The 144,179-nt window shown below is 47.6% G+C and overlaps 5 protein-coding genes across 6 annotated transcripts in view; 2 read left to right on the forward strand and 3 right to left on the reverse strand.

Annotated features, from left to right (window-relative positions):
- The window catches only part of lmx1a (LIM homeobox transcription factor 1, alpha), a 63,626-nt gene extending 60,763 nt beyond the window's left edge, over nt 1-2,863 (forward strand). The window contains exons 6-8 of the mRNA XM_056276757.1: nt 1,084-1,171; nt 1,409-1,600; nt 2,721-2,863. Coding sequence (XP_056132732.1) covers nt 1,084-1,171; nt 1,409-1,600; nt 2,721-2,863 — 423 coding nt within the window. The remainder of the gene's footprint in view (nt 1-1,083; nt 1,172-1,408; nt 1,601-2,720) is intronic.
- A 7,305-nt stretch (nt 2,864-10,168) lies between these two features.
- selp (selectin P) lies at nt 10,169-63,582 on the reverse strand. Its single transcript, XM_056277186.1, has 18 exons — nt 63,518-63,582; nt 63,313-63,391; nt 51,737-52,126; nt 51,525-51,632; nt 50,512-50,700; nt 48,011-48,196; nt 47,697-47,882; nt 45,993-46,181; nt 45,248-45,436; nt 44,066-44,251; nt 43,781-43,969; nt 42,374-42,559; nt 42,037-42,222; nt 32,386-32,574; nt 16,432-16,620; nt 15,047-15,235; nt 13,107-13,223; nt 10,169-11,396 (listed from the first exon to the last, which is right to left on the reverse strand). The coding sequence occupies exons 2-18, from the start codon at nt 63,389-63,391 to the stop codon at nt 11,338-11,340; spliced, it is 3,006 nt and encodes a 1,001-aa protein (XP_056133161.1). The 5' UTR covers nt 63,518-63,582; the 3' UTR covers nt 10,169-11,337.
- Nucleotides 63,583-65,373: 1,791 nt separating this feature from the next.
- LOC130110801 (L-selectin-like) lies at nt 65,374-79,391 on the reverse strand. Its single transcript, XM_056277981.1, has 5 exons — nt 79,009-79,391; nt 68,891-69,127; nt 66,717-66,806; nt 66,588-66,609; nt 65,374-65,502 (listed from the first exon to the last, which is right to left on the reverse strand). Exons 1-5 carry the CDS (start codon nt 79,346-79,348, stop codon nt 65,463-65,465), a joined length of 729 nt encoding a protein of 242 aa, XP_056133956.1. The 5' UTR covers nt 79,349-79,391; the 3' UTR covers nt 65,374-65,462.
- A 15,530-nt stretch (nt 79,392-94,921) lies between these two features.
- LOC130109608 (E-selectin-like) lies at nt 94,922-100,244 on the reverse strand. Of its 2 annotated transcripts, none has more exons than XM_056276580.1 (13): nt 100,164-100,244; nt 99,754-99,826; nt 99,210-99,614; nt 98,916-99,020; nt 98,633-98,824; nt 98,335-98,526; nt 97,919-98,107; nt 97,625-97,807; nt 96,915-97,124; nt 96,613-96,789; nt 96,366-96,501; nt 96,179-96,252; nt 94,922-95,541 (listed from the first exon to the last, which is right to left on the reverse strand). In XM_056276580.1, the coding sequence occupies exons 1-12, from the start codon at nt 100,164-100,166 to the stop codon at nt 96,192-96,194; spliced, it is 1,926 nt and encodes a 641-aa protein (XP_056132555.1). In that variant the 5' UTR covers nt 100,167-100,244; the 3' UTR covers nt 94,922-95,541; nt 96,179-96,191. The 2 variants fall into 2 exon arrangements, with proteins under 2 accessions (XP_056132555.1, XP_056132554.1); XM_056276579.1 differs by having other exon boundaries at nt 96,613-96,792.
- A 23,318-nt stretch (nt 100,245-123,562) lies between these two features.
- si:dkey-51e6.1 (uncharacterized protein LOC558617 homolog) lies at nt 123,563-126,196 on the forward strand. The gene is made up of 3 exons (XM_056277437.1): nt 123,563-123,878; nt 125,055-125,179; nt 125,877-126,196. Exons 1-3 carry the CDS (start codon nt 123,674-123,676, stop codon nt 125,967-125,969), a joined length of 423 nt encoding a protein of 140 aa, XP_056133412.1. The 5' UTR covers nt 123,563-123,673; the 3' UTR covers nt 125,970-126,196.
- The last annotated feature ends 17,983 nt before the right edge of the window (nt 126,197-144,179 follow it).

Below are 144,179 nucleotides of genomic sequence, written 5' to 3' on the forward strand. Positions count from 1 at the left end.
TGTATTTTTACCATAGCCTGTCATGTCCCCCACCTACTATTACATGTACACATACCAGCACTCCACACACTGCACCACTACCCAAACTCTGCTTCTTATCCTATCCCACCAGCACTACCCCCAACCACACCCACTATCCTATCCCACTAGCATTACCCCCAAACACAGCCACTATCCTATCCCACTAGCATTACCCCCAACCACACCCCCAGCCTATTCCACCAGCATTACCCCCAACCACACCCCCTATCCTATCCCCAACCACACCCCCATCCTATCCCACCAGCATTACCCCCAACCACACCCCTATCCTATCCCACCAGCACTACCCCCAACCACACCCCCATCCTATCCCACTAGCATTACCCCCAACCACACCCACTATCCTATCCCACCAGCACTACCCCCAACCACACCCCCATCCTATCCCACCAGCATTACCCCCAACCACACCCCCTATCCTATCCCACTAGCATTACCCCCAACCATATCCCCTATCCTACCCCACCAGCATTACCCCCACCACACCCCCTATTCTATCCCACCAGCATTACCCCCAACCACACCCCATATCCTATATATATATATAAAAACACTCAATGGTAGGGAAAGTGCTCAACAAATAAGGAGCAAAATAACTGGATTTTTATATATATCAACACAGATACAGGGAAAAAAGGTTTTAATACATTACAGTACAAGTCTGTTTCATGCAACACACACTCATCAACTGCTAATGATTATGGACATTAGCATGGACATTAATGATAATGGACAAATCATTAGCAGCTGATGAGTGCATGTTGCACCAAACAGGCATGTACTGCAATATATTAAAACTTTTTTTCCTGTATCTGTGTTGATATTCCGCTCCTCATTAGTTGAACACTTATAACACCATTGACGGTTTTGGAAAAAAACGCTATATATAGATATACTTACACACACACACACACAGTCGTATTCTATGCATTCTCTTGTGTTACATGTTTTGAAGTAAAATGCACTGCACTGTATTGTTGTGTATCTAATGTGCTATATAAACGATGTTTGATTGATTGATTGATTGATTGATTTACTTAGATGAAGAAACTGGCACGGAGACAGCAGCAGCAGCAGCAGCAGGAGCACCAGCAGCAGCAGCAGCACCAGCAGCCGCCACGTCACACAGGTATCCTGCTGCCGAGGCAGTTTTACTGAAACACTTCACAACAACAGCTGAGAAGGTCTGACTGAATGAAAAATGTGCACAATCAACACTCTCGCGCCACATCTGGTTTCTTGCAGAAAACAACAACAATAGACTAACTCTTACAAAGTAATGAAGCAGTTCGATGCTTAACAGCTAAATGTCCCTCAGGGATTACTCAAAGTATTTGGTACCAATGTCTACACCGGCGCTCCACAGCACCCTCCTGTGGCAGCTTGACCTCTGACCTGGACCCCCTGAGTTCTCGCTACCCCCATCTTCAGCAGCAGCAGCAGCAGCAGCAGTCGCAGATGGAGGTCATCAGCCTGGAGCAGCAGGACTACGATATGGAGCCGTTCCGACAGGGCCTAACCCCTCCTCAGATGCCCGGGGACCACATGCATCCCTATGGTAACAACCTCCACGCCTACGGTAACAACCTCCACCATGATGGACTCAATAACAGCAGTGTAGTGATACTGATATAACAGCGATGCATCTTATTATGATGATGCTCATTTGAATTGATGTGAAAGTATGACCTTTGATCCTTAACACTGGAACAACCAAGATTTCACTCCTACCTAGAACGACCATGGGCAGTCAAAACGACCGCCGGGTTTTAAACTCTATATTCTGTCAAGATAAATACCCAGATATTAATGCCTTATATATGTTAGTATTTCTGTTAAGAAACTAACTGACACCAAAAATTAACGTTTTAACAACTTTAAAACACAAGGCAAATAGTTACAGCAGCTGTCCTGTGGGGGGCAGCAGAGGTCCCATCTCCTCGTCAGTTGAGGCTGTGTGGCAGCCTTCACTGCAAAGCCCTGTGTCGTGGTTCAGGGATAAATGTTACGAGGTGGTCATTCATAGCATTGTACCAGAATATTCACAATGTTATTATATCAGAAATGTTGCATATAAAATACACTTGCACATTTGTAACTAGGCGTTTTATTCAGAACAGATATTTTGTAACGAGGCGTTTTATTCAGAATAAATATGTTGTAACTAGGCATTTTATTCAGAATAAATATTTTGTAACTAGGCGTTTTATTCAGAATAAATATGTTGTAACTAGGCAGATTATTCAGAATAAATATTTCCATGGTGCTGCTGAGTCTGCAGACGTGTCAGGAGGAAACCATGCACAGCTTGATAGTCCTGTGCAACCCACACCACCAGCTTAGAATGGACTGATCATTTGAGTCAGTTTTAAGTCAGTGATTATCATTTCTTTATGTACATATTTATATAGCATCAATACATATATTGGTATGATTCATCAGCTCATTTTGTTTCTTTAAACTAGCTCTTACATACGACATTCCCTTTGGAAAATAGAGTGATTCTGTTCTATTCTAGACTATGCTATAAAATATCTGATTATATTATATTATATACATTTATAGCCCTATACAAATGTAGTGATGAAAATATAAAAAATACAAATGTATTATTATTATTATTATTGTGCATTTTAGCTAATGTGTGACAACTGGAGTTGTATGTTATTCCTCTTTAGGTTTTAAGGGCCTGTTTGGTGACTTGGATGGAGATCCCCTGTGTCATCTGACTGACACCGACTGCCTGACCATGGCTGACTCCTCTCTACTCACCCCCATCGACCACCTCTACTCTATGCAGGACTCCTACTTCACCTCCTGAGAGAGGAAGTCCATCTCTCTCTCTCTCTCTCTCTCTCTCTCTCTCTCTCTCTCTCTCTCTCTCTCTCTCTCTCTCTCTCTCTTCTCTCTCTCTGTGTTTCTCTTCAGTCAGCCAGAGCCTCCACACTCTTGGTGTCGTGGTTCGTCCTTCGTCTTTCCTTCATCTCAGTGAAGCCTTCAGCCACTACTGCAAGTCTTGTTTGAGAGCAGGGTCCACTGCAGAGGGCAGATCCATAAACTGTCACCCCCCCCCACGACCAGCCCCACTACCAGCACCACCAGCACCCCCCCACTCCCACCAGCAGCACTACCACCACCACTACGAGCACCTCCCCCACCCCCACCAGCAGCACCAGCACCACCCTCACCAGCACCACCACCACTGGCCCTACTAGCACCCCCCACCAGCACCACCACCTTGTATGTGTTAATTATTACAACAATAATAGACAGATCTACTTTACTCTTCCTACTGAAAGAGATGGATGTACTCTGTACACTTGCATAGATCCTTGCTGACGCTGCTGCCTCCAGATGTTTTACAGCCCCACCGTACAACCCTACGGAGGAGGAACGCTGATGCTTTGGGATCCCTCTCACTCTGCTCAAGGTTTACCATATGAGACAATATGTAAGTGAGGCATATGTAAATAGCTGTCGGAGTGTGTATTTGTATTTATTGTCATCAGGTGTGTACGTTTCGTTTGTCCTGAATGAATCTACACTGAATAAATAGCAGCTATGAGACAGTGTGTATTCAGACTGAGGCCTGGTACAGTATGCACGCATGGTGTATACGTAGCACAGACCGCAGGGGTTGGTAAGGATGGCGGTTGATTGTTTCAGTGTAGGGATGGGGAATTCATGCTGCGGGTTACGGCTGGGTCAGTCCATCTGCAGTCCTTATCGGAGGCACCACAGTGACGGGTCAGCGAGGCATCTCCTCGTTGCTGTCAGGCGGATCATCAGGCTATGACAGCCGAGCGGGTCAGCGGCAGGTAAGTATCACATCCAAGCCGCCTTGCCATCTTCAACGCTCACCATTGTGCTCCTCCTGGTCAAAGGCTCTTCACTGCATTTTTCTGCCTTTTCCTTTCCTCCAGTGAGGAGGTGGGGTGGGGATGGGGGGGCGACCACCCAGGCGCCGTGCCCAGCTGGAATGCACCGATCCCGGGGAGCAAGGTTGAGGACTTCGAGGGAGGGGGGACTCCAGACAACGGAGAGGCTGAAAGCCGTATGGGGGTGGGGTGGGGAGAATGCCTTGGGTGACGCAGAGATATGAATCCCCACTGTATAGAGTGCCTCCTTGCCCCCGCCGTGAACCCTCTCCTGGACCCGGCTCATATTTCCCGCTATGAAATCAGACCTCACAGAGCAAGAGAGCGCAAGTCAATGGTCAGGAACAATCCAGCTGTCTGTCACCGTGCATGGGTATGCCTCTGCCAGCCCGCTGCTCTGCCAGCCACTGCGCAAGACTGCACCCTTGTGCACTCCAGTGGCGGCTGGCCAGTACAGGACGCTGGGGCGCAGCCCCCTTCAAACGTCAAGAGGTGAAAAATCTACTTAAACATGTTAAATAAAGTTAAAAAAATGTTAAATATAATTTAGTTGTATGATGCAAATGATGATGAAATAAAAGTGTTGTCAGTCTGTCAGCAGCATTAAATATTGGTTCAAATGGTATTTGGTTGATTTCTCTCTGAATACATATATTTCCTGTCTGAATATATATACTTCCTGGGTGTGGGGCGCCGGCCAAACGGTACCTTATGTAAGCCCTCAAACTTGTGGCGAGCACGTGACCTGAGGCTGCTGTCTGAGTGGTTTCATCAGATTTTCCAGGGGGCGCAGTTCTGTGCTGCCCCAGACGCTCCCACTTTTATTGGCAGCGAACTGGTATTGTTTTAATGTTTCTTGACCTAATGTGATTGGACAATTCTCGCGGCTGTCAATCATGTTCACACCCACCACGACGCCTCGTCTCGACTGTCAATCATCCACCGTCTACCAACCCTGATAAAATCTGTAGGCCACATTGTGCTTCTTAATAACTCCGTGACTGTGTGGACATTAAAGCAGCTGTCAGGTGGGCTGCGCCAAAGTAAATTGCCCCCCCCAAAGATTTTTAGCACCAGCCGCCACTGGTGGACTTATGTGCACGATGCGTACATGCATTCAGCGCTTGTGTCTCTGTCCATGTGTGTGTGTGTGCGTACCTGTGTCGTGCATGTGTGCATGTCTGCAACGTAGCGTGGCCATTTTTGTCCCCGGGACGCCCGAGATGTCTGCTTTGTTATATTTTTACGGAAAGAAAAGAACAAAAAAAGAAAAAAGAACAGCTTTGAGGGAACGACGCCAAGACGCTCACCTGCGGGTCTCGTCTCGTTCTGTGCGCAAGTCTGCGCGCAGTTGGCCCACATACACGTTTGCCAGTAGCATCGGGTGGGACGAGGAAAATAATCAAACCGTGATCATACGGTCGCAGCAGGAAGCAATAACCTCATTATTATTCTGACGGTAGCCAAACAGTTTCCTGTCAGCGGTTCAGTTATTTATTGCAGCCCGGGTGCCAGCGGCGGGCCACAAACCCTCTGTCTTTTAACCGCTATAATTGGCTTCACGCTGTTTCAGCGCCGAGACAGATGCACACACTTTGCTTCGGATTCTCCGTTGGCCCGTGGCTGCGCATATTTAGATCCTGGCTCGGACCGTCTTTCTGATCCGCGGGCGCAGAGGTGTAGCAGAGGTCTGGTTGGTGCAGCGAAACAATAGAAGTTGGATGTAGCGTTCAGAACAATGGATGCACAGTAGTATGTAATCATTTGAATGACACGTCATTACCGATACATAGTTTCTGCAGAACCCCCTGATTTGTTTCTGATCCCCCGCCTCCCCCCTTTTCTTCTAATACACTGCATAACTGTAGTCCACTGACTTCCGGTTTCTACAGCAGCGGTCATGACAGTTTCCTGTGTGTTGGCGTGCGCTATTGACAACGGCAAGCTACGACAATGGCAAGTTACGTAACGTGATATGTACGACTTGAAACGTTTCACCCGTCTGCTGGGAGGTGCAGGTGAAAGTGTGTGGACAGTTGTGTGCATGGCGTTGACATTTATCCATGGTAAATCTCGCAGCCATCGCGAAAAATATGCCATTGTCAATAGTACACGCCAACAAACAGGAAACTGGTATGACCGCTGCAGTAGAAACCGGAAGTAAGTGGACTACTGTTGGTAAATAAGGGTTTACCGCTTTAAGAGCAAGATCTGGGGTCGGACTCTGATTGGTTGGTAGGGAGGGGTGAATGAGGAAGTTGTGGTTGTTGTTGTGGCGCAAACGGTATTGGGAGCTCCGCGCAAGTGAAAGGAAATATTATTACTAAGAACTGTGATATTGTAGAGCCGAAGTAACGGAGAAGACCGTAGGTTCACACTTTAGCCGTGTAGGCAACTTTCTTTAATCCACGGTAAATCAGCGAGACAAACAAAACCCACCGCTCGACTGAGCGGAGGTGGCAAGAATAATCAGAATACTGGCTGGACAACCATAACTTAACCCTGCGTTAACCTGCCAGGGCAACCATGACTTAACCCTTAGTTCCTGGGTTGAATTCTGTCCCCAATACGTGTCCACCACATGAGCCCCCCCAGAATTCGCCCTAGTAATCGAAGTCAGGCAGGCGCGGGTGGACGACAGGCCGTCCGCGGCGGCTCCGGATAACAGGGGCCGGAGTGTCTGTGGGAGGCATTGACGCGGGCCTGTGGAGGTCGGCCTGAGGAGCAGAAGAGGCAGCTCGGGCCTCCACGGGGGGAGGAGGCGGAGCCGGGGGACGACCGCGACGAGGAGGATGGGCTAACTCCAACGGCTGCGTCAAGTCCAGGTGTGCGGGTTTAACTCGGTCCACTGAAACATGCTCGGCCGTGCCCCCAAAATCCACCACCAGGTGCTTAGTTCCCCGTTCCAGGACGCGGAAGGGGCCGTCATAAGGGGGTTGCAGAGGGGGGCGGTGTGCGTCGTGACGGATGAACACGTAGTCCGCTGACTGCAGACCTGGGGGCACCTGGGACACCGGAGCGCCGTGTTGGGCGGTAGGCACGGGTGTGAAAGCTCTGACCCCGTCCAGCAAGGAGGCTCGTTGGTCCACAGCTGACCAGGGACGCGTTGCATTGGGCATGAAATCGCCTGGGACTCGCAGCGGCGTGCCGTACACCAGCTCCGCAGAGGAGGCTTGTAGGTCTTCCTTCGGGGCGGTCCGCAGGCCCAGCATGACCCATGGGAGCTTGTCAACCCAGTTGCAGTCCTTGAGAGTAGCCCGAAGCGCAGCCTTCATGGACCGGTGGAAGCGCTCACATAGGCCGTTCGCCTGAGGGTGGTAGGCGGTAGTGCGGTGAAGCTTGACGCCCAGAGCCTCACCCACAGCATTCCATAGCTCTGAGGTAAACTGTGGCCCACGGTCAGATGAAAGGTCGGAAGGCGTACCGAAACGTGAGACCCACGACCCAATAAAAGCCCGGGCCACATCAGCAGACGTCGTGGATGCCAGGGGAACAGCTTCAGGCCAGCGCGTAGTCCTGTCCACCACAGTGAAGAGGTGGGTGAACCCATGGGAGGGGGGTAGGGGACCAACCAGGTCGACGTGGACATGGTCAAATCGTCTCTCCGGCACTGCGAAGCGTTCCAGGGGCGCCTTAATGTGGCGGTGTATCTTAGCCCGCTGACAGGCAACACACGAGTCGGCCCACGCTTTCACGTCTCTCTTAAGTCCCTCCCACACAAACTTAGCAGAGGTCAGGCGCACGGATGGCTTACCGCCTGGATGAGAGAGGCCGTGCACAGCTTCAAATACGGGAACTTGATGATAACCACGGACCAGGTCGACTTTTGAGAAGACGCATTTGCCAGACAGGTTTGCAGAAAAGTCCTGGATATGCGGGACAGGATAGCGGTCAGGCGTGGTGGCGTCATTTAGTCGGCGGTAGTCCCCGCATGGGCGCCAACCTCCATCAGGCTTAGCGACGATGTGGAGTGGGGACGCCCACGGGCTGTCAGAGCGGCGGATGATCCCCATGCGTTCCAGGTGCTCGAACTCAGACTTGGCAATGGCGAGTTTGGCGGGGTCGAGACGCCTGGCTCTGGCGTAGACCGGGGGCCCCTTCGTAGCAATGTGATGCTCCACCCCATGCTTAGCGGTGGGTGCAGAGAAGGTAGGCTGGGTGAGGTCAGGGAACTCAGCGAGGAGGCGGGTGAACTTGTCTGCCTCTGAGAGAGAGTTGGCTAGACCTGCATAGGCCGCTTCCCTCCGCGTACATGCGAAGGAGGAGAAGGTTAAGGCATCGACCAGACGGCTGTTCTGAATGTCCACTAGCAAACCGTAAGCGCACAAAAAAATCAGCTCCGAGGAGGGGAAGCGTTACATTGGCCATGACGAACTCCCACGTGAAACGTTGTCCACCAAAACACAGTTCTACAGACCGCACGCCGTAGGTGTGGATAGGGCTGCCGTCAGCCGTCGCCAACTGGGGGCCCCGCTCCCCGCCCATGATGTCGACGTCAGTAGCAGGGAGCACGCTTCTCTGTGCGCCCGTGTCACAAAGAAATCGCCGACCGGAGATGGTGTCGAGGATGAAGAGTAGCCTGCTCGTATCGCCAACATTCATGGCCACTACTGAGTGTTGGCCCTCTCGTTTCCCGTCGGCCTGTAGTTGCAGGGGGAACGGCACCGTTAAGCTTTCGCACCAAATCGAGCGTGGTACATACAGAGTCCAGAGGGCTTGTAGCGGTCTGATGCTGTGGCGCCACCGTCGGGCCACGCCCGCGATGTCGGCGGGGGGCCAGTGAAGGTAGGAGCCAGCACCCCGGCATGGGAGGAACGTTGTGTAGCGACGAAGAATCGGTCAGCCTCCTTTGCCAGCTCACGGGGATCAGTGATGGTGGAGTTAGCGAGCGCAGTCTGGACGTGGGGCGGCATGTTGCGCAGAAACAGCTCCATAAACAGGAAACATGGCTTTTCTTGACCCAGTAGGTTTAACATCCTGCTCATTAGCTCCGATGGTTTGCCATCTCCCAAGCCCTGAATTGCGAAGAGGCGACGTGCTCTCTCCGTTGCAGACAGTTCAAAAGTTTCAAGGAGGAGATGTTTAAGTGCGGCGTATTTACCATCGGCCGGTGGGTTGGTTATGAAACCGCTTATCCTGGAAGCCGTAGCGCCCCCCAGCGCTGCCACTACGTAGTAGTACCTGGTCTCGTCTGCTGTTATGTCTCTGAGCGCGAACTGTGCCTCAGCCTGCGCGAACCTAGTAGCCGCGGAAGACTCCCAAAACTCCGGCAGTTTAATTGCAACGGCGTTCGTAGCCATAATGTGTGTGGTTTCAGAAAACTTATCCGAAAACCGACGTCGGGGTCACCAGTGTAGAGCCGAAGTAACGGAGAAGACCGTAGGTTCACACTTTAGCCGTGTAGGCAACTTTCTTTAATCCACGGTAAATCAGCGAGACAAACAAAACCCACCGCTCGACTGAGCGGAGGTGGCAAGAATAATCAGAATACTGGCTGGACAACCATAACTTAACCCTGCGTTAACCTGCCAGGGCAACCATGACTTAACCCTTAGTTCCTGGGTTGAATTCTGTCCCCAATACGTGTCCACCACAATATATTGGACCTATGTCAACGTTTTGTGCAGCTGTGAAGAAGGATTAAATGTGTTTCCAAAGAGAGAAGACGGTGTCCTCGCCATTTTCAGATGAAGTGAACTATTGAACTGTGTTGGGTTGTACTCCGGAGTTTAGCTAGCTAGCACCAGGCAGTGACGGACAGCGCCTGCGAACTTCGGCCCTGGATCCGAAATAAATTCGGTTCCCCTGAAGGTAGTCAGAAGACGGAGACAGGAAAAGTAACACTACGGTTATGCACAGAGCCGAATGTACCCGGCCAATTACCCCACTCTCTTCCGAGCCGTCCCGGCCGCTGCTCCACCCCCCTCTGCCGATCCGGGGAGGGCTGCAGACTACCACGTGCCTCCTCCGACACATGTGGAGTCGCCAGCCGCTTCTTTTCACCTGACAGCGAGTAGTTTCGCCAGGGGGACGTAGCGCGTGGGAGGATCACGCTATTCCCCCCAGTTCCCCCTGAACAGGCGTCCCGACCCACCAGAGGAGGCGCTAGTGCAGCGATCAGGACACATACCCACATCCGGCTTCCCACCCGCAGACGCGGCCAATTGTGTCTGTAGGGACGCCCAACCAAGCCGGAGATAACGCGGGGATTTGGACCGGCGATCCCCGTGTTGGTAGGCAACGGAATAGACCGCCACGCCCCCCCTGACGCCCTGCTGCCTCCTGATTTAATAAAGATAGTGTCCAGCTGACCCTCAGGATAACGCCAAATGTGACAAAGGGAACTAAGATTTATGATAGATTACCTCCTTACCCCACAGGAAGCACCTGTGCCAGCAAAGGTGCCCAATGGACAATTTGGTGGCAGCTAGGTGGTGCACCTGGCCGCGTGCTTCTCCTGCCGATCGACCCACAGTTATTAGCGGCCGTACACGGGGGTGAAACGCAGACATGCTGGCTTTGTAAGACAACTCAGGACCACATCCAGCAAGCCCCGGTGACACAATGCCAGCCCCCACCCGGACAGCTGATGTAGCACATGGACCGGTGGGTTAGGATGGGAAAGTCTGAAGAGAACCTTATGGTTTATTCTTTATTGATAGTATGAGAAACACACAAGCACGATGTGATACAAAGACTGCACAACAAAACCGATGACTTGAGAGGTTTGTGTAGCAGCACCATTCATGATTTCAGGGTGCTGGACATATGGATGCTTAACTTCGCCATGCCAGGACTGCAAACATGTTTAGCATGGGTGAGCTTCCCCCTACATGAAACTGCAAACCCGTGAAGCGTTAATGCCGGAAACAAATATGATCCAATTAGAACCCTCCGTTCACTATCATCTGATATAAGAGTCAGAAACCCTGTCGTTCCATTTCATCCACGTGCGCACATGAAATAAAACACCGTTCCCTGCAGCCCACAGAAGGGCAACACAAAGGCAGAACACACATCCAAAAATACAACAACACACATATCCAAACCAACACACAGACTTAAAAATAATAATAAAAAAAATCACTGTCCAGGAGAACGAACGCCAGCCAGGATGACTGTCGCAACTTCCGGTCTGCATGGGCTAGCAGTTAGCTTAGCCTGCCCCGCCTCCGCGTCCTGTCAGACCGCCCTCGGTGTTTCCTCCTCGGACGCAGCTCCAGGCAAGGCCGTGGTCCCTGAGCCCACAGGACGCAGTTAAATCTAACTGAATAAATGTGTATTACATGTAAATGAAAATTCTCCTCAAGAACTAACTGCAGTCAACGTTCATTTGAGCAAAGGAGACTTCCTGTTTCGCGTCCACTCGCCGGAAACACTTTCCTCTCTTCCTTCTGACAAAACCCACACACAGCTTTTAAAACTCAAATGCAGGATTTTCTCTCTCCCAAAAGGACTCTTCCATGTTCATGATACCTGGGGAAGTCAGAGCCGAGGATTAAAACCCGATGAAACGGCAGATCTGGAAACCGGAAGTTGATACAGCATATATATAGATATATGTGTGTGTGTGTGTGTGTACATGTATATATATACTATATACATGTGTGTATATGTATATGTACAGTATATTATCGTATATATGTATAGTATGTATAGTATGTATAGTATCGTATGTGTATAGTATGTATATATGTATATTGTCATATATATGTATGTCATATATAGTATCATATATGTAAAGTGTATATATATATATATATATAGTATGTATGTATGTATAGTATCATATATATAATATGTATTTATGTATAGTATCGTATATATGTATAGTATCGTGTATATATACACTCACCGGCCACTTTATTAGGCACACCTGTCCAACTGCTCGTTAACGCAAATTTCTAATCAGCCAATCACATGGCAGCAACTCAATGCATTTAGGCATGTAGACATGGTCAAGACGATCTGCTGCAGTTCAAACCGAGCATCACAATGGGGAAGAAAGGTGATTTAAGTGACTTTGAACGTGGCATGGTTGTTGGTGCCAGACGGGCTGGTCTGAGTATTTCAGAAACTGCTGATCTAGTGGGATTTTCACGCACAACCATCTCTAGGGTTTACAGAGAATGGTCCGAAAAAGAGAAAATATCCAGTGAGCGGCAGTTCTGTGGGCAAAAATGCCTTGTTGATGGCAGAGGTCAGAGGAGAATGGCCAGACTGGTTCGAGCTGATAGAAAGGCAACAGTAACTCAAATAACCACTCATTACAACCGAGGTATGCAGAGGAGCATCTCTGAACGCACAACACGTCGAACCTTGAGGCAGATGGGCTACAGCAGTAGAAGACCACACCGGGTGCCACTCCTGTCAGCTAAGAACAGGAAACTGAGGCTACAATTCGCACAGGCTCACCAAAATTGGACAATAGAAGATTGGAAAAACGTTGCCTGGTCTGATGAGTCTCGATTTCTGCTGCGACATTCGGATGGTAGGGTCAGAATTTGGCGTCAACAACATGAAAGCATGGATCCATCCTGCCTTGTATCAACGGTTCAGGCTGGTGGTGGTGGTGTAATGGTGTGGGGGATATTTTCTTGGCACACTTTGGGCCCCTTAGTACCAATTGAGCATCGTGTCAACGCCACAGCCTACCTGAGTATTGTTGCTGACCATGTCCATCCCTTTATGACCACAGTGTTCCCATCTTCTGATGGCTACTTCCAGCAGGATAACGTGCCATGTCATAAAGCTCGAATCATCTCAGACTGGTTTCTTGAACATGACAATGAGTTCACTGTATTCAAATGGCCTCCCCAGTCACCAGATCTCAATCCAATAGAGCACCTTTGGGATGTGGTGGACCGGGAGATTCGCATCATGGATGTGCAGCCGACAAATCTGCAGCAACTGCGTGATGCTATCATGTCAATATGGACCAAACTCTCTGAGGAATGTTCCAGTACCTTGTTGAATCTATGCCACGAAGGATTAAGGCAGTTCTGAAGGCAAAAGGGGGTCCAACCCGGTACTAGCAAGGTGTACCTAATAAAGTGGCCAGTGAGTGTATATAGTATGTATATGTGTATAGTATCATATATATATATATAGTATGTATATATGTATAGTATGTATGGTATGTATATATGTATAGTATCGTATATATGTATAGTATCATAGTCTTACCTTTCTTCTGCTTTGTGAGCAGGATGAGCAGTCCTGTCATGCCAAGTACAGCGGCGACAGAGGCCGTCCCTGCACCACCATACACCAGCATGGCAGTGCTCCCTAGAAGACCCTCCTCTGCAACACACCCCCCCCACCCCCCACCACTCCATTACAACACATAGCACACATGGCATGATCATGTCACCTGGCATTTAAGAATGGATTTTTATGGGATTTATTTTTGGGAAAAGCACTATTATGTATGATACATTATATATACGTATATATATATAAATATAAAATCCAGAACAAGCCTGTTTCATGCCATAAGTAACCATCAGCTGTCAATAAAGCCACTCGGGAAAGAAAATGCCATTTACTTCTGCGTCATGCACATCACGTGCACAATGTTCAATGGGGAAGGGAGAGGTGTGAGATTCAAAAATTCAAAATCACGTGATCGCTAATGGTCCAGTGAGGGGGGGGGTTGGTATTTGTCTATTTTCATGATTGTCTATTGCTTTATTGACAGCTGATGGTTGCTTAAGGCATGAAACAGTTTTGTACTGTCTCATACAGAATTTACTGGACTGGCTGGATTATTCTGCTCCTCATTTGTTGAGCACTTTCCCTACCGTTGAGTGTTTCTTTTAACAAAGTTATATATATGTATGTGTGTGTGTGTGTTTAGCAATATGATAATAATAATAATTGTTATTATGAAGGTAGGATAGGACATAATTCCCCCATGTGGAACTTGTACTGTGCAGTGGAAAGTGCACAACACGCAGTGAAGGGAAGAAATGATAGTATTATGATGCAACTCTAATAAAACAACTGTACATTACATATATTGATGCACAGAGAAAGATGTCCTACGGTAAAATGATAAATAACTGTGTGGAATTAAAAACAGACAAGGCAATGAAATCCTTCAGTCTCTATAACAACAACCAGCCCACCATGAGCAATAAAGTAGGACTCGTGTAATAATAATAAAGAAAAGAAGAGGAAATGAAAAGAATAAGCAGCATGATTGATATTATGAGGGAAGTCAGGTGATACACTTCCTGTTGGTACACGTAGGTGATACTGCACATCCGATAGGCAAGGCAGTATAACACAACTAGAGTCCAACACAACCTGCAGCCACTGGAGTGTTATTACAGATTATAATAATAACTAGAAGAACCCCGCTACAATGTAGCGGTTTGGTTATCCACCCGTCTAAATCTCCCTCCTCTTCATCCTGCCAACTAACCGCCTTCCCCCTGCCCCTAACCCCCCCCCACTCCAACTCTCTCCCCCCAAATGCTCAGAATCAACTGAAATGCCGAGAAAAGTGGTTTTTAGCCATTTTTAGAAAATGCATATTTTGCATAATTATGCATAATTATCATAATTATATTTTAATTTTCTGCTATTTTTCTGGTCCTCTCTGGAACAATACCTTCCACATCCAAAAAAAAATTAGGATCATAAGTGCATTTTTGCAAAAATGCATATATTTTGCATAATGCCAAAACATTTGTAAGTCCCAGAACATTTTTTTATATACGTGAAAAAAATCAAAAATGCTCACAATCATCTGAAATGCCGAGAAAAGTGCTTTTTAGCCATTTTTAGAAAAATGCATATTTTGCATATTTATGCATATTTATGCATAATTATAATTTTCTGGGATTTTTTCCCTTACTCTCTGAGACAATACCTACCACCTCCAAAAAGAATTAGGATCATAAGTGCTTTAGTTTTCGGTCCCGCTATCTACACTAACTAACACACACCCACACTAACACCACACACACACACATTCCGAAAATATGAGTAGATAATTATCATTATCTATAATGATATAGATTATGATATGGTTAGAGAGTCACGTGTCTCATTTCGTTATAGATCAGTAACGCTGTAGGTTGGTGAACAGCGCTGCCTTTCCGTTACAGCTGGTTTACCTGTGCAGGTAGGGGTGTCGCTGTCCCAGCGGCCACTGAAGGCGCAACGCACCTCCTCCGTCCCGTTCACAGCGTAACCCGCCTCGCAGCCGAAGGCGCACCGGGAGCCGTAGCTGAAGTTCCGCAGAGGGTGGGAACAGTTCATGGAGAGGGGCCGTGACGGAGCAGAGATGACGTCACAGCGCACCACTGTGGCGCAGAAAGGACACGACTTAACACAAAGAAACAGCCACCATGTAGGGGTTTATGAACTGCACATCGGCTGTTAATCTTTTATAATTGAACAGTATTTACAGGCCAGGATTTACAACCTGCAGCCACTGGAGTGTTATTATAGATTATAGTTATTATTATTATTATCTTCTATATTATAGATTATAATACGGTTAGAGTGTCTAGAGTCTCGTGTCTTATTTCATTATAGATAAGTACGCTGTAGGTTGGTGAACAGCGCTGCCGTTCCATTAAAACGACCGGGATTTCACTCCTGCCTGAAACGGCCAATAAACACCCAGGTGAGATATTAATGCATTACATATGTTTGTATGTCTGTTAGGAAACTAACTGACACCAAAATTAACATTTTAACAGCTATAATACTATTTTTAAACAGTTTAAACTTCAGAGGGACATGGTGGAACTTGAACAGCAAAATTGAAAAAGTGAAAATATTACCTGAAAAACAAGATGGAATACATACATTGCTAATCTAACAAACGTAACAAGGCCTATAAAACGAGAAATGTACTAAAAAAAAGAGAACTAAAAATAAATATTGAAACAGTCCCAAACAACGACCGGACCTTAAAAACTTCTTGAACGACCGTGGGCGGTCATTTTGACCGCCACGGTTTTTAAACTCTATATTCTGTCAAGATAAATACCCAGGTGAGATATTAATGTATTATATATGTTAGCATGTCTGTTATGAAATTAACTGACACCAAAATTAACATTTTAACAACTTTAATATGACGGCTGTCCAGCGCCTGTAAATACTGCAGCGCCTCGGTGGGAGTCATGGTGCGTCTGTAACCAGACGTGTTGGACATAATCACACATCAAGTTTAGACTATTTCTCTGCACTGGAGGACGCTAGTGTGTTTCTAGGACAGAGCAACGAACTTCACGAGGAAATGACGTCAACAACGCACGTCATAAATATTGACATGACGCGCAATTTACGAGCGGTTATTTTGACCACTCATGGTCGTTGTAGGTAGATCTTATAACTTAAAATGCAAATATATGCAATTTTAGGGGAATTCAGGGGGTGGCAGGTCTGTACCCCCCCCACACACACACACACACACACAACGTTATTAAACTTTGAAAATCCAAAACCGTCACAATGACCGTCTTGGTCGATCTTAAAGCTGGTTTACCTGTGCAGGTAGGGGTCTTTTTATTCCAGCGGCCACTGGAGGCGCAACACACCTCCTCCGTCCCGTTCACAGCGTAACCCGCCTCGCAGCTGAAGGCGCACCGGGAGCCGTAGCTGAAGTTCCCCCGAGGGTGGGAGCAGTTCATGGAGAGGGGCCGTGACGGAGCAGAGATGACGTCACAGCGCACCACTGTGGTGCAGAAAGGACACGACTTAACACAAAGAAACAGCCACCATATATGAACTAGACAACATGGGCTGTTGGTGTTTCAGAATCAAAGCAGAGCTCTGTACACTATGTACACTGTGTATATTATGTACACTATGTATACTATGTATATTATGTACACTATGTATATTATGTACACTATGTACACTATGTATATTATGTACACTATGTACATAATGTACACTTTGTCCACTATGTACACCATGTCCACTATGTTCACTATGTACACTATATACACCATCTACAATATGTGTATGATGTCAACGACTCGTTCAAGTGTGTATTTGTCAGTGCACAACCACTTAGCGGTTACAGACATTGTGGCAATCAAACGCATAAGCGTCAGGCTAACCTCACAATGTCAATTTAAAGTTAGTAAAGCTAAAATCTGGACTCTAATATTTAACAGTATTTAACAGTATTTATAGTCCAGAGTTTCGTTTTAACGAAAAATGATCAAAAGTCAAAATTTGACATTTAACGGTCCAGCGTGTACAGTATTTACATACAAATGTTGGCAATATCCCTTACAAAAATTAGTATATTTGAAGTTTATTTTATTAAGTAAACTTCAAGTAAAGTTCAAGTATATGTACTAGTAGTATACGTAAGTATAATTTTGTTTAGTATATTTCTGATAAGTACTTAAAAACTAAACTGAAAGTCCACTCAGTGATGTTTAGTTTAAAATAAGTATACTAATAGTACACTTGAATAAACTACTTTTGTGAGGGATAACTGAGGAGGAATAAGATATAGAAAATGAATAAGGTGGCAGGGTGAATATGTTATGTATAGATATAGATAAATATAGATATAGACTCAAGGATCCAGAGTCTGAGTACACGAGTCTTATGGCTCGCGGGGAAAAGGCGTACACATGCGCCCCCTTGCGGTATGATCGCACTGTTGCTCTACCTCTTCCCAGTCCTGACCGTATTACCAACAGACATCATTAGCCTAACCGTCCCCACAATGAAAGACACGTCAGTCAGTCCCACTCTCCGACCCCTTCCTCGGCCTCGTTCCAGTTATTACCACCCACCCTCTGGAGGCCTTATGGGGCAAACAACACCTCACTACTGACCCACAACAACCACAGGAATAACACCTCTAAAACAACCCAAATCCATCTACCCATCATCCAAACCGCTTTTCCTGCTCTCAGGGTTGCGGGGGTGCTGGAGCCTATCCCAGCAGCCACTGGGCGGCAGGCAGGGAGACACCCTGGACAGGCCGCCAGGCCATCATAGGGCCCACACACACACACGCACGCACGCACGCACGCACGCACGCACGCACGCACGCACACACACACACACACACACACACACACACACACACACACACACACACACACACACACACACACACACACACACACACCTAGGGACAATTTAGTACGGTGAGTCACCTGACCTACATGTTTTTGGACTGTGGGAGGAAAGCGGAGCCCCCGGAGGAAACCCACACAGACATGGGGAGAACATGCAAACTCCACACAGAGGTCTGTGAATGTTCTCATTCAAAGGACAACCCAGGACGACACCCAAGGTTGGACTACCCCGGGGGCTCAGACCCAGGACCTTCCTACTGTGAGGCAACCACGCTAACCACTGCGCCAGTGCCGCCCGCAACCCAAATGCATTGACTTCATGAACATCAAGACATCCAAACGACCAAGACACTAAATGAAGACTACGAAGACACTAAATGAAGACTACCAAGACACAAAGACACCAAAAGAAGACTACCAAGACACAAAGACACTAAATGAAGACTACGAAGACACTAAATGAAGACTACCAAGACACTAAATGATGACTACCAAGACACTAAATGAAGACTACCAAGACACAAAGACACTAAATTAAGACTACCAAGACACAAAGACACTAAATTAAGACTACGAAGACACTAAATGAAGACTACCAAGACACAAAGACACTAAATTAAAACTACCAAGACACAAAGACACTAAATGAAGACTACCAAGACACAAAGTCAAAACACAGAAGCAAACACAAAAATCCCAGGTTGAGGTGCAGCAAGACCAGCAGGCCCCACGCCAGCAGCCTCTCTTCCGTCCTCTTCTTCTTCTTGTATGTAATGGCAGGTGGCAGCTAGCGTTTAAGGTGCATTACCGCCACCTACTAAGCTGGAGTGTGGGCCAGAACACTGAAGGATGAAAGGCCAAAAAAACAACAACAAAAAAAACCAAAATAATAATAATAATAATAGCACTAGATCCTCTTCATTCTGTCAATTTCTTTTAAGAACACAAACAATGGTTTCTATTTCCCCCTTCAATGCTGAATAAATTATGATTACCCCCCACCCCCCACCCCAAACATGCTGCTTCAGCTTTTCTGTGTTCAGTATTTCTGGCAGTGACAAATAACATGCTCAACACTTTCCTCTGATCCACATCCACAAAGTCCTGATGGATGCCTCCCTAATAGGTGCATAGTTCCATGTAATCCTGTGTCCTAACCTCAATCTCTAAATGACTGCTTGTTCCCTAGAATTTTTCCTTACTAATACCCCCCCCCCACACACACACACACTCACACTCACATTTGGTTTTATTTTATACAAGTGACGGCCCTTGTTCCCCTCATCCCATAACTTTTGCCAAGCCATCATGATTTTGCGCCTTATTATTGTTTTAGTTTCAGCCTTGCTGAAGGGCACCGTCATGACTCTATCCTGCTTCAGGGCTTGTTTAGCCAGTGAGTCCACCATGTCATTCCCCTCTGTACCCCTATGAGCTGGAATCCACATAAACCAAACTGCTGTCTCTGCCTGATGTAGTGTGAATAGAGTCTCATAGATGATATCTGGTCTGCAGTGAGATGACCTGGACTGTGATGAGACCACAGCTGACAATGAATCTGAACACACGATGCCCTTTTTCAGAGCCCCAGGAGGAAACCCACACAGACACGGGGAGAACATGCAAACTCCACACAGAGGACGACCCCCAAGGTTGGACTACCCCGGGGCTTGAACCCAGGACCTTCTTGCTGTGAGGCGACCGTGCTAACCACTGCGCCACCGTGTCACCACTCCTCATTTCTTCTTGAATACAGCAATCTAATATCACAGGGGGAAATAACCACGGCGGAGTCACCGGGTATGGTACTGTGGTACAATAACTTCTCCCATGTAATCCCATTTCTTCAGGCATTTTATCTGCTGTCCAAGCAAAATATTCTCCTTTTGCTTTCCCACTTCCCGAACATGGTTTGAGGGCCTTCACAGTAGGAGGGTCTTTGCTATGCCCTTGTAGATTTGCCCAGTAGGTCAACGTGACCCACTTATACCTTAAAATCAGCGTCATCACTCCCATTTCTACTCTAATAGCTATATTAGGAGAAGTCTTAATCCCCCCACAGCATAATCTCAGTGCTGAGTATGTTCATTCAAGCTTTTTTAATTGTGATTTTATTAACGCAACATAAATAGTCAAAGTGCTTCTATTTGCTTCCCATTCTGACCCTGTCAAACATCTCATTACATTGAGAACCATCTTGCATTTTTTTTATGTATGTTATTAATATGATCCCTCCAAGTCAGCTTTGTGTCAAATAAAACCCCCAGAAACCGAAAAGTCTTTACTTGCTCTAAGTGCTCCCCATACATCTTTAGACCTGCTTCCCTTATTTTCCTCCTACCAAACACCACAACCTTTGACTTTTCCACAGAAAACTTAAATCCCCATGAGTGTGACCATTTCTCTACCACCAAAATCGCTTCTCGAATCTTCCCTCTAAGTAGTGTCAAATTCTTCCCCCTCTTCCACAAAGCCCAATCCTCAGCAAACAGCGACTTCCCATCAGGCCCGTAGCCAAAAACATATTTTGGAGGGGGGGGGGGTCGGGCAACACTGCCGAAAACTACCGGTAAATAAAATTCCCACACTGTATACTATAGCCTAATACCCAACCGTACGGTAAATGTCAACGTATTAATGGCCCATAGATAATCATCAATGCATTAATAAATAAAAGTGGGTCTTACCTTATAAAAGCAGGTCCAATCGTCTTTTTTGTCTGCAAAAGATGTCCAGTACCTCTTCCGGTTTCACCACAATGTCTCTGTGCTCCGAGAGCAATGTCAGTCCATTAAGCCGTCTTTCCGTCATTGTACTGCGCATTTTGTCCTTGATCCTTCCCAGACGGGAAAAATTTCTCTCGACATGGGCACTGGTGACAGGAAGCGTGGTCGAAACGCGGAGAAGCTTGAAGATGCTTGGAAACAACTCACTGTTACAGGCATTTAATGCCTCAATGGCATTTTGTGGAACATAAGTTGCATCTTTCCATTTATCCCGTCAGGTGTCAATTTCTGACTTTACAACTTCCAGATGCGGTGACACTTTATCAGGATACAGGTTGGAGAGCGCTTGAGCTGAGCTGTCGTTCAGCATGCTGACCTTAGATGGCAGTAAGGAGCAGAGGTTGGAGATCACATTTCTGTGTTTGCTGAAGCGTTCCTTCATCTGTGATGAATAAAAGTCAAGCATGACTATGAAAAGCTTTTGCCGGTAGTGATTTTCGCAGGCCTTCAATGGATCCTCATTGCAGTCCATGCCTCTTCGTGGTCGAAATTCAACCCCATACTTGGCTGCTTGGGAAGAGGTCTTTTGGAAAATCTGCCTGAACTCCATCTCAGAGTTAGCCCTCATCTCATCGACCTGCTTAATAACAGCATCAGCAGCTGAAACGCAACTCACCAAGTCACAATTTTCCTTCTGAAGGAAGGTGGACAGGTGGTAGGTTTTTGCAAGCATCTTCTCACTCACATTCATGGACAGCATGAATTCTGCATTGTCAATTGAATTAAAGAGCTGAGTGGCTTTGACAGATGTGTCTCCTGTGAAGGTTTCACTGATTTTCTGCAGGCTGGATCGCACAGGGTCTAAAAGCTCGTTGAATGTAAATATTGCGTCGTGGCGTTCGACACATCTCGTTTCACACAACTTCGTCAGTCGCGTTTTCTTGCAGTCGGGTAAAAGACGTTCCGTCTCGTGTCGCAGACTGGCAGACCGCAAAGCCGAATCATGGAAAAAAGTGCAGATTTCTGAGACAATTCCAAAGCAATTTCGCACCATTTGTACAGTGCAGCACTTGTTTAGGACCAAATTCAAACTGTGGCTGGCACAGTGCACATAAACTGCTTGCTTGTGCTTCTCTTTGAATTTAGCTTGGGCACCATTTAAACGGACACTCATGGCAGATGCGCCGTTGTATCCCTGGCCACGTAAAAACTGTAAATCAACGCCTGCATTTGTCAACTGACTTTCGATTGAATTGGCGATTGCCTCCCAGGTTAACTTCTCGATATCAACAAAGGACAAAAACTCCTCTCTGATGCTATATTGGCTGTCATGCTGGTTCACGTATCTGACACAGACAGAAAGCTGCTCCCGCCCTGAAACATCTTTCATTTCATCTGCCAACACAGCGAAACACTGCGCGGAGTTAACTTTCTGCACCAGTTTGTTTGTTATCACATCTCCAATTATGCTGATTATTTCATTTTGTACATCAGGACTGCAGTAGCTAGCGTTTGCTGCACATTTACTCAAGTGTTGTAACAGTACTGTGTCGCCAGATGTAGCCCTAAACCTGAGTAAAGCCCTGAAATTTCCGTCATTGTGAGTTGGCTCATTCAATGTCACTGGTCCTGAATCAATATCACCTCTCAGGGCGAGTTCTTGGCGACCGCAAAAAATCAACGTTGCAATGATGCTTTTGAGTTTTTCTCTGTTTTCTTGGACTCGCTTTTTTCTCTCAGAATCTAGCCTCAGTGAAATTGCATCCATTTTATTGTTGAGAACCATTTGGAAATTGTCCGCTTTCAAACATGCATCCTTGTGATATGCCTTTTGTGCATGGTCTTTGAACGTCTCTAAAGCATGTTTCCAGTCTGAGAAGTGGACATTAATTAGCTTGCCAGCTTTTCTGTGCCCTCCCTTGCCCACATGCTCGACTGCAAACGCAACACAGTGCTTACAAAAACAACCGTCAGACCTTGTTGAGTATACTAGCCAGCTAAACTGGTCAATCCAATGACGTTGGAAACGTAGTTTACCTCCTAGTTTTGTAGGGAATGTTTGTCCGATATTGGCCGTCCAGTCCAGTGAGTATATTTCTCTTCTCTGTTCGTCTGATATTTTCCCACCAATATAATCCAAAAAGTCGTGTGAAAACGTTTCCGAGGTAGAGGACGGCGGGTCTGCTAACTCTGGCTCCGTTTCCGAGGAGGAGGGCAGTGGGTCTGCTAACACTTGCTCCGGAAAGTCGGTAACGTTAGTGACCAGATCATCTGTAACGTTCTTTTTTTTCTTTTTTGAGTCGGGACACGTTGAAACAAAAAAAAAATCACTGATTTTACGAATATTAACTTTACTGCTCTTGCCTGATTTACAGGTAGCTTTCGGCGGCTCCATTGCTTTTGAAAAGCAAACTATAGATCGACCATTTAGCTAGCATAACCAGTGGCAGGTTGCTTAGCTGACTCGTCAGACGCCTGAGCCAATCAAAAGCGTGTGATTTTATTTGTTTTACGAAACAGACCAATAAGATACATCATGTTTGGAAACATTAACTGACAGGTTTAACGCCTGTCAGTCACGATAGATGCAGTGTATGAGTAGGCTTGAGGGGCGGTGACAAATAATCAAAACGATAACTAAATAATTATTGGTGCCATTTCAGACGGGCCGTGGGGTTTCGGGGGGGGGGGTTCAGACACAAAAACCACCTACCTGGCTACGTGCCTGCTTTCCATGTCGTAATTTATATCAGCAAATACATCATTTATCATAATAGAAAAAAAGGATTGGGCCGATAACACTGCCCTGAGGAGCTCCGTTATCCACCCTGTATCTATCCGATAATGCTGTTCCAATTTTAACTTGAATAAATCTATCAAATAAAACATTTTTGATCCAACTAAAAGTTCTTCCAGTTAATCCCATTTTTCCTAACTTGATCAACAATCCCTCTTTCCATATCATATCATAAGCTTTCTCTACATCAAAGAACACTGCCATCACTGATTCATTACGAGCTTGGGCTTTTCCAAGTTCAGTTTCCAGACAAACTACTGGATTCATTGTTGCTCGACCTTTCCTAAATCCACTCTGGTAAGGGGATAATAACCCTCTAGTTTCTATGTTAAACGTCATTCTCTCTATAATCATCCTTTCCATTATTTTCGCTATATGTGAAGTGAGTGCAATTGGTCTGTAGCTTGTTGGACTTGTTGGGTCCTTTCTTGGTTTTATCATGGGTATAATGACAGCCTCTTTCCAACTGGTAGGTAACCTTCCTTCTTCCCAAACTTTATTATATATTGCTAGAAGCTTCATTTCTGTCCGAGTTCCTAAATGTTTTAATATTACATAACATATTTGATCTTTCCCTGGAGATGTCAGGCCAGTTTTTTGCGATAGCTCTCCTCATTTCCTGTATAGCAAAAGGTGCATCCTATGCACAACTTGTGTTCTCCCGATTTTGCAAAACAGCTGAGTATGCTTGTCTAGTTGCTTCCCTCCTTCGTTTCCCCTCCTCTGTTAGATTTTGGTGAACTGTGGATTTTGGTGAATGTCTTAGCTAATATTTCTGCATTATCTTCATTTGACACAGCCGTTTCATCTCCCTCTATTAGTTATGGGTACTGCCACTCTCTTCTGATTGCCCTAATCTGTCTTATCATTCCCCATACATCACCTATAGGTGTTGATCTGCCCATCTTGTTACAGAAATCCCTCCAACTTCGTTTCTTTGCTTCCTTCACAGTTTTCCTTGCTTGCACCAGGGCCCTTTTATATTCAATTAGTTTTTGGAAATTATGGGTACTTTTTAATACTTTAAAAGCTCTGTCCCTTACTTTACTGCAGTCCTCAGTCAACCACGGGACTGCCTTCCTCCCCATCTTCCCTTTGCTTCTGGGAATTTATAGATTTGCTGATTTTAGTACAATTTCCCTAAACTTACCATCAACTTGTTTTATACCCTGACTCAGGTCCATGTCATTATATTCCCTCTCACATAAATATTCGAAGTGATCCCACTTTGCTTTACTAAATATCCACATTGGCTCTCTTTTCTCTCCCCTTATTTCCTGGTCTATCTGTATTTTACTAAATATCGGATAGTGGTCACTACCAACTGTTGAGTCTCCCCAGAATTCTCACTCTCATATCCCTGCCAACTCTCGCGATACCAGTGTCAAGTCTAGTTCTGAGCTGTTACCTGTGTGTACATCTATCCTTGTCCCTCTCCCATCATTAATACACATCAAGTCATTATCCTCCAACAGATGCTCAATTAATTCCCCGTTTGTATCTGCCCCCCCGCCCATCACGTGCTATGTGAATTAAAAACCCCAACCCAAAAAATGTGATTTGTAACCTGTCCTTGGATCTGCTTTAACTTGTTTATATCTGGTTTCCTGCACGGGTTATAATACTTTATGATGGTGAATGGACCTTCATTTGTCCATATTTCTACTACTATATACTGCCCCTCTGTCCCTTTTCTAACAACCCTAAATGGTAAATTTTCCTTAGTAAAGGTCACACACCCTCCACCTGCCCCCTCTTCCCTATCACACCTCAAAGCAGTATAGCAGAAAATTCTAAAATCAAGATTTGGTTTTAACCATGTCTCTTGTACACAAACAACTTCCGCTGTCCTTGGTAATTGATCCATAAAGTTTTTAAATTCCTGTCCGTTTGCCACCAAGCTTCTTGCATTCCACTGTAACGAAAGACTCATACTTGTGTTAACAACCCATGCTGACTCTTGGCTTGCCTGATGAGCACTGAGGTCGTTTCTTACCTCCTCCCATGTCAGTTCACTAATATTCAGGTGGTTTGCTGCAGCTTTTACTATTATTTGTTACAACATATTGGTTGTTTTCCTCTCCCACATTGTCCATACTCCTGATCCTCACCACATCTAGCACACCTTCTTCTTCCTTTACAGGTCATAGCAGTATGTCCAAATCTCTCACAATTAAATCATCTTACAGGTTTTGGCACATACCACCTGACAGAGTAGGCCATGTATCCCAGCATCACTTTCTGTGGGAGGATTTCTTCATCAAACTCCAGCAGTTACGCTTTCGCCATCCGTCCTCACCCCTTCCCTGAACACCTGCAGCCTCCGTGCTTCCTTCAGCCTCCCATCTTTCAAATGTGCTTTTATTTCTCCCATGGTGACTTCAACTGGTATTCCCCATATCACTCCTTTATTCCACCTGTTTCCCTTCTCAGCGCAGCTAGCACTTATCACTTTATACTTTCCTACCTCTTTCATCCTATAAGCCCTTTCTCTCTGCTCTACACTTCTACACACAGTCAACAGATTCCCGTCTCTCAACACTTTAGCCAGTTTAACCTCACCAGCCCGATATTCTAATATCGCAGTTAACTTTACTGGGCTCATAGATTGAACACCATTCCCTTCGCTGAACCTGAGCATCACCTTGATTTCAGTTCCCTCATCCCCCGTTTCACCACGTCTTCCCTCAGCGCTAGTCGTCACTTTCCTAACTTTCCTCTCACCAACTTCGGCAGAGTTATTTCCTCGCTTTTCCCTCGATCTCTCAGATTCCAGGCTAACTTCCATACTGTCCTCACCCTCCCCTCCCTCTGAACCTCCCCACTCCGGCCCACCGATCTTTCGGTGGTGATGTCACAATGCCTCTGATCCTTGGAAGATGGCGCCCGGCGTCGCGTTGCCCTTCGAAACGGCCCAAGTCCGAAAGACCGATTCACGGCATCGCTGTGTCCACCCGCCGTGGCTTTCGCCGCTCCGCCAGGTCTTCCCACGTTCACCAGAGACATCCCTCTTCTGCGATTTCCCCATGTCAACCCTCCGTTTCTTCTCAGATTCGTTGAACGATTCCCTATTTCCACTCACTTGTAAGCTTCTGACCATTGACAACTATGTATAACGTTTGAAAAACCACCGCCGCCGCACCACACTTCCGGACCTCAGCCTCCAGCGCCAAAACGCCGCCTCTCTTCTGATGCTGCCACAGGAGCTCTTAAACGCTTCATTTCCAGGCCAAGTGAACCTCATTAGGCATGCAGCTGTAGCACACATGGGCAGAGCTACAGCACAGGGGACGAAAGGGGATAAACAGACACAGGGAACACGTACACCCCCAACACCCCCAACACTGAAACTGTAGAGGAGCTCAAGCAGGAGTCGTGACAACTTTCTCTTTCGGCTACACAACGTGCACCATTTATTCCTTCACCATAACAACAACGACAAAAACCCGCGCAGCGGAAGTGTATCCCTGTAAACCCGAACCGAGCTCAATAGCTCAATAAGGGGAATTATGTACCCCTATAACCACTACAAAACGATTAATTAAATAGGTTGTTTCACATCACACACCCACAAGTACTGTAACCTATTTTTCTGGACTTAGCCTGTTAGTGATTTTAAGTTCCTGTTATAAGCTGTTGCCACAGTATATGCCTTGAGCTCTTATTTTGAAGGCTGAAGAGAGAGCAGAAGTGCTGTACGCAGTGTTGTTGCTGTGGAATTCTGTTGGGGGAAGAATTCAAATAAAGTGGTCCTCGTGTGAAAGTGGAACCTCCGTATTTGTTATTTTATAGTTTCATACAGTATAGGCGACATCTACAAACCCTCGGTTACATTGGTGGCAACGGTGGGATCCGGAAGTGTGCAGATCCTCAGAAGTCTCTTCGGAGCGCGGAATGACAAAGCGCGAGGGCGCGCTTCCGGGGAGGGTGACGACTGTAAACTACTAATAAGACACGTTAGTCCCTAGCTAACGGGTCTCACCCTTTAGCTGAGCGGTTAGTGATGTCGCCTTGTGGTGCAGTACACGTCGTATCGAATCCCGCACCGGGCAAGAAAATAACCGGTTACAGTACCAACACGCTTAAGCAGCACTAATACAGCACCAGAGTTCACTGTGACAAATAGCCACCATACAATAGGAGGATTTCCGTGCAACGTCATCACAGAGATGCGTGCGCAACTAGGGGGCAGAAAGCAGCTACAGCGCAGAGATTTTAACGAAGATAGAGCCCAGATACCGCAGAGATGACACGCAGTTGTTGTGCAATAAATTGCACAAACCGTCAAAAGGATGGGTGGAACATTTTCATTGTTGAACTGCTTTGGTAGCTCTCAAAAGATTATGCATCTCATAATGTTTTGAGCGCTACCAAAGCAGTTTTGCCCCCTGGCTGCGCATGCACCCAGTAATGTTTGTAAACAGGAAACCCGTCTATTTATTCATTGAAATGAAGTCTACTTAGCACGTGGCAGGAAATGAGCACACAGCTAAATGCACAGACCAAAAACACTCCGTCCACAAGACTCGGAAAAGCACCACCTCTCTACGTCTGAGCATGGGGATTAATCCAGATTCAATGACTGGCACCTAGCAACGTTGTTCAGAGGGCCCAGCACCACACACAAGACAACGCTGCACCTCCATACGAAGCAAACGATATGCAATTAAGTCACACAAATTGGGACTACTGCTGACAAAAGGTTTCAGCTTGGGTCACATGTGGAACAAGATCGTATCATGCACACGAAAAGGCCACCTAAGATGGTGCCACCGGGTTTAAGAAAAGCAGCAACTACACGAGTAGCCAAATCAGTGGGTGCCACTCCCACTAGGCACAACATGGCTACCACCATGAGGCAAAAAACAAAACATCACAAAAACAAACATGACAATGTTGCTGTGTTTACCAACACAAAAACAATAACACAGGTGACCAACACAAAGGTGGAGTGCAACAGCCACAAACCAAAAAGGGTCACAAGTAGACCAACTACATAGTTGCTGCCATACACCAACAGCAACACCCAAAGACCCAACAAAACTCAACTGCCACTACCACAACACAAAAAATGGACACCATGTGGTCTTCAACCATATGCACAAATTACTGTGATGGATGTAGGGAACCAGCAACAAAAACTGACCTGATGAACCGGGAGGCCACACCCACCACACCAAGATGTGGATCACCATTTGCTACAATTAAATACACAACAGCAGTAACGCACAATTGACCACACCAAAAGTGGACTGCAACAACCACAACACAAAATGGTCATGCTATAGTCAACTACTACACACAAATGTTGCCAACTTACACCTAAGCAGCAACCCATAAGTCACCCAAGAAATGTGGGGTGCAGTTACCACAACACAAAGGTCACAAACCACAAGTCACTGCACACCAGAGTATTTCTCCCAGCTGTACATTTTTGTGGCACGGTGGCCCAGTGGTTAGCGCTGTTGCGTCACAGCAAGAAGGTTCAATCTTCGGGGTTGTCCAACCTTGGGGGTCATCCCAGTTCGTCCTCTGTGTGGAGTTTGCATGTTCTCCCTTTGTCTGCGGTGGGTTTTCTCGGGGTGCTCCGGTTTCCCCCACCATCAGAAAGACATGCATGTTAGGGTTAATACGCCTGTCTGTGCCCCTGACCGAGGCATGCAAGACCTAGTCAGGATGCACAAAACCCAAATGCCAAGCTCCTGAAGCAGTTACCCAGTCAAAAGCACAGCTAAACAAACAGCAACAACCACAAAACACCTAACAAAAGAGATGACCACCACACTCAAAACAAAGGCTGCTAGATACATACGAACTGACACACAGTTTACCTCACCCCATGGACGTTCGATTCCGGACAATCCCCCAGCCTCATTGACATCCCTGTCCCCACCCCAAAAATCAAATGCATAATATGCTTCAGAAATCTAAAATCTATCTGCCCATCAGCTCTTTCTGCCTCTCTTGCCAGTAACATGTCTGCCTCCCCTCCTCCCCCGCTGTCTGATAATCCCTCCAATCTTGTCAATTATTATAATGACTCACACTCCTCCCGTCACTCTTCTTGGGAAAAAGTGTAGGGTGAGTTGTATGACAGCTTAGAAAGAAGGAGAAAAGGACTTGTACCAATTGGCTAGACAGAGGGACCGAGCTGCAAAGGACACGCAGCAAGTTAGGGCAATCAAGGATAGAGATGGAAATGTGCTGACAAGCGAGGAGAGTGTGCTAAGAAGGTGGAAGGAATACTTTGAGGGGCTGATGAATGAAGAAAATGAGAGAGAGAAGGTTGGATGATGTAGGGATAGTGAATCAGGAAGTGCGTGGATTAGCAAGGAGGAATTGAGGGCAGCTATGAAGAGGATGAAGAGTGGAAAGGCAGTTGGTCCTGATGACATACCTGTGGAAGTATGGAGATGTTTAGGAGAGATGGCAGTGGGGTTTTTAACTAGATTGTTTAACACAATCTTGGAAAGTGAGAGGATGCCTGGGAGTGGAGGAGAAGCATACTGGTACTGATTTTCAAGAACAAGGGCGATGTGCAGAACTGTAGCAACTACAGAGGTATAAAGTTGATCAGCCACAGCATGAAGATTTGGGAAAGATTAATAGAAGCTAGGTTAAGAGGAGAGGTGATGATCAGCGAGCAGCAGTATGGGTTCATGCCACGAAAGAGCACCACAGATGTGATGTTTGCTTTTAGAATCTTGATTGAGAAGTATAGAGAAGGCCAGAAAGAGTTGCATTATGTCTTTGTAGATTTACAGAAAGCATACGACAGGGTGCCGAGAGAGGAGGTGTGGTATTGTATGAGGAAGTCAGGAGTTGCAGAGAAGTATGTAGGAGTGGTGCAGGATATGTATGAGGGAGGTGTGACAGTGGTGAGGTGTGTGGTTGGAATGACAGATGGGTTCAAGGTGGAGGTGGGATTACATCAAGGATCGGCTCTTAGCCCTTTCTTGTTTGCAATGGTGATGGACAGGTTGACGGACGAGATCAGGCAGGAGTCTCCATGGACGATGATGTTTGTGGATGACATTGTGATCTGTAGCGAGAGTAGGGTGCAGGTTGAGGAGAGCCTGGAGAGGTGGAGGTATGCACTGGAGAGAAGAGGAATGAAAGTCAGTAGGAGCAAGACAGAATACATATGCGTGAATGAGAGGGAGGACAGTGGAATGGTGAGGATGCAAGGAGTGGAGGTGACAAAGGCATTTGAGTTTAAATACTTGGGGTCAACAGTCCAAAGTAAAGGGGAGTGCAGTAGAGAGGCGAAGAAGAGAGTGCAGGCAGGTTGGAGTGGGTGGAGAAGAGTGTCAGGAGTGATTTGTGACAGAAGGGTACCAGCAAGAGTTAAAGGGAAAGTTTACAAGAGGGTTGTGAGACCAGCTATGTTATATGGTTTGGAGACAGTGGCACTGACGAAAAGACAGGAGGTGGAGCTGGAGGTGGCAGAGAAGGACAGGATTAGGAACGATTATATTAGAGGGACAGCTCAGGTTGGACGGTTTGGAGACAAAGCAAGAGAGGCAAGATTGAGATGGCTTGGACATGTGTGGAGGAGAGATGCTGGGTATATTGGGAGAAGGATACTGAATATGGAGCTGCCAGGGAAGAGGAAAAGAGGAAGGCCAAAGAGGAGGTTTATGGATGTGGTGAGGGAGGACATGCAGGTGGCTGGTGTGACAGAGGAAGACGCAGAAGACAGGAAGAAATGGAAACGGATGATCCGCTGTGGCGACCCCTAACGGGAGCAGCCGAAAGTAGTAGTAGTAGACTCTCCTCCTGTCGTGATCAGCTGGCCCCCATTAAAACCAAAATAGTCTCATTCACACACCCAGCTCCCTGGCACACTCCCGAACTCCATCAAATGAAATCCATCTTGAAAGACTGCAAGAAAACTGGTTTCACCGTGCCTCTCCCAGCCTACACAGACTACCTCCAACAGTAAAAAGACACTCTCATCACAACCTGGTCCACCTACTGCTCACACATCATCCACTCCGGCTCCACCAACCCCGAGGCTCTCTTTTCCACAAGAAACAAACTTCTCAAACCCAGTGACAACACCTGCAATTCCTTCATTCTTCCCTCTCTTTTTTCTAAAATAAATTGACACCATCTACAGCAATCTGACCATCTCCCCTGCCCTCTCCACCTCTCCACCTACCCCCTCCCTTTACCACTCAACCCCTGTCCAAGTTCTCAACTCAAACTTTGATCCATGCCTCAAACTTTGATCCATGCCTTGTTGCAGTAGTCCATGCAACAAGGTTCTTCATGGCTCATTGCCCCAAGTCCTAAACAAAGTCCAGTACTCTGCTGCACGCCTGCTCACCCACTCATGACCACATCACCCCTGTCCTCCAGAACCTCCACTGGCTCCTTGTCCCACAGCAGATCCAATTCAAAGACCTTCTCTTCCCTCACACGCCTTCCATAACCAGGCCCCCTCCTACCTCACAGACCTGCTCCACTACCATGCTCCTCTTACCATACTACCTTAGTTCCTCCGACGCCAACCTCCTGTCTCCACCACACAGGACCAAACACCGGACCTGGGGCGACAAAGCCTTCTCCAGAGCTGCCCGCTCCATCTGGAACCCCCCCCCCCAACTCTTCAGAGACTGCACCGATATGTCCACATTCAAATCTTTAATCAAAACTCTCCTTTCCGGAATCGCTTTGAATGTGTGATTAACGTGCGTTTTATGTTTTTGATGTGTTACTTTTATGTTCATTTTAACTTATGTAAAGTGTCTTTTAGTACCCTGAAAGGCACTCTCTAAATAAAATTTATGATAATGATGATTATTATTATAAAGCTGTCCTTCAGCAAGACTGGTGAGTTTAAGGTGTTGTGTGACTCTCACCCTGGCAGGTGGGTAGTTCGTGACTCCAGACACCTGAGGTGTTGCATTGTATTGTGGACGCTCCTTGAAGCCAGAACCCTTTATTGCATCCAAATTCACATTGTGAGCCGTGGCTGAAATGGAAGTAGGGGTGGCTGCAGTTCATCCAGCCTCGGTGTGGGGCGGTGGCCAGTATGGGGCACTGACGTGCTGTGGAGGCATTCAATAAAAAAGAAGAAAAGAAAATGAAAACGAAATCTTTTTTTCAGGCTAAACATATCCTGCCCTCTGCAGCAAAATGACAAGGAGGTTTTATTTTTATTTTGCCTAAACTATAAAAGTAGAAGTCTAGCAAGGGATGTGAGGCAAGTTAAACTGAGAACAAACGCTTAATCGTGTCCTAAACCACAGTAGCAGTCTCTGCCCTGCAGGTGGCAGTATAGGCCAACCATCTTTCTTTGGGCTGATGCAGGACTTGCCCGCTCCACCCTTCCCTGAGGGGTGAACGTTACACTTTAACACATACTGGAGACCAAACGGACCCCTTGTGGGCCTCAAAATAGGAAAAAGTGCCATGAGGGCAATAGGTGAGAGGGCACATCTCAGCTGAGGCAAGGTAAGGCAAATTTATTTGTATAGCACATTTCAGCATCAAGGCAATTCAAAGTGCTTTACATAAAACAAAAAAGGCATTAAGAAAAGCAACGTAAGGCAATAAAAAGACATTTAAAAACAAATAAAAAGAAAGTAAAAGTCACAGTGCAGTGGAAGATGATAATCAAACGCTTCACATTTTATTTCTATTGTTAGAAGTGATAGGGGTTATAGCTGCCTTTCCCCCCCTCTTCTTTTCTTACTTATTTGGACTGGTTTTCATTGAGAAATGATTGGAGGTGTGGTTAAGCAGGGTATGTAAGAGGGCGTCACCGTGATGTGCGGGTGCGTCTCCTGGAGTTTGGTAATGGCGGGAGGTTGCCTAAACGCCTCAGGATGCGCCACTTTTAGAACGCGGTGCAGGTTCACACCATTCCAGCTTTGAAGGACTTTGAAGAAAACCAAGTCTTGTTTATTTTTTTGAGGATCCATTCACCATCAACCTAAACTGAACTAAACTACCAAGACGGTGTCCACCGCTTACGGAAGCTGAGACCCACGCGGCCGAGGCCTTGTCGGAGGGACCTGTTAACTGCTAGCCCGCTACCTCGGTAAACTAACCCACCTCCGCTATTTCTCTCGTCTTGGAAAGCAGTCCTTCTTCTTGTTTTTTCCATCTTTTCTACACACTCCAGGTTAGGACTAGTGTTGCGAGTTTAACCCTGAACCCCTAGACCCGACTAGTCCGTAACACTATATCACATTTTATTGAGGCAAATTTGTAATTTGTGATATTGGGCTATACAAATAAAATTGATTTGATTTAATCCTAGGCAGCGGCGAACAGGAAAGTCTTCAGTCTTCTCTAAAGAACTGAGAGTGGCAACAGACCTGCAGCTTTTTGGCAGTTTGTGAATATGGGTGCATAAAAACTGAAAGCTGCCTCTCCATGTTTAGTTTTGACTTTGGGGACAGAAAGCAGACCTGTCCCCGATGATCTTAGAGCAGTGGTTCCCAACCTTTTTTGAGTACTGTACCCCCAAAGCACATCAAGCCAACCTAAAGTACCCCCTACTATGCAATCAACTGTGGTGATCACCAGGATATATCATTAATGTATATCATTTATCTATAAATATACAGTATTTTATTTAGTCTCTCTCTCTCATTTCATCTCATCTTCAGCTGCTTCTCCGGGGTCGAGTCGCAGTGGCAGCAAGCTAAATGGGGCACTCCAGGCGTCCCTCTCCCCAGCAACGCCTAATCAGATGCTCGAACTATCTCAGCTGGCTCCTTTCGATGTGAAGGAGCTGCGGCTCTAGCTTGGAGTAGAGTTATTTATTTTTATTTAGTCTATATCATTAATTTACTTATACCTTTTTAGAAAAAAAGACTCAATCTCCCCAATTAATGTGACACTTTAATCATATTCAATCATAAGTAATCACATGACTTATAATAGCCACTGTTTATAGACTTTAAAAAAAAAAGTAAGGCTCAAACTCACCAATTAATGTGACACTCAATGGGACACTTGAGTCTGTTTCTAACTCATCAGTTTTGTGAGTCTGGGGGAAATTGTTGCAACAGCTGTGACCAGATTATTCTCCACGTTGAGCCTGTTCCTGTGTTTGGTTCTGATGTGGGTCATGGTGGCGAATGTCACCTCACACAGGTATGTGGAGCCAAGGGGCAACAGTTCATTCACGGCATGTTTCCCCAATTCAGGATACTCCTTCTGCACAACACACCAGAACTGTACCAGTGCTATGCTTGAGTACCACATCTTCAGGCTCCTATCTAAGGACACATCTATGAGGTTTTCCTGCAGTCTGTCGGGAATGCTGCTGTTCATGTCCATCACAAATGGATTACACACCCAGTCCAGTTTGGAAGACTTGTTGACAATTTCAGGGAAGTAAGTGTTGAACTCATTCTTGAGCTTGGATAAATGTGTGTGTACTATTTTCACAATTGTAGCTCTGTCACATTCACCAGTGGCATTGTGTGTGTCCAGCTGCAGGAAACAACTTGTGTCCCCATCTTCACATTTGCTCTGCCAGAGTTTGATCTTCTCCATGAATCCACATACTCTGTCATACAAGCTAAGAACGTGTGTGTCTTTACCTTGAAGAGAGAGATTCAGCTGGTTGAGTTTGCTGAAAACATCGGAGCGGTATCCCAGCCGAGCTACCCAGTCAGTGTCGTCGAACGTAGCCACAAGGGGGTGCGTGTGCTCTGACAGAAATTCCCTCACTTCATTGCGTAGCTCGGAACAACCGCTGTGACGTCTTCCCTCGGGATAACCACTGGACATCGGTGTGAAGCAGTAGCTGTTCATGTTCTGACCCACCCTCTTTACAAAGTGACTGAAACAGTCTATGATTCAAAGGCCTGGACTGTGTGAAGTTGATCACTTTTACGGCATCATTCAAAACATGGTGTAACTCTGGATCATTCTCTTGCTAGCTAATGCTTCTCGGTGAATCTTGCAGTGCATCCATGTAACATTAGGGTTTACCTTTTCGATGTGGGCCATTAAACCATTCACCCTGCCGCTCATCGCCGCAGCGCCGCCCGTGCACACGACAGCAGGCCTTTCAATCCAGCTTGTGTTGAGAGAAACAATGGTCAGCAAGGTTAAAAACGTCATGTCCGGTAGCTCTCTCTTGCGAACCAGAACGTGCTCTTTCATCTCCAAAGTGTCTTTTAACGCACAAACTTATCATCTGCGCTTCCCCCACTGACATCCGCCGATTCATCCAACTGCAAAGCGAACGTACCCCACTCTTTCAGTTTCTCCACAACTTCGCCAGTAATGAGAGACGACATCAATGAATCACACAACGCAGATGGAAACGTGCGGCAGCAGCCATTTAGTTAAAACAGGAAGAACAACAGAGACTGCAACGCAGGCAGACCGGAAGGGAGGCTTGGTAACTATAGTAACCACAACCAATACTGGCGTCACCCCTTTTTTTCCCAAAAGAAAGACCCCCCCCCCTACACACAGTACAATAATAACACCACAGAACACCAGGCAACATCACAGCTCAGGCTATATAACTAGACCTGTAAGGTAAGACAAAACATTATCACCAGTACACACAAACAACTGGCCTAAAGTTCAAAGTCCTCTACATGCCGCGGCAAGCGCCGGCGACACTCCGAGCATCGAGGTGCAGCATCAGGTGCAAGAGCAGGCACACACTCGCCAGGGGAGCTCCCCCCAGGCTCGACCTCGACGGGAGGCACAGTCTCATCCCCCAGCCTCATATCGTTATCACAAGGCAGGCAAGGTGCAGGTGGGGGCTCGGCAATGGCTGGCGATATGTCAGGGCAGTGCGGGGCAGGGTTGTCCAAGTCCTCATCAGACGCGAAATCCTCCGCGGGGGGTTCAGAGGCCATAGAGGGACCTTCCACTTTGTAGCAGTCACCCAGCCTGACCCTGTAGGAGGTGCGACGGAGTTGAGACCCTGTGAACTTCTGGATATTGCACCATGAACCATCCACGCTCGTGACGAGGTACCTGTCACGGGCCTTTGACTTATTCCGGTCACCATACCGGTACACCAGTTCACCAGGTCGAATGGCGGGAGGCACGGTCACACGACCAGAGGGCGGCACCTTTGACTTCATGCTGTACGGATGGTTGGTGACACGCTCCGAATGTTGTTTCAAGATGAGGTCCTGGTCGACGACAGGCAACTGCTTATGGGAGAACTGGTCACGCTGAAGCAGCATTTCACGGGCAGACAATCCATGTGACCTAACACGACTGTTCAGTTTGGCCGTAGCGACAGAGAGTAACAGGGGAGTAACAGCCCTACAGTTAGGCTCGAGACGAAGAATCTCCCCCTGAATCTCTTGAACAGCCTTCTCCGCCACTGGGTTCTTATTGACATTCTTGGCGTTGCCCACCTCAACAACTAGTCTGTGCATAGTGAGGGCCCCATCCCCTGCCAATGCAGCAAAACCAGGGGCAGGGTCAGTCCTGATCACAGCAAAGGGGCCGTCAAGAGGGCACAGACCCACACATAAGCGGGTTAAAGCGTCCCTGAGAGTGTCTCTGCGCTCGTTGTCGATGAGACTCCGTCTGAGGTCAGAGCACTCTGCCTGTATGGCAAGCCAGGCCGACCTGTTGGTGAAGAGCAGAGGTAGGACAGGTCCCATGTTCACCCTGGCCTGGAACGGACCCACAGTGCCATTATATCCTTCAAAGTGGGGATCAAACACTACATCAAATGCTCTATGCAGGGCGCGGAATTCATCTCTGATGTCAGCAGGCATGATGTTATCTGGGTCCAGAGCGACAAGGTCAGAGGGCAAGGCTGACATGGTCGTCGGGGCCGGTTTGGGGGGATCAGCTGGCACGGCGGCGTCACTGAGTGACGGGACATATGTGGCGTGGACACGGCATACGTGGTGGCTTTTCTGGACACACCCTGTAGCAAAGTTGGGGCAGGCCACTGCTGGGTGTCAGACTGGTCACATGAGACATCGACGTGTGGTTCAACAGCCAGCTCACTGTCCACATTGCACAGCTCAGGAGGCGGCTCGAGCTCGATGTACTCCCCTGGCCACACAGTAGATTTATCCGGAGCGCGGAGCACATGCGCGCGCCGTACAGCATGCCTGTCCATCTGTGTTTGGAGGGTGCCGTATATATCCTCGCCCAAGCAGATTTGGTGTTTGGCTGGTCTGACGGAGACGTCGTTCTTTTCCATAAAGGGAATTCCAGCCAGGATGTCAGAGTCGAGATTCTCAACGACGAGGCCTTCAAAATAGAGGTCATGGCCATCTCTCTGGAAGTGTGTCCGTGTCTCTCCCAATACTTTCAAAAGGGATGAGCCATCTACTTGGAATGCGGACTGCGTACTTCCTGTGACGGTGACGCCCAGCCTGGTCGCGCATGAGGCCCTCATCATGTTGCCTGTTGCCCCGCTATTAACAGTGAGACGCACAGGGTAGTGTCCATGGAAGGCATCGAGGTAAGGGGACTGTTTGATAAGTACACGTTTCACACCACTAGATGGCGTTGGCTCCCCACTAACGCACTCCTCTACCGCATCATCAGTCTCGACCTGCTCTCTCAAAACCTGGCGCGACTTTGCCATGTACATTTTATCTTGGGGGGCAGAAAGGAACATTTGCTGAGGAAGTGATTATCAGGCCTGCCGGCACATTTACAAAGGGGACATGACCTCCTTGTCCGGACAGGGATGGATTGCTTTGACTTGGGGAGTTCAGACACAGCCCTGGTGCACTGAAAGCCATAATGTAGACGAATAGCTTGCCATATGCTGTCAACAGCTGTGGAGTTCCTGACTATGCTGTGACGAGAGATTACAGGACAATAATTGGCTATCTGTCCCAACGTTAGCACTAACATGGCTACCTTCTGTTCTTTATTGCGACGTCGGGGCGTGGGAATATCTTCACCGTCATCTGTGAATCCCCGGACAGGGGACGTTTTAAACTTCTTCTCCCACTCCACGCCATCGAGCAGGAAGGGGTCAAACCCGGCGTCGAGCGACAGTATATAAAGCAGGTTCTGGCGCCAGTTCTCAAAAGAGTTCACCATCTCGATCTTGGTTAAACACCACTGCTTCGGTGGTGCTCTGTGTGTCGCCATGCTGCCCACTTACAACTGTGTCTGAGCTAGCCCAGCTGCGTCTGGTGGTAGACGTAACTACCCTGTGATTCCCCTGGAAGGGCTATCGCGATTAATTCGTTAAATATCAGTCCTCGGGACGTAAGTCTGGTAAGCGCTGCCACCACGCCAGTAATGAGAGATGACATCAATGAATCACACAACGCAGATGGAAACGTGCGGCAGCAGCCATTTAGTTAAAACAGGAAGAACAACAGAGACTGCAACGCAGGCAGACCGGAAGGGAGGCTTGGTAACTATAGCAACCACAACCAATCCTGGAGCTTGGTCAGTAATGTCAACTCCCATGTCGTCGATCCGATGGCACACAAGATTATCTGACAACGGCACTTCCCTCAGGACACCAGCTGCTTTCTTATCGATCATTGTTTCTGCGGAATGACAGCTGCAGGCAAGATGAGCTCTTCGGCTGTGGTCAATGGCTTTTTTGATTTAGCCACGAGTAGCGACACAGCATACGATGCCTCCAAAGCCTTGGTCAAGACCGATGTCCCTTTCTTTAGTTTTTCTTGGCTTCTCTTAAATTCAGTCATCTTTTGATGGAAAACCTCGGCGGGTTTACCACACAGGAGAGATGCTTAGTACTGAGGTGGCGATGTAAATGGGTTGGTTTCTTGCTTTATTGGAAAGCCCGTCGCCACAGAGGAAACGCACTGGCAGCGGCGGCTCCGTGGTTGGGGCAGTAAATCCACAGAGCACATACCGTTCACCAAACTGACGATGCTTTACCTTTTCCCTTTTCTTTTTCTGCTGAACGGGTTCTCCCGATTCAGCAGCATCCGCTGTGCTGTTGTTGCTGGATGAACCCGCTCGACTCAGCCGTTTACAAATGAAGCTCTTCAATGTATTTGAGAATTGAATAAGAAAAAAAAATGGGATTTTGCTTTAATCTTTGCCCATGAAACAGAAGAGTCAGTGTTGTACACAGACAGCTGCAGGTCTTCCAAAGAGGGCAGCTACCTGGTAAAATTCTCTGACGATACCCAACTTTCGTCTCTTCTTCAGGGCTGGGGTCCGATCACGCTCGTCCCTACCTGCCTTTGTTGACCGGCGCGATTATAACCTCCTTGACCTTAACGTGTCAAAAACTAAGGAACTTATCATTGATTTTAGGAGGAACAGTGATAATCCCACAGCTAGCATTATACATGGTGAGGATATTCAAATTGTGGACCCTTACAAGTACTTGAGAACCGTGTTCTACTCCCAACTCAAGTTCGATGTGAACACAGGTTCGATTGTCAAGCGCGGACAAGAAAGAATTCACTTCCTGCGGAAGTTTAACTCCTTTAACGTCTGTAACACCATCGTATGTATTTTCGATCCGTCATTTATTGAAAGTCTTTCAACTTGTTCCTTTGTTTGTTGGTTTAGCGGGTTGACTGTGAAGGACAGGAACAGTCTAAACAGTATGGTTAAGGTCTGCTCCGACATCATCGGAGCAGACCTCTGGGAGAAACATGTGGCCCAAAAGGCAAAAATAATTATTAGCCAATCTAACAACGTCCTCCAGTGAATTCCCTGTAATGCCCTCAGGCTGGCGCTATAAAGCGCCCCCTAGGAAAACAAATCGCTATTCTAAGTCCTTCATTCCTTGTGCAGAAGAGAGGTGAAGAAGAGAGTGCAGGCAGGGTGGAGTGGGTGGAGAAGAGTGTCAGGAGTGATTTGTGACAGAAGGGTACCAGCAAGAGTTAAAGGGAAGGTTTACAAGATGGTTTTGAGATCAGCTATGCTATATGGTTTGGAGACACACACACACCCAGTTGAAAATGCTGAGATTTTCAGTGGGAGTGATGAAGAAGGACAAGATTAGGAACGAGTATATTAGAGGGACAGCTCAGGTTTGGAGACAAAGCAAGAGTGACCTGCTGGCCATCACCATTAACAACACCGTGCTGATGCCAACTTGGACTGTGAGGAATCTGGGAGTGATCCTGGACGACCAACTGTCGTTTGCTGAAAACGTTGCATCGGTTGCTCGCTCCTGCAGATTTCTCCTCTATAACATCAGGAGGATTCGCCCATTCCCCACCGATGAGATGGCATAAGTGCTCATCCAGGCTCTGGTCATCTCCCGGCTGGACTACGCCAACTCCCTCCTTGCTGGCGCCCCGGCGTCAGCCATCAGACCTCTGGAGCTTGTTCAGAAAGCTGCAGCTCATCTGGTGTTCAACCACCCTAAGTTCTCCCACACAACTCCCCTTCTCATGTCCCTACACTGGCTCCCAGTAGCTGCTCGCATCCAGTTTAAGCCTCTGGTGCTAGCCTACAGGGCAGTGAAAGGAACAACTCCTTCCTATCTCCAGGCCATGGTCAAGCCCTACACCCCCCGCCCGACCACTTCGCTCTGCTGCCTCGGGACGCCTGGTTGCCCCGTCGCTCAGAGGCCCTTGCTGCCGATCGACCCGGTCACGGCTCTTTTCTGTCCTGGCCCCACAGTGGTGGAATGAACTCCCCACTGATGTCAGGACAGTGGAGTCGCTGCCCATCTTTCAGTGCAGGTTGAAAACTCACCTCTTCAAGAACTATTACCCTGTTACTTGTTCTTAGCACTACTTGTATTCACTCATTTAAAAAAACAAAATCTCTTTCTTGCACTTTTACTTTAGCACTTATATTGCTCTTAGATGCTTGTTTAGAGAGAAGATGCACTTATGACCTCTGATGACTAGTAGTTCTCCTGATTTCCTATGTTAAATGATGCACTTATTGTAAGTTGCTTTGGATAAAATCGTCGGCTAAATGACTGTAATGTAACTGAGATGGTTTGGACATGTGTGGAGGAGAGATACTGGGTATATTGGGAGAAGGATGCTGAATATGGAGCTGCCAGGGAAGAGGAGAAGAGGAAGGCCAAAGAGGAGGTTCATGGATGTGGTGAGGGGGGACATGCAGGTGGCTGGTGTGACAGAGGAAGATGCAGAGGACAGGAAGAGATGGAAACGGATGATCCGCTGTGGCGACCCCTAACGGGAGGAGCCGAAAGTAGTAGAAGCTTTATTGTTTTAAACCACAATAGTTGGTTTATACCTTGTTTTTTTCCCCCACATGGCTTGTGTTCACTGAATGTTGTGGTGGAATGTAACATGTCATGCATCTTATGATGCTTTATTTATTTATCTATCTATCTATTTATTTATCTACCTATCTATTTGTTTGTTTATTCATTCTATTTTTTTAACTTACGTGGTCCTCGTATGAGTCCGCAGGCATGACCAGACAAGGCCGTCAGTGCGCATCTCTTGCCCATATACTGATCTGTCTGTTGTCTCTGACATACTGCTGATTGCCACTTGTCTGTGAGTTTGTGTATGGTCTGGGTATATTGTGGAACCGAATTGCCCTTCTGGGATAAACAAAGTTGCCTGAATGTGAATCAACGGCCAATCCTTTGGTGGACCTACCCTGACAGACAGGAAGGGCGTCGCTCCAGTTACCCGTTGAGGAACACTGGGTGAAGTTGTTGCCAATCAGATCAAAACCCTCATTGCACTGTGTCGTGCAGGTGGAGCCATAGCTGAACCCTCCTACAGGATGCTGACACCGCAGAGACCCATGAGGGGGCGCTTCCAATGTGCTGCACTGCACCGCTGCCAGAGACACAGAGAGACACGTCCATAACTTGTGTGAATTTACAACTTTTTCATTTGTCAAGAAGCTTGATAGAGATGTGTTTTTCCTGTCTGAGCAGCATCGCTTGACACTCTGAGAGAAAGCCACACATCCCCACGTGTGACTTGCCTGTACATTCAGGTCTTGCTGCGCTCCATCGTGCCGAGGCTTGGCAGGAGACTGTGTGGTGTCCGCTCAGCGAGTAGCCCTCCCTACAGGTGAAGCTACACCTGGAGCCAAAGGAGAAGGATCCCAGCGTGCCTCTGCAAGTCACGCTGCCCGCAGTAGGAGAGGAAATGGGGGCGCACCGTTTCACTGTGGTTAGAACAGATGTCGGTCAGATATCACACATTTAGCGAGTGACTGTGCAAGAGTGTCATCACTTGTTTCTGACCAAACCTGTAGGAATGTGGCGTGAGAACGAGGCTATTACTGGCAATAATCCATCCATCCTTATCTAAACCGCTTATCCTGCTCTCAGGGTCGCGGGGATGCTGGAGCCTATCCCAGCAGTCATTGGGTAGCAGGTGGGGAGACACCCTGGATCGGCTGCCAGGCCATCACACACACACCTAGAGACAATTTAGTATGGCTGATCCACCTCCACCTGACCTACATGTCTTTGGACTGTGGGAGGAAACCCACGCAGACACAGGGAGAAGATGCAAACTCCACACAGAGGACGACCCCCAAGGTTGGACTCCCCCAGGGTTCGAGCCCAGGATCTTCTTGCTGTGAGGCGACCCCGCTAATCACTGCGCAACTGTGCTGCCCAATAATCATGTAGTATTTGCAGTCAAGGGAAATGCAGCCGTCTCACCCACATCAATTGCTTTCAGCAACTTGAGACTCAAATGGGTAAGGAACTGACTGAAGCCTGAGTCTAGTCTGCTGCACAGGACCTGAACAGGATGCGACTCCCAAATCGATAAGAATTTGGAAAGGATGTTGTTACCATAGAAACAAGGTTCAAGTATCATGCAACAGGAAGTCAATGGAGAAATAAGAGGGGCCTAACGGTAATCAGACAGGACTACACAGATAGTATTAATTAGATGGTTTATCTCAGGACCAAATACTGTTGATCTGATGTTTTCACGCTGTAAATACATTTTTTGGTTTGGACTTTAATGATGGAATGGTCCATGCTTGAGTGAATACCTTGTGTTTTGCATGGTCGTGTGGCTTTTCATCACAATGAACCTCTTGAACCACATTCACCCCCCCCCCCTTGTTGGGCTCAGCTTTCTCATTTATACACCAGCTCTTACCTGCTAGCGGCCATCTGATCTGTACTCATTTACCTATCCCTGTCATCAAGGGGGTGATTTCATGGTGTTAATCTTCGATTAATTCATATTATTTGGATAGTGGTCAATGTCAAAGCCTGGACTGGACAGCAGCTAACAAGTTGTGAATTGAACCAAAATGAGGTGTCCGTGTGCTGCCTTCTGTGACTGTAATATTCACATCTTGATCTCTCTTAATGCAACTGACAAGTTGGTGGTCTTCTAAAGGCTTTGAGAATCACATTACCTGTACACGTGGAGACATTTGAAGTCCAGTGGCCTGTATGGTCACAGGATATTAGATTCTGTCCAACAAGGTCATAGCCTTCATCACAGCTGAGCTCGCAGGTGGAGTTGTAGCTGTGCAGGGCGACGGGGTGGCTGCAGTTCATAGTCCCTCCACTGACAGCAAGGTACAGAGCTGGACACTGTTCCACTGGGGTGGACAGAAGGAAAGGGCTGCGTGGGTTTAAAGGTCACAGTTAAAGTTGGTCCTATGCTGTTGGACATTGTTTATATTGTGTGCCAATACCTTGGCACAGAGGAGACGGGTGGTCCCAGCTCCCACTGGCTTGGCAAAGCATTCTGGGTGCTCCCACTAAACGGTACCCCAGGTCACAATGAAACCAGCAGGAAGAATTGAAGCGATGAGGCCCATAAAGGTGATCACAGAGTACAGAGCCTTTCTCCGGGTCCAACAGGGTGCCGCATGAGATTGCTGACAATAAAGATTATATTGCAAAAAACACATCATGCTAACCCTTCTTATAACAGCTGACTGCACAACTTCTCAAGATTATAAAAGTATTGGGCGTGCGGTTGGGTAGCGGTCTATTCTGTTGCCTACCAACACGAGGATTGTCGGATCGAATCCCCGTGTTGCCTCCGGCTTGGTCGGGCGTCCCTACAAACATAATTTGCCGTGTCTGCGGGTGGGAAGCCGGATGTGGCTATGTGTCCTGGTCGCTGCACTAGCGCCTCCTCTGGTCGGTCGGGGCGCCGTTCGGGGGGGATTGGGGGGAATAGCGTGATCCTCCCACGTGCTACTCCCCCCTGGTGAAAGTCCTTACTGTCGGGTGAAAAGAAGCGGCTGGCGACTCCACATGTATGGGAGGAGGCATGTGGTAGTCTGCAGCCCTCCCCGGATCAGCAGAGGGGGTGGAGCAGCGACCAGGACGGCTCGGAACAGTGGGCTCATTGGCCGGATACAGTTGGGGAGAAAAAAGGAGAGGGGGGGAGACTACATATTACATATATTAAAGCATAGAGAAAGATGTCCTACGGTAAAATGATAAATAACTGTGTGGAATTAAAAACAGACAAGGCAATGAAATCCTTCAGTCTCTATAACAATAACCAGCCCACCATGAGCAATAAAGCAGGACTCGTGTAATAATAATAAAGAAAAGAGGAAATGAAAAGAATAAGCAGCATGATTGATATTATGAGGGAAGTCAGGTGATACTGTAATATTGCACTTCCTGTTGGTACACGTAGGTGATACTGCACATCCGATAGGCAAGGCAGTATAACACAACAAGAGTCCAACACAACTTGCAGCCACTGGAGTGCTATTACATATTATTATTATTATCTATAATCATATAGATTATGATATGGTTAGAGTGTCTGGAGTCACGTGTCTTATTTCGTTATAGATCAGTAACGCTGTAGGTTGGTGAACAGCGCTGTCGTTCCGTTACAGCTGGTTTACCTGTGCAGGTAGGGGTGTCGCTGTCCCAGCGGCCACTGGAGGCGCAACGCACCTCCTCCGTCCCGTTCACAGCGTAACCCGCCTCGCAGCTGAAGGCGCACCGGGAGCCGTAGCTGAAGTTCCCCAGAGGGTGGGAACAGTTCATGGAGAGGGGCGGTGACGGAGCAGAGATGACGTCACAGCGCATCACTATGGCGCAGAAAGGACACGACTTAACACAAAGAAACAGCCACCATGTAGGGGTTTATGAACTGCACATCGGCTGTTAGCCTTTTATAATTGAACAGTATTTACAGGCCAGGATTTTTTTTTTTTACAAAATATTAAAAGTCAAACTTTAACATCTCACAGCCAGTGTTTACAGTATTTACGGGGGTTGGCAATAATGAGAAAAAGAAAAAATAACAAGAGAGGAAAGTGGCAGATGAATAGTCAAGCGGCTGAGGTAAATATGGTTGTGCATAAATACGTAATTTATGGAGACGTCCAGGGATGTGCAGCCGAAAAGTGAAAAGTGCAGAATAAAGTGAGTTGTGTTGTGCAAGACAGAGGTGTGTGTGTGTGTGTGTGTGTGTGTGTGTGTGTGTGTGTGTGTGTGTGTGTGTATGTGCGTGCGTGCGTGTGTGCATGCGTGTGTGCATGCGTGCTCAAGCATCCAGAGTCTGAGTTCAGGAAGGTGATGGCTTGTGGGGAAAAGCTGTCCTTCAGCAAGACTGGTGAGTTAAAGGTGTTGTGTGACTCTCACCCTGGCAGGTGGGTAGTTCGTGACTCCAGACACCTGAGGTGTTGCATTGTATTGTGGACGCTCCTTGAAGCCAGAACCCTGCATGGCATCCAAATTCACATTGTGAGCCGTGGCTGAAATGGAAGTAGGGGTGGCTGCAGTTCATCCAGCCTTGGTGTGGGGCGGTGGCCAGTATGGGGCACTGACGTGCTGTGGAGGCATTCAATAAAAAAAAAGAGGAAAAGGAAATATTTTTTCAGGCTAAACGTATCCTGCCCTCTGCAGCAAAATGACAAGGAGGTTTTATTTATTTTGCCTAAACTGTAAAAGTAAATAGTCTAGCTAGGGTTGTGATGCAAGTTAAACAGAGAACAAACGCTTAACCATGTTCTAAAACCACAGTAGCAGTCTCTGCCCAGCAGATGGCAGTATAGGCCGAGCATCCTTCTTTGTGATTCTGCAGGACTTGCCCGCTCCACCCTCCCCTGAGGGGTGAACTTCACACTTTAACACATACTGGAGACCAAACTGATCCCTTGTGGGCCTCAAAATGAACTGCCCTCTCACGTATTGCCCCCATGGCAATAGGTGAGAGGGCACATCTCAGCTGAGGGGCATCAGCTCTATAAACCCAGAAAAGGGTGTCTCTAAAGTAAAAAAGCAAGTTCTGATGAAGGGGAACTTGCATTCCCGAGCCGATTTGAGGGAACGGGGGGGGGGGGCATAAGGCAACAAGATCCAGAAAGGGCTGGTGTGGGTGCAGGTCTTTGCTTCAACCAGGCAGTTACACACGTGAGTCTATTAGTCAACCAATAGTCTGTGTTAAGGACCTTGATTTGTAGACTCAGGCGTGTAACTGATTGGTCGGAACAAACCTGCACCCACACCGGACCCTTTCTGGATCATGGTGCCCACCCCTGGTCAAGACTGACTAGGAACTAAGACTGACAGTTTTGTATTCATGAATGGTTTCATAGCGTGTTAGATGCACCTGTTTTATCAAGAAATGGAAATGCAGGGTAGGTAAAGTGTGGTGCGGTCATGAGACGTTAATGAGGTTTTTCTGTTATCGCTCTCTGGGAAGTCACGAGGGTGTAGAGAGAGAGAGTTCGCGGGAAGGGGTGATTTCTGACCTTTTCCCCATATTGAATTAATACAACACAATCAATAACGACGGGCGCGGCCATAACACCGGTACACAAAAGAGCCACGCATATCAATAGCTCTGACAACGACTCCCAGAGGATAAATACTGAGTCTCATCACCAGCCAGTCAGACTAGCTTGGTCTAGTCAGAAAGGCACGAACTGAGGAAGCCTCTTGGATGAGAGGCGAAACGTCTTCACGGATATATACCACGTCCAGTTGCGCTTGATTCAACTCCTTTGGATAACCATGACCTGGATGAATGAGAACATTCACAGACACAACACAATCTGGGTTGTGCTTCTGGCTCTAGCTTGGATTTTGTTGGATCTCTGTCCTTTTTGGTGCTTTGTTGTTCAAAAGGAGGAACGGACTGAGACAGACAGCAGGAGACTAGAGGAACTCAAACTTTGATCAAAATAAGACAATCTAAAGGTGGTTTCTCCGTTTCAGAAGTGTGAAAAAAAAACTGAAAATCAGACTCTGATTTCAAATGAAACCTCAATGTATCTGAGAATTGAATAAGAAAAACTAAATTGGGGTTTTGAGAGTCAGGGGCCAATCCTTTGGTGGACCTACCCTGACAGACAGGAAGGGCGTCGCTCCAGTTACCCGTTGAGGAACACTGGGTGAAGTTGTTGCCAATCAGATCAAAACCCTCATTGCACTGTGTGGTGCAGGTGGAGCCATAGCTGAACTCTCCTACAGGATGCTGACACCGCAGAGACCCATGAGGGGGAGTTTCCAATGTGCTGCACTGCACCGCTGCCAGAGACAGAGAGACACATCCATAACTTTTGTGAATTTACAACTTTTGCATTTGTCAGGAAGCTTGATAGAGATGTGTTTTTCCTGTCTGAGCAGAAAGCCACACATCCCCACGTGTGACTTGCCTGTACATTCAGGTCTTGCTGCGCTCCATCGTGCCGAGGCTTGGCAGGTGAGTGTGTGGTGTCCGCTCAGCGAGTAGCCCTCTCTACAGGTGAAGCTACACCTGGAGCCAAAGGAGAAGGATCCCAGCGTGCCTCTGCAAGTCACGTTGCCCGCAGTAGGAGAGGAAATGGGGGCGCACCGTTTCACTGTGGTTGGAACAGATGTCGGTCAGATATCACACATTTAGCACCCCCCCGGCTGCCAACGCCCCTTTGGGAAATTCATCACTTTGAGCGACTGTGCGAGTCTCATCACTTGTTTCTGACCAAACCTGTAGGAATGTGTGACATCTCAGAATCGGAAACAATTTATTTGTCGTTTCATTTCATGCACTTCCACACATGAAATGAAAAATCATTTCCCCCACCCCACAATAGTGCAACACAAAGACAAATCACATATCCAAAAACTACAAGAACACATATATCCAAACTAACACATACACTCACCGGCCACTTTATTAGGCACACCTGTCCAACTGCTCGTTAACGCAAATTTCTAATCAGCCAATCACATGGCAGCAACTCAATGCATTTAGGCATGTAGACATGGTCAAGACGATCTGCTGCAGTTCAAACCGAGCATCACAATGGGGAAGAAAGGTGATTTAAGTGACTTTGAACGTGGCATGGTTGTTGGTGCCAGACGGGCTGGTCTGAGTATTTCAGAAACTGCTGATCTACTGGGATTTTCACGCACAACCATCTCTAGGGTTTACAGAGAATGGTCCGAAAAAGAGAAAATATCCAGTGAGCGGCAGTTCTGTGGGCGAAAATGCCTTGTTGATGGCAGAGGTCAGAGGAGAATGGCCAGACTGGTTCGAGCTGATAGAAAGGCAACAGTAACTCAAATAACCACTCATTACAACCGAGGTATGCAGAAGAGCATCTCTGAACGCACAACACGTCGAACCTTGAGGCAGATGGGCTACAGCAGCAGAAGACCACACCGGGTGCCACTCCTGTCAGCTAAGAACAGGAAACTGAGGCTACAATTCGCACAGGCTCACCAAAATTGGACAATAGAAGATTGGAAAAACGTTGCCTGGTCTGATGAGTCTCGATTTCTGCTGCGACATTTGGATGGTAGGGTCAGAATTTGGCGTCAACAACATGAAAGCATGGATCCATCCTGCCTTGTATCAACGGTTCAGGCTGGTGGTGGTGGTGTAATAGTGTGGGGGATATTTTCTTGGCACACTTTGGGCCCCTTAGTACCAATTGAGCATCGTGTCAACGCCACACCCTACCTGAGTATTGTTGCTGACCATGTCCATCCCTTTATGACCACAGTGTTCCCATCTTCTGATGGCTACTTCCAGCAGGATAACGCGCCATGTCATAAAGCTCGAATTATCTCAGACTGGTTTCTTGAACATGAAAATGAGTTCACTGTACTCAAATGGCCTCCACAGTCACCAGATCTCAATCCAATAGAGCACCTTCGGGATGTGGTGGACCGGGAGATTCGCATCATGGATGTGCAGCCGACAAATCTGCAGCAACTGCGTGATGCTATCATGTCAATATGGACCAAACTCTCTGAGGAATGTTTCCAGTACCTTGTTGAATCTATGCCACGAAGGATTAAGGCAGTTCTGAAGGCAAAAGGGGATCCAACCCGGTACTAGCAAGGTGTACCTAATAAAGTGGCCAGTGAGTGTATATCTAAACCAAACAAACTAAAAGTCACTGTCCAGGAGAACGAACGCCGGATGACTGTTGGAAACTGGCGGTCTGCATGGGCTAGCAATTAGCTTAGCCTGCCCCGCTTCCGCGTCCTGTCACACTGCCCTCGGTGTTACCTCTTCAGGCACAGCTCCAGGTAGGGCCGTGGTCCTTAGGCCCACAGGACGCAACAGACCAAGCTCTCCCAGCCGATCCAGCGCCAGCTCTCCCAGCCATCAGACGAAGACAAACTTAGACGCAGACGTGGACAAAGACGCTGCATGGACGGTACTGGGTGAGGCCGCCTCAAACGTGAATTTGCGCCGCCATCTTCCAATGATGGAATGGTCCATGCTTGAGTGAATACCTTGTGTTTTGCATGGTCGTGTGGCTTTTCATCACAGTGAACCCCTTAAAGTGCGTTCACCCCCCTCCTTGTTGGGCTCAGCTTTCCCATTTATACACCGGCTCTTACCTGCTAGCGGCCATCTGATCTGTACTTGCTGTTAGTTTAGCCCTGTTTGGTTTTGAAACACACCACTGACACACTCATTTACCCATCCCTGTCATCAAGGGGGTGATTTCATGGTGTTAATCTTCGATTAATTCACATTATTTGGATAGTGGTCAATGTCAAAGCCTGGACTGGACAGCAGCTAACAGGTTGTGAATTGAATTGAACTAAAATGAGGTGTCGGCGTGCTACCTTCTGTGACTGTAATATTCACATCTTGATCTCTCTTAATGCAACTGACAAGTTGGTGGTCTTCTAAAGGCTTTGAGAATCACATTACCTGTACACGTGGAGACATTTGAAGTCCAGTGGCCTGTATGGTCACAGGATATTAGATTCTGTCCAACAAGGTCATAGCCTTCATCACAGCTGAGCTCGCAGGTGGAGTTGTAGCTGTGCAGGGCGACGGGGTGGCTGCAGTTCATAGTCCCTCCACTGACAGCAAGGTCCAGAGCTGGACACTGTTCCACTGGGGTGGACAGAAGGAAAGGGCTGCGTGGGTTTAAAGGTCACAGTTAAAGTTGGTCCTATGCTGTTGGACATTGTTCATATTGTGTGTCAATACCTTGGCACAGAGGAGACGGGTGGTCCCAGCTCCCACTGGCTTGGCAAAGCATTCTGGGTGCTCCCACTAAACGGTACCCCAGGTCACAATGAAACCAGCAGGAAGAATTGAAGCGATGAGGCCCATAAAGGTGATCACAGAGTACAGAGCCTTTCTCCGGGTCCAACAGGGCTCCACATGAGATTGCTGACAATAAAGATTATATTGCAAAAAACACATCATGCTAACCCTTCTTATAACAGCTGACTGCACAACTTCAAGATTATTGGGCGTGCGGGTGGGGTAGCGGTCTATTCTGTTGCCTACCAACACGAGGATTGTCGGATCGAATCCCCGTGTTACCTCCGGCTTGGTCGGGCGTCCCTACAGACATAATTTGCCGTATCTGCGGCTAGGAAGCCGGATGTGGGTATGTGTCCTGGTCGCTGCACTGGCGCCTCCTCTGGTTGGTCGGGGCGCCTGCTCGGGGGGGGGGGAACTGGGGGGAATAGCGTGATCCTCCCACGTGCTACGTCCCCCTGGTGAAACTTCTCAATGTCAGGTGAAAAGAAGCGGCTGGTGACTCCACGTGTATCGGAGGAGGCATGTGGTAGTCTGCAGCCCTCCCCGGATCGGCAGAGGGGGTGGAACAGCGATCGGTACGGCTTGGAAGAGTGGGGTAATTGACCAAGTACAATTGTGGGGGGGGATAAATGGATAAATAGAAGTTTATAAAAGTATTTACTCACCCTCCTCACAGCGCGGACCCTGGAAACCAGGATGACATTGACAGGTGTAGTTTCCAATGGTCTCCACACAGTCTGCATGGACACTGCAGGAAAGCTCAGAACAAGAGGCTGCAGCCATACAGACACAACCTTAAACTTTGCAAGAGGCACACGAGGTAGTAAATGAATAAATAAGGTAGTTACTAGGTAAGGTCTAATACGGAGCACGCTACCTGTGTAGCAGACAGTGCTCTTCCTCTTCTTGCAGTTCTCATCATTCCACTTGGCCGTGTCTTTCTCCCTCTTGATGTAAATCTCCACACAGTCCTGCCCATTCCGGATGTTGTTAGGCTCCCCGGTTGCCCAGTTCTCCGCCTCTGTGCTTAAGCTCCTATTAGTCCCCAACCAGGTCCAGACCCCGTTCACTTTACGGATGCCAATCCAGTAGTATGTTCTCCTGAAGGGGAGCAGCTGGTTGAGGTAGTCTGTCTCCTCCTGGTTCTGGATGGCCAACATGTCGGTGAATTTCAGCTGGCACCACCGGCGGGCCGACTCCCAGTTGCGGGTTTGCGTGGTGCTGTAGTTGTAAGTCCACGCCCGAACTCCTCTGCCATTGCTCAGGTCTGAGGTCAGGTAGAGCAGGGTCAAACGGATGATAAGGATAATGATGGCTTACTCTCATTGTCTATACCCACATGCAGGAAGCAATGAGACACACTGGACAGGTCACCAGTGTTAAAGTGTGTTGTTTCCTTCTACTAATGAGACGTTACAACTCGTTTCAACCCCACTGGGCTATAAACTTTAATAATAACTTCGGCACGTAAGGTTATGCATCATGCTCGGTCCGTTATTACAGGTGCAACAACATAAACGACCCCTGTGTAAACAAGGAACTAAACAATGGTTCCTAACAATAGTTCCTATGTTACATCCTTTCTCTTTTCAGAGTTTCTTCTTTTTTTTAGAACCTTTAATACATTTTTTAATTGTCTATTGCTGTAAACAATAAAGTACAAACAAAACTCTTTGCTACTAACAGTGTACGAATATCAACATTCAAAATGTTTTTCATATTAACAATGACATATATTTATCAGTTACTTATAGCTCCTAATGAAAATGAACATTATCAACAACTGTGTATCAAAGTGCTATGGCTTTTCTTCACAGTTTAACATAACCAATGTTTAAATGAATACCTCAACTTGCAGATAACCAGGTGAACAAGAACACATGTACACAACATTTGTGATTCACTTTTTTTTCCTTTTTTTTCATTCATGCCCCCCCCCCCAAAGTCCATTAGTGCTACAGATCCATTCATCTGTGTGAGGTCACAAAGTTTTTGTATCGCTGCGGCTGCACAACAGAGCGGCCTGATCTGGTGGTAACAGGGTTGGCCCTGTCACCAGTGTCCTTGGTTTTGTTTCCTGCTAAGACACTGCGAGAAGGAACACTCTCTGAATGTCCGGGTTCAACACTCTCTGGCTGACTGGGGCTGCTGATCTCCATGTCCATAGTGTCAGTGAAGATTGCCCCTGGTGCATGCCTGAGGTGTCTGCGATTTCTCCTGATGACACCACCCGTGTGCAGCTGGACCTCATAGGATCTCCTATCGACCGGCCTCAGCACCTTGCCCACTCTCCAGCCAGTGTGGGGTGCGAGAGGCTGAACTCTCACACATTCACCTGGGGCAAGCGTGTCCAAGTCTTTAGCCGACCTGTCGTAGTATGCCCTCTGCCGTTGTTGGTTATTTTGTAAATCCTGTTTCACCTGCACAACTTTCGGCTGTAACAGGCTTGCCTTGGTTGGCAGTAGTGTTTTGGTACGGCGACTGAGCAGCCGCTGTGCTGGTGTGGTATCAGTACCCTGTGATGGTTTGTTGCGGTGGTCCAGAAGGGCGAGATAAGGATCCTGTCCAGCAGCCTTGGCTTTGAGCAAGAGTCTTTTTGCTGTCTTAACGGCTGACTCAGCTTTGCCGTTGCTTTGCGGGTAACCTGGTGATGAGGTTTTATGTTGAAATCCCCACAGTCGACTGAACTTCTGGAATTCTTGTGACAAATACTGTGGGCCATTGTCCGAGATTACAATATCTGGGATACCTTGGCGGGCAAAATGAGCTTTCAGCTTCTGTATCACTGTGGTTGACTTGGTATCTGCCAGGTAATCTATTTCCCACAAATCTGAGAAAAAATCAACAATCATGAGGTAGTCTTTGTTTTCAAACATGAACAGATCCGTGCCCACCTTTGCCCACGGCCTGCTTGGCACATCATGTGACATTAGTGTTTCTTTTTGTTGCTTAATGTCCATTGATCTGCAGATGTCACACTTTGCTATATATGATTTTATTTGGTCATTCATGCCCTGCCAATAGACACACTCCCTAGCCCTCCGTAGGCATCCTTCCACACCCAGATGTGATGCGTGTAGGCGGCAAGTGATGTCTTTCCTCAATGCATCAGGGATGACAGCGCGCTCACTTCTGAACACTATTCCATCTTGGTGGCTTAACTCCTCTTGGAATGAGAAGTAGAGCTTGATTTCCCTTGGTGTTTTTGACTTATCGTCAGGCCATCCTCGCTGCATCATTTTGATGAGAAGCTGCAGTGTTTCATCCTCTTTTGTGGCAGATCGTATATCATGTAGCCTGTCTGCTGCGATAGGTAAGTGTTGTGCCATGTTGACAGTCTCTAGTTCTGCATCCGGTGCACTCTCAGGAAGATAAGCTCTGCTCAGAGTGTCTGCTAGCAGCATGTCTCTACCTGGCACATATACTACATCTAGATCATACTTTTGTATGCGCAGCATCATTCCCTGCAGCCTTTTGGGTGCACTTAGTAGAGGTTTTCTCACTATTGTTTCCAACGGCTTGTGATCACTTTGCACCGTCACTTTTCGGCCGTATGTGTACTGGTGAAATCTTTCCATGCTAAAAACCATTGCTAAGAACTCCTTTTCTATTTGTGCATACCCACGCGCTGTTTGAGTGAGTGCTCTGCTTGCAAATGCTATTGGCTTACCCATCTGCATGAGCACTGCGCCTAAGCCTGTGTCTGAAGCGTCACACTGCACTGTGAGTTCCTCATCTGGGTTGTAATATTTCAGTACTGGGACCTTTGCTATAGTCTCTTTCAATTTGAGGAAAGCCTCCTCGTGCTGTGCTGTCCAGTTCCACTCCCTGTTTTTGTGTGTCAAATCTCTCAACACTATGCACTGGTCTGAGAGGTGGGGACAAAACTTGGCTAGATAATTTACCAAACCTAGCAGCCTTTGCACTCCTTTCGCATCAGTCGGTGTCGGCATCTTCTCAACGGCAAGCACTTTCTCTGGATCCGCCCTGAGTCCATCAGCCGTCAGGCGGTGTCCAATGTATGTGGTCTCCTTTTGTCTCAGCTTGAATTTGTCTTTGTTCAGCTTGATGTTCTTTTTTCTGCATCTTTCAAGAAACAGTCTCAGTTTTCCATCATGGTCACGCTCAGCTTCCTCCTGTGTTTCCCCTTGGCCTGTGATCAGTACATCGTCAGCTATAATGTACAAGCCTGGTACACCATCCAGCGCTTGTGTGAGCTTTCTCTGAAAGATTTCTGGGGCCGGACTTATCCCCATTGGCATCCTCAGCCACCTGTAACGTCCGAATGGAGTGGCAAATGTTGTTAAATAGCTGGACTCCTCCTCCAGCTGCACATGCCAGAATCCACTCTTGACATCACACACTGTGAACACTTTTGCTTTTGACAAGTCCGGTAAAATGTCCTCAATGGTTGGCAGTGGGAAGTGACTGCACTTTAGAGCTTTGTTCAAAGGCTTGGGATCGATACACACTCTTGGTTTCCCACTTGGTTTCTGTACCACCACCATTGCACTGATCCAATCTGTACTGCATTCCACAGGTGTTATGAACCCTCTTTGCTGTAGGTCCTGTAGCTCGTCCTTCAGTGGTTTCATCATGGCGACTGGGACCCGCCTCTTTGGCAGCTGTACTGGTTTCACTGTGCTGTCCACCTCTATTTTGTATTTTCCCTCGAGGCAGCCATCGCCAATGAACACATCAGCATACTCATCTTTAATTTGTCCCATTATCCACTGTCCTGTTGTTGTTTCTGTTGTGACAATACTGTCTATTGTCATGATGTTTTCATATTGCACTTTTATCAATTTCATGGCCTCACTGGCTCTCCTACCCAGCAGAGGCACTGTACCAGCTGCATTCACCACCTGGAACTCTAAGCGATATAGCTTGTTGTTTCTCGGGTTTCTTATTTTCACTACATTTTCCCAGTGGTTTTAATTTGGTTTTATTGTACATTACTAGTACACTCTTCGTGTGTTCTAATTTGGCATCTGGATTCAGCAGGTTAATTGGGATGATATTGCAACTGGCACCACAGTCTATTTGGAATTTGATCATGTCCTTGCCTAGAAGCATGCCAGCATAGAGAAGCTGAGTTTTCTTCATTTTCTCAGTTTCTTTTACATCCTCTACAGTCTCTGTATGCACATCTTTCCCTGTGTCAGTCTCTACTGCATCCATAGTTTTTGTCTCAGTTTCAGTGACACAGGTGATAATATCTTCATATTCATCACTCTCAGATTCAGTTGTTATTTTACTCACATATTTCTTTTTCCTTAGTTCCGTTTTTTTTTATCACTTTAGTTTTTATTGAAGTTTTTAGGTCAATACAAACATGGCATCCGTATTCAGAAGTAAACATTGAATTATCTACATTTACTCGCACACAAGCCCAACAGGGCAACTCAAAACAAACAAACAAAAAAACACACAAAAAAATGAACTACATGAGCTTCCTGTGGGTCTAACTTTCCAGTCTTAAGTGTTGTCATGAATTATGTTGTCGCGTGTTTGCTCCTTAAACCATGTCCATTTCTTCCACTGGTCTTCCATCCGAGGTACTGTAAGTCTCAATCGATGAGTCAGTTTTTCCATTGTATGAATGTCCTCCACTATTTCCATCCATTGTCCTTGTGTGGGGGCGTCCACCTGGCACCATTTTCTTGTGATTGCCTTCTTAGCCGCAATCAGCAGTATCTTAACCAAACATCTATCACTTGGCCCTATATCGTCGTTTTTAAAATTACAGAAATAGAGGGTCATATAGCTCTTAGGGAAGTCATATCCAAGTACCTTTTGTATTACATCATGAACCATCTCCCAAAACATCGCTAGCTTATTACATTTCCAAAATATATGCGAGTGGTCTACATCCTCTGTTCCACATTTCCTCCAGAATGACAGTTTGGTGCTGGAGTATCTATTTTTGATTTTTGGTGTAATAAAAAAACGTATCAGATTTTTCCAGGAGAATTCCCTCCATATCTGCGAACTAGTGGAGGATTGATGAACTTTCCACATATTCTGCCAGTCCTCCTCTGTAATTTCTGTGCCAAATTCTAATTCCCATTTTTCTTTTATATATGTAGTTGAGTGTTTATTAGTTGTGAGAGCTTGATATAGTACAGATATAGTCCAAGATTTTCGCCCTTTATATGCGTTGATTATAATTTGAATCACACTGTTCACCTCCATGGAGGGTCCTCTCCTGATACGTTTGTTGTAATAATCCCTTAATTGTAAATATCTAAAGAAGTCATGATTCTCCAAATCAAACTTGTCTTTCATACCCCGAAAACTCTCCATCTCCCCTTTTTCCTCTAGAGTACACCATGCTGTGATTCCCCAGTTAACCCACAGTTTAAAAACTGTGTCATGCCTCGCTGGAGTAAAGTCTCTATCATATGCTACCCATCTCAATAACTGTATCTCATCTTGTAATTTGTTGATTTTAATCAATTTAAACCATAACTCCAGTGTAAATAATGTGACTGAATCCATGTGGGTTTTTGTTTTCTTGTATACTTCTTTATCCCCTAAAATATTCTGGATAGGGTACCCACCATATTCCCTTTCCATGACTTTCCACTTGGCCATGTAATCTTGCCTACACCAGTCAACAGCATATCTCAGCTGGGCAGCTTTGAAATATTCTTTTAGATTTGGTAAACCCATACCTCCCTTTTCCTTTGAGAGTTGGGGAGTTTCATACCTTACTCTGGGCTTCTTCCCTCCCCAAATAAATCTAGATATTGTCCTATCCCACCTATCAAATTGAGCTTGAGTCACCTCTACAGGCAACGATTGGAATAGATAAAGAAGCCTTGGTAGAATATTCATTCTAACTGTCTCAATTCTTGAGCTGAAGTCAAGTGGCAGAGTGGACCATCTATCAATATCCTTTTGCATCACATCGTTGATCTTGCCGTAATTTGCTTTATGTAATTTAGACAATCCCTTGGTCATGTAAATTCCCAAATATTTGATTTTGTTTAGATTCCAATTAAAGTCAAATTTTCCCTTGAATTCTGTGGTTGGAGTATAATTGAGAACTAGCACCTGTGTTTTTGAGATGTTAATTTTATATCCAGATAAATGACCATATAGTTCTAGTAGCTTCATTAGCTGAGGGAGTGATGTATGTGGTTGCTCAAGATAGGCTATGACATCATCAGCAAATAGCCCCACCTTGTGGACAGTGCAATTCACTGTCACTCCATTAATTCCTTCATTTTGGCGAATGGCCTCCGCTAAAGGCACAATGAATAACGCGAACAGTGTCGGAGACAAACAGCATCCTTGTCTTGTCGACCTCTGCAAACTGAACTTGTTCGTTAAACTCCCGTTTATTTTAATCCGAGCATTAGTTTGTTGATATAATGTTTTAATGCACTGTATTGACTTATTGCTGAACCCTAGTCGTTCCAATACTGCATACAAAAAATTCCAAGACACCCGATCGAATGCTTTTTCTGCATCTAAACTTACTAATAGTGTAGCTTGTTTTCTCTTACTCGCTTGATCAACAATCCTTCTGATATTATCATGCGTTTGTCTTTCTCTCATGAATCCTGTTTGATCTTCATCTATCAAATCACCTATGAATGAGTTTAACCTTTTGGAGATAATTGTCGTATATATTTTATAATCTACATTTAATAATGAAATAGGTCTGTAGTTCCCACAATATTCTTTATCCTCTCCCGGTTTTGGAATGACTGTGATTATTGCCTCTGACCATGATGGTGGTATCTTATTATTGTGAAGTGTCCAATTGAAGGATCTCAGAAGTATCGGTGCCAGCTCTTCCCTAAACACTTTGTACCATTCTGCAGGGTATCCATCGCTGCCCGGGCTTCTATTGTTTTTCAAAGAATTTATTGCATCTATCACCTCTTCCATCTTGATGTCAGCTGTTAATTTGTCATTTTGGAGCCGTCCAATTGAGGGTAAATCTAATGAATTCAAAAAGGTATTCATTTCCGCTTCGGGTGCAGGTGTGGGTTGTGAATATAGCTCTTTATAATATCCCAAAAATATGTCCTCTATGCTTTCTGGTATATTCGTTAACTCATTTGAATGGGGGTCTCTGATCTTATGTATATGGCCAACTGCTTGCTGTTTGCGAATACGTTTTGCCAACAGTTTAGTTGCGCGCGGGCCTGTTTCATAATATCTTTGTTTGAGAAACAAGCTTTTTTTCTCAACTTCATCTAACAGTTCTTTATTAATGTCTGACTTAGCCGATTTGATTTGCTCCAACACCACGGGGTTTCCCGCAGTCTGGTATTCCCTCTCCATTTCTCTTAACCTGTCCGTATTCTTTCTGGATATAATTGATCTTGCCTTTTTGATCAATGCTGAATGCGCTATTAACTTTCCCCTGATGACCGCCTTCATGGCATCCCAAAGTATTTTTGGGTCTACTTCCCCATTGCTGTTTTCTTCTAGATATGTCCGAATATCCGTCTTTAACATAATCTTACTCTGCTCACTATTCAGTAGACCCACATTAAACCTCCAAACCGTATTTCGCTTTCTACAATTCAAATTAATTTCTAAATATACTGGATTGTGATCTGAGATATCCGCCCCTCCAATCCCACACTCCTTTACTCTGTAAATATCGTCTTTGCTCATAAGGAAATAGTCTATCCTTGAATGAACTTTATGTACAGCTGAGTAATGTGTATAGTCTATTTCCTGAGGGTGTAATTGTCTCCACACATCATCCATCCCCATCTCTTCCAGTGATATATTTACAAATCGAGTGACCTGTGTTTTAGTCCTTTTGATACTGGTCGTATCCATTTTGTGATTCAAAACGACATTCAAATCTCCCCCACAAATTAAGACCCCCTCTGACTCGTTTGCTATCTCATCAAACAAAGATTTAAAAAATCTTTTATCACTTTCAGGAGGGGCGTATATATTTACCAATGTCACTGGTTTGTTCTCTAACCTCCCCTTCACTATAATATATCTCCCCTCCTTGTCTCCAATGTCCCTATCATAATCGAATTGAGTTTTGTTTGATATTAAAATTGCAACACCTCTCCTGCGCCCTTCCTTGTAGGAGCTATAATATGAATGTCTGTACCCATATTTCTTAAGTTTCCCATGCTCTGTCTGTGTTAAATGGGTCTCTTGGAGGAATATGATTTGTATATCCTCCTTTTTTAGCTTAATCATAACCTTTTCCCTCTTCTTTAACATATTTAGACCATTAACATTCAGCGACATTATTTTAGTAGTGTGAACCATCTAGACATCTTGATACTCTTTTTCCACATATTCCCACAGAGCTCCAAACAAAAAAACTACAAATATAAAACACATTAATCAACAACAAAAATAACTTCCAACTAAAGGGGCCTAACCACCCCGAGTCCCCGTTGGTAGGTGAAGGGGAAATCCTTTTCAGAAAGGGCCCCACTCTAGACTTGACATTTTGCCCATCACATGGGATAGGCCTACAGCCTTGTCTAGGCATGTCCAACGTTTGGCAACCGTATAGCCTACCTCTCTCAGTGGCATGTGATGAAAAAGCCTTTTGTAATGGAGCTCAACTCAGTCAGAACGATACCAATCCTACTTTCTCAGATAGGCCAGGAGCTTCTCTTTCGCTCGTTGTGCAGCTTCACGTCCTCCTTTCGCGCCTTGGACTCGTTGCCACCCTGCTCGCGTCCCAGTCGCCTCCACCTGCTCTGTGGCCGTGGTTGCCGTGTCATCGTCTGGTATCTCGATGTCGCAGCCTCTCGTCTTCATGTCCATCGCAGCTTCCCTGGCATTGTCGTATGTCTTCGTTCCGTTGTTCCAGTGGATCCTTATTTTGGCGAGGGGTGCCTGGAAACGAATTCCTTTACCCTTGAGCACTTTCTTCATGCCCAAATATGATTTTCTTTTCCGGACCACTTCAGCTGTGTAATAGTGATCAAAGTAAATACGTTTGTCCCCTATCTCTATCTTATTCTTTTTCCATGCTTTCTTGAGAATCATTTCTTTTATATCAAACTGTTGAAAGTTCACCACTATTGACCTGGGGGGAGCTGTCGGAGGGGGTTTCTGAGCGAGGGCTCTGTGAGCTCTTTGTATCTGGAGATTGGTCCCTTCTTCTAAGTCAAGTTGAGTATTCAAGAGTTGTTCCACGTACTGGGTAATGGAGCCTCCCTCCGTTTCCTCTGGCACACCAAAGATTCGAATATTGTTCCTCCTTGACCTCCCTTCCAGGTCCATTATTTTTTCTTGCATCTGGCGCGTTTGGGTCGACATGTCCATCAGTAGTTCTGTCGAGTCCGCCTGCCATTCCTCTAGCTCGGCTATGCGCTTCTGGGCTTCACTCATGTGCGCTTTCTGCGCCTGTATTTCGCCGTTGCTCTCTGCAAACTTCTGTGTCATTTCTTCTCGGAAGCAAGCAATCTCTTCCTTCACTTCCCTTTTCACCTCATCTTTGAGTCTGGCAAAGTCACCCCGTAGCTCTTGTTTGAATTATTGTATCTCTTTAGCGATAGCTGCTAATCCGGCACGCAATGTCTCAGCTGTGTCCGCCGCCATTGTAGCTTCTTCAACCTCGTGTTTGCTATTACCTTGCTCCGACTGTTTCTTCGCTCCCTGTGTATCTGGTGCGTTACCCTTTTGGATTGTACGGCTACCTTTATTCGAATTACCTCCTCTTCTCATTTCTCTTTTTTTTGCGTCGAGTTTAGTGTTTTAGAGGATTTATTTTAGCCAATTTGCGAGAGGCAGAAAGTTGTGCTGCTATTCAAGTCGCCATCTTACCTTAGTTCCGGTTTTACTCTGCATTTTGCTGCAAAGTGGTTCTCTCTTCCACACTTTGTGCACTTCTTCCCAAACGCTGGGCACTTTTGTTTACTTTTCTCATGCGTTTTTCCACAATATCTGCACTCCACAATGTTGCTCGTCTGTTTCCGATACTGTGCTCCTTGCACTGCATGTACCTCTTCCACCATCGATCCCGAGATGGTTTTCACATTGTCCTTTGAGAGCTCAGCGGCTCTGCACAGCTGCAAACATGTGTCCAGTGTCAAGTTTTCCTCTCGGAGCAGTCTTTCGCTTACGATTGTGTTGTTACCTCCACACACAATCCGATCCCGAATGAGCGAGTCTCTCACTGTCCCAAAGTTGCATGTTCTTGCCAACACTCTCAGTTCCATGACATAATGGTCTATATTTTCATTGGTGCCCTGGTTTCTTGTAAAAAAACGATAACGTTCCACAGTCTCGTTAACGCTGGGGTCGCAGTGATCATCAAACTTCTTGATAACGTCATCTAACGTCCATGCATCCTTCGGTGTGTCGCACAGTAACGTGTCCATAAGTTCCCTGCCGCTTTCCCCGACAAGATAGCTGAACAGTTTCACCTTCTGTTTGTCATCGGCGTCAGCCATGGCTAAATCCACATACAGAGCAAACTCGTCCCTCCAGGCCTTCCATGTCCTCGAAAGGTTGCTTGAGTCCAGACATAACGTTTGCGGTGGTTTTAGCCCATCCATGTCACACGCCAGTCTCACGCTAGCAGCTAATGCTAACATATACTGAACGTTGCTTAGGAACACTAACCGCTCTCCCGCTCCTAGAAACTTTTCCGCACCAAACTTCAAACAGAGTCGTCCGCCGCTGCCACCATGTTAAAGTGTGTTGTTTCCTTCTACTAATGAGACGTTACAACTCGTTTCAACCCCACTGGGCTATAAACTTTAATAATAACTTCGGCACGTAAGGTTATGCATCATGCTCGGTCCGTTATTCCAGGTGCAACAACATAAACGACCCCTGTGTAAACAAGGAACTAAACAATGGTTCCTAACCATAGTTCCTATTGTTACAACCAGTCCATCACATATACCCATCCACATACCGTTCATCCCAAAAGACAGTCTCCAATTCCATCCATCCATCCATTATCTGAACCGCTTATCCTGCTCTCAGGGTCCCGGGGATGGTGGAGCCTATCCAAGCAGTCATTGGGTGGCAGGCGGTGAGACACCCTGGACAGGCCGCCAGGCCATCACACAGGACCAACACAGACATTCACACCTAGGGACAATTTAGTACGGCCGATTCACATGTCTTTGGACCGTGGGAGGAAACCGGAGCACCCGGAGGAAGCCCACACAGACACGGGGAGAACATGCAAATTCCACACAGAGGACGACCCGGGACTTTACCTCTAAAGTTGGACCACCCCGGGGCTCGAACCCAGGACCTTCTTGCTGTGAAGTGACTGCGCTAACCACTTCACCACCTTTCCGCCGTTTGTTGTAGTCTCCAGTTCATCTAACGTTTATGATTTTAGAAAGTGGGATAAAACCTACACATAGAGAAGGAGTGGATGCAAGCTCCACACGGAGGAGCCGAGTTTAAACCCAGTTCTCTCTTACTCTGAGGAAACAGTGCTGACCATTGATGCACAGTTCTGCTGCATAAACTTACCTCGAGTCAATGCAGTCAACACAAATACCAGCAGCCCACGGTGTAGGCTCGGTCCGACATGAGCTGCTCCCTGGTACATCTGTAAAGCAACAGATAACTGACATACACGTCATCGTACATGAAGGTATTTGCATGTTATTATGCGTCTATGAATACATGTTGTCTTCGTATGTTGCTTTTGGTGTGGATATTTAAATGGTCTTACCACTGGATCAGCCTCCGGTCAGAAAGATGCGTTTTTCTCTGCGTTTTTCTGCCCACTCATTTTGTGTTGACGGAGAAATGCCTTTAAGTGGCCTTGGCTCAGCGCCTTGTTGTGTAATATCTATTTCACCATTACTTCCCCTCGTTTTATGCTATCAGTGTGACCCAACATTAACTCTCAAATACACACCAGCAGACACACGTCAATGTTCACACGGATGCACACACACGATTATTTCACAAATAAAAAAGAAATAGAAATTTTGCATGTGATTTTATTTTATTTTTATTTTATTCTATTTTATATTTATTGGGGGGTGGGGGGGTTTCTCATCCCCTTTCTCCCCAATCGACTCTGTGTATAACTGTAGTCCACTGACTTCCGGTTTCTCCTGCAGCGGTCATACCAGTTTCCTGTTTGTTGGCGTGTGCTACTGACAATTGCACATTTTCCGGGATGCCTGCAAGATTTACCACGGATAAATGCCAACCACATGCACACAACTGTCCACAAACCTCCACCTGCACCCACCAGCAGACGGGGGGGGGGGGGGGGGTTCCAGTTGTACATATTGGGACAACGCAACCACAGGAACTGCCGCGGCCGGGAAGTGAACCCGTATCGCCCGCACCGCAGGAGACATCGCTAACCGCTCGACTAAAGGGTCAGACCCGCCAGCCAGCAGCCAGTGTGTCTTCTTATCCATGCACATTACACTACCCGCCTCCTTCGGGAAGCGCGTTCCCGCGCTTAAGCATATCAGCTCCTTCACACCTCAGGGCGCATGCGCTTCCGATGGCCTTACGGTCGCTCCATCCCACTTCTGACACCAATGTAGCGAATTCGGGGGACAACGCAACCACAGGAACTGCCGCGGCCGGGAAGCGAACTCGTATCGCCTGCACGGCAGGAGGCATCGCTAACCGCTCGACTAAAGTGTCAGACCCGCCAGCCAGCCAGCGGCCAGCGCGACCTCTTATCCATGCACGTTACAATATCAAGTTACGTCCACAGTTATGAGGATGAGCGGACGGACAGACCGACGGAATTGTGGATGTAACTTGATATGTACAACTTGAGACTTTTCCCCCGTCTGCTGGTGGGTGCAGGTGGAGGTTTGTGGACAGTTGTGTGCATGTGGTTGACATTTATCCATGGTAAATCTTGCAGGCGTCGCGAAAAACATGCCATTGTCAACAGCACACGCCAACGAACAGGAAACTGGTATGACCGCTGCAGTAGAAACCGGAAGTCAGCGGACTACAGTTTTGCACGTAGCCAACTGTATCCGTCCAATTCCAATTATCATACTCTCCCGAGCCGTCCCGGTCGCTGCTCCACCCCCTCTGTCGATCCGGGGAGGGCTGCAGACTACCACGTGCCTCCTCCGATACATGTGGACCAACCGACCAGAGGAGGCGCTAGTGCATCGATCAGGACACATACCCGCGTCCGGCTTCCAACCTGCAGACACGGTCAATTGTGTCTGTAGGGACGCCCGACCAAGCCGGAGGTAACACAACTCGGGGATTCGAACCGGCGATCCCCGTGTTGGTAGGCAACGGAATAGCGCGCCGCGCCACGCCACCGGGACGCCCATGATTTTAATTTTTGACTGACACCATAGCGCCGCAACGTAGTTTCTCAGTAAGGGTTGGTTTGTCTTGTGGTGATGGGCTTATCACATGCTTTACCCATGGTGCAACTCTCTGCTGCTACACACCCTCACACATACACACCGCACAAAGGTCACGCACGATCCACGTCAACGATGTGCATTCATAGATCACAATATTTTAGTGGGATAAAAAGATCTCAGAGACTGAAATGAAACCACTGCAAAGATTTAATTTCATGCCCTTTCCCCTTTGCATTAAGTAATAACTTTAATCACGTGGCAGACGGTGGTGTTGAACAACAATCAAAATGGAGACTCCTTTGTCCTTCAGCAGTGTGTCTGTGGACTTGCCACCTCTGCAAGATCCCTGTGAAGAAGAGACAGGGTGAACTACACAATACATGTAAAATAACATTCACTATTTAAACAAAAAGCAACAAATCCATCCACTCATCCATCCATCCATTATCCGAACCGCTTATCCTGCTCTCGGGGTCGCAGGGATGTTGGAGCATATCCCAGCAGTCATTGGGCGGCAGGTGGGGAGACACCCTGGACAGGCCGCCAGACCATCACAGAGCCCACACACACACACACACACACACACACGGTCTCTGCTCCACCCCCTCTGCCGATCCGGGGAGAGCTGCAGACCACCACGTGCCTCCTCCGATACATGTGGAGTCACCAGCCGCTTCTTTTCACCTGACAGTGAGGAGTTTCACCAGGTTGGCGTAGCGCGTGGGAGGATCACGCTATCCGGTTTCCACCGCAGCGGTCATACCAGTTTCCTGTTTGTTGGTGTGTGCTATTGACTGGCATATTTTTCGCGATGCCTGCAGGATTTATGAGGATGAGGATATTCAATTATGAGGCTCCTCATCCTCATAACTGTGGACGTAACTTGATCTGTATAACTTGAGACTGTTCACCCGTCTGCTGGTAGGTGCAGGTGAAAGTGTGTGGACAGTTGTGTGCATGTGTTTGACATTTATCCATGGTAAATCTTGCAGCCATCGCGAAAAATATGCAATTGTCAACAGCACACGCCCACAAACAGGACACTGGTATGACCGCTGCAGTAGAAACCGGAAGTCGGTGGACTACAGTTATGCGCAGAGCCGATTGTGTCCGTAGGGACGTCCGATCAAGCCGGGTTCGAACCGGCAATCCCCGTGTTGGTAGGCAACGGAATAGACGGCTACGCCACCCGGGCGCCTCTTTATAGTAAAGATTTGATGAAAATGACGTCAAGTTCAACAGTTTACAACTTGAGTCAGCAGTTGACAAAATCAAGGACTATGACGAGCCATGGTCCGTAGGTGATCCATGTTTTGGAGCTACCAAGTAAACTTAAAGATAAGAGCAGTTATGTTGAATGTTTTGTAGCTGCATCATATAGTGCTCCACCCATGCTGGTGGAGCTGACAAAAGTGGCATTTCATCACTGACCTTGGTTGGGCAAGTTTCTTTCCTGTGAGGGAATGAAGGAGATGTTATTGTTGTAGAGCAGCCCTGTTGTGCAAGAATTGCAACAAGCTGGGGTTTTATGTGTGTGTTTGTGTAACCAACAAAACATACGTTTCCTGTGGCATATGCAGCAGAAACAGACGATGCAGATGGTGGAGAAGGAGCCACATCCCACCACGGCCATCAGAGCCTGCGTAAAGCCTAAAGGAAACCAAAATGGAGGCCGAGTCTTCAGCTGTGGGACACGTCTTTATTACACTAGTGGAGCTGGCTATAGCTCACATATAAGCTGGGAGTTGTAAACCACAAGAATGAGCACTGAGAAAGTGAAGGGCTGATTTTCAGCAATACTGATTTTTCAGAGGAATGATAAACATGCTCCGCCCAAAATGTTGTGGCAGGAAGGGTGCGGTTTACACAATGGCAGGGAACATTTGGGGTGGTTTATCTGGCCACTGAACAAACCCTGTATGCCATTAACCTACTTGCGCGCACACACAGACACACATGGTGTGTCAACCATGCAAGGCCGACAACCAGCTCAGCGGGAGCAGTTAAGGGGCAGTTAAGGGTTTAGGTGCCTTGCTCAGGGGCACCTCTGTATTTTGAAATGTGGAGCCGAGGATCGGACCGGCAACCCTCCAGTTACCGGATGACTTGCTCTACCTCCAGAGCTATTTCCGACTGGGAATACCATTGGCTTGTAAACTACCACTTTCTGCCTCTCTAAAGGAATTATCAGATACTGCTGACTGAACATGCAAAGAAACGCCGAGCAAGGCGGCTGACTGGCTGAGCGCTAGAACGACCAAGGCGGTCATGTGACCGTTTTGGATTTCCAAAGTTTGAGAACTTCGTGAAAAAAAAGAGATTCAGACCTGCCGCTCCCTGAATGCTCCTAAAATTGCATATATTTGCATTAAAACGAGTTTTAGATCAATTGCACAAAACGTTATAAGCTCTACCTAAAACGACCGCGAGCGGTCAAAATGACCGCACGTAATTTGTGCGTCATCGTGTGCGTTATGTCAGTATTTATGACATGTGTTGGTGACGTCATTACCTTTGTGAAGTTCGTTGCTCTGTCCTAGAAACACACTAGCGTCCTCCAGTGCTGAGACATAGTCTAAACTTGATGTTTGATTATTTCCAACATGTCTGGTTGCAGACGCCGTTTTGGTGTCAGTTAGTTTCATAACAGACATACTAACATATGTGATGCATTCATATCTCAACTGGGTATTTATCTTGACAGAATATAGAGTTTAAAATCCGCGGCGGTCATTTTGACCGCCCATGGTCGTTCCAGTAGTTTTAAGTCCTGGTCGTTGCTTGTGACTGTTTCAATATTTATTTTCAGTTCAGTTTTCATTTTATGGGCATTGTCACGTTTGTTAGATTAGCAATATGTGTTTTCCGTTTTGTTTTTCAGGTAATGTTTTTACTTTTTCAGTTTTGCTATTCAAGTTGGACCATGTCTCTCTGAAGCTTAAATTGTTTAAAAATAGTATTATAGCTGTTAAAATGTTAATTTTGGTGTCAGTCGTTTCCTAACAAACATACCAACATATGCAACATATTAATATCTCAGCTGGGGATTTATCTTGACAGAATAGAGTTTAAAAAGCGGCGGTCATTCTGACCGCCCATGGTCGTCTTAGATTTGAGTGAATTCCCAGTCGTTGTAGTGAAGCACAGTAACATGGCTCCCAGAACGCTTGTCTGCGCTGCAAACTCAGCTGCAGCTCATAACATTAATAATGGATCTGTTGGATTGCACTGATAGACAGACGGAGCCAGCACTACCAACTGTCAGTAGTACTGTCAAAGCTGATTCATCCAACAGAGCCGTTACTAATGTTATCCCCTGTCACTACCAACTGTCAGTAGTACTGTCAAAGCTGATTCACTCTACAGAGCCGTTACTAATGTTATCATCTGCAGCTGTGTTTATCCTGCTATGCTAACATCACAGAGTAGCAAGACCAGCCTGCTATGTTTTTAATCTTTACATGGTTTTGAACCTGAAGCAGCGAAGTGTAGGGACTTTTTTAAGATTTATAGCCCTCCTGTCCAACCAACAATATGCTCGTAATTTGCACAATTTTGCAGATTTACTAGTAATAATTGTGCAGTGCAAGGATGCATAAGTGCAGAAGTGTATTGTAGATCATGTGACCATGCAAACTGTAAAAGACAAAAAAAAACCCCAAAAAACAGAACAAATTTAATAAATGTCGATGTAATGTCTGATAAAAAAAAAACTGCATTGGGAGTTTGCTTACTTATGCAAACTGGTCTTTGACCAGTCCAAACACCAATGTCAGTACAGGTGAGCTTGGCTGAGTCCAGCTGCAGGAAGTCTTGGGAGCAGTTAAATGAACAGGTGGAGTTGATCATCTGTTGATCATCTGAGCAGTTCAGGAACTCGTCGGCAGGCTGGGGCAGAGGGATGAGTTCCGCCGCTGGGACGACATGCAAGCTGGCGTTCCGCTGCGCTAACTCCTCAGGATCCTTTCCAGCTGGGAAAAGACCAAAATTCACGTTATTCACATGATGTTGGGCTGGCATTTTAAAAAGGTTTCTCGGTCTGGCTTCAGGAAATCAAGGAAGCAGATGCTGAGGCGAGACTGGCTACCGTCGATGCAGGTTGAGGGTTAAGTAAAGGCTGAGTCTGTGTAAACACACAGCGGCACTCGAAAAGGAGTCCCCACTGCTGCAAAAAGCGGAGCCGACACAAATCTAAAATGCTTGTGCCACCAATGCAAACTTACTGTTGGAAAAAAAAAAGAAAAAGGAAAAACGAGAGGATCAGGATGTGCACTTATACATACATAGCTAAGGGAGAGGATATCCTATGGAAATCAACAAAGACGTTGTAGCAGGTCAGCAAGTTATTTTACGAGACAAATATATACGGAAGAGCCCTTAAGAGCTTTGTTTTTCCTCGGGGAATGGCTGGCTACCTTTAACCTCTGCTGGTCCTGACTTCTCTCCCTTGACATCTTGCACAGCCATTTCCAGGTTTCGCTGACTGCTGACAGTGCACAGCACAAGGTGCGTGTGCAAGAAATAGATCAACCCTCTGGAGCTAATCACAACACCAGCCCTTATGCAACAACTGCTTACACCGTAAAAAGAGAAGAGGAATTATTTTAGAAATCTCCTGGCACGCACAGGAGGGACGTGTCTGTAAATCATTAGTCTACCCCAACGGAAAGACTCATTTTCATGCTGGAGAACATAAGTAAAAAAAAAATATATTGCTCAAATCTGAATATATAACAGATCTACACATAAATACGGCATTACTATAATGCTGCATTATTATTTTTATCCTTTATTGTGGGTTTTGATATAGGCCTACATCATTTTTGATACATTTAGAAAATGCGTGTAGACAAAACCACCACACGTTGCACTCTCGCACATAGCTGGGAGGGTTAAATTTGATCAGTGCTACGGAGGAAGAAATCTTCATCACTTTTATTACTGAACTTGCAAAGTTCTTGTTTTGTGTCTTAGCTCTTTTTTCCGGTGGCATGTCTCATTGTCAGGGCGCAACGGGGGGGGGGGGTGCAGAGGGTGCAATGCACACAGGCGCCGCATTAGCGGGGGCGCCAAAAGACCGTACGCAAAGAAATATAATTAAAAAATATAACATGTAACTATACATTCTAATCTAAAATTCTCATCTAAGTAATAATATTTATAAATATTAAATTAAAAAAACAAATAGGACTATAAACAGGAATTGTTTACTGTACACTACTGTCTGTAAAAAATGCCTGGGTGGGTTACGCACGTAGCCCGTTCCTCAAGCTACCAACGTTGCAGCGTCATCACGTCAAAAAGGAAAAAAAGAGGATGTAGTAAGGATCTTTGACGTGGCTAACGTTAGATGGGACCACTGACCGAGTCGGGACTAGGAGTCGTCGTAGGAGGCCAGTGCTGAGTCGGCTGGTAGGAGCCCTCTATGATGAACTTATGGGCTAACTCAAGTTTCACTGGCAAGTGCAGTCAGCTTACTAGCTAGAAATGTACAACTACGTTAAGAGGATGAACTTGCATGAAGCCCCTTGTCTGCCTGTCGGGGTTAGTCCAGTCTTGGAGGGCCCCTAACGTGAGATAATCGGGTGTTATTTGCCAAATAAAGAAAATTGCCATTCTGAGTTTGATTCTGACTGCTCTAACTCAACCAGTGGTTTTCAAACCCAGCAGAATGAAAACCACTGGTCTTGTAAAACAGCCAAAATCAAATTCAGGGGCGTCCGGGTGGCGTAGCGGTCTATTCTGATGCCTATCAACACGGAAATCGCCGGATCGAATCCCCGTGTTGCCTCCGGCTTGGTCGGGCGTCCCTCCAGACACAATTGGCCGTGTTTTCGGGTGGGAAGCCGGACGTGGGTGTGTGTCCTGGTCACTGCACTAGCGCCTCCTCTGGTCAGCTGGGGCACCTGTTCGGGGGTGGCTGGGGGGATTGGCTTGATTCTCCCACGCACTACGTCCATTGGGTGAAACTCCTCACTGTCAGGTGAAAAGAAGCGGTTGGTGACTCCACATGTATCGGAGGAGGCATGTGGTAGTCTGCGTCCTCCCCGGATCAGCAGAGGGGGTGGAACAGAGACCGGGACGGCTTGGAAGAGTGAGAGAGAGAGATTGACCAAGTACAATTGGGGAGTGTAATGATCTGTGCCCTCTGGCTATGTTAACTTATAACATTACTAAAGCAAGGACGACTTCTCTCGTGCTGGGTGTTTATTCACCGACCGGATTCCGACTGACGTTGTTACGTACATCACGTGACTTTGTTGTGGCGCTACGGAAAGCCGTAAGGGACATTAGCAAATCAAATATTACCAGCAAATATTACATCTCCCTTTTTCTGAAAAGTGCTGCTTTCTCTGCAGAGATACAGACCACGTTGAGCACGTTTATAAGCGAATACAATCTTAATAAGAAAGAATATGAAAGTGGAACTCTTATATAACTGGACTGCAACAAAGTAGGGTAAAACATTTCCTTCACTGTCTAAATGTGACACCGTAATAACATTTCATCTTTTTTTTTTTCATTTCATTACTGGTAACTGCAAACAGCAGGTAGGTACACAAGGTAAGTGAACGCTGTAAATATTTCTTTTCAAAACATAGCAGGTATAGTACAGGTTGGTGTAAAATTCTCTCTTTTTTAACATTCATAAGTCAAGGATTTGCCTTGGTTTGATCGTGCGACCTGACCTCGTGGTGTAACCAGGCTGTGTGTCTGGTTGTCGCTGATTGTTCGTGTCTGGAGGTTCAGCATGCTCTTGCTGATGGGCTTGTGTGTTGTTGTTAGCGCTGGTAACAGTCTGCTGTGAAGTGTGTGTGTGTGTAGTGTGAGTGTTCACTCGGCTTTGTCGCAGGTGTTGACGGTTGCGTTGGTAGATCTGACCTTCTTTGGTTTGGATGTGGTAGCTCCTGTCTGTGTTCGCTGGTCTTTCCACAGTTGCAGGTCTCCAGGATCCATCCTCCTGCCGGAAGCGGATTGGTGTGCCTGCGGGCAGGTGGGGCAGAGGTTTGGCTGTTCGGTTGTAGTACGCCTGCTGGCGCTGTTGACATACCTCTCTCCTTTTGTGAACATCATCCTGACTGGCGATCTGTGGCTGCAGTCTGCTACCGCATCCTCGATCTGTTTCCCCATGCCAGGCCAGAACAGTAAGTCTCTTGCTTGGCATTTGCTTTTTTCCACGCCAAGGTGGCTGGCATGGATGCGCTGTATCATGTCCTTGCGAAGCTTTTGGGGGACAATGATTCTCTCACCTTTGAACAGGATACCGTCCATTTCTGAGATTTCTGCTCTGTGGTTCCAGTATTCCTGGATGCTGGGCGGGCACTTTTTCTTTGTGTCTGGCCAGCCAGTGAGTGTGGCTCGTCTGAGTGCGGTGAGCTGTGGATCTTGCGCTGTTTCCTGCTTGATTTCTGTGAGTCTTGTGTCGCTCACAGGGATGTTGCTGAGGACTGTGTGCACTTGGGCCTCCATCCCTTCCTGTAGGTCACTGTCATGGTGTTCTATTGACTTGCGTGACAGTGTGTCGGCCACCGGTATGTCCTTACCGGGGCGGTGGATGATTTGGATGTCGTATTTTTGGAGCGCCAGGATCATGCGTTGCAGTCGGGGGGGTGGTGCTGCCAGTGGCTTTTTTAGTATTGCCTCCAGAGGCTTGTGGTCTGACTCCACAATCACTTTTCGTCCGCACATGTACTCGTGGAACCTCTTGCAGCCGAAGACCACAGCGTAGAGCTCCTTCTCTATCTGTGCGTAGTTTTCTTCAGTGCTGTTGAGTGACTTGGACGCATAGGCAATTGGTTTGCCATCTTGGAGCATGACAGCCCCAAGGCCACTTTTGGATGCATCCACTTGGAGTCGCAGCTCTTTCTGCGGGTCGAAATATGAGAGTACTGGACCTGGGTGCTGTGTAATGAGATTCTTCATCTCTTGGAACGCCTTGTCGTGGACTGCATCCCACACAAACTCACTGTCCTGTTTCAGAAGCTGTCTGAGGGGTGAGTTTATCTGTGAGAGGTGTGGAGCGAATCTGGCGAGGTAGTTGATCATGCCGAGGACTGTCTCCAGCTCTGCTTTGTTCTGTGGGGGTTGCATGTCCTTGACCGCCTTCACCTTGTGTGGGTCTGGTTTGATGCCTTCGTGTGAGAGCGTGTGGCCGAAGTAGCTTACCTCGGACACGCATATGTGACACTTGTCGGGGTTGAGCCTCACCCCTCGCTCCCTTGTGCGCTTCAGCATCGCTCTGAGACGCTGGTCATGTTCCTCTTTAGTCTTGCCGAACACTAGTATGTCGTCCACTATGGCCGTCACACCGTCCAATCCTTCATATGTTTCATCCACGCGTCTCTGGAACTCGTCTTGAGCGGACACGATTCCGAATGGCAGTCTGAGGAAACGATACCTGCCAAACACTGTGTTAAATGTCGTCAACATTGAGGATTCAGTGCTCAGTTTGATGGCCCAATAGCCTGACCGCGCGTCTAACACGCTAAAGTACTCAGTTCCAGCGAGCTTTGTGGTGGCGTCCTCCAGCGTGGGGAGGGGGTAGTGAGGTCGTTGTATCACTTTGTTAAGAGCTCTGGGGTCTAAACACACTAAACACAAGCCAAAGACAGTTTGCCTGTCTTTGGCTTCTCAACAATGACGAGTGCGTTCACCCATTCTGTGGGTTCTGTTACCTTACAGATTATGCCGCCTTTCTCCATGCTGTCAAGCTCGTCCCTCAGTTTGCTGCGTAGGGCGATGGGGATTCTGCGTGGCGGGCAGACGACCGGCGTTGCATCTGGTGTGACGCGGAAGGTGCACTCGCCTGGGAACTCTCCTATTCCCTGGAAAACATCTGCATACTCATCCATTATGCTCTGTGATGTGACATTGTTTTCCTCGCTCACAGCCATCACTATTTTTACCAAGTTTAGGTCACGGCATGTTTTCATTGCCATGACTGGTGGGGCGTTTGTGTCAATGACGTAAAAGTCCAGCATCATTGCATTGTCTCTGTACTTACATTTGAGTTTGCATGTGCCTTTCACGCTCAGCGCGCCTCCTCCATATTCAGTGAGTCTGTGTATTGCTGGTTTCAGTGTCACATTTTTGAACAGCGCCTGGAACAGGTTGTTGGGAATAGTATTGGCCTGTGCCCCAGTGTCTAGTTTAAACTTTACCTTCTGTGGAGGTGTGCCAATTCCAACCTCTACGTAAGCCTGCTCGTTGCTTTTTCCGTTGTTCTCTATTGAGATGCAGTCTATGTACAGCTCTGTCTGTTCTCCCACAGCGGTGCTCTCCACTGTAATGTTGTCGACGTACAGTTCTTCCTGCTCTCTGTCAGTGGTGTACTCTTCTGGGTTCTCTCCGACGGCATGTACTGTGCCGCGGTAGTACTTTGTCTGTCCCTGGGAGCTAGACTTGCATACTTTAGCAAAATGATTGAGCTTCTTGCATTTAATGCATTGTTTACCCTTAGCTGGGCAAGTGGCTTTAGCGCCGTGTAGCCCTCCACAATAGCTACACGCCCTAGCGGCGGTGCTAACGTTACCCTCCCTTTGTCTGAAGTTAGCGTTAGCTGCTTTGGGTGCGTTCGGTTTGTAAGTCTTTCTGCCTATTGCGTGCACCGTTTCATGTGTGCTGCCCTGGCCCATAAACTTTAGCTGTTGCTTTGCTAGCTCGTGTGAGCGGGCTACATCTATGGCTTTTTCTAGTGTTAGCTCAGCTCCCTGGCTAAGTAGCTTTTCTCTCACTCTGGGTGAGTTGGTGGCAAACACGATGCGGTCCCTGACCATCTCGTCGGCATTTGGGTAGCCACAGTCTTTGACTAGGAGCTTTAGCTCAGTTACAAATCGTTCGAAGGATTCACTCTCTCCCTGCATCTTTTCATGAAATTTATATCTGGCATAAATCGGGTTTGCTTTGGGGGTGATGTACTCAGTGTACTTATCGTAGTACGTTTCTAGCTTCTTGGCTTGTTCTCCGCTGAGTGTCCAAGTGTTGTGCACATCGCGCCCTTTTTCCCCTATCCAGAGCAGGAGGTAGCTGCATTTCTCCTCTTCGTTCTTCCCGCGCAGGGGGCCCTTGAACATTAGCTCCGTTGTTTGTCGAAATCGTCTCCATGCTTCAGGTAAGTTCGCCGATTCCCAGTCCATCCGTGGAGCTGGAACGCCGTACGAATCCATATTGGGTATTTAAACTCCGCTACTCTGACACCATGTAATGATCTGTGCCCTCTGGCTATGTTAACTTATAACATTACTAAAGCAAGGACGACTTCTCTCGTGCTGGGTGTTTATTCACCGACTGGATTCCGACTGACGTTGTTACGTACATCACGTGACTTTGTTGTGGCGCTACGGAAAGCCGTAAGGGACATTAGCAAATCAAATATTACTAGCAAATATTACAGGGAGAAAACGCTAATCAGTTTGATTTATCCAATTACGTTCAGTTTTCTCACATCAGGAGTCTGCAACAAGTCCTCCAACACATAAGACCACATAAGTGGTTTGTTGCTACCCTGCAGTGTTGCTAATTAGGAAGTACTGGTTTGAGGACATTGGGACTTTACTATTGTTCATGCAAAGTGAAGGTGTAAAAGTAAGCAAACGTAGAAGATTTGGAATTGAAAGATTTGTGAAGAAACCAACAGTCCACCGGAGTATAAATAGTTCTTGCACTCCCCCATCTCTTGACTCGTCGCATTTTGATTGGTAACGAAGGTCAAAGGTCATATGCTAACGAGGCACCCGAGACACCAGATTGTCGTTATTTACACGACCGCTAGATGCCGCTTAACTTTACAACGTAACTATAGGTCGTAATCGACTGCTTGTACAAACGACCTATGGGGTCGTTTTTTGGTGGAGGACAGTCTCGTCCGTCCATTCAACACTTACAAATCAAAGCACGTGTGATGTGGTGGCTGCCTGCTACACAGCATCCACCCCGTTACGTGTGAGTGTGTGTGTGGGACATGCTCACGTTACCTGTCTGGCATCTGTCTCCCTCGTGGTGAGGTGGACAGCTGCAGATGATGGTGTTAATGGTCTCCGAACACCTGCCCTCGCCACAGGATGTCTGGTTGCACTGGGCTGTCAGGGGCAGGATCAGAACGATAACGCCAAGATAGACTACCAGTTCTCAGACGGTCAATCGACCCTTTTTCAAAATTCCCTTCGATCACAAGCCACCATATTATATGATACATAAATCCATCCAGATTCACGATTAAAACATAGCATGTCCTTTGTACCCCCCCCCCCCTTTTCGCCCCAATCGGCTCTGTGCATAATTGTAGTCCACTGACTTCCGGTTTCTACTGCAGCGGTCTTACCAGTTGCCTGTTTGTTGGCGTGTTCCATTCACAATGGCATGTTTTTCACGATGCCTGTGTGAAACACACAAATCTATGGTCACATTGTGTGTTTAAAATTAGTGATGTGTTTTTGTTTGTGTGCACCGGATTCACCGTAGAACTGTGAAACGATTCTTCCTACGTCCGCCACAAGGGGAAGCTCTGAGTAAACGGGAACGCTAGTTCGTAAAGTTGGGCCAGCCAGGCTTCCGTTCTTCAGACAGGTGCCAGCCTGATTGACGCAAATACTAACGTCTCCTGTGTCTCTACCTTTATCATTTTAAAACAGGTTAGTAGTGTATATTACTCTCATCCAGTGCACTAAATGTAGATTTGACGTGTTTAACTGTATTAATCTCGAATTTGATGTCGTATTGAGTTGAAAAAAATACGTGTTTACTGATGTAGCGAACATACCGGTGTCGTATGGACGGAGGCTAGCTAGCCTGAAAGACAGCAGGCCAGCGAGAAAATGGCGGTCGCGCCGTCTGTATTTCCTTTTGTTATTTTGATGGCTCCTTGACACCTTTTATTTTGAGAAAACAGTGGAAAATAAGTTATGTTGCATACGCCTGGAAAACGTAATGTATAAATGTTAATGTAAACTACTAATAAGACACGTTAGCCCCTAGCTAACGGGTCTGACCCTTTAGTCGAGCAGTTAGTCATGTCGCCTTGTGGTGCAGTACACTCCGTATCGAATCCCGCGCCGGGCAAGAAAATAACCGGTTACATTGGTGGCAGCGGTGGGATCCGAAAGTGTGCAGATCCTCAGAAGTCTTTTCGGAGCGCGGGAATAACAAAGCGCGAGAACGCGCTTCCGGGAGAGGGTGACGACTGTAAACTACTAATAACACACGTTAGTCCCTAGCTAATGGGTCTGACCCTTTAGCCGAGCGGTTAGTGACGTCGCCTTGTGGTGCAGTACATCCCGTATCGAATCCCGCACCGGGCAAGAAAATAACTGGTTACATTAAAAAAAAACGAAGTTGTTTGTTTATTAGCTTACATGTCATCAGATTCAGTTCAGTAACCTTTATTTACACTTGACTGATTCACAACAGCCACGTTCGGCAGGGTGATTTGTGGCGGTACTGTGTCTGAACTGAGAATGTGAATTTAAAGTATTTGCCTGTGGTTACGTACCTGCAGTTCTTCTATTTTTGTGTTGTGATGTTGTTTTAAATCAGTAGGCTGGTTCCATTATAATTATAAATGGTTGTTTAAATGTATTAACCAAAAATGTTTAATAAAGACAGAGAACAGCCTGATTGACGCAGACACTAACGTCTCCTGTCTCTCTACTTTTATCTGTTTAAAACAGAGATTATATTCTGTCTCCACGGGTACCAGCCGGTACCTGTAACACCTGCAAGAGTTACCGTGGATAAATGTCAACCACATGCACACAACTGTCGACAAACGTCCACCTGCACCTATCAGCAGGCGTCGCAGTGGGGTGAAAAAGGGGCAGGTCCTACCAGGGCCCAGAAGGGGGGGGGGGCTCGAGAAGCCTGGAATTAAAAGTTTGTTTTGGGTTGTAAATTTTTATTTCTAACTAATTAGTGTCATAACTTCAGTTAAAACTGGCTCAGTACATCGGTTGAGGGACTTAAAGAAAACAGTGGAGGCTCTCTGAGGCCCCTCCCTCTCTCACCCCTTACAAAAGGTGTAAAATAGTTTAGTCCGCCCCCTCACGAGCATCTCCCAACGCAGCTCATCTAGTCCTGTCGCGAGTGACTGCTGATACAAGCACGAGCACAGTCTTTTTTTTTTTTTAATCACTGCAAGATAGTTAAGTTAAGGTTAGGTTAAGTTAAGATTAGCTTAAAATATATTAATGTACTGTGATTGTAAATAACATACAGTATGCTAGAACTCAAAAAAAGTCATGCGTCACAGAGAAGAGGCCCACAGAGACTGCTTATGTATAGGGCCCAGAATTTTGTGCTACACCCCTGCCTGTGGACGTAACTTGATGTGTACAGCCTGAAACTGTTCACCCTGCTGGTAGGTGCAGGTGAAAGTGTGTCGACAGTTGTGTGCATGTGGTTGACATTTATCCACGGTAACTCTTGCAGGCAGCGTGAAAAATATGACGTTGTCAATAGCACACGCCAACAAACAGGAAACTGGTAAGACCGCTGCAGTAGAAACAGGAAGTCAGTGGACTGCGGTTCCGGGGAGGGCTGCAGACTACCACATGCGTCCTCCGATGCATGTGGAGTCGCCAGCCGCTTCTTCTCACCTGACAGTGAGGAGTTTCAGCAGAGGGATGTAGCGCATGGGAGGATCACGCTATTCCCCCCAGTTCCCCCTCCCATCCCCGAACAGGCGCCCCAACTGACCAGAGGAGGCGCTAGTGCAGCGACCAGGACACATACCCACATCCGGCTTCCCACCCGCAGACACAGCCAGTCGTGTCTGTAGGGACGCCCTTCGTCCTTCGTATTTAGAACAGCATGGGCAGTAGTGGTATTGTTTGTCATTGTGTGCACTGAGGCGTCCTACCTTTAAAGCACGCGGGGTATTTCCTACTGCTGCATTTCTCGTCGTTCCACCTCCCTCTGTTTTTATTCTGGTTGACGTAGATCTCCACACACAGCTCCATGTCGTGCGCATTGTTTGGCTCATCCTCCGCCCACGACTGGTTACCAATCCACGTGCTGTTGTCCCCCACCCAGCTCCAGATTTCACTTTCGAGGGTCCTTTTGATTCCGATCCAGTAATACGGACTCGCGGTTCTGTCCGACAGCACGGTGACGAGGTGGTTGTTCTCCTCCTGGTTCTGAATTACCACCAGGTCTGTGTAGTGAGTCTGACACCACAATCTGGCCTCCCTCCAGGTCATCGTTTTATGTGTGGAATAATGATATGTCCAGCCGATGGCGCCCTCAAGCAGTGCGTTACCTGTTAAGGAGAGAGACAGCGCAGTACATCAGAGAGTCAGGTAGTGAATGATGATGCATCGCAGTTTCACTGTTACACAACTTAAATATTTCCCAAGTTAACTATCCATCCATCCATCCACCCATTATCTGAACCGCTTATCCTGCTCTCAGGGTCACGGGGATGCTGGAGCCTATCCCAGCAGTCATTGGGCAGCAGGCGGGGAGACACCCTGGACGGGCCGCCAGACCTTCACACAGGGTCCACACACACACACATTCACACACACATTCACATCTAAGGACAATTTAGTACAGCCGATTCACCTGACCTGCATGTCTTTGGACTGTGGGAGGAAACCGGAGCACCCGGAGGAAACCCACACAGACACGGGGAGAACATGCAAACTCCACATAAAGGATGACCCGGGACGACCCCCGAAGGTTGGACTTCCCCGGGGCTTGAACCCAGGACCTTCTTGTTGTGAGGCGACCGCGCTAACCACTGTGCCGCCGTGCCGCCCAGCAGAAGTGAACTAGTTAGTTAATGTGCTAGATCTTCATTAAAGTGTAATGTTAAAGAGTCTGCAGATCTACATTGTACAAGCATGCTTCTCAGTTGTGCATTCTCAATACTGGCTTGGCTGCAAAGTGGATAACCCACCCAGGAGGAGAAGAAATGTCCACTTCATAGCAGCTGGCGATGGCTTCCTGAAGAGGGACCGACGCCCGGCTGTTATCTGTCCGATGAGGATGACCAAAAACATCATATCACACCATCATGACAACTGACCGACCAAGAGCGAATCTTACCCAGCATTCATTTATCCAGAAGAGCTTATTCTTACAGATAATGTTCCATACGGTTTAGAATGATGCCTTGATATTAAAGTTTCTTGGCTGTATCGTACTCACCTTGTTACGTCCCACCGTACTGTCCATGGTTGTATGTGAGGGAACTCTGAGTGGGGACCCTGGTCTGGCTCGGGCTTTTATTTCCCTTTCCAGAGCAAGTCAATCCCATATTATCACAATACCTGGATGTTACAGGGTTTATCAGAGGGAAAACTGAAACGGATGTGTTGACTGATGGGTGGACGGACTGAATGGTGGCCTCGTCATAGGTTGACTGATCGTCTGGGAAATGAATGGCAGGCCTATAGGCGCTCGACACCAGGACAAACTTCTCCCGGCAGACACGAACCTATGAAAACTTTGGTGGACAAACAATATTCAATATAGAAAGAATAGAGGCATTGGCTCAAGCAGACGAAAAAGCATTTCCACCGAAGTTGTGCTGGTGGGAAGCTCAACATCAGGACTGTTACATAACAGCATGGTGGCCCAGTGGTTACTACTGCTGCCTCACAGCAAGAAGGTCCTGAGTTCGAACCCCAGGTCGTCCTCTGTGTGGAGTTTGCATGTTCTCCCCGTGTCTGTGGGTTTCCTCCGGGTGCTCCGGTTTCCTCCCACCATCAAAAAGACACGCATGTTAGGGTTAATACTCCTATCTGTGCCCCTGAGCAAGGCAATGGAAAGAAGACCTGGAGTTGGTCCCCAAGCGCTGCTGCTGCCCACTGCTCCTATACAATAGGATGGGTTACATGCAGAGAACACATTCATTGTAAGAATGCAATGTCAAATAAAGTGGCTTTCTTAAATGTAAAGGTGAAAAAACTATATGTCGAAGCACCTGACACCATCAAAACATAAAACTGTTATTCAGGCTCCCAAAGAGAACTGTTTAAATGCCGAAAGGTTATGGATAAACATCCATATTAGGTGAATTTGAGACTAGTTTCCCATATATATATATATATATATATATATATATATATATATATATATATATATATATATATATATATATATACACTACCGTTCAAAAGTTTGGGATCACCCAAACAATTTCGTATGTCCATTATAATTCTGTTATCCTCTTTCAATGTTGTATTATGTAAATTGCGTGAACACAACATCCATTGCACGCTGTCCGTCTTGGGAGAGAGATCCCTCCTCTGTTGCTCTCCCTGAGGTTTCTTCCTATTTTTTCTCCCTGTTAAAGGGTTTTTTTTGGGGAGTTTTTCCTGATCCGATGAGAGGGTCCAAGGACAGGATGTTGCGTTGCTGTTAAGCCCACTGAGGCAAATTTGTAATTTGTGATATTGGGCTATACAAATAAAATTGATTTGATTTGATTTAAAAGGCATGCCCTATTCAGGATGGCTTGCTCCCAAAGCTAGCATTCGTGAATGCAGGCTGCTGAGGCAGAGTCTGCTTGTGCCTCTCTCTGGCGTGTGGAACGAAAGCAAACGGTTTCGGAGTTTTGCGCATGCGTAGTCTGTTCTTACAGTGTCTCCGTATCAGCGATGAGGCACATCGCTAACCTGCCTCGCGTTTTGTGAACGGATGTATTTTGACTCCCTCCCACCCTCTGGCTTGCTGTCTTTTGCCTACCCAGCCATGGACCTCACTGCACGTTACTGGGCATTGTGCTGTGTGGTAAAAGTGCACATTGTAGAGTGGCCTTTTATTGTGAGCAGCCTAAGGCACACCTGTGCAGTAATCCTGCTGTCTAATCAGCATATTGATATGCCCTACCTGACAGGTGGCTGGATTACCTCGGCAAAGGAGACGTGCTCACTGACACAGATTTAAACACATTTGTGAACAAAATTTGAGAGAAATATGCCTTTTGTGTACATAGAAAAAGTCTCCAAAAAATTGGAGCAAAAAAGTGTTGCGTTTATATTTTTGTTCAGTGTGTGTGTGTGTATATATATATATATACACTACCGTTCAAAAGTTTGGGATCACCCAAACAATTTTGTGTTTTCCATGAAAAGTCACACTTATTCACCACCATATGTTGTGAAATGAATAGAAAATAGAGTCAAGACATTGACAAGGTTAGAAATAATGATTTGTATTTGAAATAAGATTTTTTTTACATCAAACTTTGCTTTCGTCAAAGAATCCTCAATTTGCAGCAATTACAGCATTGCAGACCTTTGGCATTCTAGCTGTTAATTTGTTGAGGTAATCTGGAGAAATTGCACCCCACGCTTCCAGAAGCAGCTCCCACAAGTTGGATTGGTTGGATGGGCACTTCTTTGAGCAGATTGAGTTTCTGGAGCATCACATTTGTGGGGTCAATTAAACGCTCAAAATGGCCAGAAAAAGAGAACTTTCATCTGAAACTCGACAGTCTATTCTTGTTCTTAGAAATGAAGGCTATTCCATGCGAGAAATTGCTAAGAAATTGAAGATTTCCTACACCGGTGTGTACTACTCCCTTCAGAGGACAGCACAAACAGGCTCTAACCAGAGTAGAAAAAGAAGTGGGAGGCCGCGTTGCACAACTGAGCAAGAAGATAAGTACATTAGAGTCTCTAGTTTGAGAAACAGACGCCTCACAGGTCCCCAACTGGCATCTTCATTAAATAGTACCTGTTAGAGCCTGTTTGTGCTGTCCTCTGAAGGGAGTAGTACACACCGGTGTAGGAAATCTTCAATTTCTTAGCAATTTCTCGCATGGAATAGCCTTCATTTCTAAGAACAAGAATAGACTGTCGAGTTTCAGATGAAAGTTCTCTTTTTCTGGCCATTTTGAGCGTTTAATTGACCCCACAAATGTGATGCTCCAGAAACTCAATCTGCTCAAAGAAGTGCCCATCCAACCAATCCAACTTGTGGGAGCTGCTTCTGGAAGCGTGGGGTGCAATTTCTCCAGATTACCTCAACAAATTAACAGCTAGAATGCCAAAGGTCTGCAATGCTGTAATTGCTGCAAATGGAGGATTCTTTGACGAAAGCAAAGTTTGATGTAAAAAAAATCTTATTTCAAATACAAATCATTATTTCTAACCTTGTCAATGTCTTGACTCTATTTTCTATTCATTTCACAACATATGGTGGTGAATAAGTGTGACTTTTCATGGAAAACACGAAATTGTTTGGGTGATCCCAAACTTTTGAACGGTAGTGTATATATATATATACTGTTTCATCCTGTGGACCTGCCATCTGTGGGGATAAGCATGGGCAATGCAGGCTGGGCGGCAGGTAAAGGCGGGGACTGGGGTGTGCCGACTTCCGGTATTGCAGATTGGTCCTCGGGACGTGGTATGTCACCTGTCTGCCAGGGAAGGAGCCTGAGTTGGTGCAGGAGGTGGGTTGCTGTATAGTTGGCTCACCTCCACACATAGCATGGGATCTGGTACCAAATTTCTTTAGAGGGGCGGGACTCTACTTTTCTGGAGATTGCCAAGGTGACAGGCGCCGGGCAAGTGTGGGAATACTCACAAGTCTCCGGTTGAGCGCCGCAATGTTGGAGTTCTCCCCAGGGAATGAGAGGGTCACCTCTATCCGACTGCGAGTCGCTGGGGGGAAGGCCCTGACTGTTGTGTGTGCTTATGCACTGAATAGCAGTTTGGAGTATTCGGCCTTCTTGGTGTCTCTGGGTGGTGTCCTGGATAGGGTTCTGCCTGAGGACTCTATAGTTCTGCTGGGGGATTTCAAAGCTCACGTGGGCAATGATCGGGAAACCTAAAGGAGCGTGATTGGGAGGAACGGTCTCACCAATCGGAACCTGAGCGGTGCCTTGTTATTGGATTTCTGTGCGAGTCATGGATTGGATATAACAAACACCATGTTCAAACATAAAGTAATTAATAAGTGTACTTGGTACCAGAACACCTTAGGTCGGAGATTGATGATAAACTTTGTGGTCGTATCATCAGATATGCGGTCGTATGTTTTGGACACTCGGGTGAAGAGAGGAGCAGAGCTGTCAACTCATCACCACCTGGTGGTGAGTTGGATCAGATGGTGGGGAAGGCTGCCGGACAGACACCTTCACTACACGTTTGGCAAACCAAAACGTGTAGTGAAGGTGAACTGGGAATGTCTGGCGAAAGCCTCTGTCAGCGAGGTCTTCAACTCCCACCTGCAGAAGAAGGGAGGCTGAGGAAATTGAATCTGAGTGGGCCATGTTAAAAGCCTCTATTGCAGATTTGGCAGCTAGGAGCTGTGGTCACAAGGTCATCGGTGCCTATCGAGGTGGCAGCCCAAGAACCCACTGGTGGACACCATCGGTGAGGGAAGTCCACAGGTTGAAGAAGGAGGCCTTTTGGGTCTGGTTGGCCCAGGGGTCTCCTGAAGCAGCAGACAGGTATCAGGAGGCTAGAAGGGCTGTGGCTTCAGCTATCGCGGAAGCAAAAACAAGGGTGTGGGAGGAGTTCAGCGAGGCTATGGAGGAAAACTTGCGGTTGGCCTCAAGGAAGTTCTGGCAAACCATCCGGCGACTCAGGATGGGGAAGCAGGGCTTGACCCAGGCTGTGTTCAGCCGGGGAGGGGAACTGCTGACCTGGACTGGGGATGTTGTCGGGCGGGGGAAAGAACACTTTGAGGAGCTCCTGAACCCGGCTAACACGTGCTTGGTGGAGGAAGTAGAATCTGAATGCTCAGGGGAAGCCCCACCCATATCCCTGGCAGAGGTCACTGAGGTAGTTAAGAAGCTCCTCGGTGGCACGGCGCCAGGTGTGGATGAGATTCACCCTGAGATGCTGAAAACTCTGGACATTGTTGGGCTGCCTTGGCTGACACGCCTCTTCGGTGTCGCGTGGAGGTCAGGGACGGTACCTGTGGAGTGGCAGACTGGTGTAGGGGTTCCCATATTTAAAAAAAGTGGACCGGAGGGTGTGCTCCAATTATCGGGGCATCACACTGCTCAGCCTCCCTGGGAAAATCTACTCTAGGGTGCTGGAAAGGAGGCTCCGAACGATTGCCAAACCTCGGAACCAGGAGGAACATGCGGATTCCCTCCTTGCCGTGGAACAACGGACCAACTCTTTACCCTTGCGGAAGTGCCGAGGGGGGCATGGGAGTTTGACCAGCCAGTCTACATGTGTTTTGTGGACTTGGAGAAGGCTTCCGAGTTCCGACCGTGTACCCCGGGGCACACTGTGTGTGTGTGTGGGGGGGGGGGGTTACTGCACGAGTATGGGGTACCGGGGCAGTTGCTACAAGCCATCTGGTCCTTGTGTTGATCTTTCCTGGAACACAGATGAGTATTTCCTCCAGGGGCGAAGTTTCGTTTAGCAACTCGCTTCGGGATCAATAGACCATTTTCCATCAGCGGAACTACCCGAACCTTTTAGGGGGCCGGTGTTGCAAGTGTAGGTGCATATGAATAACAGAAAGAGTCGGGCTGTGTCTCTTAGTAACGTGTATTCACCGGCTGTGCCCATAACGGAACTGAGGCATGTTACACAAGGCAAGTATACGTCAATTAGTGCCCCCAGGGGGAGCTGTTGACTGCATAACATTACCCTACAACATCTCCCTTCCTTTCGTAGAATACAATACCAAACAATATAATGGATAGTATTAGCCATTAGAACATTAGTGCTCATATCCCAATATTAAAATAGTGCAATGGAAATAGTGCATCAAGAAGAAACAGCAAGTCAATATCAACCAAAACCTTTGCAGAACAATAACAACAAAATGGTAGCATCAGAACATCCACAAGACCACTGAATAAGAACATTAGAAGTGAACATCCCAGTTTTTGTTTCGTTTTTTTTTTTTTATGTCCGCAGTCCAGTGTGTGTGTGTGTGTGTGTGTGTGTACGCGTGTGAGTGTGTGTGTGTCAATCTCAGTACAGTGTATGACCTAGAGGTCAAGTCTTTCTGGAGGCTTAATCTGCCTCTCGCTCTGGGAGAAGGCCCGGCCCTGTAACTTACGGCATGGTGTGGTCACAGCCTGTGGGGGAGATGGCGGTGACCTCGGGGCTGATGACCTTGGAGACATTACAGGGCTGCTGACGACTTCCTCCATGCTGCCCCCGCTCACATAGCCCCCTTCAGCTGCACACGCGCCCACAGGCTGCTCTGGTGGCCGTTCTGTGTGGGCTGACGGCTGTGGAGGGGCAACCTGTGCTGGTTGGAGATCAACCCTGTTGCGACGGTACGTGGTTCCCTCCACGTTAACGAGATAGGACCGCGGTCCCACCTGCTGCAGGCATACACCTCTCCTCCATCGGCCTGTCCTGTCACCCGGGATTGGTTTCATCCTGACAGGCTGGCCGACGTTTAGCTCTGGCAGATCTCTCGCAGTTCTGTCATATGTCAGCTTCGCTGCCTGATGCTTCACCCTCAGCTTGTCTGTGACCCCAGTGATGATCTGAGCTGCTAGCAGCTGGTCGGCCACAGGGAGAAGAGTTCTCAGCCTCCGTGACATCAGCCGTTGTGCTGGGCTGCAGCGCATGCCCTCAGTGGGCGTGTTTCTCCAGTGTAGAAAAGCCTTCCAGGGGTCCTCGTCAGCCCGGTCTGCTTTTCTGCATAGGCCTTTCACAATCTTCACTGCAGACTCTGCTTTGCCATTAGCTTTTGGGTGTCTCGGGGAGGACATGACATGTTCGAAGCCCCACTCCCTCGCAAACGCCCGAAACTCTCCACAATCAAACTGACCTCCGCAGTCGGAAATGACCCGGTCAGGGATACCGTACCGTGCAAACTGCGCCTTGCACCTTCGAATGGTCGTTTCTGCCGACAGGTCTGGAAGTAGATCAATCTCCCAGAAGTCCGAATAGTGATCCACCATGAGCAGGAAGTCCTGCCTTGCGTAGCTGAACAAGTCCATGCTCACCAGCTGCCAGGGACGTGTGGGGAGCGGGTGTGACATCATAGTCTCTTTCTGTTGCTCGTGTGCATACTCGTTACACACTGAGCACTGCTGCACATAGTCTTTGATTTCCCCCTGCATATTTGGCCAGTAGAGAGTATCCCGGGCCTGTCTATAACAAGCCTCACCCCCCACGTGGTTGTAGTGGATCCGTTTCAGCATCTCAGGACGCATAGCTTTCGGAATGATGACACGCTGGCTCCTAAAAAGCACATGTCCTGTGCGCTTATTTCATCTCTGATGGCCCAGTATTCTCTGACGGCTATGGGGCTCTCCTCTTTGCGTTCTGGCCATCCCTCCAGCACGACCGACTTGAGTGTTTGAAGACACACATCCTCCTCTGTGTGTTTTCGAATCTGTGCGAGGCGTTGGCTGGTGACGTTTAGATAGTCTGCTTGCTGAATGGCTGCCGTGTCGTAATGCACCTGCTGCATGCTGCAGACCATTTCACGTCTGTACTGAGTGTCCGTTCTCTGTGGCGGGGTGGTGGTTCTGCTGAGCGTGTCACTTATGTACATTTCAGGGCCTGGCTTGTACATCACCATGAGGCAGTTGTTCTGAAGTGTGAGGAGCATGCTTTGAAGGCGCTTTGGTGCACTGAGAAGGGGCTTAGTGAAGACTGACACCAGCGGGCGGTGGTCAGTCTCTGCAGTCAACTCACCCCTCCCATATAGGTAGTAGTGGAAGCGTTGACAAGCGAATACGATGCTCAGGCACTCCTTCTCAATCTGTGCGTAGTTTTGCTCCGTCTGGTTCAGCGCGCGGGAGGCGAACACGACCGGCTGTCCCCCCTGAAGCAGGCAGCAGCCCAAACCGGTCTGACTGGAGTCGCTCTGTATGGTGACTGGCTTGCTGACATCATAGTACCGTAGTACTGGCACCGCCGTGACCAGCGTCTTGATTTCCTTCATAGCAGCATCATGTTTGGGCAACCAGTGCCACAGCACATCTTTGTCCAGAAACCTTCTCAGCGGTTCACACACCTCTGACAAGCGGGGCATGAACCTCGATAAATAGTTAACGAAGCCGACACACCGCTGAACGCCTTTTGCATCCGTGGGGTTTGGCATGTCCAGGACTGCCCTGACCTTCTCGGGATCAACTTTGAGGCCCTCCGCCGACAGTATGTGGCCGTGGAAGCGGACCTCCCTCACACGAAACTGTAGCTTTTTTATGCTCAGCCTCAGCTTCACTTCCCTGCACCTGTCCATCAGAGCAATGAGGTTTGCGTCGTGGTTGCGAACGACCTCCTCCTCCGTGTCCCCACAGCCGACTATGAGGATGTCATCGGCTATGGGCTCAATTCCTTTCAAACCGGCCAGCAGCTCATGTTGTTTCCTCTGGTACAGCTCTGGTGCGACTGACACACCGAAAGGGAGCTTCAGCCATCGCTTTCTACCTCACGGCGTCCAGAACGTTGTCATCAGGCTGCTCTCCTCATCCAGGCGACACTGCAAGAATGCATCGCGCGCATCCACCAGGGTGAAGATACGTGCCTTAGGCAGCTTGTACAGCACATCATCTAAAGTGGGCATGAGGTAATGGGACCTTTTCAGGGCTCGGTTAAGTGGCTTGGGGTCGATGCAAAGCCTCAATTTGTCCGGCTTCTTCACTATGACCAGATTGCTAATCCAGTCTGTGGGCTGAGTGACTGTGGTTAAGTGTCCATCCTTTTCATATTGGTCTAGCTGCGCCTTAACAGCTGCCTTGAGGGCCACCGGGACATTTCTTGGTGCGCACTGGACAGGGGCCACAGTGCTATCCAACTCGAAGTGAACATCACCCGGCAGTGACTCGACTGGGCCGGTGAACACGTCATTGTAAGTGTTAATGAGACAGCCTTTGGTTAGCTCACCTGTCTTGCAGTGCTCCACTTTATTCAGCTCTTAGGGAATGGTGAAGCGTATCAAAACAAGTCTCTCGCATGTCTCCCCTGAAAGCAAGGGTTTCTGGCTGGTGCGCACGACCTCAAAGTCCAGTCTGTGCGCCTTGCCCCTGATGACACACTGTGTGCTGTACACGCCCATTGAGCTAATCCACTCACTGTTGTAGAGTCTCAGCCTGGTGAGACTTTTCTGAAGAGGCACTCTAGGCGCCAGTCTCATCTTGTCTTTCAAGCTCATCACGTTGCAGGTGGCTCCAGAGTCAAGCTGGCACCTCTGTACCCCTCTGTGCAGTGGCAGGTTTACAAACCACTTTTTCCTTTGAGTGTTCACAGCCCCCATGCTCTCAGCCGTGTACACATCCCTCTCATCGCGGTCGCTGTCCTCCGGGACCCCTAGCGGCGGGTCATCCACAGCGTTCAACTGACGTGCTTGCTGGCCTCTTTTCATGCTTACTTTGGCAAAGTGATTAGCAGTGCCACACAAGCGACATGACTTTCCAAATGCGGGGCACAGGTCTCGCCCCCGTCTGTGCGGTGTGCCACAGTACTTGCATTCACCTGTGCCTCTCTGTGGCTGTGCAGATGTGTTGGTGGGCTCGGATGGCCTGCTGGTAGGTCTCCGTCCTGGTCGCTGTCCATGTGCTACACTGATGCTCTCCCCAGACACAGAGCTGCTAAGTGACATGGATTTTAACTTATTGTCCAACACCTCCGCTGCACGGCAAATGTCAATAGCTCCCTCCAACTTAAGCTCCTTTTCTCTTAGCATGCGTCGTCTGGCGCCCTCATCAGTTGTTCCAAGAACAACCCTGTCCCTTATGAGCTCGTCTCTTATCGCTCCATATTCACATGTGGCAGCCTTTTCTCTCAGTCTCGTGACAAAAGCATCCACAGGTTCTCCTTCCTCTTGTTTAAGGTTGCCAAAAACATACCTCTCAAAGATGACGTTTTTGGTAGGTGTAAAGTATTCCCCCAGTTTGTCGAGTATCGCTCCGGCGTCTTTCTGCTCTTCCGCTGTGAGTCCCACGTTGTGCACGTAAACATGGAGGCATTCCTTCCCCATTAGCCCCCAGAGGGTCGCTGCCTGCACCGGCTTCTCTGCCTTGTCGATACCGGTCGCAAGCAAATAATCCTCAAACTCTGATCGAAAGCTAGCCCAGTTGCTGTGAAGATCCCCGGTCATCTTCATGGGCTCCGGCGGCGGAATATTGGAAGCCATCGTCTTGGCTCGATGCTAATGCTAGCAGGCTAACTAAAACTTCTAGCTACGCTTAGTAAAAAAAAAAACGCACGCTGTTCAAGCAACAGGCAACGTAAGACTCACTTTGGGTTCCAATACAGCTTCTGACACCATGTTGCAAGTGTAGGTGCATATGAATAACAGACAGAGTCGGGCTGTGTCTCTTAGTAACGTGTATTCACCGGCTGTGCCCATAACGGAACTGAGGCATGTTACACAAGGCAAGTATAGATCAATCAGTGCCCCCAGGGGGAGCTGTTGGCTGCATAACATTACCCTTCAACAGCCGGCAGCTTTGTGCGTGTTTCCACTAGAGGAACTACCCCTGACCAAAACTCTTACTGGGACTTTTACAGGAACGTCTGTAGTTCCTGCTCTGGGGTAGGTACTTTTGAGCGGCCCTGAAAACCTGCTTGGCGGGGCTCGACGCTGATTGGTTGAACGTCGGAAGCAACCAGCCTACTACTTCGGTGTTCAGCAAGCGCCATTTTTATAAGCCAGCAACCAACCTGTGTGGTGGCAAACTTAATTTCGATACAGCGAAATGGAGAAATCAGCCGAGAAACGGACAGACGAGGAGGTGCAGGCTATGTTGCCTGACTACGCCACCGACGAGGTTCAGCGGGGGTTCGAGTCCTCGAGGAGAAACGAGAAGATTTACCTCGGCATTTCTCGCCACCTGGACGGGCTCGGGATAATTACGTCACAGTGAAAGCTGTCGCAAAATGTTGACGTCAACTCATGAGCCCGGTGGTTCCTACATCGCTATGGAAACGCGACACTCGAGAGGGCCGACTACGGGGTAGCTCCACTTGTAGTTCGCGCCAGCCTGGGAGTTCGTGTAATTCTTCCTATAGAAAATCTTTAAATGACCCACTTTACTCATACGGCAGTCGTAAAAAACAGGGACACCACACTGACCTTGAGAAATATGCTGTATTTATTAGTGATACCGTGACTTCTTCCGTAAAATGTATTTGCTATTTTATTAACTTGCTAACATTAATTCCTGCTGCCGCTGCACTGCTCCATTCATTTTCGCGCCGACACTCGACTAGATTCTCTCTCTCTCTCTCTCACACACACACACACACACACACACACACACACACCCGCTCTCTTAATGGAACTGCACTGTTGTTACGCTGCTCCTATAACACTACCCCCACCCTGGATGGCAATTTTCACACTTCCACTCCAGCACCTTAATAACATACATCAACACGTTTTTTTCTCTCTTGTACATGCATAGGTATACAGTCTTCATAGGCATTCAGTCCACCTTTGATTCCTTTGACAAGTGGGGCAATAGCTAAAAATAAAAATGCGTAACTTCTCTGTGCGGATACAATTACGTAGCAGTTTTTTTCAGTGACATATTACAGTGGAACATAAACCCTGAGAAAGTATTACTAACACCCGTTATACAGGCTATGGCCTACTCTGAGCTCTCACGTTGGCGAAGAGGAGCATTCAAAACTAAACTTCTCTATATGACTCAAAATATTAGCCTTAACAGGAAAACGTCACAAATACAGCTTTAGGTCACAGCACATATGGTAATTAAACCGATGCTGCTCAGATTTCCTTTTTTTTTAATGAACACATAATATAAGCAATTCACCTCGACAGTGGCAAATAATACTGAACCGTTGACCTTATTTCCCCCCTCCCCTTTTTTTTATCTAGGGAGTTCCGGGTAGACTACCGTCACTCCCGATGAGATCAGGGCACATTCTTGCCCTCTCCATGAACAATGATCTCATCGCTACCCCTTTCTTGTCTTTAAACCTTGAAAGCGGTCCTTTAACTGGAACTGTCCATAAACTCTGAACTCAGTGATCCACCCACTCACCATACCTGGCGGGTGATCTTCGCTGGCGGCTTGGTCTCTGAGAACGCCGGCTCTGAGGATGTTGCTCCGCTACACCACTATCCTGAGAGTCCCCAGCAGTAGCAGAATCCGGGGAAGGAGAGGTGGAGGGAAGCGAAACGGCAGCCTCTGGAGTCTGGAATGTCCACTGTTGGATCTGATGAGGTGCAGCCGGAGATTTCCTCAGCGTCAGCGTCGGAGAACTGTTTGGATAGACCCAGGGAAGGGTCTGCGGGATCCACGTCCAAGACTGGGGGCGACGGGTGCCCAGCTCCGGACCTGCTCCATGACCCAGGCATTTCCAGTGGGTCGCGACAGCGGTAGGGCTTCAGCTGGTCGTGGTGAACCACTTTCACCTTGGTCTTTGGGCCTTTCTGGATGCGGCACACCAGATCATCCAAATGTCCCAGGACGAAATATGGTCCTTCGTATGATGGGGAGAACTTTCTGACCTTATTCTTGACTCTCCGTGTGCCTTTGATTCGGTACCACACAGCATCACCAACCTGGTATTTTGTACCGCAATAGTTTTTGTCATTTGGTCCCTTCGTGGTCGTCAGTGTTGATCTTTTCTGCTCTCAGCCCCCAGACCGCAGTCGAGGAACACAGGGGAGTATTTCCTCCAGGGTCGAAGCTTCGTTTACTAACTCGCTTCGGGATCAATGACCCACTTGACTCACACGGCAGTCGTAAAAACACGCATAGGGACACCACACTGGCCTTGAGAAATATGCTGTATTTATTTTTGATACTGTGAGTTCTTCCGTCAAATGTATTTGCTATCTTATTAACTTGCTAACATTAATTCCTGCTGTCGCTGCACTGCGCCATTCATTTACGCGCCGACACTCGACTAGATTCACACACACCGCTCTCCCTCTCCCCACCACTCGCACACGCTACGTCAAAACGCACTCCCTGTTCTCTTAATGGAACTGCACTGTTGTTATGCTGCTTCTATAACACTTGTATATCCAAAGTGAGAGCTTTGTCCGTATTTTTGGCACAAAGTCAAACACGTTTTCGATGGGTGTCGGACTCCTCTAAGGTTGTCCCTGGTCTCCGATTCTGTTTGTGATATCCATGGACAGAATCTCAGGGCGCAGCCAAGGTGGGGAGTGTGTCCATTTTGGGAACCTCAGAGTTGCATCTCTGCTCTTCGTAGACGATGTGGTCTTGTTGGCTTCATCAGAACGTGACCTCCAGCGCGCACTGGGGCGGTTTGCAGCTGAGTGTGAAATGGCCGGGATGAGATTCAGCATCTCCAAGTCTGAGGCCATGGTTCTCTACCGGAAATGGTGGATTGCTCCCTCCGGGTTGGGGATGAGTTGCTGCGAAAGTGAAGGAGTTCGAGTATCTCGGGATCTTGTTCACAAGTGAGGGTAGGATGGAGCGGGAGATTGACAGGCGGATTGGTGCAGCATCAGCAGTAATGCGGACGTTGTACCGGACCGTTGTGTTGAAGAGGGAGCTGAGCCGGGAGACAAAGCTCTCAATTTACCAGTCAATCTTCGTTCCAACCCTCACCTATGGTCATGAGGTTTGGGTAGTGACTGAAAAGGTGAGATCGCGGATACAAGCGGCTGAAATGAGCTTCCTCCGTAACGTGTCTGGACTCAGCCTTAGAGATAGGGTGAGGAGCTTGGACATCCCGAGGGAGCTCCGAGTAGAGCCGCTGCTCCTTCGCGTCGAAAGGAGCCAGGTGAAGTGGTTCGGGCATCTGATTAGGGTGCCTCCTGGGCGCCTTCCTTTGGAAGTTTTCCGGGAACGTCCAACTGGGAGGAGACCCCGGGGTAGACCCAGAACTCGCTGGAGGGATGGCATGCCCAATCTGGCCTGGGAATGCCTTGGGATCCCCCAGGAGGAGTTTTAGGGCGTTGCTGGGGAGAGGGATGTCTGGAGTGCCCTACTTAGCTTGCCCGACCCCGGAGAAGCGGCTGATGATGACACGAGATGAGATTTCCCATAGGTATAAATGATGTGTGAGTGATTAGGTTTGTGGTTTGAATGGACTTGTGACTTGTTTCCCTGTCCTGCCCAGTGCCTGCTGGGATGAACTCCAGTCCCCTGCAACACTGAATATAATTTTAAATGTCAAAGCAGATCCACACAACAATTTCCTCTGTGAAAACAAAAACATGTTTTTTTTTCAAACACAAATGCCTACTTCATGCTGGCTAAATGAATTATGTCTTAGCACTCTGACATGTCATGACTTTACAGCAACCCATATTGTATATTTTGAACAGGAGATCAAGTGGTGCTGGAGCTAGTGCTGGTGGGTTGGGTGGGGGGGGGGCTTCACCTCAGGGTGGAACATCAGATCTATCTCTTCCATCTCTAACACTGCTGACACATCCGGTTCTAAACTGAGTCAGATGAACAAAGAAATAGTCTGAAACACATCCCTACCACGTTATGTCTTTAGCCACCTAGGCACTTTTTCAGTGCCACCGGAACTGCTTATCACTGATAGTTATGTAACCTCTGTGAACATGACCCCTGGCGGTCAAAATATGGAAGTGACCATGTCTGGACCCTAGAAAAAAGGTCTAAGTCGTCGACGCGCTCCAGTTTTCTCCCTGGTCAAGATAAGCGCCAGCCTCCAGAAAGCCCTGTCATCGGTCATGGCCTGACATTGTGATTGTTCCCGAAGGATGACCCCCCCCCCCCCACCTAACTTCAATTAGTGTCACACATTTCCTAGTATAGTGATAAGACGGATAAAGGAATGCGCCTGTTGCGTAAGTTTCTTTATATCTGTGGCACAGTGAGATGGTACCTTACCCCCTGATCATGATACAGCAAAGATACATAAATAACAAAACACCAACACAAGTAATGGGACTGATTGAGGGTTTTAATAGTTACAAAGTTTTAATATACATAATTATGATGCAGTAACCATCTACTAAATAAATAGTGCATAAATACTTGAATCTAAACTGTACACCGAAAATATTTTCACAGCTTAATACACATTACAGCACAGTGTAGGGAATTTGGAAATCTACAAAAATATGCTGATATTCAGAAAAAAATACGGGCACGTTCAAGAAAAAAACAGCGGTAGAACAATATGTTCAAAATAAAACTCCCCTTGGGACAAAAGCTGTGTCCCTTCATGGGAGACCAGTGTGGTCCATGATGAAGAATGGAATCGCTTCTTTTCCAAACACAACAGTACTCAGCAGTACACACACACACACACACACACACACACACACACACACACCTTTCCCCCTTCAGGATTTACCTACAGGACACAGTATGGACTGGTAGGCTGGACAGAGTGGGATCGTTCACCATCACGGTGGTGGACTTGTTCTTACTAGTGAATCAGAATCAATATACATGAAGGCGGCTGTTGACGAATGTCCTCCGCAGCTGGGGACACTGTTCCTAGACAGGCGTTTTCTTTGCAGAGTACGTCACGTGACTCGTGCATCTAGTAGATATAGGACATTCCTGTAAAGATAAACCCAAAAAAAGGGTCAATGTTATCTAAGTCTACATCATATTAATGGCTTACAATATAAAATACAACGTATTTTTATTACTATTTATTTTATTTTTTTTGGACTCCCCCCCCCCCTCCCTTTTTTTTTGCCCAATTGTACCCGGCCAATTACCCCACTCTTCCGAGCCGTCCCGGTCTCTGCTCCACCCCCTCTGCCGATTCGGGGAGGGCTGCCGACTACCACATGCCTCCTCCCATACATGTGGAGTCACCAGCCGCTTATTTTCACCTGACAGTGAGGAGTTTCACCAGGGGGACGTAGCGCGTGGGAGGATCACGCTATTCCCCCCAGTTCCCCCTCTCCCTTGATCAGGCGCCCCGACCGACCAGAGGAGGCGCTAGTGCAGCGACCAGGACACATACCCACATCCGGCTTCCCACCCACAGACACGGCTTACGGTGTCTGTAGGGACGCCCGACCAAGCCGGAGGCAACACGGGGATTCAAACCGGCGATCCCAATGCTGGTAGGCAACGGAATAGACCGCCACGCCACCCGGACGCTCGAAAATACAAATATTTAACCTTGATGCCCTGAAATGATAAGAATCAGATGCAGATGGACCTTGTCAGAAACTGGGTTTACCTGTGACTGCGCGCTATATAAGGCTGTCGATGCTGTTCCTGTACACCTGTGTGGAGCTGTCCATCTCCGAGTTGCTGGAAGACAAGACAATAGGGATGAGCACGGTGACTTAACATACTGAAATTATAACATGAACACTGTAATGACATTGTTACAGAAAAAGAAGGTGCATAGTTGCTTATCCCACCTGTTCAGTTCGAACTTGTTTCCCTTCAGCTTGAGTCGTTTAATCAGCCAAGCAGCCAGGGACAGTGCAGATAATGAGATAGCGCCCCCTGTCATCGCACCCACGACAGTAGGGGTCAGGAGAACTTTCTCAGATTCTGTAGAAATAAAAGAAGATAAAACGTCACACGTCTCAAGCAGAAATGATACTGTAACAGACCCGCGACAACATTTTAAAGTCTCAGTCCCCTGATGTTCTTGGTCCTCACCTTGACACTCGGGTGTCTCTCCCGTCCAGTTGCCGTGGCGATCGCAGGTCACGACCTCGTGCCCGTGTAATGAGTGATGCTGGTCACATGTAAAGGAGCACTGCGAGTTGTACACCAGCCCTGCATCTGAACAGTTGATACCACCGTTGGCGGGAGCCTCCAGCGAGGGGCATTTCACTGCTGGATGAGACAGAGTAACTTCATTGATTGAACTTTTACAAAGCAGTGTCCGATCAGTTTTGCTTTAGCCCTGGAGTGCCGACTTTAATTGAAATCAACTGAGCACCACTTCATTGGTATACCTGTGCAAGTCGGTAGGGGAGAGCTCCACTGGCCTGACTGTGTGCACTCCATGTCGTACACACCGCGGAGCTCGTGGCCTTCGTCACAGCTGAAAGTGCAGACTGAGCCCAGCGGATGGGGGGCACCAGCAGAAGCAACCAAAGAGCGAGAAGGCTCCTCGCACCTGATCTGTCCAGACATTGGTGCCAGAGGAGGGGGACACTGCAGCGCTGAAAGGAAAGACAACACTTCAAGGTTATTCTTCAGAACAATATCAGACTAAAAGTAGATTGTATGGAAAATACTAGATGTGCTGGTGAATTTAAAATACCACAGATCCAGGGGAGGGCAATCTTATCCAGAGAGGGCCGGTGTGGGTGCAGGTCTTTGTTCCAACCAAGCAGTTAGACATCTGTGTCTCCTAATCAAGTTTCTTAGTGAAGACTGAACTGGTTGATTAGTGGGATCAGGTGTGTAACTGCCTGGTTGGAATAAAAACCTGCACCCACACCGGCCCTTTCTTGATAAGATTGCCCACCCCTGGGTCACTGTTATCGTTCCATTCTGTTCCGTCTACTCAATAAAGACTACAGAATGGACAGTTAAAGCTTCATAGAATAACCGCAACTGACACATGTTCAGCTTGGTCTGACGTTCCCTGAGTGCAACCACAATAGCGGTATGTGTTGCAACAAATAACAACAGATTCCTGTTGTTACAGTTACCGTACCTGTGCAGGTAGGTATCGCTACATCCCACTCGCCCTCTTCGGAACACTGGACGATGGGCCTCCCCTGCAGTGTGAAGCCTGTCTGACAGCTGAAGTGGCACATAGAGCCTGGCTGTAGCGTATTGTAGGGGTCGCTGCACTCTGTGAGCAGATGTGCTCCCTCAGGCTTCTGGCAGGTGATTGCTATGTGAGACAGACGAGAGCTTTTTTTAGTATGCTTACTTCAAACCCACATTGAAAGAAGATTCCTACTGATCCCAAGTCGGCAGACTGGCATCTGGAGTGTATCTGCACCTTCACAACGAGGCATCCTCTCACTCCACGCAGCTGTCGACGTGCATGTCACCATGCTTGACCCCAGCAGACGGTAACCTGGGGCACAGCTGAAGCTGCAGCTGTTCCCATAGCTGAATCTCATGTCTGGATCCTCTCCGCAGCTGACAACTCCATTTTCCGGCTGCTGGAGGTCAGGACACTGCACAGCTGCAACACAATGGCAAAACCATGAGTGCTACCGTCAGTAATAAGATAAGATAAGATAGGACAAACTTTATTAACTGGTGCAGGGAGATTGCTGTAGAAATGGAAGGACATTATGCCGATTCTTTTGCTATACACAAACTGAACTGCAAACTATTGGTACAAAATTCAAATTCTACAAGTCATACAAATTCAAACTAAGTGATAGCAAGTATGGGGGGGGGGCATACCAACACAAAATGGCCGTGAGTCATTCCAACGTCCCGTGGCTCCGCACTGCAAAGTGTTAGACAGGGATTCAACCATCTCATAGCCCTCCTCACAGGAAAACACACAGTTGGACTGGTAGCTGGATGGGCCCAGAGGAGCGGAGCACTCCATGGAGCCTCTGTCGGGTGCAGACAGCTTCCTACATTGCACCACTGTGGGTGGGGGGGGGGGTAGGACAATTAAAAAGACATTAAAACTCATCCTTTCTCTGCAGTAGCAGATTACATATTGTGACGTTCATGTTGTGCTTCAACCTACATTGGCAAGAGGGAGGTTGCTCTGACCAGTTCCCAGAGGCCGTGCAGACAATGGGCCTCGGAGTGCTTGGCTGGTATCCCTCCTCGCAGGAATACTGGCAAGTGGAGTCATACGAGTAGTCCCCATGCTTGTGAGAGCAATTGACGTTTGCTTTTGGTGGTATTGTCACCTCATCTCTTTTACACTGAACAGCTGCGAGCAAAGAAAGATGGAGAGCGGGGTTAAGCAAGAAAGGCTCTCTACTGTTTCCCAGACTTGAGAAGTACTAAGCATCTTTCCTTACCGTGTTCACACCTGTCCCCATAGAAGCCCTCAAAGCACTCGCAGTGGTGGTTGTTAATGGTTTCAACACACTCCCCGTGCTCGCACGCGTCATTCGTACAGGCGGCTGGGGAAAGAAGAGGGCAAATACAATTCAAATGACCTGCAAAAGTCACATTTGATTTTCAGAAATGTCATCGGTTGACAATCTACAATAACACATCCAATAGATTTCTGATTAAAGTAGGTGTGATTGCAAGCTAAATTAGCCAAGTTTAACATTTATACTTATTGTCTTGGGTACGACTCTGCTCACCTGTGTAGCACAGAGCAGTCTTCATCTTTGTACATCTCTCATCGTTCCACTTGCCCGTTTCAGTCTCCCTTTTGACGTACATCTCCACACAGTCTTCATTGCGATTGACTTTCTTCCCAGTCTTGCCATTATTCGGTTCATTCTTTGCCCAGTTGGTTGCGGCTGCTGTCAGAGGCTTGTTGGTTCCGACCCAGGTCCAGGTGTTGTTGACCTTTCGGATCCCTATCCAGTAGTATCTTTCCATCTTGGGCAGTATATCGTTAATATAGGCGATCTCCTCCTGGTTCTGAATGGCCACCATGTCGGTGTAGTACTTCTGGCACCACGTTCGTGCGTCTTGCCAATTCATGGTGTTATTGGAGTAGTAGTAAGACCAACCTTCCACACAGGTCCCCAAAAACATCACTGCAGGAGAAGGGTTACAATGCATAACAGAACAACGATAATTGTCATAATGGTCAATTTAGAACAAAGTATCATAGCTTCATAAATGGTTGAGTTTAAGGGAGACGCCTGAGCTGATAGTTGGGTTAGCTTAGTATACCAGTGTAAAGAAAGAAGGTGGTCCTTGACGTGAAGCTCTTTGATCCATGGGTTTTAGCTGATCCAAAAAACGCCTGTGAACACAAATATAACAATGTAATACATAAAGTTGAATATATTTTATAATATATATTATGATATATAAATATAATATGATTTAAATAAATAATAATAATAAATATGATAATAATATAATATATTTTATAATATAACTACATTTTATACACATATATATATATATATATATATATATATAATTTATATGAATATATAAAGCAAACAAACTAATGTTATTCAGGTTGAAGAACCAAGCACAGCCCAGTAATCACACCACTTGCACGGAATAAAAACCCGTGTGCCAGTTAATATTGCTGGCAGTGATAGAACTGGACCCCATTGCTAAACTCTTACCATTGCGAGGGTCGGTTCTGGGATCTGCTGCAGCTCCTGGGATGTTTCTCTGGTGTGACTCCCTCTGATGGTGATCTGCTTCTGTTCTCCTCCGCCTGCTCCGCATATTTATATACTCCTCGGCGGCACGCTCCATTATTCCGGGAATGCTCACTGGAAATTTCAGAGGAAATCCCCTCCTCCTTGGAAATTCACTATCCCTTTCACTTTTTTTTTTTTAATTTCACTGCCTTGCCAAGTGGCACGATTGTTACTTTAGACTGTTGATTCTTGCTTATCTTTATAACTGTAACTATTATCACTGTTATGGTTATTACGATTGTGACCATGGTTATGGTCGCTTGGCATACAGAGATTTAGAAAAACGTATAAACATTACACGAATAACACCCACAGAGATTAAACAGAAGACTTAACGGAAGCTGATGGGAAACTGAAAGCTATCAAGAGAGCAAGACAGAAAGTAAAAGAGAATGGGAGAAATTTGGTGCTGAGGGTATTCCAGATATTCTCGAGGCCCTGCCCGAGGACTTTTTCAACCATAGTCCATGAATGAAGCAGAACGAGTCAATCTATGGCACGTTAAAAAAAGAAAGAAAGATAGAGATTGTGTTCTTATAAAATAGCTTGAACTCACTAGAGGGATAACGGGGGAAGGACACTGTCTTTGCTTTCTGCCAAGCGGAGTGCGCCGCAGTAAAGTGACACGACACAAAAGGGATGCGCTCAGCAAAAGAAGAAAGGGAGCAAGGTCAACAGCGCAACTGCAGCTCGCATACATGTTACGCTCGACCTCTGTCAGGAAACCAAACAAGTGTTTTCGGGTTTTTTTTTTAGTGGGATAGTGCTGCAGAGGCGCCTGTTGGCTGCCTGTGTTTTCCAGAAGTTGTGTTTCATATCCTTCCTGCTCCGTCTGGACAGCGGAGACATATAGCGTTAGCTGATGACCTCCTCCTACGCCCTTTATCTGACTACAAACAGCCACAATCCGGAGAGTGGAAGGGACTTGCCCCCATGTCAACTGTATATGGTCATCCTGAACACAATGACTAGGATGCCTAAAAGATGAGCGATGACAAACTAATTACAAGCATTAATGAATGGTGAATTATTTCGAACATGTAAACAAGCAGGATATAACATGCAGATAAACCGGTGCCGATCATCTGAAGTGATCAATAAATCCACACCTCAAACTCGGCGAACACATCTCCGCGTGCATCAGATGATTCGTTGCATGTGGGAAAAGCAGTAGGAGGAAGTACACACTTATTATTTCCTACCCCTTCTCACCTACTCTTGAGGTAATTCAGCTACAGAGAGGACAATAAAATAAAAATATATTCATTCATTCATCATCAGCCGCTTCTCCGGGTTCGGGTTTCGGTGGCAGCAAGCTAAGTAGGGCACTCCAGACGTCCCTCTCCCCAGCAACGCCCTCCAGCTCCTCCTGGGGGATCTCAAAGCGTTCCCAGGCCAGTGTGGGCATGTAGTCCCTCCAGCAAGTTCTGGGTCTACCCCGGGGTCTCCTCCCAGTTGGCTGTGCCCAGTAAACCTCCAAGGGAAGACACCCAGAAGGCGTCCTAAACAGATGCCCGAACCACCTCAACTGGCTCCTTTCGACGGGAAGGAGCAGTGGCTCTACGGGGACGGGATTGAGTATATGTTTGTACAAAAAACAAAAAACAAAAAAACAAACAACAACAAAGAAACAAAACAAGAAATATACAAACAACAAGAGGAATTTAAAGACTGCCAGGTGATGTAAGCCATCTGTAAATATCATTTTTTCTTCTTTTTGTTGCCCCCCCCTCTTTTTCTCCCCAGCTGTATCCGGCCAATTACCCCACTCTTCCGAGTAGTCCCGGTCTCTGCTCCATCCCCTCTGCTGATCCGGGGAGGGCTGCAGACTACCACATGCCTCCTCCCATACATGTGGAGTCGCCAGCCGCTTCTTTTCACCTGACAGTGAGGAGTTTCACCAGGGGGATGTAGCACGTGGGAGGATCACGCTATTCCCCGCAGTTACCCCTCCCCCCTGAACAGGCGCCCCGACCGACCAGAGGAGGCGCTAGTGTAGCGCCCAGGACACATACCCACATCCGGCGTCCCACCCGCAGACACGGCCAGTTGTGCCTGTAGGGACGCCCGACCAAGCCGGAGGCAACACGGGGACTCGAACTGGCGATCCCCGTGTTGGTAATCTGTTCATATAATTATAATTGAGTAATTATTATAAACATGGCAATGATACATCTGTTGATACAGTGTGTTTTAAGAATAGTAAAGAATGATGTTAAAAGTTGCTGAGCGCTATATCAAATATATGTTTAATGGCTCCGGTCCAGCAGAATGGAGACCCTGGCTCTTAGAAGAGGTGGTGTGCCCTTTTGAATGCAGGGCTGAGCTCTCATTCGTTCCCTCATTTCATTTTATTTGTGTATGAACTCTTGTTCAAGTCGAGATCGTATTGTTGTACCTTCTGCTCCTGCCACCAACCCTCGTGTTGTCCACACCTTGTGTACACTGCCCTTGTCTTCATTAAACCTCTAAATTAAAGCAACTTAATTTAATTTTGAACCCCAAATCTATTTTGCAAGAAAAACAACTTGTCATTCATCACAAACTGTGTGACTATCTGGGTTTTCCCTCTGCACACTGCAGAAAGACTGCATTTAACAAGTGGACACCACCCGTTTTTATAGGGTCACATGAGCCACACATGTCTTAGGGTCACACGTGACCCTGAGACATGTCGGGATACTCTAGTGGTGTACAGCTTTCATGGAAATATGAACACAAACAATGTGTGACTGTTTATAATGTTGAGGTCACTGTAGGAAAAGTCATCACGTTTCAGGCTGAATGAACAAAGATGATTTAGAGTCTTTTCTCTGCTGTTCAACTCTGTTGTGGGTCATGTTGACCCGGGAGACAACAGAAGGGCTAAGTAACATATTTGGTGAACGACAAGTGTCTTCTCGTGTTTTGCTGAAGTCGCGAATTCTTACAGATAAGTTAAACCGACGACAAGTTAAACGACGACGATTAATCGACGACAACCTGGAGCTGATGCAGCTCGGGGAGCTTGCCAGCACTCCGAGACCAGAGCGATGTGAAAGTATCCTGCAAGCTCTGCATGGCAACAATAGCAGTGGTTAGCGCGGTCTTCTCACAGCAAGAAGGTCCTGGGTTCATGTCCCGGGGTGGTCAGACCTTGGGGGTCGTCCTCTGTGTGGAGTTTGCATGTTCTCCCGTTGGTTTCCTCCGGGTGCTCTGGTTTCCTCCCACAGACCAAAGACATGTAGGTCAGGTGACTCGGTCGTACTAAATTATCCCTAGGTGTGTGTGTGTGTGTGTGTGTGTGTGTGTGTGTGTGTGTGTGTGTGTGTGTGTGTGTGTCTGTCTGTCTGTCTGTCTGTCTCTGTCAGCCCTGTGTCCGGCCTACGTGGAGCTGTGCCAGGGGAAAAGGAAGCGGGGAGGCCAGAGGCTACGCTTCAAATATGTGCTCAAGCACCACATGAAGATCTGCAGCATAGATGACTCCAGCTGGGAGGCAGTGGCCCCGGACAGACAGAGATGGCGCTCCATAGCAACGCAATCGAGAACAGCTGTTGAACAAAAGAGACAAGAAGCCTGTGATAAGGCCCACCATGCAAGACACAGCAGACCAACTCAAACAACATTCGTCTGTGACAAATGTGGACGATCTTGTCGCTCTAATGCGGCCACAGGCGTGCTGGCCGAGCTTTAACACTGCATCACAGTCATCATCGTTTCGATGGACTGCCGAATATATATATATATATATATATATATATATATGTAGCCTAGCCAGGTGGTAAATTCCACGTACCCTGTGTAAATATGTTCAGTGTAAATAAAGAAAACAGATTTTATTTTTGTTTAACTATGTATAAGGGAAGAGGTATTTACAGTTATTGTTATGTTAAAATATGATTCATATGTGCAAACCATTTTAAAAAAGTAAGATTGTACCTAAGGGAACCAACAGAGATTATAAAAAGGGTTAACTCTTAGCTGTTACAATATAGTGCCACTAGAGGGCGAGATTGGCGAATTTCTTCTTGTGCTCAGGAGATTCTGGTCCTTTTCCGGTTGAGTAAACTGAGAGATGCAGGCGAAATGCATTCTGGGTCCATCTAATGAAATCCATGGGTGTAAATAGCGCGATGAATGTCGCGGAATGTACAGACTGTTTGAGGAAGTCCAAACGTGATTAGCAAGATATTAGAGAGGATTTTTGAACAAAGCCAGAAGCTCAACTTGGAGGTCCCTCTGAAGGGAAATTGAGTGCGAGTGTGCTTTAAGTATTCCTGTTGAGTTGAATTCTCACATTTTTCATGGTTGCTAGTGGGATTAGAGAGCATGTATGTTTATTTTGTACATTTTAGTGTGTTTTCATTTAGTGATAAGCCCACTGCTGTGGCCCTGGGCTGGTGGGCATGAACATTGTCAAGAGGTGTAGGCAGCTAGCACAGGCAGAGTTTGACACAACCTTGGGTGGCCAGCTTGATTCAGGTTGGAGAGAGGCTTTTCAGCAAATACAATCAGCCAGGGTGACAGAGCAGGCTACTTTTGCTCGAGTCTCTGGGAGAGATATAGTCCATGTACCTGCCTCATCTGTGGCTACAGTTATGGCTAGGGGACTTAGGACTCTGAACGATGATGGCCTCTTACTGCTGTTAGAGCCTGTGAGCACTCCTTTACCAGGTGGTCTTGTAGTTGTGCCTACTTTGGTGACATCTGACAGTCATATATTTCCAGTCCAAGTCACGAATCTATCTCAGGAAGATGTCTGGTTATAGGACTAGGCTAGGTGTGCTGTCCCACATACAGAGTGTGGACACAGACGAGCTCTGTGAGGTTAAGTTTCAGAGAATCTCAGCAGACACCGAGGAGGTCACTACTGACACCCACATAAACCAACCGATAGACACACAGTCCATTTTTGAGAATGTCAAGATGAGAGGTAGCCCAGAACAGCAGGCCCATCTGAGAGCACTGTTTGAGAAGTACTCTACGGTTTTTGCCTCTGAGGATGATGATTTTGGCCACACTGACAAAGTGCAACATGAGATACACTTGACTGATGATGTACCAGTGACACAACATTATAGACGGATTCCCCCAGCACGTATAAGGAGGTTAAGAAGCACATTGCCAAGCTGTTGAAAAAGGCTTTCATTCAAGAGAGTGCAAGTGCATATGCCTTGCCTGTGGTGCTTGTGCGCAAGGTCGTTGGTAGTTTAAGGTTATGTGTTGATTACAGGAGACTAAACTCTAAGGCAAAACGCGATGCGTTTCCCTTCTCTAGAATAGACAAGAGCTTTGATGCGCTGAGGGGGGCCAAGTTCTTCTCGACAATCGATCTGACAAGTGGCTATCACCAGGTGGCCATGCATGAGAGAGATAGACCAAAGACAGCCTTTATTTGAGTGCTCACGGATGCCGTTCGGGGTTTGCAATGGTCCTGCAACATTTCAAAGGCTCATGCAGGCTATAATGAGTGACCTTATCTTCCAGATTATGTTATTTTATCTAGACGACATCTTGGTCTACTCACAAACATTTGAGGATCATCTAGATAGACTGGAGACTGTGTTGAGGCATCTAGCTGAGACGAGCCTTAAGGTGAAGTTGCAGAAGTGTGACTTTCTGCAGGAGAGTGTACGGTTCCTAGGTCATCAGGTACGTATCTGCAGACGGTGTTGGTACAGATCCTAGCAAGGTTTCAGCTGTGAGCGAATGGGAGGTCCCAAGCACTGTCAGTGAGCTTAGATCTTTTCTTGGATTTTGCAGCTACTATAGGAAGTTCATGCAAGACTTCTCTTGGATAGCTGGATCGCTGCATGACTTGGTAAATCGCTGTCTAAGTGAGGAGAAGTCAGCTAAGATGAGTCAAATGTTTCATTCGCTGTGGACTATTGAATGTCAAAACGCTTTTGAGCAGCTGAAAGAAAGACTCCCCTCCATTCCCATCTTAGGTTTTGCTGACTACACACAGCCATTCATAGTCGAGACTGATGCAAGACAGCATGGGTTAGGGGCTATATTGTGCCAGCAGCAAGGTGACACAAAAAGAGTCATAGCCTATGCTAGCCGCAGACTACGTAAGGCTGAGGGGAATGACCGCAACTACAGTAGCATGAAGCTGGAGCTACTTGCATTAAAATGGGCGATAGCTGAAAAGTTCAGGGGATACTTACTTGGATCGAAGTTTGTCGTATTTACCGACAACAACCCCCAATGTCACCTTAAGACCACTACACTCGGTGCCATAGAGCAGAGGTGGGTTATGCAGCTGTCAGTGTTCGATTTTGAGGTCAAATATTGTCCTAGACATAGTAATGCTGCTGCAGATGCCCTTTCTCTGCGTGAACCAAACTCTGACTCAGAATATGATGACTGTGTGGCAGTTTGCAACCGAATGTGAAGAGGAACAGTCTTAGAGCCTGAACTTGTCCCTGCCAGTGTGGAGTGTGCTAAGCTGCGGCAAATCCGTACTTTAGAGTCAGGCTCCACTGAAGTGAATGAGTCACAAGGGAACACACATACTCTTTCAGGGTATACCCAAGAGCAGTTGGCAGAATTCCAGAAAAAGACCCTACTCTTAGAGAGTTTAGGAGGTTTTGGGACAGGGATAAGAAACCAAATCACACAGAGAGAGTAGGGTTGTCTAGTTCTGTCAAACGCCTTCTGAAACAGTGGGGATACAAAAAGCAGCGAGAAGAGCTGCTGTATCGTGTCATAGATGACCCACGTCATGGCCAGTGTTGGCAGTTATTCTTAGTTGTTTGCTTGAGAGATGAGGCCCTGGAAAGGGTCCATGACAGTATGGGATACCAAGGAATCGAACGTACAGTAAACCTATTAAGGCAGAGGTGTTTTTGGGTAGAGAGGTACGAAGATGTGGAAAACTGGGTCAAGGAGTGACAGCGGAGCATACTTACAAAGATGCCTCAGCCAAAAATCCATGCTCCTCTGGAAGCATTTTTAGCATCTAGACCACTTGAGGTGGTAGCGGTGGATTTTACTGTGTTGGAGCCGGCTTCAGATGGTCGTGAAAATGTCCTAGTGATCACCGATGTGTTCACTAAATTCACTCAAGCCTACCCCACCAAAGATCAGAAAGCTGACACAACAGCTAAAGTCCTGCTCAGGGAATGGTCTATGAGGTTTGGTGTGCCAGAAAGATTCACTCAGACCAAGGTAGAAACTTTGAGAGTGAAGTTACTGCTGAACTGTGCAAGCTCTATGGTGTAAGAAAAACATGCACAACTCCCTATAGGCCTCAAGGCAATGCACAGTGTGAGAGATATAATAGGACGCTTCATGACCTACTACCCACTCTCCCGCAGGAATAGAAAAGACGGTGACCAGAGTACCTGCCCGAGTTAGTTCATGCCTATAATGTGACTCCACATTCCACCATGGGGTATTCACCCTATTACCTACTCTTTGGAGTACTGCCACATTTGCAAGTAGATGCACTACTAGGGCATGAAAATCGGTCAGACAATAAACATGACTGGCTGTCTGTGTACCAGGAGAGGCTCAAACAGGCACACAGGGAACCAGGGAGTACTCTGAACAAAAGGCAGCTGAGAGGATCTCAATGTAGAATGAGAAGGTGTTTTGTCCCCCTGTAGACATTGGCCAACTTGTTTATCTACGTCACAGGCCCCTAGAAAGGAACAAGATTCAGGATGCATGGAGTCCTACAGTTTATAGAATAGTTCACATCCAGGGTACCACACACTGTCGAGCCTCTTGAAGGGGGTCCTATCAAAAGTCAAAAGAGTCCATAGGTCAGAGTTGCGTCCCTGTCCTTCCCCTGTTCCCAAACTGAGGACAAGAACAAGTTTACATATATATATATATATATATATATATATATATATATATATATATATATATATATAAAGATAGATGTAGTAATACATAGCAGAACAAGCTTGTTTCGTGCGTCATGCACTCATCATCTGTCGACGTGGTTTAACCACACTGGCAGATAATGAGTGCATGACGCATGAAACAAGCTAGTTCTGCTATGTATTAATTTTTTTTTTTACTACATCTATCTTAATATCCCGCTCCTCGTTTGTTGAGCACTTTTATCTACACCATACACACACTCATAAAACAACCCAGACATCCACTCGGTGTCATATGAAGGAAAATGAAAAAATGTAATTAGGAATGTTTGGAGATGAGTAAAACTTCAACATTTAACACAACTCTTCATCGCCCCTAGATCTCTTGATAATCAGTACTTTGTACTACTTCTTGAACGGTGTAATGTTTGTACTTTGTTCGAGTTCCATGCTCAAACTGTTCCACAGTTTTACCCCACAAATTGAAATGCCCATGCTCTTCAAAGTTGATCCAACACAGAATTTCTAGAAGTTTGATTTCCCTCTCAGATTACATTCCCCTTCTCTATCTGAGAGTATTTTGTGTATATTACTCGGTAGTAGATTGTTTCTTGCTTTGAACATTATTTGTGCTGTGTTAAATTCTACTAAATCCCTGAACTTCAAGGCACTTGACTTTAAAGATAGCTTGTTGGTGTATTCACGATATCCTACATTATTAACTATCCTTATATCCTACATGAATAACTATCCTTATATTCTACATTATTAACTAACCTTATATCCTACATGATTAACTATTCTTATAGCCTATATTATTAACTATCCTTATATTCTAGATGATTAGCTATCCTTATATCCTACATGATTAAGTATCCTTATATTCTACATTATTAACTAACCTTATATCCTACATGATTAACTATCCTTATATCCTACATTATTAACTATCCTTATGGGTCTTTTTTTTTTTAACCCAGCCACTGAGGATGCACAAGCCAGTGCATCCTTAGTGCCGGTCCCAAGCCCGGACAAATGGGGAGGGTTGCGTCAGGAAAGGCATCCGGCGTAAAATCTTTTCCAAATCAAATATGCGGATCATAAATAAGACTTACATACCGGATCGGTCGAGGCCCGGGTTACCAACGACCGCCACCGGTACTGTTAACCAGCAGGGTGTTGGTGGAAACTATGCTACCGTTGGGCGAAGGAGAAGGAGAGGGGGAAAGCATGTCCAGAGGCAGCTAGAGAGGAGGAAGGGTAAGCATGTGGAGGTGAGAGTTGGAACTTTGAATGTTGGCACTATGACTGATAAAGGGAGAGAGCTGGCTGACATGATGGAAAGAAGAAAGGTAGGCATACTGTGTGTGCAAGAGACCAGGTGGAAGGGGAGTAAGGCCAGGAGTATCGGAGGTGGGTTCAAACTCTTCTACCATGGTGTGAATGGGAGGAGTAATGGGGTAGGGGTAATTCTGAAGGAAGAGTATGTCAAGAGCGTGCTGGAGGTGAAGAGAGTGTCAGACAGAGTGATGAGTATGAAGCTGGAAATTGAAGGTTTATTGCTGAATGTTATCAGCGCATATGCCCCGCAAGTTGGGTGTGAGATGGATGAAAAAGAAGAATTCTGGAGTGAGTTGGACGACATGGTGGAGAGGGTACCCAAGGAGGAGAGAGTGGTGATTGGAGCAGACTTCAATGGACATGTTGGTGAAGGGAACAGAGGTGATGAGGAGGTGATGGGAAGGTATGGAGTCAAGAAGAGAAATGTGGAAGGACAGATGGTGGTCGATTTTGCGAAAAGGATGGAAATGGCTGTGGTGAATACATATTTCAAGAAGAGGGAGGAACACAGGGTGACGTACAGGAGTGGAGGAAAGTGCACACAGGTGGACTATATCTTATCTAGAAGGCGCCATCTAAAAGGGATTGGAGACTGCAAGGTGGTGACAGGGGAGAACGTAGCTAGGCAGCATCGGATGGTGGTCTTTAGGATGACTTTGGAGACCAAGAAGAGGAAGCGAGTGAAGACACAGCCGAAGATCAAATGGTGGACGTTGAAGAAGGAAGACTGTTGTGTGGAGTTCAGGCAGGAGTTAAGACAGGCACTGGGTGGTAGTGAAGAGTTGCCAGATGGCTGGAAAACCACTACAGAAATAGTGAGGGAGACAGCTAGGAAGGTACTTGGTGTGTCATCAGGACAGAGAAAGGAAGACAAGGAGACTTGGTGGTGGAATGAGGAAGTACAGCAAATTATACAGAGGAAAAGGTTGGCAAAGAAGAAGTGGGATAGTAAGAGAGATGAAGAAAGTAGACAGGAGTACAAGGAGATGCAGCGTAAAGCAAAGAGAGAGGTGGCAAAGGCAAAGGAAAAGGCGTATGGTGAGTTGTATGACAGATTAGACACTAAGGAAGGAGAAAAGGACTTGTACCGATTGGCTAGACAGAGGGACCAAGCTGCAAAGGATGTGCAGCAAGTTAGGGCGATCAAGGATAGAGATGGAAATGTGCTGACAAGCGAGGAGAGTGCGCTAAGAAGGTGGAAGGAATACTTTGAGGGGCTGATGAATGAAGAAAATGAGAGAGAGAGAAGGTTGGATGATGTAGGGATAGTGAATCAGGAAGTTCAGCGGATTAGCAAGGAGGAAGTGAGGGCAGCTATGAAGAGGATGAAGAGTGGAAAGGCAGTTGGTCCTGATGACATGCCTGTGGAGGCATGGAAATGTTTAGGAGAGATGGCAGTGGAGTTTTTAACTAGATTGTTTAACACAATCCTGGAAAGTGAGAGGATGCCTGAGGAGTGGAGAAGAAGCATACTGGTACCGATTTTCAAGAACAAGGGCGATGTGCAGAACTGTAACAACTACAGAGGTATAAAGTTGATCAGCCACAGCATGAAGATTTGGGAAAGAGTAATAGAAGCTAGGTTAAGAGGAGAGGTGACGATCAGCGAGCAGCAGTATGGTTTCATGCCACGAAAGAGCACCACAGATGCGATGTTTGCTTTGAGAATGTTGATTGAGAAGTATAGAGAAGGCCAGAAAGAGTTGCATTGTGTCTTTGTAGATTTAGAGAAAGCTTATGACAGAGTGCCGAGAGAGGGGGTGTGGTATTGTATGAGGAAGTCAGGAGTTGCAGAGAAGTATGTAGGAGTGGTGCAGGATACGTATGAGGGAAGTGTGACAATGGTGAGGTGTGCGGTTGGAATGACAGATGGGTTCAAGGTGGAGGTGGGATTACATCAAGGATCGGCTCTTAGCCCTTTCTTGTTTGCAATGGTGATGGACAGGTTGACGGACAAGATCAGGCAGGAGTCTCCATGGACGATGATGTTCGCGGATGACATTGTGATCTGTAGCGAGAGTAGGGTGCAGGTTGAGGAGAGCCTGGAGAGGTGGAGGTATGCACTGGAGAGAAGAGGAATGAAAGTCAGTTGGAGCAAGACGGAATACCTATGCGTGAATGAGAGAGAGGACAGTGGAATGGTCAGGATGCAAGGAGTGGAGGTGACAAAGGCATTTGAGTTTAAATACTTGGGGTCAACTGTCCAAAGTAACGGGGAGTGCAGTAGAGAGGTGAAAAAGAGAGTGCAGGCAGGTTGGAGTGGGTGGAGAAGTGTGTCAGGAGTGATTTGCGACAGAAGGATATCAGCAAGAGTTAAAGGGAAAGTTTACAAGATGGTTGTGAGACCAGCTATGTTATATGGTTTGGAGACAGTGGCACTGACGAAAAGACAGGAGGCGGAGCTGGAGGTGGCAGAGTTGAAGATGCTAAGATTTTCACTGGGAGTAACGAAGAAGGACAGGATTAGGAACGATTATATTAGAGGGACCGCTCAGGTTGGACGGTTTGGAGACAAAGCAAGAGAGGCAAGATTGAGATGGCTTGGACATGTGTGGAGGAGAGATGCTGAGTATATTGGGAGAAGGATGCTGAATATGGAGCTGCCAGGGAAGAGGAGAAGAGGAAGGCCAAAGAGGAGGTTTATGGGTGTGGTGAGGGAAGACATGCAGGTGGCTGGTGTGACAGAGGAAGACGCAGAAGACAGGAAGAAATGGAAACGGATGATCCGCTGTGGCGACCCCTAACGGGAGCAGCCGAAAGTAGTAGCTGCGGGCTCTAACGGGAGCAGACATAATGGCTGTAGATCGGTTTTGTAGGTGTTACCCCACACCTCCACACAGTAGATCGGCTATGGTAAAATAAATGAACAATATCAGTCGTTCATTGTAATATAATATAATATAATATAATATACTGTAGTGACCTACTTGCAGGTTAGATAGTCATCATGCGGGCCAGAGACGGTCCCTTTAAGACAGTGGGCGGGGTTAGCAAGGGGCATTGTGGGTAGACACGAGGCTGTTGGTTTTTAGTATAGTGAACTGTGGACTAGAGTTTGTTGGAGGAAATAAACGACCCCACTGCTGTGTGGTCAAAAGGAGAAGTGCTCTCGTCTCCTTCCTTTCATCCTCCACATTGGTGGCCCCAACGTGAGCCATGGAGCACGAAGCTATATACCAGTGCAGCGGCAGTGGCTAACGCCGTCTCGCTCCAACTGCCCCACTTCTGGGAAACGGCTGCGGCAGCATGGTTCGCTCACATCGAAGCCCAGTTCGCGATTAGGAACATCACCGTCGATGAGACCAAGTACCACTACGTCGTGGCGGCACTCGGAACATCTACGGCGTCACGGATATTGGACCTGCTGCAAGCCCCGCCGCCCGTGGATAAGTACGGAACAATTAAAAGACGCTTGCTGCAGGCTTTTGAGCTAGCAGAGGTGGAGCGGGCGGACTGGTTGTTTTCGCTGCAAGGCTTGGCAGACGGCAAGCCATCGGAGCTAATGGACAAGGTGCTGAGTATGCTGGGTTCGTGCGACCCCGCCTTCCTTTTCGGCCAGCTGTTCCTCCGTCAGCTCCCCTCGCACGTCCGTGCTGCCTTGGCCAGCTCGAAGTTGTCCACCACCAGCAACTTTCGGGAGTTGGCCGCGGCGGCAGCCGACGGCAGTGTGCGGCCGCTCTGCTGCCTGCCCACGCTCTCCGACACCGCCGGTTGAGGCTGCGGGCGTCGCCGCGGCAGCAGTTTCTCGTCGGCAGCAGGACTCAGGGGGACTGTGCTTCTACCATGCTAGATTTGGAACCAAAGCCAAGCAATGCCGTGCACCATGCACTTTCAGCAGGGCGGGAAAAGCCAGGGCCGGCGCTCAGTAGTAGCCCTGCGCGTTGGCCAGGAAGGCAGGCTGCTGTTTATTCAGGACACCGTGCTAGTTGATTCGGGCATGCAGCGGAGCATCCTGCACGCGACACCAGTGGACACGATGGCCGGCGGATTCGGCACCCCCGTGCGCACCTATGGCACGAGGTATGTGGAGGTGGTTTTTGGAGGTCGGCGGTTCGGCTGGGACTTTGTAATGGCGAAGGTGTCCATTGCCGTCCTGGGTGCGGATTTCCTGCGCACTTATGGACTGTTGGTAGACGTTAAAAACCGCCGCTTGATTGACGCCGTCTCCTGTTCCTATCCATGTACGCTGGGGGAGGCGGGTCCCATCGGCTTGTCCAACATGATTGCCACCGGGGATGAATTTCAGCGTCTGCTCGCTGAGTTTCCGGACCTCACAACGCCCATCTTTTCATCAGCAGTCACCAAGCATGGAGTGGAACACTACATCACCACCACGGGCTCCCCAGTCTACGCCCGTGCACGGCGCCTCGACCCAGCCAAGCTCGACAGTCCATAGGCCTCCCCCCTGCATATGGTCACGAAGGCTAACGGCGGCTGGTGCCCATGTGGTGATTACCCCCGCCTCAACAACGCCACGACGCCAGACCGCTACCCCGTCCCACACATCCAGGACTTCTCCTTGCATTTGGCGGGGGCGGTCATCTTCTCCAAGGTGGACCTCGTGCGCGGATACCACCAGGGGCCAGTCTGCCCACAGGATGTGCCGAAGACGGCAGTAATCACGCCGGTCGGCCTGTTCGAGTTCCTGAGGATGCCGTTTGGGCTCAAGGGGGTTGCACAGACCTTTCAGCAGCTCATGGACTCTGTGCTGTGAGATATGCCGTTCCTATGTGTTCACCTGGACAATATTCTCGTGGCCAGTATGTCCGCAGCGGAGCACCTGGTCCACCTCCGGCAGCTCAGCCAGCATGGGCTCATCGTCAACCCGGCAAAGTGCCAGTTGGGCCTGCCAGCCATTGATTTCCTCGGGCACCGGGTTACAAAGGACGGAGCAACGCCGCTCCCCGACAAGGTGGATGCCGTCGCCAGGTTCCCACGCTGGAACACAGTGAAGTCCCTCTAGGAGTTCCTGGGCATGTTGAACTTTTACAACTGGTTAATTCCCTGGGCGGCTCATCTCATGCGCCCCCTGTATGAGGCTCTGAAGGGTAAGGATCCCAAGGGCCCAGTGGACTGGTCGGAAGAGAGAAACCGGGCGTTTGAGGACGCTAAGGCTGCGCTGGCTGATGCCGCCTTGTTGGTGCACCCATCACCAACTGCCCCAGTAGCACCTACCACGGATGCCTCAGATTACACCGTGGGGGCAGTGTATGAGCAGTGGGTGGGCGGAGCCTGGCAGCCGCTTGCTTTTTTCAGCCGCCAGCTGTACAGCAGTGAGAGGAAATACAGTACCTTCGACTGGGAGCTTCTTGGCCTGTTTCTCGCCATCCACCGCTTCCGGTTCCTGCTGGAAGGCAGGCCAGTTCTCTGTTTGTGGACCACAAGCCACTGACATTTGCCATGGCCAAAGCCACCGAGCTGTGGTCTGGGCGCCAGCAGCGCCAGCTATCTTATATCTCAGAGTTCACCACTGACATCCGGCACGTTGCCGGCAAGGACAACTTCCTCGCCGACTGCCTCTCCCGGGTGATTTTGGGGGCCGTCCACTTAGGACTCGACTACACAGCCATGGCTACAGACCAGGCTGCTGACACAGAAGTGCAGGCCTACCAGGCTGCTGACACCGGGCTGCAGTTGAAGGATGTGGTGTTAGACAACGCCAGAGTCACACTTCTCTGTGACATCTCCACGGGTCAGCCCCAGCCCATGGTGCCCACGGACTGGTGGCGATGGGTTTTCAACGCCATCCCTGGCCTTTCACACCTAGGCATGAAGGTGTCAACGAAGTTGGTGGGGGCCAAGTTTGTGTGGCATGGCCTCAGGAAGGATGTCAAAGACTGAGCAGACACCTGCGTGGCGTGTCAGTGCTCCAAGGTTCACTGCCACACCAAGACACCCCTGGTGCTGTTCCCAGTGCCTGGGAGGCGTTTCAACCATGTCAATGTGGACCTAGTAGGACCCCTTCCCTCCTCCCATGCTTTCACTCATCTTACCATGGTGGACAGGACCACTAGGTGGCCAGAGGCTATTCCGTTGTCAACCACCACGTCTGCTGAGGTGGCCCGGGCGTTCATCAGGTCCTGGGTAACCCGGTTTGGGACGCCATCTGACCTCACTTCTGACTGGGGCCCACAGTTCACATCCAAGCTCTGGACTGCAATCGCTGAAAGCCTTGGGGTGAAGCTGCACTGCACCGCGGCCTACAACCTGCAGGGCAACGGTTTATGCGAGCAGTTTCATCGTTCTATGAAGGCCGCTCTTCGGGCCAGTCTCACAGACAGTAGCTGGGTTGACCGGCTCCTATGGGTCATGCTTGGCCTGTGGACCGCCCCTAAGGAAGACCTCCAGTCCTCGTCGGCTGAGCTGGTTTACGGCCAGCCACTGTGGGTCCCGGGGGAATTTTTCCCAGACGGCGCAGCACCCTGGTCTGCTGCCCGCCAACGGGCTGTGTTCCAGGACGCTGCCGGCGTTTTCACTCCAGACCCAACTTTGCGGCACGGCCTCCCTCAGTCTTACATCCCCAAGGACCTGTAGTCGGCCCGGTACGTCTTCATCCGGCATGACGCCCACCGTACCCCCCTGCGGCCCCCTACGATGTCCTCTTCCGTGTCCTGGCAGCGGGGGCTAAGGACTTTGTTGTGGATGTCAGTGATAAGCAGGAGTGGGTTTCGGTGGACCGCCTCAAGCCTACTCACCTGGACTTGGACAGGCCGGTTCAACTGGCCCAGCCCCCTCGGCGTGGACGCCCCCCTGCCCCTACACCCGTCAGGAGCCGTTTTGGCTGCATTATTCGCCACCCGCCACATTGATTTCCTTTTTTCTTTTTGTCATGGTGAATTCTGGGGGGGCGTGTGTAATGACCTACTTGCAGGTTAGATAGTCATCATGCGGGCCAGAGACGGTCCCTTTAAGACAGTGGGCAGGGGTTAGCAAGGGGTATTGTGGGTAGACACGAGGCTGAGGTTTTTAGTATAATAAACTGTGGACTTAGAGTTTGTTGGAGGAAATAAACGACCCCACTGCTGTGTGGTCAAAAGGAGAAGTGCTCTCGTCTCCTTCCTTTCATCCTCCACAATACATAATATATACATAATATAATATAAACATAATAATAATAATATAATACGGTATAATAATATAATATAAATATATTATATTATAGTATTGTAGAATATAATAATAATATAATATACATATAATAATATTAATAAAGAAAAGACCCAAAATGCAGAATCTGTGGAATGTACGAAGAAACCATCGACCACATTGTCTCAGGCTACCCGGAACCGGCAAAGACCGAGTACATGTACAGGTACAACAAGGCAGCAGCATACCTGCACTGGAAGATCTGCAGGAGCTACAAGATCCAGATGACTGAGAAGTGGTACCAACATCAGCCAGAAACGGTCACTGAGAACAATGACGTCACCATCCTCTGGGACACGCCCATCCGCACCGACAGAGAGAAAAAAAGCCAACAAGCCCGACATCGTTATAAGGGACAGGAAGGAAGAGGTGCATGCTCATCGACATGGCAACACCATCCGAACAAAACATCTCAGTGAAAGTCACAGAGAAGCTGACCAAGGTCAAAGACCTGGAGACTGAAATCAACGGGATGTGGGGCATGAGGACTGGAACAACACCAGTGGTCACCGGAGCTCTAGGACTCATAAAGAAGGGAATGGAAAAGTTCACCAACCGTATCCCAGGAAACATCAACATCCATGCAGTCCAGAAGATCGCCCTACTCGGAACAGCCCATATATTACCACGAGTACTGTCAATCAAGTGACATCTGCCCTATAGTGCCCCAGGTCCATAGTCTGGACCTGGCTCTACAGGATGCAAAACAGGAAATACGAGAGAAATAATAATAATGATAATAATATAATATACACTGCTCAAAAAAATAAAGGGAACACCTAAAAACACAATATAGACCTCGATGAATGAAATATTTCAGCTGAAAATCTTTATTTATTAGACAGAGGAATGTGTTTAGAGCAAAATAACCTAAGAATGATCAATGGAAATCAAAATCATTAGCCCATTAAAGTCTGGATTCAGAATCATACTCAAAGTCAAAGTGGAAAATGAGAACATAGGCTGATCCAACTTCTGTGGAAATTCTTCAAGACGATTCAAAATCAGGCTCAGTAGTGTGTGTGGCCTCCACGTGCCTGTATGCACTCCCTACAACGTCTGGGCATGCTCCTGATGAGACGACGGATGGTCTCCTGAGGGATCTCCTCCCAGACCTGGATCAGGGCATCAGTCAACTCCTGGACAGTCTGTGGTGCGACATCGCGTTGGCGGATGGTACGAGACATGATGTCCCAGAGGTGCTCGATTGGATTCAGGTCTGGGGAACGTGCAGGCCAGTCCATAGCATCAATGCCCTCGACATACAGGAACTGCTGACACACTCTGGCCACATGAGGACGAGCATTGTCATGCATGAGCAGGAACCCAGGGCCCACTGCACCAGCATATGGTCTGACAATGGGTCTGAGGATCTCATCCCGGTACCTAATGGCAGTCATGGTACCTCTGGCTAGCACGTAGAGGTCTGTGCGGCCCTCCAAGGATATGCCTCCCCAGACCATCACTGACCCACTGGCAAACCGGTCATGCTGGAGGAGGTTGCAGGCAGCAGAACGTTCTCCACAGCGTTTCCAGACTCTCTCACGTCTGTCACATGTGTTCAGTGTGAACCTGCTCTCATCTGTGAAGAGCACAGGGCGCCAATGGCGAATCTGCCAACCAAGATGTTCTCTGGCAAAGGTCAATCGGGCTGCACGGTGTTGGGCTGTGAGCACAGGCCCCAATTGTGGACGTCGGGCCCTCATACCATCCTCATGCATTCTGTTTCTCACTGTTTGAGCAGGAACCTGCACATTAGTGGCCTGTTGAAGGTCGTTTTGTAGGGCTCCGGCAGTGCTCCTCCTGTTCCTCCTTGCACAAAGGACCAGATAGCGGTCCTGCTGCGGGGTTGTTGTCCTCCTGCGGCCCCCTCCACGTCTCCTGGTGTACTGGCCTGTCTCCTGGTACCTCCTCCATGCTCTGGACACTGTGCTGGGAGACACAACAAATCTTCTTGCCACAGCACGCATTGATGTGCCATCCTGGATGAGCTGCACTACCTGAGCAACTTCTGTAGGTTGCAGATACCGCCTCATGCCACCTCTAGTGGTGAGGGCACTAGCACAGCGGTCGGGAACCTATGGCTCGCGAGCCATATATGGCTCTTCCGGTGACGGCATATGGCTCCCAGACAATTTTGAGTTGAAAATTATTTTTTTTTCAAAAAAATCAGTTTGGAACTGATTTTAAAATACTTGTGATATTTCTTAATAATACTGTGTCATTTTAAAGTAAACAGAAATTAGTTTTGAAGATAAATTTCACGGTTTATCTAGTTTATCCGCTTCAACCCTTGTAACGGAAAAGATGGCGAAAAGAAAAAAAGACGATGATTACCGTGCATTCCAGGCTGCGTGGACAGAGGAATTTGCATTTGTGGAGAGAGCAGGATCTGCGGTATGTCTAATATGCAATGATAAAATTGCATCGATGAAACGGTCAAATATAAAGCGGCACTTCGATACGCACCATGCTTCATTTGCATCGAAATCTCCAGCGGGGGACAGCAGGAAAAGGGCATGCGAGGAGCTACAGCGGAGAGTGCAGACGAGTCAGCAGCAACTACGTGTGTGGACCAGCAAGGTGACGGGAATTCCGCTAGCTTTGCGGGGGCTTTGGCAATAGTAAGGAATGGAAAGTCATTCACAGATGGCGAGTATGCCAAAACATTCATGCTTGATGTGGCCAATGAACTGTTTGATGACTTCCCAAATAAAGACAAGATAATCAAACGAATAAAAGGCATGCCCCTGTCAGCAAGAACTGTGCACGATCGTAGCATCATGATGGCAAATCAAGTCGAGGAAACACAAATTAAGACATAAATGCCGGGACATACTTTTCTCTCGCGTTAGATGAGTCAACAGACGTTAGCCATCTATCTCAGTGCAGTATCATTGCCAGGTATGCTGCAGGTGACACACTGCGTGAGGAAAGCTTGGCTGTTTTGCCAATGAAAGGGACAACAAGAGGAGAGGATTTATTCACGTCTTTCATGGAGTTTGCTAAAGAAAAAAAACTACCGATGGATAAACTTATTTCTGTCTGTACTGATGGTGCACCCTGTATGTTGGGGAAGAACAAATGATTTGTAGCGCTTCTCCGTGAACATGAAAAGAGAGCCATCCTAAGTTTTCATTGCATCCTGCACCAGGAGGCGCTTTGCGCTCAGACGTGTGGCCAGGAGCTTGGCGAGGTGATGTCTCTGGTCATTCGAGTGGTCAACTTTATTGTTGCCCGAGCTTTAAATGATCGCCAGTTTAAAGCTCTGTTAGAAGAAGTTGGGAATCATTATCCCGGTCTGCTTTTACACAGCAACGTGCGTTGGTTGTCAAGGGGGAAGGTGCTCAGCCGTTTTGCAGCTTGGCTGAGTGAAATCCGGACTTTTCTTGAAATGAAAGGCGTCAAGCATCCTGAGCTAGACAACACTGACTGGCTCCTGCAGTTTCACTATCTCGTGGACATAACTGGCCATCTGAACCAGCTCAATGTATAAATGCAAGGTATTGGAAATACAATCTCATCCCTTCAACAAGCAGTGTTTGCATTTGAAAGCAAGCTGGAAGTCTTTCTCAGGGACATTGAAACAGGTCGTCTTCTGCACTTTGAAAGACTGCAACAATTTAGAGATGCATGCTTAGCAAGTGACTCCACTCAACATCTGGATCTCCAGCAGCTAGCTGGCTTTACGTTCAATCTCCTGCAGTCATTCAAAGCACGTTTTGGAGAATTTCGTGCGCGCACTGGTCTTTTCAAGTTCATCACTCATCCACATGAGTGTGCAGTGGACAAAATCGACCTGACATGCATCCCCGGGGTCTCTATCGGAGACTTTGAGCTGGAAGTTGCTGACCTGAAGGCATCAGACATGTGGATGAGTAAGTTCAAGTCACTTAATGGAGAGTTGGAAAGTCTTGCGCGACAGCGAGCAGAGCTGGCGAGGGAACACAAGTGGACAGAAATTAAAAATCTTCAACCTGAAGACCAGCTGATTCTTAAAACTTGGAACGAGCTTCCTGTGACATACCACACAATGCAGCGTGTGAGTATTGCCGTATTGACCATGTTTGGCTCTACATATGCATGTCAACAGTCTTTCTCGCATATGAGGAACATTAAGACCAACCTACGCTCACGTTTAACTGATGGAAGCCTCAACGCCTGCATGAAGCTCAACCTCACCACGTATGAACCAGACTACAAGGCCATCAGCAAAACCATGCAGCACCAGAAGTCGCATTAAAAGTAAGACATATTTAATTTATTATACGTTAAAAATACTATATGGCTCTCAATGAAATATATTTAGAAATATTTGGCTTTTATGGCTCTCCCAGTCAAAAAGGTTCCCGACCCCTGCACTAGCAAAATGAAAAACTAACCAAAGATCGGCCAGAAAAGATGAGGACAGGCAAATGGTCTGTGGCCACCACCTGCAAATCCATTCCTTTTATAGGGGTTGTCTTGCAAATTGTCTAATTTCCACCAGGTGGAAATTAGACAATTTACCAACAGGTGAAATTGATTCACAAATCAGTGTTGCTTCCTAACTGGACAGGTTGATATCTCAAAAGTGTGATTGACTTGGAGCTACATTGCATTGCTTATGTGTTCCCTTTATTTTTTGAGCAGTGTAGTATCGTATAATAGGAGTGTGTGCAATGATTAATGATCCAGAATGTGACTTGCTTTTCTCATGACTGCGACGCTTCTTGCCAGCTTTGCTCGTGCACACGTTATGTGAGGTTTCCAGCAGATTGTGTGGTCTAGTATCACACCTGGAAATCTATTTTCATCTACTCGTTCTAGCTGGACATTGTCTATCACTACTTTTACTTTGTTGTTTATTAAGGGATTTCCAAACATCATGAACCGTTGTTTTGTCCAGATTTAAGGATAATTTGTGTTTTTCAAACCACCGTTTTAACTTTTCCATTTTATTGTGGTCAACATGTGACCACCTTCTTGTTTTTCCGTGATCATTTTTAGCCATTCGGCGTATGTACGCCTTCACCTACAACAGCTAAACAAAGGACGTGAGCGGATGTTTCATTCAGCACCTCACGGTCACCCACGGCATCGATTCACATCCACTGACAGACTCACATGTGAGGCCCTCTGGTTATGTGGCCCTCTTTCGGACCACTGAATGGATTCTGTATTTTAACAAGATTTGCATATTTTTCATGAATCTCATATGTATCAGAAGTAAATGAATTGAACCTTTCTGAAAGTTACCCCTTTTCATCACAGAGCAGACAAAGAAAAGCCATGAGCCTCTCTGGACTAGACTTGCACTGATCCAGAGGGGACGGCTGTGTGAATAACGTTTGACATAAAAAAATGGTATTCAGGGTCACAGTGGACTGGATCCCACCCCAGCAGGCCCTGGGCAGGACAGGGAAACAGGGTCACACAAACCACAAACCTAATCACCCACAAACCATTTTTACCTATGGGAACACAGTCACCAGCGACGGCCAATCACAAAGGAATATTGGGCCCAAATGTGTCTCGCTTTTTGCAAAGCGACAGTGGAGTGGAGGAAGAATGAAAGTGGAAATTCATCCATCCATCCATCCATTATCCAGACCGCTTATCCTGCTCTCATGCTGGATGCTGGAGCCTATCCCAGCAGTCATTGGGCAGCAGCAGGCGGGAAGACACCCTGGACAGGCCGCCAGACCATCACAGGGCCTTCTTCTTCTTCTTCCTGAGGGGTCACCACAGCGAACGGGACAGTTTCCATCAGTAAGTACCCTGTGAGGGCCCAGCACCAATGGCGCCCATTGTTAACCCAGGCCTCGACCGATCCGGTATGGAGCCTTGACCGATCCAGTATGGTCTTGTCATCTGCATAACGATTTGACAAAAATGTATGTGGGATTCCCTTCCTAACACAACCACTAACCCGGTGGGCAGGGGCGCAGGCCAAGCGCTGGATGCCATCCCAGTCCATCACAGGGCCTAAAAAATAGAATTCATAATAAAGTATATCAAAATAAAAAAAAAGATTTGAATAGCTTTCCAAAGCCCCTATGATCTGACAGAAAACTCACAACAATATCATGCAAGCTCCACCGTCATTTTCTCCCACTGAGTCAAAGTACATGGAAATTAATTAATTCAATTCGGATTTCTTTTTTTCTTTTTACCTAAATGTTGCATCAATCAGAAAATAGACTGCAATTGTTTCATTGCATTTGGATTTACAAACTTGAAATTAACATTTATACCTTTAAACAGAAGGCGAAGCGGTTAACTTACTAAGATGTGGCACACTGTAAACCTACATCTGAAGTTCAAAAGCAGACTGGATTATATTTTATCTTAAATGATAACATATGGGCGGCACGGTGGCGCAGTGGTTTGTGTGGTCGCCTCACAGCAAGGAGGTCCTGGGTTCGAGCTCCGGAGTAGTCCAACCTTGGGGGTCGTCCCGGGTCATCCTCTGTGTGGAGTTTGCATGTTCTTCCTGTGTCTGCGTGGTTTCCTCCCAAAGACATATAGGTCAGGTGAATCACCCGTAGTAAAGTGTGTGTGTGTGTGTGTGTGTGTGTGTGTGTATGTACACACATGTTCAGCCATCCTTGTGAGGACCAAATGTCCTCATTAGGATAGCAAATCCTGACAGTACGTACCCTGTGTGGACTTTTCAGAGGTCCTCACAAGGAAATGGGTCTATTTTATGGTTAGGACTTGGTTTTAGGGTTAAGATTAGAATTAGGGTTAGGTTAGGGTTAGGGTAAGGGTTAGGCATGTAGTTGGCGTGGGTAAGGTTAGGGTTAAGGGCTAGGAAATGAATGTAGTCAATGAGGGGTCCTCAAATGGATAGTGAAACGAGTGTGTGTGTGTGGGCCCAGTGAGGGCCTGGCGGCCTGTCCAGGGTGACTCCCCGCCTGCCGCCCAGTGGCTGCTGGGATAAGCGGTGTGGATGATGGATGGATGGGTAATAACATGAAAACGTTCAGTGGAATAACGGGACATCGTGGATCTGAACCTCCGCGGCTGTCCAGCACATACTTAGCGGGCCGGGCTTCTTGCTGCCTGGCCCTTTAAGAGCGAGTGTGTTTACGTAAAGGCGGCGGCGGCGCCCTGGTCCTGAAGCGTGTGATCCGACGCTGCATGCTGGGCGTTGTGAGACGGACTGCGAGCCGCGTAGTGACCCGCCGAGGCGCCTGTGTCGCGATGGCCGACGCGCTGTCGGGCGTGCCCGATGTGGAAATAGACCCCGAGGGGACGTTCAAGTACATTTTAGTGGAAGTCAAAGTGAAAGGCGGAGACGCGCACAAGTGCGTTGTGCGGGGCACCAAGAGTGCCGAGTACCACAGTAAGTCAGACGGGCCCCGTGCACGCGGCTGTGTTTTAAACCGGTCTATAACGCTGCCACGTGACGCAGAGGATAGGCCGGAAACGTCTTTAACCATAACGTCCTCGTGAGGGTTGTGTTGTTTTGATCGGCGGTGCAGCGCGGGCATGGCTGCCTCTCGGCGGACATTCTGTCGGAAACCACGTGATGACCGAGCAGCGTCCGAAGTGGCTGGACTTTAAATAAAAGCTTGTTCGACGTTTTCGCTGGAGTAAAGCTTGGTGCGGTAGAAACGGCAACTGACGCCGCGGCGGTGACGTTCGGGACTGTGGTCAGCGAGGCTGCAATACGAGCTGTTCCGGTTACCGATACATAGTCAGGTGGTTTTCGGGAGAATGTCTACGGAGACGCGGCGCTGCGTCGGGGATCTGTCGGAGCCCCGCCCCCTGGGAAAAACGTGCGTTTACGTCCAGCGTGTGTGTTTGTGTGTGTGTGTGTGTGTGTGTGTGTGTGTGTGTGTGTGTGTGTGTGTGTGTGTGTGTGTGTGTGTGTGTGTGTACCGGGCTTTGTATGGTCAGGTTGGCTGCCGGGGGGCGGGGTTATTTTAGGAGCAGACTATGTTGAACTGCCGGGGGGCGGGGCTATTTTAGGAGCAGACTATATTGAACTGCGAGATTTGGGTTTCAGACCAATATTGCCAAAGTACCAAATGTAAACGTGCGTTTGCACCTGCCGCTGCGTGTCTGCTGTTTCCGCTCGGCACCTGTTGCACACACCTATCTGTCCCGGAAGAGGGAGACCTCCTCCGGTGGTCTTCCTGAGGTCTTCGCCCAGTTTTTCTTTTATTTTATGATCAAGTTTTTTTTCTGTGTTTTAATTCACCTGAATTGAGGGTATAAAGACAAAGTGTGTTTGACACCGCTGACACCAATTCTAACAATTTCAGGTTTCTCCCATTTTTTTTAAATTTTTTCTCCTTCTGGGTTTTAACCGGTGTGAATCGAGGGTTTTGGGACGGGCTGTTTTGCACACCGACACCAACTGTGTTTCTATCCATTTGAAAATGTTGATGATTTTGCAGCCCTTTGGAGCTGAACTGTGATTTAGGGCTACACAAATAAAACTTGGCAAAAGTTGAGCAATTTTGACACTTCATAAGCCAGATTCAAACTAAATAAACCGTCTGTTTTAATTTAGATCATATATTTGAGAAGTTGGGTCCGGCCATGGAGAGCTTGGGACTGGAATGCAAATGTCTTGGAGGAGGAAAGATGGAGCACAACAGCAAGGACAAAAAATTAAGGGTGTTTGGAGAATCAACGGTAATTACTGCAGGCTGGCACTAAACACGGGAGGAGGTACCCCCTACATTCTGGACGTCCGGGTAGTGTAGCGGTCTATTCCGTTGCCTACCAACACGGGGATCGCCGGTTCGAATCCCCGTGTTACCTCCGGCTTGGTCGGGCGTCCCTACAAACACAATTGGCCGTGTCTGCGGGTGGGCAGCCGGATGTGGATACGTGTCCTGGTCGCTGCACTAGCGCCTCCTCTGGTCGGTCGACACGTCTGTTCGGGGGGGGAATAGCGTGTTCCTCCCACGCGCTACGTCCCCCTGGTGAAACTCCTCCCTGTCAGGTGAAAAGAAGCAGCTGGTGACTCCACATGTATGGGAGGAGGCATGTGGTAGTCTGCAGCCCTCCCCGGATCAGTAGAGGGGGTGGAGCAGAGACCGGGACGGCTCGGAAGAGTGGGGGAGTTGGCCAAGTACAATTGGGGAGAAAAAAAATGTTATTTTAATATATATATATATATATATATATATATATATATATATATATATATATATATATAATGTGATTATAAATATATTTTTATTTATTTAGCTATATAAGGAATATATATTAGTAATATCTATAATCCATTCTTTTGTGTAGCTGTAACATGACATGCAAAAGACCTGTTCAACAAGGTCTGCATTATGGTGTTCAAATAAAGTCGTGCGTTGTCTGTCATTTGCAGGGCTTCGGCAAAGCGGACCACTCCGTGTCCGTGGAGAAGCTGAGGGGCGCCTACGCTGGCTACGAGATCACCTGGTCCGACGAGAAGAAGTAGGTCAAGACGCGTTCGGAGAAACGACATCTGCCTCCAACGTGCCTCCCCGCCTCGTCTTTACTCCGGCTAAACAAACCCTCCATTAATTTCTGCAGACGCCAGAGCTCATCTGCTGAGCTGATCCTGAATGTAGAGTGAAGTGGCCCGGCGCGAGGCCACTGGGCCCTCCCTCCTTATGAGGTGCACCACACAAACTCTTCTAATAAACCACCCTGCTTTTCATTTCATCGCTTGTGTTTGTCTAGTCAGCGTTTGGTAATTCCTTGTATTGAAGACACTGACACAGTAGTGAGAATGGGGTAGTAAAATCTGCCAAAGGACACACAAAAAAAAACCCCATTCTTTACGGCCTTGGTCCGTGTAGAGTTCGAGACTGGTGCCAAGTGTAAAATCCGAGGAGGAAGCCGGGCGTCATGTGGAATCACAAAACATATCCTGTCACCCTGAGAGAGAGAAAAAGGGCTGCGTTGGAAGGTCCAGAAATACATAAGAGGGAATTTCACTGACCCCCGTGTTGACGCCGCTGTTGACATGCAGTCAAAACTAATAGACAGTAACACCGAAATAAAGTAATGCAAAATAAACCAGCGCACAATATGGGTCTCTGGAGACTAGAGCTCGACAAAGAAAGGCCAGTGACTTGCGCTGCAGGAGTGAGTCGGCCTGCCTGCTCTCCTCTGACACGCTGCTGCTGCCAAGCTCGGGCCATTGAAGAATGAGGCCACATCACCTCTGCTTTTTGGTTCCCATCCAGGCGGCACCATTTCAACACATTTCTGTTTACTGTCAGTCACGTGACGCTTCTCAAAAGTGGAAACGGTCTTAATCCAGTTGGGCCCCAGACGGCAAACTTGCTGTGGCCCGGACCCGTCCCACACCTGACACTTTCATCCGGCCCACATACCACGTGGAACGGTGACATTTGGGCGGTCCGCTCCTCTTCATCAGATCTGGGCCAGAATCAAGCCATAGCAATGCTGCACGTGCCACATATTTGCCAAAGGTGGCCATATTTGTTTTGTGATATTTGGGCCATATTCACCATTTACCCCATGGGCCACTTCAGGGTCACATCCAGACCACATGTTGCCCAGAGCACCGTGTCTTTGCCAGAAAAGGGCCCACATTTGATTTGGCATATTTGGGCCGTATTTGCTGCTATACATGTGGGCCACTTCAGGCTCACATCCAGTTTGTCAGGGCCAGAAGAAGGCCATCAGTGCCACATCATTGCCTGAAGTGGCCCACATCTGGGTGCTGTCTGAGGTGGAGTCAGTCACGTTGGCAGAGAACAAACCCTGTGTGGTGTTGCATGTGTACGTATGGTCAACTTAGAGTCTCTAATTCGCCTAACATACACATGTCTGTGGACTGTGATAAGGAAGTGGTGTGTGCATGTGAACGACACACACACACTTGCTTGCTTGCTTGCTGGTTGTCCATCGTGCCCGATGATGACCATCTTCTTCTATTTGTGGGTCCTTTGAGGACTCAGATAGCAGAAGATACCTGCACAGAGATGGTTTTTAAAGTGGCATGGGGGGTGCGCTTCTCCCAACGCCACATGACTTGATTGTAGAGGAGATGGTTCTGGCAAGGGGGATCCCTAGACGACCGGCACCTCCACACAACTGCAGGGAGCTGCCGGAAATCCAGTTTTTCGGAAACCGCCTCGAAGCGTGCCGCCACAGCTTGCTTTTCTGTTGGGGTGAGCTCCCTTAGCCTTATGTCTTCCAGACTCACCCACAAGGCAGCGGGGCAGTGGTTGATAGGTGCCAGGGCATGTCCACCAGGGTGGGCCTGCACACCATATCTCTGGGGCCCACTGCTGCTCCGAGATCCCCTTCCAAGTTAGCCTGGGGCCGCAAGACCCCAGTTACCATGTGTGGCCACGGGGAGGCCTGGCAGGAGTCTTGGTGAAGGAGAGGCTATGTACTGGCAAGGGAAGGCTTACACGCTAGGATGCTTCCCTATTCGCCACAAAGGCTAGCCAGCGGCAGCAAGCTAATGGCAGGAAGGACACAAGCGGGTTGGAAGAACACATGCACCTTCCCTCCAACTACACACTGCTGCACTAGACGCATCACAACACCCTGTGTGTATGTACACACACACACACACACACACACAAACACACACAGGGAGAACATGCAAACTCTACACAGGAAGGCTGACAGTAACACACTGCAACACAAAAAGGTGAGAAGATTAGATAGTCATTGTCCGTATAGGTTATTATTATTATTATTATTATTATTATTTTCATTATTATTATTTTCCCCCTTATCTTCTTTTTTATTTTGTATTATATTTTATTAAATTATTATATTGTTATATTATTCAATATATAATATATATCCATTCATCCATTATCCGACCCGCTTATCCTGCTCTCAGGGTCGCGGGGATGCTGGAGCCTATCCCAGCAGTCACTGGGCGGCAGGCGGGGAGACACCCTGGACAGGCTACCAGGCCATCACAGCCCCCCCCCCCACACACACACACACCTAGGGGACAATGAAGTACAGCCGAGTCACCTGACCTACATGTCTTTGGACTGTGGGAGGAAACCGGAGCACCCGGAGGAAACCCACGCAGACACGGGGAGAACATGCAAACTCCACACAGAGGACGACCCGGGACGACCCCCCCCCCCACAACAACTACACGGCTTATAATATTGTAACGTGCATGGATAAGCAGACACGTTGGCCACTGGCTGACGAGTCTGACCCTTTAGTCTAGCGGTTAGCGTTGTCTCCCGCGGTGCGGGCGATACGGGTTCGCGTCCCGCCTGCGGCAGTTCCTGTGGTTGCCCCCCGAATTCGCTACAATATGCATATCTGAATCATGCCTCTACTTATTAAACCGGCAGTGAAACATCATTGTTATGTCAGATGCAGTGATGTCAGCTGTGTGTTCACAAACCGGTAATTGATTTAGCGGCTTCTTGAACCTCTTGAACTTGTGGTTGGGACAGCCAACTGGCTCTTCCTTTACAGTAAAACAAAGCCCAACACTCATCAATCTTCTTTAACTGACGTTATCGTGGAGGAGGAGTCATCAGAGAGTCTGCTCGGCGTCACTTCGGGTGAACCGTCCTGCAGCGTGGCGGAGCAAAGCTGGGGACCTTTATTCCGAGCACACGTCAGTCAGGACCAAAAACAACAACAACAACAACAACAACAAAAATATGGGAAGAGGAGAAGACCAAGAGAGAAGAAGGGAGAGAAAACTTTTTGAGATGACAGACACATTTATATCTTTTGTATATTAAGAGACACTATCTTTCTAGTTTGGTTTCCACAGTGTTAGGACACTGATCTGCATGGCCCAACACCTAGCTTACTGGTGTACTGGTCCTGGTGCTGGTCTCCCCCCCCCCCCCCCCCGTGACTGAGCAGGATTAACATGATGGGTCTCAATGCTGGATGAGCTATTGCTGTGTTCTATTTGATAAAATAAAAGGTAGTTATCTATTCACGCATGCTGGCTCCTTCTTATGCGTTCAGATGATTGTCTTTTGTGCACATTTCCAAAAATAGTAATTGAGTGATTGTACAAATTCCCTTCCACCATGCTGTAAACCCTACGCTGCAGCACACTGACTGACACGTCCTCCTGCTCACACCGAGGATCGATGCCTGTTCACTCACCCAGTGATATGTCAGTATCTGACAGATCCGGGCCAAAAGCCCCGTGGACTCCTTCACATCTGAAAATACAGATGGTTAATATGAAAGTCATTCTGGATGAGACTGTGAAAATCCGAGACACAACGGGAATCTCCATACTTCTATACCCGGTCATCTGCAAATAAAGAAACTAAACCAAACATACTAATATTATATTATACTAGAAGAACCCCGCTACAATGTAGCGGTTTGGTTATCCACCCGTCTAAATCTCCCTCCTCTTCATCCTGCCAACTAACCGCCTTCCCCCTGCCCCTAAACCCCACTCCAACTCCCTCCCCCCAAATGCTCAGAATCATCTGAAATGCCGAGAAAAGTGGTTTTAGCCATTTTTAGAAAATGCATATTTTGCATAATTATGCATAATTATGCATAATTATATGTTAATGTTCTGATATTTTTCTGGTCCTCTCTGGAACAATACCTATCACCTCCAAAAATAATTAGGATCATAAGTGCATTTTTGCAAAAATGCATATTTTGCATAATGCCAAAACATTTCTAAGTCCCAGAAATTTTTTTTAATATAGGTGAAAAAAAATCAAAGATGCTCAGAATCATCTGAAATGCCGAGAAAAGTGTTTTTTAGCCATTTTTAGAAAAATGCATATTTTGCATATTTATGCATAACTATGCATAATTTTAATTTTCTGGGATTTTTCCCTTACTCTCTGAGACAATACCTACCACCTCCAAAAAGAATTAGGATCATAAGTGCTTTAGTTTTCGGTCCCGCTATCTACACTAACTAACACACGCACACACACACTAACACCACACACACACACATTACGAAAATATATGAGTAGATTATTATATTTATTATATTATATAATTATTATATTTTTAAATATATATGTAATGAATATATGAAATATCTATTTTATTATTTATTTTATTTTCCTTATCTTCTTATCTTCCCGTGGAAGAAAATAACCCCAAGCATGACCAGCTACGGGGTGGTTAGCGCCCACTATGCATTAGACAGCATCTTTCATCACTGTGTTTCTGTACAATTTCATAATTCATAGAAGCCAGAAGCAAGGAATGTCTTTATGCTCAATAATCCAGGTAAGACAATCACAGAAAGTTTCCCTCCGTGACAGAAGCAGGGGAAATCCAGAGTGACTCACCGAGTCAACAAGGCACACTTGTGCACAGCAGCCCTATTTCACAGTGGCCGTTTTGACATGAAACACAGGTTCCCTTCCACTCAAGCCCAACAGAGTCGGGGGGCTGCTGGCTCGCTGGGAAGGATCTGCTACACCACAGTTAATTTCGCTAATTAGACCTGTGTTCACCCGCTATCTCATGCCGACATGGTTGTCGTGAGAACGGCCTGCTGACCTCTCTGTCTATATCTATGGGGGCGTCCCACAATTGTTCAGAGCTGCTCCTCTCCTTCCCTTCCAAACCAGCCCTCCTCATCCTCCAAGTTACTCCCAGGTAGGAAAAGAGTGGGAGCAGAGGGGTGAAGAAGGAATCCAGGAGACTTGTCAGGTTTATCTGACTAGTTTCGAGAAACTAGGGCTACGTCTAGACCACCTGGCACAAGTGACCCAGTTTCATTTTTTTGCTCATGTGACACAGATCATATATGTATTATGACTGTGTATGTAACTGGGGGGGCATGTAATCAAATATTTTATTTTGATCACATTCATATGTGGAAATAAATCAGACAGGAATCTGAAATCTGCCAAAGTGACTCTCATGTAACCACACAGATTGGATTTTTTGGGTTATTGTGAATTTCATCCATCCATCCATTATCCAAACCGTTTATCCTGCTCTCAGGGTCGCGGGGATGCTGGAGCCTATCCCAGCAGTCATTGGGCGGCAGGTGGGGAGACACCCTGGACAGGCCGCCAGGCCATCACAAGGCCGACACACACACATTCACATCTAGGGACTATTTAGTACGGCTGATTCACCTGAGGCGGCGCGGTGGCACAGTGGTTAGCGCGGTCGCCTCACAGCAAGAAGGTCGAGGGTTCGCACCTCAGGGTAGTCCACCCTTGGGGGTTGTTCGGGGTCATCCTCTGTGTGGAGTTTGCATGTTCTCCCCATGTCTGTGTGGGTTTCCTCAGGGGGCTCCGGTTTCCTCCCACAGTCCAAAGACATGTAGGTCAGGTGAATTGGCCATACTAAATTATCCCTAGGTATGAAATGTGTGTGTGTGTGTGAGTGCGTGTGGGGGGGTCCTGTGCGATGGCCTGGCGGCCTGTCCAGGGTGTCTCCCCACCTACTGCCCAATGACTGCTGGGATAGGCTCCAGCATCCCCGTGACCCTGAGAGCGGGATAAGCGGGTCGGATAATGGATGGATGATTCACCTGACCTACATGTCTTTGGACCGTAGGAGGAAACCGGAGCACCCGGAGGAAACCCACGCAGACATGGGGAGGACATGCAAACTCCTCACAGAGGACGACCCCCCAAGGTTGGACTACCCCGGGGCTCGAACCCTCGACCTTCTTGCTGTGAGGCGACCGCGCTAACCACTGCGCCACCGTGCCGCCCTTGTGAATTTCACATCATTCAAAATGCAAAACTCTCACACTCCTGGGACATTTTGAATGACGTGGTGTTCAGGTGCTGTTGTTTACTACTGCATCGGCGACCAAACTTGTGTAGGCCTTGCGTGCAGGTTGTTTCAAGTGCAAACCAAGGAGTTATAGTGTAAGCACAGGGATCGGACATGGGTTGGTTTTAAAAGTAGATGTAAGCGGGGTTTAAAAATCGTATATAGGGAAAACATCAGAACTGAGCATCAAGACCTGGAGTGTAAATGTAGCCAATCATAGTTATCGTGGCCCACAATGCATAGCACTGTTTCATCTTCTGTTCAAAAGGCCATTAGGGATTTCACTTTTTTTATTCAATCTTCATCAGTCAGAAGATAAAGCCTACAGCAAAATGAAGTTAGACTATTTTAAATTATTGCCTGTGATTCAAATCACAGCCGAATCACTGTGCCCTATAAGGTTATATACGGCACACTAAACATATCCATCCATTCCAGCCATTATCCAAGCCGCTTATCCGAATTCGGGTCGCAGGATGCTGGAGCCTATCCCAGCAGTCATTAGGCGGCAGGACACCCTGGAGAGGCTACCAATCCATCCTTTCTGTTGAATCAACTAACATTATTGCTAAAGGTTTCCCCAACTGCACATCTTGCCATCAACCCCTCGGCTCCTCACCAGTACCGATTTTAATGAATGAAAGATGGTTATTATTTTGAAGGTCCTGTCACGTGTTTAACTTGACCTACTCACGGGTGTACGTGCAGTGCGTGTGACGTATACAGGAAGTTAGACGTGTAATATTTGCTAGTAACATTTGATTTGCTAATGTCCCTTACGGCTTTCCGTAGCGCCACAACAAAGTCACGTGATGTACGTAACAACGTCAGCGGGAATCCGGTCGGTGAATAAACACCCAGCACGAGAGAAGTCGTCCTTGCTTTAGTAATGTTATAAGTTAACATAGCCAGAGGGCACAGATCATTACATGGTGTCAGAGTAGCGGAGTTTAAATACCCAATATGGATTCGTACGGCGTTCCAGCTCCACGGATGGACTGGGAATCGGCGAACTTACCTGAAGCATGGAGACGATTTCGACAAACAACGGAGCTAATGTTCAAGGGCCCCCTGCGCGGGAAGAACGAAGAGGAGAAATGCAGCTACCTCCTGCTCTGGATAGGGAAAAAAGGGCGCGATGTGCACAACACTTGGACACTCAGCGGAGAACAAGCCAAGAAGCTAGAAACGTACTACGATAAGTACACTGAGTACATCACCCCCAAAGCAAACCCGATTTATGCCAGATATACATTTCATGAAAAGATGCAGGGAGAGAGTGAATCCTTCGAACGATTTGTAACTGAGCTAAAGCTCCTAGTCAAAGACTGTGGCTACCCAAATGCCGACGAGATGGTCAGGGACCGCATCATGTTTGCCACCAACTCACCCAGAGTGAGAGAAAAGCTACTTAGCCAGGGAGCTGAGCTAACGCTAGAAAAAACCATAGATGTAGCCCGCTCACACGAGCTAGCAAAGCAACAGCTAAAGTTTATGGGCCAGGGCAGCACACATGAAACGGTGCACGCAATAGGCAGAAAGACTTACAAACCGAACGCACCCAAAGCAGCTAACGCTAACTTCAGACAAAGGGAGGGTAACGTTAGCACCGCCGCTAGGGCGTGTAGCTATTGTGGAGGGCTACACGGCGCTAAAGCCACTTGCCCAGCTAAGGGTAAACAATGCATTAAATGCAAGAAGCTCAATCATTTTGCTAAAGTATGCAAGTCTAGCTCCCAGGGACAGACAAAGTACTACCGCGGCACAGTACATGTCGTCGGAGAGAACCCAGAAGAGTACACCACTGACAGAGAGCAGGAAGAACTGTACTTCGACAACATTACAGTGGAGAGCACCGCTGTGGGAGAACAGACAGAGCTGTACATAGACTGCATCTCAATAGAGAACAACGGAAAAAGCAACGAGCAGGCTTACGTAGAGGTTGGAATTGGCACACCTCCACAGAAGGTAAAGTTTAAACTAGACACTGGGGCACAGGCCAATACTATTCCCACCAACCTGTTCCAGGCGCTGTTCAAAAATGTGACACTGAAACCAGCAATACACAGACTCACTGAATATGGAGGAGGCGCGCTGAGCGTGAAAGGCACATGCAAACTCAAATGTAAGTACAGAGACAATGCAATGATGCTGGACTTTTACGTCATTGACACAAACGCCCCACCAGTCATGGCAATGAAAACATGCCGTGACCTAAACTTGGTAAAAATAGTGATGGCTGTGAGCGAGGAAAACAATGTCACATCACAGAGCATAATGGATAAGTATGCAGATGTTTTCCAGGGAATAGGAGAGTTCCCAGGCGAGTGCACCTTCCGCGTCACACCAGATGCAACGCCGGTCGTCTGCCCGCCACGCAGAATCCCCATCGCCCTACGCAGCAAACTGAGGGACGAGCTTGACAGCATGGAGAAAGGCGGCATAATCTGTAAGGTAACAGAACCCACAGAATGGGTGAACGCACTCGTCATTGTTGAGAAGCCAAAGACAGGCAAACTTAGAGTGTGTTTAGACCCCAGAGCTCTTAACAAAGTGATACAACGACCTCACTACCCCCTCCCCACGCTGGAGGACGCCACCACAAAGCTCGCTGGAGCTGAGTACTTTAGCGTGTTAGACGCGCGGTCAGGCTATTGGGCCATCAAACTGAGCACTGAATCCTCAATGTTGACGACATTTAACACAGTGTTTGGCAGGTATCGTTTCCTCAGACTGCCATTCGGAATCGTGTCCGCTCAAGACGAGTTCCAGAGACGCGTGGATGAAACATATGAAGGATTGGACGGTGTGACTGCCATAGTGGACGACATACTAGTGTTCGGCAAGACTAAAGAGGAACATGACCAGCGTCTCAGAGCGATGCTGAAGCGCACAAGGGAGCGAGGGGTGAGGCTCAACCCCGACAAGTGTCACATATGCGTGTCCGAGGTACGCTACTTCGGCCACACGCTCTCACACGAAGGCATCAAACCAGACCCACACAAGGTGAAGGCGGTCAAGGACATGCAACCCCCACAGAACAAAGCAGAGCTGGAGACAGTCCTCGGCATGATCAACTACCTCGCCAGATTCGCTCCACACCTCTCACAGATAAACTCACCCCTCAGACAGCTTCTGAAACAGGACAGTGAGTTTGTGTGGGATGCAGTCCACGACAAGGCGTTCCAAGAGATGAAGAATCTCATTACACAGCACCCAGGTCCAGTACTCTCATATTTCGACCCGCAGAAAGAGCTGCGACTCCAAGTGGATGCATCCAAAAGTGGCCTTGGGGCTGTCATGCTCCAAGATGGCAAACCAATTGCCTATGCGTCCAAGTCACTCAACAGCACTGAAGAAAACTACGCACAGATAGAGAAGGAGCTCTCCGCTGTGGTCTTCGGCTGCAAGAGGTTCCACGAGTACATGTGCGGACGAAAAGTGATTGTGGAGTCAGACCACAAGCCTCTGGAGGCAATACTAAAAAAGCCACTGGCAGCACCACCACCCCGGCTGCAACGGATGATCCTGGCGCTCCAAAAATACGACATCCAAATCATCCACCGCCCCGGTAAGGACATACCGGTGGCCGACACACTGTCACGCAAGTCAATAGAACACCACGACAGTGACCTACAGGCAGGGATGGAGGCCCAAGTGCACACAGTCCTCAGCAACATCCCTGAGAGCGACACAAGACTCACAGAAATCAAGCAGGAAACAGCGCAAGATCCACAGCTCACCGCACTCAGACGAGCCACACTCACTGGCTGGCCAGACACAAAGAAAAAGTGCCCGCCCAGCATCCAGGAATACTGGAACCACAGAGCAGAAATCTCAGAAATGGACGGTATCCTGTTCAAAGGTGAGAGAATCATTGTCCCCCAAAAGCTTCGCAAGGACATGATACAGCGCATCCATGCCAGCCACCTTGGCGTGGAAAAAAGCAAATGCCGAGCAAGAGACTTACTGTTCTGGCCTGGCATGGGGAAACAGATCGAGGGTGCGGTAGCAGACTGCAGCATATGCCAAGAACGGCGCAGCGCAAAGGAACCAATGATGTCACACGCCATACCCGAGCGGCCGTGGCAAGTGATAGGCACAGACCTATTCACATGGAACTCACAGGACTTCATAGTCACTGTGGACTACTACTCCAGATTCTTCGAGCTAGAGAGACTTTACAGCTGCACCTCATCTGCCGTCATCATGAAGCTGAAAGCAGCAATGGCTCGACACGGAATCCCCGAGACTATCATCAGCGACAACGGTCCGTGCTACTGCTCTGCTGAGTTCCGCAACTTCTCACAGACATGGGGTTTCTCACACACCACCACAAGCCCCCCACTACCCACAGAGCAACGGCCTCTCCGAGAAGACTGTCCAGACGGCCAAACGCATCCTGGACAAAGCCAAAGCTGAGAACAAAGATCCCTACATGAGCTTGCTGGAGTATCGCAACACACCGGTGGACAACCTGAAATCACCGGCACAGCTACTGATGAGTCGGAGGCTGCGGTCCATTCTCCCATCAACAGCAAAACACCTGCAGCCACAGATCGCCAGTCAGGAGGATGTTCACAAAAGGAGAGAGGTATGTCAACAGCGCCAGCAGGCATACTACAACCGAACAGCCAAACCTCTGCCCCACCTGCCCGCAGGCACACCAATCCGCTTCCGGCAGGAGGATGGATCCCGGAGACCTGCAACTGTGGAAAGACCAGCGAACACAGACAGGAGCTACCACATCCAAACCAAAGAAGGTCAGATCTACCAACGCAACCGTCAACACCTGCGACAAAGCAGAGTGAACACTCACACTACACACACACACACTTCACAGCAGACTGTTACCAGCGCTAACAACACACAAGCCCATCAGCAAGAGCATGCTGAACCTCCAGACACGATCAGCGACAACCAGACACACAGCCTGGTTACACGAGGTCAGGTCGCATGATCAAACCAAGACAATCCTTGACTTATGAATGTTAAAAAGAGAGAATTTTACACCAACCTGTACTATACCTGCTATGTTTTGAAAAGAAATATTTACAGCGTTCACTTACCTTGTGTACCTACCTGCTGTTTGCAGTTACCAGTAATGAAATGAAAAAAAAAGATGAAATGTTATTACGGTGTCACATTTAGACAGTGAAGGAAATGTTTTACTCTACTTTGTTGCAGTCCAGTTATATAAGAGTTCCACTTTCATATTCTTTATTAAGATTGTATTCGCTTATAAACGTGCTCAACGTGGTCTGTATCTCTGCAGAGAAAGCAGCACTTTTCAGAAAAAGGGAGATGTAATATTTGCTAGTAACATTTGATTTGCTAATGTCCCTTACGGCTTTCCGTAGCGCCACAACAAAGTCACGTGATGTACGTAACGTCAGTGGGAATCCGGTCGGTGAATAAACACCCAGCACGAGAGAAGTCGTCCTTGCTTTATTAATGTTATAAGTTAACATAGCCAGAGGGCACAGATCATTACAAGACGCTCATGTTATTAAGGTTGTATGTTGAACTAACGCTAGCAAAAGCTACACAGTTAAGAACCTACGAAGTCGGCTCATTCTTGAATTATTCTTATGTCAGTAAGACAAGGATTTCTACGGACATTACACTGATGGTCTGTGAAGAGGATGTGTATCAGCTTTTCCGGAGAAAGAAGATCAGGAAGGCACGGCCCATGTGATGTGTCGCCCTCCTGTCTGCGCAGAGTAGCTGGCCCCCCATCTTCACACAGGCTTCACACTGTAGGCTTTATGGACTGCTTAAAGCAACGACAGAGTGGCTGTGGGGACCTGCACAGAACACAGCATTCCAAGACCTTAAAGCAGCACTCGCCACCGCCCCGGTACTCACCTTTTATGACGTCACTAAGGCTACGGTGGTGTCAGCAGATGCCAGCAGCTACGGGCTGGGGGGCGTTCTGCTCCAGCAGCACGGGGAACACTGGAAGCCCGTGGCCTACTGCTCCCGACGGCTGAGTGACGCAGAGACAAGGTACGCGCAGATCGAGAAAGAGTGCTTAGCCAGCGTCTGGGCATGTGAAAGGTTCGAGAAGTACTTGTTTGGGCTTGACAATTTCAGACTTGTCACCGATCATAAACCACTAGTGCCTCTCATGAACAGCAAAGACTTGGATAATGTGCCCATTAGGTGCCAGAGACTGTTAGAGGCTGATGCGTTTCAATGCAGTGGCTGAATACGCACCAGGCAAAACTTTAGCTGTGGCTGACGCACTCTCCAGAGGCCCAGAGCAGCGCTACGGAGATGGTGCTTCTCATGATGTTGCGGCACACATCGATGCCATCGTCTGCCAGGTGCCTGCCACACCTCAAAGGATGCAGGAGATAAAACAGAGCACGGATGGGGATCTGCAGCTCCAGACAGTGTTGGGCTTCATCAGACACGGCTGGCCTGAGTATGTCGATAAAGTGCCGGAGACAGTCAGACTTTTATCAGGTGAGAGGGGAGTTATCTGCGGTAGATGGTTTAGTCATCAGAGGCAGTCGTACGTCATTCCCACAGAGATGATCTTAGAGAGAATACACGACGGGCACCAGGGGATAGTTAAGTGCAGAGAGAGAGCTAGCCAATCAGTGTGGTGGCCCAAAATGACAGAGCACATTACAACAAAGATACAGCAATGTCAATTATGCAGAGAACACAGAAAAGAGCCTTTAATGACAAGTGAGCTCCCATCCAGACCATGGCAGAAAGTTGGCATAGACCTGTGCGAGTACAAAAAGCAAAACTACTTGATAGTGTCTGACTATTATTCCAGGTTTTTGGAGATCCTAAATCTACCAACAACTATTATTAGTCAGGTTGTAGCTAGGCTGAAGGCTACGTTTGCACGTTTTGGTATCCCTGAAATTGTAGTTAGCGATAATGGGCCACAGCTAGTTTCAGAAGAGATGAGGTTCAGTGAGGATTATGATTTCATCCATGTGACTTCAAGCCCACACTACCCCCAGAGTAATGGACAGGCAGAGAGGGCTGTTCAGATAGCCAAAAGCATATTAAGGCAGGAAGACCCTCTCCTCGCCCTGTTAACATAGAGCTACACCCTCTTCTTCCACTGGAGCCAGTCCAGCGGAATTGCTCATGGGTAGGAGAATCAGAACCACCTTACCCACATTGCAGCATAACCTGAAACCGGCCTGGCCTAAAGAGGAACTGATCAAAACCGCTGACGCCGCAGCCAAATCGAGGCAGGCTTTCTACTACAACCGCAGGAACGGCGTGCGGACACTGCGCCCACTGAACTCGGGTGACGCAGTACTCACCAAACTTGGACAGAAAACATGGACAATGCCAGCAGTTGTTCACAGTCAGAGCTCCACTCCCAGATCCTACATAGTGGAGACAGCTCAAGGTGAACATTACAGAAGGAACAGGCGCCACCTGTTGGCCACACCCAAAACACTCACCTTTGTCAACAGGGATCCTGACCATGTCACTCCAGGGGAGAATGGAAACACGGATGAGTCCCGAGCAGCAGAAATGCCAACTTCCACACCACATGTTACTCGCTCTGGCAGGGTGAGCAAGCCAGCAATCCGGCTGGATTTGTGAGGCGTATGGACTTGTGTACTGTGGGAGATTTTTTTTATGAAAAGGGGGGTGATATACAGGTTAAAATTGTTGGCAGTAAATGTTCAGAGAAATCATCTTAGAGGGGGAGATGTAATGAATGAAAGATGGTTATTATTTTGAAGGTCCTGTCACGTGTTTAACTTGACCTACTCACGGGTGTACGTGTGACGTATACAGGAAGTTAGACATGTTATGAAGGTTGTATGTTGAACGAACGCTAGTAAAAGCTACACAGTTAAGAACCTACGAAGTCAGCTCATTCTTGAATTATTCTTACGTCAGTAAGACAAGGCGTCTACGGACATTACACTGATGGTCTGTGAAGGGGATGTGTGTCAGCTTTTCCGGAGAAAGAAGATCAGGAAGGCACGGCCCATATGATGTGTCGCCCTCCTGTCTGCGCAGAGTAGCTGGCCCCCCCATCTTCAATAGATCAGTAGAGCTGTGTGAAGTCTCCTCCTGCGTCAAACGTTCCACTATCATCCGGGTCCCCAAGAAATCCTCAATCACTGGACTGAACAACAACAGGCCCGTCACCCTGACGTCCGGGGTCATGAAGTCCTTCAAGAGACTGTTTTTGACCCACCTGTAGGACATCAGAGGTCCCCTGCTGGACCCCCTGCAGTTTGCCTACTGGGCAAACTGGTAAGTGAATTATGCCATTATAGTCAACATGGGACTGCACTACATCCTGTAACACATCAACTCCCCAGGGATGTACGCAAGGATCCTGTTCATGGACTTCAGCATCATGCCAGAAGTCCTACTCACTAAACAAACCCAGTTCACTGTGCCCACCTCCACCTGTCAGTGGGTAACAATTTTCCTGACAGACAGGAGGAAACAGGCTGGAGAAAATTACATCCAGCTCCTGGACAATCAGCACTGGCACCCCCCAGGGATGTGTGCTGTCCCCTCTGCTCTTCCCTCTACACAAATGGATGCACCTCAGGAGACGCATCTGTTAATCTCCTGAAGTATGCAGACAAAACAACAGTCATCGGCCTCATCTGGGATGGTGACAAGTCTGCATACAGATGGGAGGTTGATCAGCTGACCCTCTGGTGCGGTCATAACCTGAACATGCTCAAAACCGTGTAGATGACAGTGGACTTCAGGAGTAGCCCCCCCGTCCCTCACCCACCATACCCATCAGCTCTGTATTGGCTATGGATTACTTCTGGTTTCTACAATCTCCCAGGGCCTGAAGTGGGCACCGAACACAGTCACAATCATCAAAAAGGCCCAGCAGAGGATATATTTTGTGTGCCATCTCAGGAAGTTGTACCTTCCTTAGGAACTGCTGATTCAGTTCTACTCTGGTTTGGGTCGCCACCAAACAGGACAGGAACAGACTACAATAGACAGTTAAGTCTGCAGAGAAAATCATTGGTGCCAGCCTGCCCTCCATTCAGAACGTATATACCTCCAGAGTCAGGAAATGGGTAGGCAACATGACTGCCAACCCATCACACCCTGGTCACAGCCTATTCCAGCTCCTCCCCTATGGTAGGCACTACAGAGCACTGTACTCCAAAACACCAGATATAAAAACAGTTTCTTTCCACGGGCTGACACTCTGATGAACACTTAAAACAGTCATACAGTGCGTTACGTTCCCCGTTAAAGGTCCAGGGAATGTAACAAAGAAAATAAAAGTATCCCGGGGGGATAAGAAAGGTGGGAGGCGAAACTAGGTGTAAAAACAGATTAACGAAAAGACCCTTTAGTCAAACTATAAGATAAACAGGCAACTAAAGATGCTGGCTCTGAACTAACCAGGCTTTAACAAAGACTCAGATCAAACCAAACCGAAACAAGAACGTCACCCTCCTTCTCAAGGAGTATAGACACAAGAGCTTGCTCTCTGGTTAGCGACAATGGCCCACTGGCCGTCTCTCACTCTAGCTGCCAACAATGGCTCACTGGCACTGTTGGGTGTCTCTCTCCAAGTTATATACCCAGCTGATGAGGAATTGGGGTCACCTGGGCTCAATCAGCAGCTCCACAGGAGGCAGGGCATCACCTGGAGAGGGAAAATTACAGACACACGACACTAGGGCCGTAACGCCCCCTCCCATAAGTACAAACCCTAGGTTTGTATACATGAGAGGGTAATCACACACACAACACACGGCACTGGGGCTGTAACAACCCCTCTTATAAATACAAACTTTAGGTTTGTAGCTGTAAGAGGGTAATTGCACACAAAAATTACACCATTGCTAATTACTTACTCCTCGTAAGTATGGATGGGGGTAACATTTGCCCTTTTTCAAATTCACACCTTTTTGCACGGTAATCGGACAGGCATTTCACCTACGGGATAAAGCATCAGCCACCACATTGTCAGCTCCTCTTTTGTGCCGGATTTCAATGTTCCACCCCTGTACCAAAAGTGCCCAACGCATCAACCGTTGGTTGTGGTTGTACATCTGAACTAAAAAGACAAGTGGATTATGGTCGGTATACACGGTCACCGGAAGTGAGCTAGAACCAACATACACTTCAAAATGCTGCAGGGCAAGTAGCATGGCTAGGGTTTCCTTCTCAATAGTGGAGTAGTTGAGTTGATGCCGTTTGAATTTTGTAGAGAAGAAACGCACTGGGTGAGGTAAACCGCCTGTATCATCCTGCAGCAATACTGCGCCAGCTCCAGAAGCACTGGCGTCAACTTCCAACTTGAAGGGCATGGAGAAGTTAGGGGCAGCTAGAACAGGGGCACTGCAAAGGAGAGACTTTGCAGCTTCGAAGGAGTGCTGACACTCAGTCGTCCACACAAAGGGAATAGCCGGGCTACATAAAGTGGTGAGGGGGGCAACTACCACCGAAACGTTCCTGCAAAAACACCGGTAGTAGCCAGTCATGCCTAAAAAACGGCGGAGCTCACGTCTGGTGGTGGGAACTGGGTAGTTTAATACCGCAGTGATTTTTGCATCTACCGGTCGGACTTGCCCATGACCCACCAGCTTACCCAGGTAAGTAACAGTGGCTTTGCCAAACTCACACTTTGAGAGATTGAGTGTTAGGTTTGCATCCTTGAGCCTTTTAAACACCGTTTTCAGGCTAGACACATGGTCTGTCCAATTATTTGAGTACACGACTACATCATCGAGGTACACGTTGCAATGGGGGACATCACCCAACACCCTGTGCATCAAACGCTGAAACGTAGCAGGAGCGTTTTTCAAGCCAAACGCCATTACAGTATATTGCATGAAGTGGTCAGGGGTCACAAAAGCCGAGATCTCTGATGCTCTGGGGGTTAATGGAACTTGCCAATATCCTTTAGGAGATCTAGTTTAGTGATAACAGTAGCGGGGCCGATATTATCAATACAATCTTCCATGTGGGGCAAAGGAAAAGAGTCCGGCACCGTAACTGCATTCACCTTCCGAAAGTCAGTGCAGAAACGGGGTGTCCCGTCAGCTTTCAGAGCCAACAGACACGGGGAACTCCAAGGACTGTGACTAGGCACTGCTAAACTATTTTTAATCAGATAATCAACTTCTGCTTTCATTACCTCGCGTTTCTCAGTAGAACAACGGTAGGAATGCTGTTTGATGGGCACAGCATTACCAACGTCTATGTCATGCTGTAAGACACTAGTACAGGACGGCACATCACCAAACAAAGTGGGAAAGGTGCGAAATAGACCGAGGACGTCGCTTCGCTGCTCCACAGGGAGGTACGACAGGTGGGAGTTAACATCAGATAGAAACTCAAGAGTTGGTCAGCCTACCACTCCGTTGGCCACCAGAGGGCAGGTGGAGTCCATCATCAGGTAAGACACCCACACATACTAAGGAAGCAGACGTTTCGGGACTCGCCTGTGTCACCCCAGGAGTATTCCTGGGAAAGTAAGGTTTAAGCATGTTGACATGGCATAACCGTGTTTTCCTCCTACGCTCAGGAGTGAGAATAATATAGTCTGTATCAGACACTTTTCTTTCCACCGCATATGGACCCAGAAATCGTGCAGTGAGGGCAGATCCAGGCACCGGCAATAGGACGAGTACTTGGTCACCGGGACGGAAGTGACGCGCCACTGCTTTACGGTCAAACCGTTTCTTCATGTTATCCTGGGAGGCGGACAGGGCTTCCCTCGCCAGTAATGTTGCATTATGCAGTCGTGCTCTGCACTGGGAAACCAAATCCAGCACAGATTGGGAGCACGAATTAGACATGAACTGCTCCTGTAACACCTTTAACGGACCGCGCATATTATGGCCAAAAATGAGTTCAGCCGGACTAAACCCCAGAGACTCATGCTTTGCGTCACGGATGGCAAAAAGCATGAACGGCAAACCTTCATCCAAAT

The sequence above is a fragment of the Lampris incognitus genome, chromosome 3 (assembly GCF_029633865.1).
Source record: "Lampris incognitus isolate fLamInc1 chromosome 3, fLamInc1.hap2, whole genome shotgun sequence".
In the NCBI taxonomy this organism is placed as follows: domain Eukaryota; kingdom Metazoa; phylum Chordata; class Actinopteri; order Lampriformes; family Lampridae; genus Lampris; species Lampris incognitus.

Coding starts and splice junctions, on each gene's coding strand:
- selp (XM_056277186.1), bottom strand. CDS start 63,391: ATGTACCAGGGAGCAGCTCATGTCGGACCGAGCCTACACCGTGGGCTG. Junction 47,883..48,010: donor AGCAAGACCTGAATGTACAG/GCAAGTCACACG, acceptor TGTCTCTGGCAG/CGGTGCAGTGCAGCACATTG. Junction 13,224..15,046: donor CGACACCCCTACCTGCACAG/GTAAACCAGCTG, acceptor GGTGTGTTGCAG/AGGAGGGTCTTCTAGGGAGC.
- LOC130110801 (XM_056277981.1), bottom strand. CDS start 79,348: ATGACCTGGAGGGAGGCCAGATTGTGGTGTCAGACTCACTACACAGAC. Junction 66,610..66,716: donor CTGCATATGCCACAGGAAAC/GTATGTTTTGTT, acceptor ATTCCCTCACAG/GAAAGAAACTTGCCCAACCA. Junction 65,503..66,587: donor AAGAAACTTGCCCAACCAAG/GTCAGTGATGAA, acceptor TCTTCTTCACAG/GGATCTTGCAGAGGTGGCAA.
- LOC130109608 (XM_056276579.1), bottom strand. Junction 96,502..96,612: donor AGAGACACCCGAGTGTCAAG/GTGAGGACCAAG, acceptor TTATTTCTACAG/AATCTGAGAAAGTTCTCCTG. Junction 96,253..96,365: donor AACAAGTTCGAACTGAACAG/GTGGGATAAGCA, acceptor CTTGTCTTCCAG/CAACTCGGAGATGGACAGCT.
- si:dkey-51e6.1 (XM_056277437.1), top strand. CDS start 123,674: ATGCTGGGCGTTGTGAGACGGACTGCGAGCCGCGTAGTGACCCGCCGA. Junction 123,879..125,054: donor CAAGAGTGCCGAGTACCACA/GTAAGTCAGACG, acceptor GTTTTAATTTAG/ATCATATATTTGAGAAGTTG. Junction 125,180..125,876: donor GGGTGTTTGGAGAATCAACG/GTAATTACTGCA, acceptor TGTCATTTGCAG/GGCTTCGGCAAAGCGGACCA.